General features: G+C 43.1%; 1 protein-coding gene across 1 annotated transcript; it reads right to left on the bottom strand.

Moving 5' to 3' along the window:
• Positions 1–1,440: 1,440 nt before the first annotated feature.
• LOC138204422 (cadherin-7-like) lies at positions 1,441–111,162 on the bottom strand. The gene is made up of 12 exons (XM_069159678.1): positions 110,631–111,162; positions 104,271–104,893; positions 66,474–66,768; positions 55,859–55,978; positions 41,448–41,615; positions 39,256–39,443; positions 36,735–36,988; positions 35,536–35,672; positions 32,908–33,029; positions 20,245–20,362; positions 13,912–14,160; positions 1,441–3,396 (listed from the first exon to the last, which is right to left on the bottom strand). The coding sequence occupies exons 2-12, from the start codon at positions 104,505–104,507 to the stop codon at positions 2,882–2,884; spliced, it is 2,403 nt and encodes an 800-aa protein (XP_069015779.1). The 5' UTR covers positions 104,508–104,893; positions 110,631–111,162; the 3' UTR covers positions 1,441–2,881.
• Between the last annotated feature and the right edge of the window lie 33,017 nt (positions 111,163–144,179).

The raw sequence follows: 144,179 nt of genomic DNA on the forward strand, positions 1-144,179 counted from the left end.
AAGGCCCACCAGAACGTAGAGAAAACGGACATTGTGAAATCACGAGTTGAAGAGCGACCTCACTACACCTGACATCCTCACATCGATGCCACATCCTTGGGTGTGTCAGTTTCATGGGATACTCCCAGGAAACGATATAACCCCCCCCCCTTTTTTTTTTTTTTTTTTTTTTTTTTTTTTTTTTGGCCAACACAAACAAAGAGAGGCTCTGTGAGTGAAAATGGACCTTTAGTTACACCTGTTATTTCATTGTATTCGGACGTAAACAATCTCAATCCCTCCCTTCCAGCATAAAGAGGCTAACTTGACCAAAAACTTCATGCCGCTGCTTTTCTCATTACGAGGTCTGGGAGCCCCGCTGACACTCGTACGTCATATTGAAGTGAAATATATTCTTAGATTGCACATGTTAAGTCATCACATCACACTTGGATTAACCCAGCCATTATTACACATGCTGTTATACGGTGTACATTTGCACCAGTACATTTCTTCTTTTTTTTTTTTTCACTTAATCTTCTTTATCGTGAAATTTCCTCCTTATTCCACCTTTCTTATGTGATAGTTACATTTTGCTCACCTTATATAGTTACTTTTTTTTTCTCTCTCTTGTTAGTGCACCACTGTGAAAAATCTGATTTGATCTGATTTAATAGCTCCCGGTAATTAAAAAAAAAAAAAAAAAAAAAAAATTCAGATGTTTTGCAGTCAGTATTCTTTCATGTGCATGTATTTCAAGGCAAAATGAAACCTTTGAAGGAACATTTAGTGTCTTATAGGGAGAGAACAATTCAACCCTTAAAAATAGATGCGCAACATGTGGAAAAAATAGATACACTATGTAGTGAAATTTTCTAAGGGAGGATGTTGTTCTGCGGAGTCGAGGCCTCGGTATTTGTAATATCTTGGCTGAGGTCCAGGTGACCAAAAAACAACAAAAAACAGTTCTTCCCACCAAACGTGCACACTGTGTACATATTTCCTTTGTCTGTCGTCACAGGAGATGCAGCATTTGAAGGCACCTCGAGTGGAGCTTCCTTTTGATTGCACCATGCAGGCTAAACTTGCAAAAAAGAAAAAAAAATGCTCCTGGAATATGCCGACGGCGCGCCTCGCAGTCATCGCACACGTCTCCGTGGAGCGTGAGAGCTTTGTCTATATCAGGACTTTTAACTAAGTCTCATATAAAATAAAAAGAAAAAAAAGAAAAAGACATTTTAAAAAAAATCATTCCTCATTCCTCCTCCTCCTCCTCCTCTTCCTCCTCCCTAACCTCCACTCTGGTAACTTCAGCTCCCCGAATGCACCATTTTGAAATCATTGTTTATTATCGTCAGATGCTGGTTTGTAGTACCTCGTCAGAAATGACCTCTCTTGTGTAGAAAACACTTCTCTCTGCGCATGTTCAGCTGGACCGAAAGAAATCCCCCTTCAGTCTGGTAAGGAACTGAATGTCAATTTTATTTTCAGCAAAAGGATAAAAACATCATCTGCACACGTGTGCCTCTTCAAAATAAATAATAATACATATCGGTTGTACAGGTGGACACCCAATCGAAACGTAATTTGTCGAAGCTGGAAAACAAAACAAAAAAGTCGGCACAATATGATTATCATACAGTGTGTCCTTTCACCATCAATATTCAAACCATTGACATTATTTATTTCATTTCTGAATGACAATATATGCTGGACTCTGCAAACTACAGAAGCAAAAATTCATTTACTTACAAACTGCAAATTCACTCAGGTAAGGCCTGTGACACTTTCTTCTTTTTTTTTTCCTTGTTTTTTTTTTGTTTTCTTCTAGAGTCTAGGTGTCGCGATTCTCGCACTCGAGCACAACAAGGACCGATCCATCAGCGAAGCCTTCTGATGTAGCAGACGTTCCCAGGCCCACCCGCCTCGTACGAAAAAAAGCAGAACAACTAAATCCTGACAGGTTATAGCTCAGAAATTATACATTGGACTTGGCAATAGAAAGGCGGAAGAAAAAACAGACTGAGACAAACACTACATTGCAACATCTGCAAGATGTATTGTTAGGAGAAAAAGAGAAATTATGTGTTTTCCTGTTTCACCCGGCGGAGACATCAAACTGACGGGAGCGTCATTCTTTTTACGATTCGCACAACTTATGTCTTCACATCACTTTCCTCAGCACATCGACTACGTGTTTATACTTTACTATACGTGTGCGCCTCATATAGTGCCGAGAGGTACGACTGAGTCCATGACTAATGTGGCTCTGGATTTAAATGTTTAGGAAATTTAGTCCCCTAAACAAAAAAAAAACAAAAAAAAAGAAGAAGAAGAAGAAGAAAAAAAAAGGACATATAAATTGTTGTCAAATTTCATATGAACAGTCAAGTGACTACTGATTAGCCACCAGGGACACTGCGTTTCATGAGAAACTTTTATGTTTTTTTTTTTTTTTAGCACAAAGATAGCAAAGGAATGCATCAAAGCAAAGAGTGCTGGGCCCGTGCCCATCGTTGGAATGAAAGGACAGATGCCTCCCCATAAAAACGTTCCAACATGTATGCATTCTGCAGTCAATGGTTGGACTCGAGCCTCAAAAATTTGAAACCTTTTAATGTCTTTTGCGCGCAAGGTTTCCTCCTCAGTCAAGCCACTTTTGAAGTCTGTGTCAAAACTCACCATGGCGCGCGCTTTTGAAAATCCAAACAGGGAGGTAAACAAACCAGAAACCTTTGAAGTCAAAGTGTTTTTCTTTCAGTCTCCTGTGTTGTCTTTGAATCTTTTCCCTCCGATGCACCGAGGCAGACAAAAATCACTTTCTCTGACAATAAATTACTCGTATTTTTTTTTAAATTTTTTTTTTAAAGTCCCAGACATGTTAAGATGACACATTTAAGGGCTATGAGAAGACACTGGTGCCGTCGCTGTTGCCGTACAGGTCGGCCAGCTTTTTGAAGCGCGGACCCCAGTTGCTGAGATAGTCGTAGTTCTGATCTGAGTCTGTACTTAGTGACTCTAACGAGCTTAGTGATTCGGCTACGGAGCCGCTGCCTTCGAACGCGTATGTCTGCAGGGAGTCGTAAGGGGGAGCTGACGGGTCCACGTCAGCGTCCTTCAGCCGCTCCCAAATAAACTCCCGAAACACCACGTTGTCTGGCAGCGATTTATAAGGCGGGCGAGGAGCCGAGGGGTAATGGAAGAAGGTCGGCGTGTCCGGCGTGACGTCTCGCCGCACGTTGGGGTCTCTGATGACGTTGAGGTTGCGCAGAGTCACCATGTCGAAGGCCTCCGTGTCCTCCTCTCCGCCGCCCTCGTCGTCGTAGCGGACGATGTTCTCTCTGATGTCTCGCTCCTCCTCGAGAATCAGAGGCTCCTTCCGTCTCCGACGCATCGTCACAATTAGCAGAACCATCACTGCAGAGACGAGGGGGAGAAGAGGCGGCCGAGTCAATATCGACTGACGGCGTGCAATCGTTCTGTGCCAGTCAGCTGGAAGTAACAAACAGGAAGAGCTGAAAACACCGACAGTAATTCCGAACCAGGGGGTACTTCTACCCCCCCGGGGGGTTCTTGTGCAGTTGCCAGAAGGTAAATGGAAAGCTTGCAGAGCGGTGCAACGAACCGGAATAAATGTAAATTAAACACCAGGCTACGTGTGGCAATTTAAAGTGTGCAAAAGATAGTTAGAGCGAGTCTAGAGGCATAAACATTCGGCTAAAAATAATGGACAAATGGTTTAAATAACTGCTAAAAGTCATTTTTTCTCTAAATAACTAAAATGACTTCACAGCTTAAGTAGCTAAAAGTATTAAAAACTGCTTAAGTAGTTAGTAATAAACATTACTAATTAAGTATTGAGTTCAAACTAAATGATTAAAATTGATGCTAAAAGCAATAAAAAAAAGTTAAGATTATTATCTAAGGTAAACAGTGGAAATAGGATAAACAAATGAAATAGAGGGCTAAAGTAAACAAATAAGTTGTATATAATGAATAAATAAATAGTATAAAAAAAGATGCAGGTCAAATACTGAGCTTACATAATAAACAGATGTAATACTGCATTAAAGTAAATTATTGAAACTGTTAGCTGTAAGTAATTGATAAAGTAGCTTGAAACCTAAAGGGTTCAAATACAGAGAAACGAGCTTTGGCTTAAACAAACAAACCTGCGGTACAAATGCAAACATGATTAAACAACCCATCAATTAACAGCGTTGCCTAACATAAACACAAAAAAAAGTTAAAAAGCTCCACATTTGAAACATTATGCTTAAATGTACGAGTTCTCCAGACGGGGTTGTGGGAGCATGTCTGACAAAACAGCTTGGAGCCCACTGTTTTATTACCTGTGTGGAGTTTACAACGCTGAAACCTGAAATGTCATATATTGTATTTCGCCCCCGTGTGTTTCACTCAGCCTACATTTTGGTCCGAGACTCGTACATAACTCCACCAAAACTGGAATCCGTGGCCCTCTGAGAACTTACCAGAAGCCCTCCTCCAGCCTGTGCTCCCTCTCCCATACATTATTGCTGAAAATAACTCTACGCCCAAGCAAACTGGCAAATGTCTAATGATCCTCTATCCATCAATGTCGAGCGGGTGCCAGTGAAATATCGTTCCGCGGGCCCATATTTCTTTTCCTTCCCGGCATCGAGCCACCGCAGGTGGTGGGGGGGGTGGAGGGAGGGGGAAAGAGGCCCAGGAACCAAATTCAAACACCACTTTACACCCTCTAATAAGGGAGCAAATGGAGGAGATGGAAGGGAGGAAGAAGTGTCACGCCGAAAGACCCGCGGGAGACGAATGGGCAGCTCACTGTTGGCTATTTGGTGACTGCGCTGCAACCCTACAACAGCAGCACCAGCATCACATCAACGGTGGGTTTTTTTTTTTTTTTTTTTTTCCCCGCGAAAGACTTGGAACGGTCCCTCCGGTTGAAACAGCACTACCAATAACCACGACACTTTTTTTGTTTTTTGTTTTTTTGTTTTTTTGCAGCGCTTTCAAACAGAGCGCCAGACATTTCAGTGTGAGATCGTTTCTTCTGATTTTAGGCGCTCGAGTCATTCGGAATTCTATGCGATTCAGCGACGCTTCTCCAAAGTGAATTACAAAGTGGCACATTTGAAACAGAATATTCTCAGTGCTTTCCAGCGAAGCTCTTCAGGGTTTAATGCCTAGAAGGCAGCCGCGATGTGTCACGGACCGGAAACGGGCCGGCGTCCCGTCACGAACTACGAGGATGAGCGGGTGGATGGCTGAGCATGCAAATGCTCGGCGTGCGTGAGGCACCGAGGTTGTCCTGTAAGAAACGATTTCCAGCCGAGGCAGTTTAGCAAACACAACCGTGATGCGAGCCCCCCGCCCCTGCTCCCCTCACCCGCCTCTCCGTAGTGTACTGACGATGTATCCCGAATGAGAACCAGAACAAAAGGAGATCAATTTAGTGCTACAAAGGCTTTTTGCTGTAATTGAATTGTTTAAATGATCTACCACACTCAATCGATAGTGAACAAGGTGAGTTTTCTGCGCTGCCCTTTTTCCTACCAGCAGGCATCACTTTCTCATTAGAGTATTTTTCTATTCGCCGCGTGATTTGGGTGAACTTGGGGACTGATTATTTACTCATTTGTCACCCACACGCTTCTCTATGTCTCTGTGCCGCGGTGGAATTTACGAGAGGGGAATTAATCAGCGGCTGTGACGCTGTCTGACATGAAAGGAAGCTTTATGTCCTAATGTTAATTAAAGGTAGCTCCATCACGTTTGTAGTCATGTCATTGAAATAGGAAAAAACTCCATCCCAAACTATTATTACAGGCCCCAAAGACCTATTTAATTCTTCTATCTGTGAGTAATGAGGTCCAACGTCAACACGACTCTCTGCCAAGGTTGGAATTTCAATTGGACACTTGACATACTGAATAAAATGTTCAACCCAATGAGCCTTACTTCTACCACAACTACATTTAGGAAGCAACGCTCGACTTCAACCTAATCGGAATTAACCATCGACACTGGTCGCTGATTGGTCCGTGAGAGTGAGCCAACGTTAATGCCAACAATTTTCCAGACTATAATCACAGCGAAGAAAACTGATGATGTGAGCAGCAGTCTGGGAACACCGGGGTCCTACTTGCACAGTGGGTCAAATAAGATGTCCGAACTGTATTGCCAGTTGACTGAATTTGGTCAAACGAATTGGATTTGCCTGTTCAATATGACTATTTGACTATCCGTTCTTTTTCCCTTCATGTAGACTATCTGGCAGCTGATGTGGCTCGGGAGTCTGATCAGAATGCCTCCTGGGAGCGTCTCCTGCTGGAGGGTTTTCCCGGCACGCCCGAACTGGGGTAGACCCAGTAGGCGCCGGAGAGATTATATATCTCATCTCCGAACGCCTCGGGATCCCCCTCACCCGCCCACCCCCACCCCCACCGGATGAGCTGGAAAACACAATTCTGGGTAAACCTGCTCGACCTGCTGCCACGGCGACCCGACCCCGGATAAAGCGAAGGAAAATAGATTGACGGGAAGACTACCTCGCAATCAGAAAATTCGCAGCTATTCTCATTCCCCCTTGTGTCTGGATTGCCGAGGGTTTCTCAAGCGCAGTTTATTTTCATGCAATGAAGGTTGGTGGGTCATTCCTCCATCGCTCCCCCCCCCCCCCCCCCACACACACACCTTTGGCTTCCGTGCAGGTTTGCCCGAGGCAGCTGCTGCCTGGTGGACCCTTCGTTAACCCGATCCGCACAAGCAGACCATCCTCTGACGGGGCGGCGGTGGACGACGAGGACCGGCGGTTGCCCTCACGAGACGGACATCGCAGTCAAAAACATCCTTTAGTCTGGTCCGCGCCACAACGCGATGACCCTGCGTTGTTTCCCCACCACCTGTACCCAAGTGACGCAATCCCGGCGGCACAGCGGGACAACTCGGGGTCGGGGTGTTCCGCCGCTCAGAAACCTTAACCTGAGCGCGATGAGGCGGCTTCACCCCGGTTGCCCTCCGTGCGGCTCCGGTAGCCGACTCTCCTCCTCCGTAGGGAGCCGAGGGAGTTCACCGTGTTGTGTTTAATGTCCGTGTACGGAAAAAAAACAAAAAAAACTGCTCGACTTGAATGATTTGGCTTTTCGAGTTTCAGCTCGACCGCCAATACATACAAATTGTAAACTCACCCAAAGAGAAGGGTTAACGAAAATAATCATGGAAAGACAAAGTCCTATCAGTGTGTTTCAGTACATTCAGTTCTTTTCTGAGGCCGCTCAGTTTCTGTCATCAGACCAGACAGAACATGTCGCCGCAGTAAGGGTTCTAATTAAAAGCTTGATTAGTTGCTGGATTATTAAAACAGCTGTTGTCAGATAGCTAATGGGAAAAACTTGCGAGACAATTTTTACATAAAGCGAGAGCATAATATTAATACGTACCTGATGTTCTCACAGCTTCGGTATGAGAATAGAAAGTTAGGACGTGTGTACAAAAATATACCGGCAGAATAAAACATAAATGGAGTAACTTTTGTATATTTCCATAAAGACATGAAAATAGAAAATAAATGTCAGGAGTTAAACTCTGTTCTGAGTATAATTTGGTCATTTATCTCTTGCCGTAGGCTAAAAACAACAAATGCAAAATGCTTTCTGATAAAGGGTTTTGATTTCTGAGTATCTGTATACATAAAAACATCACACTGTTTCACTATTTCCAATTTCTACACGTATTACTTGCAAGAAGTAGCGGGACCATTTGAGCAAGCCAACATAATTTAAAGGATTTGGTTGAAATTATTTCAATTAAAATTTCTTCATCAGTCATCAGCACCAAGGTCAAGTCTTGAAATGATTATTTTGTCAAATAAAAAGTCCAAAACCAAAAGACATTCAGTCTCCAACGACATAAAAAAAAAACAAAGAAACCTACTTCTGAGTCGCTCAAAACAGCAAATCACTCGGCCGTTTTTGCTGCTCAATAAGTGACTCGCGCAATTAATTGATTTTCACAACGGCTGCCGATTAACATCATGCGACTTATGGTTTTGAATTCACGGCGGAAAAAAAACAACAACAAAGAACTGCGACGCGCGTGGAAAGGGAGCGCGAGCGAGGAAGATAAAGGCGTCTGGGCAAATAAAAAGGTGTCATGCCTCCTCAGCAACGTGACAGATATCACTCTCCTCCAGGGATGACATCGTCTCTCGCGTTCGGCACCGCAGCTTGATAAAGAGCACAGAAACAATCAGCATCAGCGAACATGACACACTCCGTCTTTACCGGCTGCATTTTATTCTTTATCAGTGCTGCTGTATGTTTGCCGCGTGACTCAAATAGCGTTTTTTTTTGTTTGTTTTTTTCTCGTGGCGTCTGTGTTGTCGTTGATGTTATCTGTTAACTGTGCATCTGCCCATGTCACGCGCGCGCCACCTATTTTGTTTTATCAACATTTTTGTTTTTATTTTGCTCTCTGTATCCTTTCTGAAAGCTGTGAGCAAATTTTTTTTGACCCCCCCCCACCCCCACTCATTATCCTCCCGCCCCACCTCCACCCCAACCACCCCACACTCCTAATCCTCCAACACGAGGTCTTCAGCTTCTTGCCAGACGTAATGACAAAGACAAATCTGCTGTTAATTGGTTTCTTCTGTTTAATAAAGGGGTTCATTTCCTTTTCCCGTCTTTTGCGTGTCAACCATTCGCAGGATGCAACGACGCGCGAAGTCGAGCTTAAAGATCGGATCTGAAAAATAAATCGTCGACAGACACATAAATAGAGACGCAGGCAGAGGACCTTCCACGGGGGACACGTGGTAAAATGAGAGACAGATGAATTGGACACGGTGATTTATAGAATGAGTCTGATAAGCAATGCTCCGATAGAGATGTCTGTCTGGAGATTTGGAGTGCTACCTAACGTCCTAATTGGCCCTCTGGAGGACTGAACAGAAGCCTGACCTGTACTGGGGGGAGGGAGGAGGAGGGGAAGGGGTGGGGGGGGGGGATCCTAACAAAAATAATGATCGTCTCAGTAGTTTGGACATATATCATCCGAAAGCGACTGCATCATTAAAAATAAAGTGAAAAAAAAAAGTTTGTAAATGACATCTTTCATAAGGATATTTGTGCTCCGGCATTTTCAGGACTATTACTGCAAGAAGTAGAGGACAAGCTCAGTAATTAAATCTAAAAATATCAACCCGTGATTAATGACCACTTAGCTTATGAGTGTGTGGCGCTAATGCCAATGTGCACAAAGCTCTCCGTGTGTGCTTTGAAGGAGGGCAGGTGAAGTCTGCACGGTTTTCCTCTCCGCTGCTGTTTGCGTGATTGAAGCTCTCAGACACACACAAAAAAAAAAAAACTGATGAACACCGAGACGAGACGAGGAAGTGGCGTTCCCGAGAGCTCTCCGCACGCAACGCCGTTATTAGACTCGGCCACGGCGGCGGATAACTAGAATTATGTATTTCTGGCGGGCAGCGTGTGGCTCCTCTCACCTGATGAGAACGAAGGAGATGGATGGAGGGAGGTCGGGGGGGGGGGGGGGGGGGGGGTGTCGTAAAATAGATAAATAAATAAAAACGCAAGACTGACAGCACCTGAGGATGACAGCAGCGAGACGCAGCTCGGGTCTTATTCCGGGTGCTCGTGTCTCGTCTCATCCACAACAGCACAATCACACGCAATCACAGCCTCAATTGCAACCTACAGATTGAAAAAGAATCTTGGTGGAAGACTATCAAGGAAGGATCAGAATAAAGGATTGGACGGAGCGGTCACGCATGAGCTGTTAATACAAAAAGGGGAGACGGGGGGGAGGGGAAAGGGGGGGGGGGTATGTACAAAGAGGAGACAGAGGAAAAGAAGGAAAAGAGGCTGATCCAATTGAGCAAAAACAAGACGGATGGAGGACAAGTGAGGACGCACGTTCACACAAACAGAGAGACCAAATGCGACTTGGAGGTGTATTAAACCGGAGGCCATTAGTTCTGAGCCCGCGGCCTCAGGCCGAACAGAACAGAGCCAGCTTTCATTAGCGGTGCCGGGTTCAGGGGCTGTGCAGCCACGTATACCCCCCCTCCCCCTCCCTGTTGATCTTTTTGAAGTTTTCATTCATCACATGAAGTATTATCCGTCGCGATGAAAAAGCAGGCAGACTTCAAGGGGACGGGAATAAAAAGCCAAGTTTGACCCCATCAAAGATCCCATTTCAGTTATCGCACGCGCTGTTTAGATCCTCCCTCGCCTCTTTCAACGAAGAGGCACCTGAGCGTTAAACTATGACTCTGCCCTGATGGGGGTAACGCTTTGTCAGTGGGTTTTATGAGCGATAATGCAGCTCGGAGGTGGCGGGCTCGGCGCCGCATCGTCTTTAAGAGTCCGTTAATGAATTCTCATTTACAAGTGTCTCCACTATCATCTTAACATATGGTGTTACGGAGGGAGAGGCAGCAGCCGAGTGTCCTTGATACGCAGTATTTCCATACAGCACTTTATATCTACGAGCTCCTCGAGTTATTATTGAGTTAATAAAATACACTGACGTGTGTCTTGGGGGAAGCCGTCGCGAGGGGTCCCTGAGAAAACGATGTTAAATCTAAAAAATAAAAAAAAACAACTCATCAGCGACTCCGGTTTGCCTTCGGGCGCAGATTTCTCTCAATGAAAATGCACTTTATCTTTTTAGTGCTCAAACCCAGGAGGGCCGGGCTGTCGCAGAAATGACAAATTATCCTAATTGGAAGTTTTTAAAAAGGGAGGGATAAGAAAAGACCAACGTGTGTTTGTCTTTGTGTCCAATCAAGGGAATGTTAAATAGAGGGTTCCCACTTTGAGTCAAATGTTGGATTCCCTGACTTTTGCGTATTAAAAAGCCGAAATTCCAGGACCGCTAATGACGAGACAAATGTCTGTCTCTCTCTCTGTGACGGACTGCCGATCTGAATGGTTAGATGACCACTCATGCTACCAAACATACACGTTGACAATAACTAGCCAACTAACGTTACAGCTACATACGTGGAAAATATTACATTTTTTTATAAAGGGCAGCTACGATTTAAACATGAAAAGAAAGTTCCCTGATATTCCCCCCAAAAATGTCAAATTCTCTGACATTTCTGGTTTAGGCACATAAAGAGTATCTTACCTTCCTTCAGAGGCTGAACGAGTTAAATACTGAACATGAAGTCAAGGTAACCAAATATATTTGATCAAAAAAAGTCCACAGCATCAACAGAAGACTCTAAAATTCCCTCCAAAAAAACCCCAAAACAACTTGTACTTTCTCCAGCTAATTCATCTCGTTGGCAGGATTTCACTCGTATTTTACTCATAAAACATCCCGGCTGCTATTCAGAGCCGGGCACGACCGAGGTCATGTGTATTTACCAAAGGAGGAAGTACGGGGGGGTGGGGGGGGGGACACTCCCCCCTCCCACAGGTTTGACCTGCGCAAGACCTCCAGATGCAACTCTATTTTCGCGAGGCTGCTCCGACACACTCAAGCTGCCGCCGAAGAATGCTTAACAGATAAGTGTGAATTGCGCCGTAAATACCGGGGTCCCGCTGCGGGGACTGTAAATCCACATCACCTCCCTTTTAAGTCTGAAATTCAAAAGGTTGTTAGCCTATACACACACAGTATACCCCCCCACCCCTGCGATTCGGCGGACAAATGGAGCTGAGCCCGTAAGCCAAACAAACTCGGAAGTGAAGCCGCGGTAATGTAGAATCTATATAAGCAGTCAGGGATCTCTTTAGATTTGCTAAGGGACTAAATTATTATGGGAGCAGGGGAGGTCAGAGAAGAGGGAGAGTGTGTGTGTGTGTGTGTGTGTGTGTGTGTGTGTGTTTTTTTGGGGGGGGGGGCTGAAGAGCGAGGGAGCATCTTTTTAATTTTCTTTTCAAGTCAGATTATTATTATTATAAAAAAAAAAAGAAGCAATATTAAAGAAGGTCAAATTGTTGCATCACAAAGATGGATTTTGTTTTGGTTGTTTTGCGCATTCTTTAGAGCAGCTGTCTGTAAAAAAAAAAAAAAAAAATGTCTCAAGCAAAAGAAACTGTCAGATATCTGATCTCGTACACATATGCGTCTGATACCATTCATATATATTTGATGAATTAGATTCCCTAATGTGATCGACGCCGCTCCTTCAGAGCTCTGCTGCAAGAGAACTCGTTGGCCTGCCTGCCATTCAGTCACCGTTCTTCTGATGTCTTACAGACCAAACGATTAATCAATCAATCAATCAATCAATCAATCAATCGAGAAAACAATCAGCAGGTTAATTATCAATGAAAATAATAATTCACATAGAAATAATCCCGATAAGGAGAGTTCAGGGCGTCTCCGTGCGTCATTCGCTCATTTTGGTTTGTCATATTTGCAGTTGGGGAGGCGGGGGGGGGGGGGGGGGGGGTGGCGAAGCAGCTCGGCCACAAACACACACTTCCAGCTGAAGTTTACGGCTCGGGGACGCTGGCAACTCGTCCTAAAAAAAAATTAAAAAAAAAAAAAAAAAAAAAAAAGGTTGACTCCGCCGAAGCTTCACTTCACCGAGGCAAATATTGTGCTGCTAATATCCACAATGACAGCCCGCGTCTTGGCTGCGTTCACTCACTGTTTGAGCAACATCAGGAGCTATTAGCTGCTGACACCGCTGGCTGTTTTATTGCTTTTCTGCAGATCTGCTTCTTTTTATTTTTTTGGGGACAATGTTTTAGCTTCTTTTTCTTTCTTTTTTTTTTGCTGCACTCATCTGCTGTGAGTGCATTGGCATTCATTTGGAATAAAGTTGTTGTAATGAGCTGCAGTCATTTTCTTTTTTCTCGCTCCTTAACTGCGGAAATCTGAGGACACGAAGCATTTGTTTAAATCGACCAGCGAGCAGCGGCGCGATGAACATTCAGTTAAGTACTGCACTTCATTTGAGGTGCTTAAACTGCTCGAGAATATTATATAATATTTGTAAACTTCTGCTCTTCTAAAAGTGAAGAGATAAATATCACACTTTTTTTCCCCTTTACTTCATATATTTCACAGCAAGTGGTTTTACTTAAAGGAGCAGTGTGTCGGATTTAGTGGTATCTAAAAGCAACCAAAGTGTATGTAAAATTGCTCAATTAACATTATAATGCTAAAACATCAGTGATAATTCACCAATTTTTCTGCATACTAAGTACTTAAAGCTTCTATACTTGAATCCACTTAAAAACCAGCACGGTATAACGGCAAAGCGTGCAATACACCCATCAGTCCACTGGAGGGTGCAGAGTGAGCGTCACGTTTTGAAAAGTACACGAGGTCAAAGAAAGAGGTCATAAAACAAAGGTCGTATGATGGAGGTCATTTGACAAAGTTTAAAAGCTCTAAAGTCCGAGCACGGAGGGACGTCGGGTCGTGGTCGGTTGGACCAAACCCGGGATTTTTCACCCAGGAGGCCGAGATTCGAGTCGGAGAGAGAGCAAAGAAGTCTTTTCCCAACTCTTAACAAAGCAGCCGTTTATGTAGTTTTCCGTCCCGAGATACACGACTTTTACTTGTAACCGAGTATTTTCACATTGTGGTGTTGCTGCTAAAGTACTTATTCCAGCTCTGCCTGCAAGACAAACAACATCATTAACAGACAAACTGTCAACAAACTCGGTCGTATTGGCGTGTGACTACTCTTTCATTATAGAATTAAACGTTTGGCTTCAAACAGAGACCCGCCAAACAACCAGGAATTAAAAAAAAAAAAAAAAAACAGGTTGTAAAAACGCAGCATCTGTCACCTCGACAACAGTCGCACGGGTCCAACTCCGAGCTTTTGTAGTCGCGTTTGCGCAGACTCCCGTCTCGGAGATGGTTCTGGCGCGACGGGCGGGGTTGTGGTGGTGGTGGTGGGATGGGGGGGGGCGGGTGGGGTGCGTGTCTTACCCAGGAGTGTGATGATGCAGCCCAGGATGGCGAGCAGGGCGCCGGTGCTGAGCCCGGTCGCCGTGTAGGCCACGGCTCCGCAGGACACGGCCACGCCGTCCGAGTCGCAGTCGCACACGCGCACCGACAGCGTGTTGGTGCTGCTGAGGGCGGGGCTGCCGCTGTCCACGATCAGCACGGGCAGCCGGTACACGGCCTGCTCCCGTCTCCTGAAGCCGCCTCGCTTCGTCAGCACGGACGCCGTGTTGTCTGCGGGGCGGAAATCAGAGCATCACAATCGGCGCGTAGACTTTTGCGAGAGAGAGGGAGCGAGCGACAGGGCCGCGTTTCATTTGCGTGCCGAGTTCATCGGCTTCAGATGAACAAATGAACTGCAAATATACACGGCTGGCGGGAGGCTGAGCCTTTTCTCCCGCGATGGTTGCTGCGCCTCGCTCGATTCTCTTTGAACAGTATTAAAAGCAGGAATGTCAACAGATGGTGTCATTAACACGATTCATTATATGGCACGCTGTGGCATCTCTCCCTGGTCTTGACCACCTGTTGGCTGATAACAGCTTTGGTTTAATGGTAGAGATCTAATATGAAATCTGAGCGCACGGGAGGAGCAAAGAGGCCGACTGAGGAGAACAACGCGCCATTTAAAAGAAGAAAAAAAAAAAAGCCACGTCAACGACAGCCGTGTCACTGGATTGAAACGCACCCCTCAAATCGAGCAGTCACGATTTGAAATGTAGATTTCTTTTTTTTTTTTCCGCCTTGAAGGACAGCTCCTTTGTTCGCCTGAGGGATTTTTCAGATTGCTCTCAGAAGTCGGAGAAAAAAGTAAAAAGAATATAGAAAGGGGCGTCTCTTGTAAATGTCATATTAGTTAAAAATCGGATTAGTATTCTCACGGATGAAGGAAAACACAGCTGGCTGGTAACAACTGTGATGGTTTACCAAAAAAACAAAAAAAACACTTAAAATGTTAAACAACTAAATATGTTCTGGGACTAAATGTCAAACGTGCGTGTTATTACCAGCGAGGTCGAAAAACGCAGTTTAAACGGTGTAACTGTAAGTTAAGTGCAACGTTACGCCAACATGCGACATATCAAACATAATGTTCCAAGTCGATCGTCATTAACACGCCGCTGTGGACGTCTCCAAACTTCTCCGAAGGCTTTCTGTAAGATTTTGGAGACAGACTGCAGGAATTCGCTCCCATGCAGCCACTGAAACACGAAGGGAGGTCTGATTCGGGGCGATAAGGTCGTGTTTGCAGTCGGAGTTACAGTTCATGCTTCAGGATTTCAACAATGACAAACTCTCTGTGTATTTTTTTAAAGGGAAACTAGAGATCAATGTCTTTAGTCTGGTTGTTTAATTTGGAGTAACGTTTATATATTATTTGTATCTTATCCACGGTGTTTATTCAGTTCTACTGATTTTTTAAAACTTTGTGGTTTTTTTTTTGTTGTTGGGGGTGGGGGGGGGGGGGGACGGTGGGAGGGATTTTTCTGCCTTGTATTTTTTTTTTTATTCTTTATTTCTTTGCTTTTATTTTTGTGTGTTGTTTTAATTTTTTTTTATTGTCTGGCGCTACATAAATAACCCTTTTTTTTTTTTAATTTTAATTGGGACAATATCATGCTGAAAAAGGAAATGACCTTACCTTATCCCTCTTAATTATTAGCATATTAGACAAAACACATTCCGTAAGACTCGCCTGACTTTAACCGAGTGTTTTAGCGGCCTAACCTGACACTCGAGACACGCCTGAACCCTCCGAAGACTCGACAAACCACACGCGGACCGTTTCCTGCCAACTTGCCCAGATTTTAGTCGTCGACAGTCAGAAGGGAATCGCACGTTTTACAACTCACTGAATCCACTTGGAAACACATGACCCCACATTCCCCCACCTCCATTCTCATGTGTTCCTGTACCGAAAACAACATGGACAGCAACCGTCTGCTTGCACGGTTAATGTGCCCTGAAAGGGGCCAGAAAAGGAGGGGAGAAAAAAAAACAACCCAGATCCCAGATGGAGAGCTGAGACGGACCGCAGAGGGAACTGGAGGTGAGTTAACTTAGTAAACCGAAGCACGTATAGCTGCTCATTTACTAAATGTCTCCCTCTGCCGACACAGAAGTGATGTCTTCAGGCATACGTATCATGTTTAAAAAAAAAAAAAAAAAAAAACAACTAAATGTGACGGGAACGACTGGCAGCGACCAGATCTGGAGATTTAAGACTAGAATCTTTACACACCGCACACTATGTCATTTTATCTGCCGAGTATAAACACCAACTCACCCAGGCCGGAACAGGCTCGGCCCATCCTGGTCCAATCGGTCACCCGTCGGTTTGTAAACGGCCCGTTAAAAAGCCTCGGGTTCGGATATTGGCCGGCGCCGTCTTGCAAATTCGGAGCGGTTTGGAGGCGGAAGTGACCACGTTTGGACGAATTGAAGGGAGCGAGAGATGGATCTGACGATACTACGTCCCGCCCACCGACAGCTGTAACCTGACTGCACCACAGGCCTGTCAATCAAACAGACACGCCCCCCCCCCCCAAAAAAACCACAGCTTTTTGGAGCATCATTTTTAATTAATGATGGGATTATTTTTAAATGGAGCGCCAGACAACTAATAAGAAGGAGTGATTTTAACTAACGACACCAAAATAACTCTGTATTGACTTTGAATTGCATTTGAGAATTTGAACGGAGCTGGACGTTTTTTTGGAGCCAACCTCTACTGGCGCTCGGTGGTATTGCACTTAAAGGCACTTCCGCACTGGCCTCATTTTTCAGAACCGGAAGCTACATCCACCTTCATATACACGCTATGGTCACGCCCTGAATCGTTTTCATGAATATTCGCGTCCCTGCCTTTAACCGTGTTTTATTAACTAGATCCGCAATCCTTCTATAACCTTTGAGAAAACATACGCTACTTAACATTTCCAGATAATTTGGACAGAAATCATTTTTACTATATTCTTCACAAAATGTTGGACCCATTCTGAAATGAACACATGGAAAATGTACCAGCCTTTACAGGAAAAACACGAGTCTCCCATGTTTACCACACGTATGACACATGTTTACCACGTTTACCCCATGTGCGACACATGCGGTAACATGGGGAAAATATGTGGAAAGGTTTTCACGTGGGGAATCGAAATCAGCTTCGCATTTTCCAGAACCGCGTTTCCAATTGGGCAACCTACAAATTTCACATGTCCACAATCGTGTGGTCACGTGATCGCGAGTTTTTGCACGTGTGAAATTCATTTGTTTTTTTTTCCTGTAAGGGCGAACCCATTGTTCAGAGGTTTATTTTAATCTGAAGGGGACCTGAGCACAGGAGGCTCGACTTAAACAGAGGGAAGGACGATTAGATCCAATCTGAAAGGCAGTCAACCCGAACAGACCGTGATAGACCCCGGCAGCTGCGTGATGATCTATCAATTAACGAGCATATGTGGTCAAAAAGAGCCGCAGTGCAACAATATTATAACTTTACATCGGTTCTCTGAGAACAGAAGAGAAGCCTAATTCCAGAAATGTTTTGTTAATAACCTTCAAAGACTAAAAAAATAGAAAATCCAATTTCACCTGCTGCGCAACAACAAAACATTTTGTGGCCAGTTGTGGCAACGGGGAGACTGATGATGTTCTCACCAAATTAAATTTCTCTTTATTAAATTGAAAAAAGTAATATTAAAAAGCGTCCTTTCTTTAATTTTTGTTCACAAAGTCTACTTTATTGATTTCTGAAAATATTTACACTCGGATTATAACGTACCACAAAATACAAAGCTGATCCGTTGGGATTTATTGGGAAAGTAGAAATATTAACACACAGAACCAGACTCAGGAATTTGATTATTAAATTCATGGCTGTATAAAGTACGATGAAAATGTTTTTGTTAATCTCAGAAAATCCGCTATTAATGATCACAAACAAGACTTCATTCAATCTGTTTGAGCCAGAAAAAGCTTCATCCAGAAATGTTCTTCGTTCTATTTAGTTTCACGGGCCGTTTTTCACGTTATGCTGCTTCAGATTGTCTTCCAGCCCTCCACTTTGAGGGCCAACCGGACGGCTGGATGAACACTAACCACCCAATCCCTAAAAGAAACGGGACGGGACGGGGGGGGGGGGAGGGGGGGGGGTAAACAGACCCTTCCTTTGACGACGCCACGATCACAAGGAAACCGTCTTTCAGCCAAATTGCTCTTAATCTGCTGGGAGGTTACCTGACATAAAAAAAACAAAAAAAACATTTAATTCATCACATGTCCGCACTCACGTGGATTACCGAGGCTCGCCGTGTAAGGTAACGCGGCAGCCTTTACCGAGCTCACACTCGAACACAACACTCAACGCAGTGCATCACCTCTGAGAGCCTGTCAGCTGTGTACATGGTTTTTTCTTTTCTTTTTTTCTTCTTTATATACAAGAAAAAAAGCACTCTGCACAGCTCTTCTTTTTTTTTCTTTCTTTTTCTTATTACAGCCGTAGGTAAACGTATACGTGAGTAATGATGCATCAGGTGCAACTCTCAAGTGTACAAGCTGTATGCAAATCAACTCTTAAGTTTCCTGATAGAAGACGGTAATTTCTCTTCCATCATCCGCCCACTGTTTAGCGTGTAGGTGGTTCGCAAGTCATTACGGTACAAAGGCACTTTTCATCCGGTGCGTTTTAAGGTTAAAGTCACTCTGTGATCTGAGCGAACAAAACTGGGTTATCTCGCAAGAAAAAGTTTGCTTTGCATTTTTAGTTTTGATGAACAATTAAAAACAAAAGCAGAGAGGGTTAGAGGAGGGAGTGAGTGGGGGAGGGAGGGAGGAGGGGAGTGGGGGGGGCGGGGAGAGGGGGTTGTCACGGCAGAATTATGGCATCGCTCGAGCGGGGCCGGGAACCCCGGGAGGCACCCCAGGTGACTCTGTGCTACTTTTTTCTCCCCCCCCCCCCCCCCCCCCTCCCCTCCCTTGAGTCGGATTGCAGAGTGGGTTGTGGCCAGATGCAGGGCGGCCATACACAGCAGGAGCGAGTGAATGGCCAACGTGTCAATTGCATTGCTGCCAGGCTCAATCCGAGGAGAAGTAAGCAGCAAATAGGCCGTACCTAACTTGACCAACAACCTTTTACGGACTCCGAAGGCCACCGGCAATTCCCCCGAGGGAGTATTTTTTTGATTTAGCAGCTTGCAGAGACCGAGCTGATCTGACATTTGGAGCTTTGACAAGGACACAGACGTTTAGTAGTTCATACTAGTGACTGAATACTTTTTTTTTTCTTTTTTTTTTTAATATCACACACCGGGCAATTTAACAGCTGTTTCATAATCATATGGGCAAAAATATGCACGTGTGGCCGATAATTATTTATCATATCACATTTTCAATCCTTCCCCGAAGTGCTTAGGAATAATTCCTGATGATATTTAGAGTTTTATTGATGCGACCGGAACCTGACGAAGCAGCAGAAAATGGATGAAGTGAATAAACATTGACAAATTTGAATGTTTCTGCTTAAATAGCCACTTCCCCATCATGAGTCAAGGATCCTCCTTGAAGCTGTTGTGTTTGCTGCAGGTCTTCGCGTCAATCAATCAAACTGATTTATTCAGCTTCTTTTAATAACATTCGAATTGATTGAAAGTCTAAATAAACTAGTTAGAAAAATGTAAAAGCGGATATGGGCGGGGCTTTCACCAGCAGATGCAGCTGTATTAAAGGAACGCGTGGCTGCACAGCATTTGAATGTGAGAAGTTCGGTTCAGGCGTTATTCAACAAAAACGAGTTGACCTATATTATAGCGCCCCCTAATGGCTGACACGTGTCAAATCTTTTCAGAAAAGAGTTTTCGGGGCTCACTATCTTCCACTGAAAAGTCACCTTCACACTGCCTGCGGTTTAGGCTCTCCAACCGTTTCTTGGCGCAGAATAATAATAATAATAATAACAATAATAATGATAAAATTGCAAACAAAAACTATAGAGTTCCACCACCGTTGGTGCTTGGACAATAAAAGATGGTGTTGACCGACAGGCCACAGCACAACAATCGCAGTACATTTGGTTTAAATATAACTCAAAGTCAGACACATAAACATGTCATAAATAACATTTCTGCTTCGAATCCAAAAGCTCGGCGACACTTTTCTGGACCTGCGGACCCTCCGAACTTCAGACTTCTCTGTGCAAAACGTGTCTCGCAGACACTTTCATATAACAACAACATAAGCACACCATAGCTGTAACAACCATGTAGCCTGGGGGCAACAAAAAAAAAAAAAATCAGAGAATAACATAAAAGAGTGTTGTACCTTTATTATCTCGCAGCGTGAAGTTGAGGTTGCCGGCAACAGGTGCAGCCAGGGCGAAATAAAAGCGATGGCCGTTCAGAGGTTCGTCCTTGTCCACCGCGCTGATGGTCTGGATCACCTGAGGACAACGGGGAGATTCGAGATCCTTTAGTTTTCCGATCCTCACCGGCTGATTAGGCGTTAACTCGAGCTGCAAACGGTTTAATGTGGGCACGCAGTGATATCAGCTGGAGAAAGGCTTTGTCATCAAGCCTGTTGTATATGCATCAGTTTTCACTCCGTCAGAGATTTATAAACACGGAGGCATAAATCTCATTTAAAAGGCCCGAGCATCACTGAGGGGGAACTGGAGAAAACCAACGGGACTCTGATTGATGGAAAAGATTTGTTTTATAATGTTTGGCTGGTGGTTTTGTGTCATTTATCTCTCGAAGTACAGTAAGTGCTTATTTGGCAGGAGCCTGTCTACCTCTTAGGGATGAAGTGTTTTCTCCAAAACAAATCCTCGCCCAGAGATTATTTTTTCAACCCCCGGTGCCCACAAACACATTTATGTTACTCTTGTTTGGCCCGAACCAAAATAGCAGGTGTGAAAGGGGGGCCTCGGACCACGGTTTGCACCAGAAAGAACAAAAGTTGGGTCCAAACAACAGAGGCGGTCTCAGTGCAGATCAAACTGAGCCGCGGTTCTGTTGGTTTGCAGAGCGAGGACAGTGTTGGGAGGGTTTTGGATGAATTACAGGAAGTCGAGGCATGTCGTCAACCATTAAACAGCAGAAGAAGAAAAAGAACGAGAGCTACGGTGGCACGTGGGAGACAAAATATTTCATTTCAATTTGGTCCGACGAAGAAACTTAAATCAACTTGAAAAAAAACCACATGAAAACACAAAAACCTTTTAACTTATTTTCCGATTGAAATTTATTCAACGAATCTGTTCGGATGTGAAACCAAAACCATGTAACAAACGCAGGGACCTCAGTTCAAACTTTCATGTCCGAACTGACTCTCGACATGGTTTTTTTTTTTCTTGGACCTGAAGGGGTGAAATTCACGTATAAACGCCTGTAACTATTGACAGTCTAATTAAAATCCATTTTAGCCACATTTGACTTTGTCTCGACAGACAAGCAGCGAAACAAGTTGGCTTTTGTGTGTGTGTACGTTTGCAATTAGAGAGAAAAAGAAAGACGCAGGTTAACGGCGGCGGCGGAGCCGTGAAATTGGCTACGTCGACGGTTAAAACGGCGGAAGAGTCAACTGCTGGAGGCGGTCGGGTCGGGAGGTCTGGTGGTAAATCCCGAATATGACCAAAAAAGGAAAAATCCAACACTCTTTCTACTCAAATGCGCGTTGTCGCACCAATGCTGAACGCGCGTGCTCTGCAGGCGGGCGGTCCTACTTCATTATTACAAGTATGAAAATGACTCATGAGAACTGCTCTGGCTCGAGGCAATGCAAGACAAGCATTCATATCAAGTGCTCACTATTTGTCTCGGCCTACTTTATTTTCGCCTGTGAACCCGGGACTAATCAGAAGCTCACTCCCTTTATTATATAGCAGTGTTGACAAGTGTAAATAATGCAGGAAATCAAATTACCAACTAAACCAATTTATTTACACCCACCAGCGTGCGCTCCCGACGATATTTTATTCATTCAAACATGCTATCTGAAAATCAAGTTATGTCTTTTCAGCAAAAATAAGAAAAAAAAAAAAGAAAACTAAATCAAATGACGGTAAAGCTTTAATTTCGGCATCGAGCTGCAGAAAGAGAGGAGCAAAAAAAAAAAAAAAAAAATTCACCCGGTACACGGCGTACATCAGAAGCACATCACACGCTGCGACGCCGTATGGACGACAAATGATAGCCACCGCAACGGCTATCAAAGTGGGTGTTAGTGCGGCAGTGTCCTTATAAATTTAGATCAAGCCTCCTGAATGCTTTTGAAGGCACTCAAAGAAAAAAAAAATAATAACAAAAAAAACAAAAAAAATAGAATCAACCCTGTGACAACTCGCACCCGTGGACGGGATCCAAGAGATTGTTAGAAGCAATTCACACCAACTTATCGCATCTCGCATCCCCTCCGCCCCCCCTCCCCGCCCCCCCAAACATCAAGACAAAAAATAAATAAATAAGAAAGACATTTAAAAGGGCGAGGATGGAGGAAAAAAGAAAAAAGAAAAGAGAAGCCGATGATCCATCAGCGCTGAGACGTGGATTATCAGTTGTCAGCTGTGATTAAATGCTGCTGGTTACAAGCTGTCAGGTTTTCGGGGGGGTTTTGTGTAGGTGGCCAACGACTTCCTGCCAATTATTAAAACTGGCAGAAAAAAGGGGGCAAAAGAAAAAAAAAAAAAAAAAAAAAGAACGAAAAAAATTCATGAACATTTTACTCAACTAAATTTAAACAGTTGCTCTTTCATCAGCAAAAGTAAACACAACGTTTATGCTTTTGTTGTTGTTGTTGTTGTTCACGATGAAGTATTGCAGCGCAAGGGGACATTTACACGAGAAGAAGATACAAGAAAAGGTTATCTCCTCTTGCCGAAGAACATTTTGGGGTAACGCTGACAGGAGGGATGTTTGTGTCAGCGGCAGATCAGGTACAAGCAACAATCGCATATATATATATATATATATATATATATCGTCAAAAAAGCTGCCATTGATCCCCGGGATCATAATAACTCACAGGGCTCTCACTCTGTTATGGAAATTCCACATCTGATAGAAAGCCTTTCTCTCTGGTTCCTGGAATCCTATACGCTAATTTCAAACCCCTTTGATGTCCTTTTGAATATCGCAGATGAATTCGGAGGCTTATCTCAGGGAAGCTTTTCCCTTCCTCACCGCCGAGGAAAAAAAAAAAAAAAAAAAGGGACTGTAAAATTCTCCTTAAATCAAACACTTTGTAATGTATAATGCCTTTCATTAAGTGTGGCTCTGATGCAGAGCATTCGAGCAAACCTTTTTTTAATTTTTTTTTTTTTTAAATATATATATATTGGGTGGGGGAATCCTCTAATGGGCTGAGCAGGATACAGGAGCAGAGAGGATGTAGACATAAATTCTCACCGAAAGACATTAGCAGCGGCAGCTGACTGGTGCCTGTCGCAGGGCCTGACGGAGGACGCAGATGAATCAGAGAATTAAAGGCTTCTTTTTTTTTTTTGGAGGGGTGGAGGGAGGCAGTTTACACCCGGCTGCGGTGTCAGATCAAACGGGACAAAAAGGTGTCTCTGTTTGTCGCTTTTGGGAGGTGGAGCAGCCGAGCGCGTCGCCATACAAACCCGGCGGTACCCGAAAACTAGTCGTAGACGCCACCCGTCGAGCGTTGGGAAACGCCGCCCTCGAATACACGGACCTGAAACAAATAATGACAACTCACCGATGAAACGGTTAAAAAAAAAAAAAAAAAAAGGTCAAATATTCTGGACTCATTCAGCAGCTTCTTTCTTTCTTTAACGCTTTGCAAATATCTGCCTCTCGTTCACACACTCACCAAAACGCTGTGTGTATAGAAGGGAACTGAGCTTCCCGCAGACTCAAGACTACAAGTGATGGAGCTGTTGTGTATGTGAAGTTTTTTTGGGGGGGGGAGGAGGGGTTTCTTTCCCCCACCCTGTTGTCAACAGTTGAGAAGCTAACATTGAAGTTAGAAAGCACCGGCACAGTCAACTGGATAAGTGACAGTTGACAACTCTTCTCATTAACAGTCTAACAATAGCGAACGCATCACTGTTGAGGCTCTATCGCATAACACACCGTAAGTAAACATTAACATAACTGTCGCAGGGCTGCGACTCAAACAGATAGAAATGTGACAAATGAGTATTGAAAAGTGTCAAGTATTAAAAGTTGCAAACGTAACTTATACTTTGATCACATATTTTCTGATCTAAACAGAAAATTAAATAAGTTACTGACTGATTGGTGGATATTTTCTGGTGGATATTTTCTAACTCTTTTCTTTAACAAACAATGAGCAGTTTGGCACATTTTTATTAGTTAGAGGAAAGGTTTCAGGTGCACAAATTTGATGTTAAAACGTCTCGGACAAATTCTTAGTCTTTGATTTCTTCATCAAAGAAACTTTTTTTTTTTTTGTAGAATTTTGTTTTTTTATATTTGTCAAACAAAGACAACAACAACAACAAAAAAGGTGTTGCTATAGAAATTTTCCAAATGACGCCAAGTCCCCCCGACATGAGCTTCAGCTATTATGAAAAAAAAAAAAAAAAAAAAAAAAAAAACTTCAAATCCGAAGCCAAATTCTGGCTTTGGACTTTTTCTGATTGAAGACTCGACCCTTTGGAGTCTCGTCATTTGGCGTGAGAGCTCTCCCCCGACGACCGCACCACCTGAATGATTGAGCTGAACCTTCACAGACCGAATTCCTGACTGTTCACTGTCGCGCTCGCGGTGACTCTGCAACAAAAAAAAACCACCCCTGGCCAACTAAAAAAAAAAAAAAAAGTGTCTGTTCTCACTGGTGCGCAATTCAAACAATGAAGGTTTAATTCTCCCCAACGCCCGGAGGATGCTGGTGAACCGCCATGGCCGTAATCCACTGCGGCTGGTGACACGCAGCGTCTGTGTTCCTTTGACTCTGACAGGGGAGACGCTCTGAAATGCAGCCTCTATAATGAGGACATTAGTGTCAGCTAATGTAGCACGGCTACAAAGGGAGACCTTTGTGCGTGGAAAAAAAAATAAAAAAAATGCGGCGGATAATAAGCTCGGATCGGCTGCTCCCCTCTTTGACAGCGGCAAAGTAAACGCTAGATCTCCATCTTCAGTTGCCGCGAGTCTTGATTGAAGTGTTATAATGTCTTAAAAGTGCCATTATCAGGTTGCGAACGGGACGTCGGGCTCGGCGGCGAAGACGCCGCCGTTTAAGCCACCTGAAGCCCCGGCTTGGCAGATGACTCGCGCAATAAGTTCAAGCCAGCCACTTCAAAGTTGAACTGAGAGTATAAATAAGCATCGCATCAAATAGGTGGCAGTTGTTGCCGTGGCGACGCGACAGCTGTCACCAGGGGTTGCGCTGACGAGGGAGGTGGCGGGCCTCGCCGTTTTCACACCCACCGCTCTGTCGTATGACATCGACGCCCCAAATGTCACCCACGCGTGACACCCGTAACTTTGTTCGCCAACAGATCAACACCGCCCACGCAAACATCCTCATCCTGCTGTACACACACACACACACACACACACACACACACACACGCACGCACGCGCAAACACACATCTATAGATTTTTTTTTTTTTTTTTTTGCCAATTAATATGCAACCATTCAACAAATGTCACCTTTCGATCTCTTCATTTATTTTAATTTTTGTCTCGGTTTGCTCGTTTTCCCATCGACTCTCTGAATCGTTTGCCGAGGCTCATCTTGTTTGTTGGCATGATCCTGACAAGCTGAAACCGCTGCGGCCAAAGTCATCTCCTGGTGAGATCTGAGATTAAATTTCCACCATGTTCCGTCTTTTTATAGAGCAGACAGTGTGCTGCCACACACTAATGTTTTTTTCTGTGCCCCTTGACGTATCTGTTTTCATCCTCCACCTTGATGCAACACCTACGGGAAGCTGATAATTTGGATGTCGACTGAAGGTGTGGAAATACAACTTTGCTTTTTGTTAATTGATGCGACACTTGAGTGTCTACGGCAATTAGCAAACTGTATGTGAAGTTCTTTTGATCAGGGGAAGAGGGAGGCATTAATGCTGTTCACCAACAGTTTTTAAAGTCTGACACTGTAGGCTTCGAACCTGCCTTCACTCCTGCATTTATTATGGTTTTAATTTTTGCGTCAGTATTGCAGATAGAGACAATCTGAGCCCCAGCAGAGGGAATATATCATTCATAATTTAAAATATGTAATTATTTTGAGTTACGGATAACGCCTATGACTATTTGTTGTTTTATTCATGAGATAATCACGCGTACATTTCTACATTTCTGAACTTGAATCCAAGCGGCACCATCCAGGGCTGAAAAAAATGAAGCCAACGCCAAAGTGCAGTTCCTCGAATGGCCACTTGAGGCTGAATCTCAAACCGAGTCAATCCCATAGACTGTATATAAAGTGGACATAGGTGGCGGTTCTGACGGCGCCATATAGTGCAATACCACCGAGGGCCACTAGAGGGCTGGCTCCAAAAAGGCTCTGCCTTCATAAATACAAAATCATCAAATTCTTTCCACAAGTCATAGTGGTGTCATTCGCTGAAGTCCTTCCTTCTTAGTTTTACTGGCGGTCCATCAGATATAATCCCGTCATTAATTAGATGTTAGGCTTCCAAAAGCGGTATGTTTGGAGGCGTTTGATTGACAGGATTGAAAGGTGGGCGGGGCATAGTGTCCTCGGGTCACCAGTCAGACCGAGTCAGATCCACACACTCGTCCAAATATGGTGTCTCCAAAATAACAAGGTGGCGACGGCCAGGTAGGTGAAGTCACGGGAGTCAGGTGAAGGACACCGATGGGCGACGTCCACTCTTTACACGCAGTCAATGCTTCAGCCACATTTGGCCAAACTGGCACCATTGAAATTATGCCGACTCAGCTGTTAGCAGGTCCTGTCTGCACCTTACCAAACGGCTGCACAGACATCTACAGTACCACTGCACTACTTTTATCCGAATTAAAAACTTCTGGAGTTTATAAAGAGTTTGTTCTTGTTAATGATATTTTTAAGCATGCTTATGGATTGTTGTTTTTATACGCGTTGGCCACCAGAGATAATGACATCCTCGAAAAGTGTGATTCACGTCGAATTTAAAAAAAAAAAAATGAAAAAAAAAGTGTATCATAGCTGTGAGTTCAGTTGTGACTCAGAGGGAGATCAACGCTTTATGCAAATGAGCGGGAATCGGGCGCCGAGGGTTTTACGCCTCGGTTCGGCTGCCGCAGCTCCGACTGCGATGGTGTCGGTGAAAGGGGGCCGAATAATGAACCACGACCAGAACTACAAGTTTACTTTTCTCCCTGTGTGGCCCCTCCTCTTAAGATCTCGCCCGCTCCACGATGTAAAAACCCTCCGTTTAATCGTTCAATGACAACGCAGCTTTCACGAATCTCTCGGGGGGGGGTGCCAAGTCCACTCATGTGTGTAATGGTTACACTGAAGTGATTGTGCAACGTGACCACACACACACACACACACACACACACCTCCCCCTCTATCCCCACTGCCCCTGCCCTCTTCCACCCCCATCATAATATCAATTAATATTATGGCTGAAGACAGACGCACCGATGATCCGTAACAAGTGGCATCTCTGGGGAGAGCCGGTGCCACGAGACGGCCTTAATTAGGCCTGAGAAATGGCAGGTTATTCCATCCCCCTGCACTGTTAATCTGTGCTACAGAGCCACCGAGTCAACCCTGGCCCCAAATGGCAAATGTTATTATTTCATCTTTGTCGCAGCTGCGAATAAGCCAACGGGCGCGACAGCCAGTGGGTGGGCCTCAGGTTGTTGTTGGTTTTTTTTTTTTAACAAAGCTTTGCAGGAGAGCAGGCGCACTTCGCACAGCCAACTGTTCGCCGCAGCAGCCGGACATACAGCACACAACAGGAGCGTTTTCATTAATTAGGAATCAGGGAGGTGGTGGAGAGCATATCCGACAGGTTCGGAGTCCACCCAGTGTGTCTGCTAACAGACAGCCGACACCTAGTTGTAATTCAAACTGTGTTTTCGCATTCAAATGTCAACTCCTTCTCCTTTCCCTTTTGCTCTGTATGTGTTTTTTGGGTGTAAATTTCATCATGAAATTTCCATTTTGCCTGCCTTCATTATTCAGTCTGAAGGTGCAATCCCACTGGTACACTTCAGCGTTGCCCAACAGAAAGCTCCGTTTGAACGGGATTGAATAGAAATTGGAATTAGTGAGGAAAATAAGAATGAAAAACAAGCACTTCTTGTCTGAAGCAGTCATTCACTCTAACGAGAAGGTGAAGGGGAGGACGACGAGACATGTTTCTCATCCAAATGTATCCCGTGTGAAACCCGTGAGGGGAGGTGAACTGATTTTTTTTTTTGTGGTTATTTGCAGGTAATTTACGGGAGAAATGTAAGAAACCACAATTGAACCCACATTTGAAACGCACACATCAAAAAACATGAACCGTGTCAAAAATTAAAAGAAAAGATTGCTCTGGCAGCTCCAACACTGCATTCATATTCCTGTTTTTTTTTTTTACGGGCTAAATAAGGAACTCTATGCTCCATTATGTGCCGTCAAAACATGAGATTGTCGGATATTTCACAAGGAGATGTAGGAAATCAACCATTTCAATGTGAAACACATGATATCTAAATACGATGGGTGGTCATCATTGTTAGAACATATCAAATCAAAGGCGCCAATCAGAATACTCAATGCTTCTTCTTCCTGATTCGATTAGCTGGTCCCTTCTTCTTTTAGACGTGTCACAGGTGAAATGTGAGAAATCAAAAGCAAAACAAAAGCTCCATGTAGATTTACTTTCAAATATGACAACTTTATATGGAGACAAATGCGCTCGTGGACATTTAACATGTGAAAAAAATATAAATTTTTTTCTACTTTCCCACTGGGACGTCACCCATTAGTTTGTGAGCTGCAGTTTTAGAATTTTTGCTGTCGCCATCTTGTTTTTTTTTGCTTCTTTTTTTTTTTTTTTAACCCTATGTGACCATATTCATGCAAACTGGGGAGAAGCGAGGAGCAGATCTGACTGAGAAACCAAGAATCATACACTTTTTGATACTTTTTGAATGGGAGTCTATTGGAGCCAGCCCCTGGTGGCACTCACCGGTATTGCACTTTAAAACTCCCGCATTGCCGTCACATTTCAGACCTGGAAATCCCTTTACACGTACAGTCTAATAATAAACTCTAAAAAATAAAAGATTAAAAACATAACCATAAAACTGACTTTTAGTTTCTGTTTTGCACCCAGTGTCTCTATATTTTATACAATCATTGCTTTTAAAAAATATCATATTCTTTTGTCCTCAATTGTCTTTCTGTTCTTTATATATGATGAATCTAGGTCAAGTCCCTAATTAGCTAACTATATAAGAAACCCACAGATTTACTGAACGCCTGGCTTCAAGAAAGTCACTGCTTTCATTTCACCGCAGCTGTCTTTTCACACACACACATTATATATATATATTTATATATATATATATATATATCAGGTGGGGGGGTGTCTAAGTATTAAGACCTTAGTATTAGCATGTTAGAACCCGCTCCGAGCTACATTAGCTCACTCCGACCCGCACCGCTTTACGACTGTACGGACCGAATTCGAATGCATCACGTCAGCCGGCCCGCATAGACGAGGACAGAGGCCTCCGTCAACCGGCAGCTCCTCGCTTTACAGCGGAGTCGCTCCCGGCTACACCTGGGGGGGACCTCGGAGCTCAGCCATCACTGGCATTGAGTAACCAATCTGTCTGCTTCAGCTGAGTAATTACATATCTGCTGTACCTCTTTCCTGCTGATGATGCTGTCATGGGCGATGGCTGTTGCCGTGTCCTGCGGGCTGCTGTGAATTGTTGGGGAATGACTTTGTTTCAGCCTCTGCGCCATTAATTTATCAGGCGCTCGTGGAGAGAAGTGTACAAATTATCTGCTGCATTTTTTTTTTTTTTTTTTTGAAAGTTGAAAGTATTGACGGGTGATAGATACGTCTGCTGGTGTTGCTCTAAATTTAATATCACCGAGCAGCAACAATCGTCTGAGGATAAGTGGCGGCATCATTAACCAAAAATAGACGTTCGGCTGCGGTAGAATAAATTCTTCAATAATGATGGCAACTAATGCGGAGGCGGTGTTTATTCCAGGAAACACTATGTCCTGAGGCTAAAATCTGATGAATTACATTTTGATTCAACATCTTAAAATACCTGAAAGTGGGCTGAATCGGACAAACTCAACCTTGCTTGAATAAAACGTGAGACAAACATTAAAAAAAGGGGAGCAAAGCCAGAATACTCAGTGAAATGTTCAAAATCAAATGTAAAACAAAAGCTTAATGTACATTTTAATTCAAATGTGACAACTTCATATGAAGACAAACTGTGCTTGTGAACAGTAACAAAAAAAATCCCCGAATATAATAGAGATAAATGTATAAATTATTGCATTCTGCATTTGTTTTTAGTTCTTTCCACGATGGAACTCACCATGACGTCACCCATTAGTTTGTGAACTGCAGTTTTGAAGTCTTTTTTTTTTTTTGCTCTTTTTTGCTGTCGCCGTCTTGTTGCTGTTGTTGTTTTTTTTAAGCCTATGTGACCATATTAGTGCAAACTGGGGAGAAGCGAGGAGCAGATCCGACTGAGAAACCCAGAACTATACACCAGCCCACCGGTACGGGAAACCTGACTGCACCCCCAGGCCTGTCAATCAAATCAGATACGCCCCCCAAACAAACCTCTCTTTGGGGCTTAATATCTTATTAATGACGGGACTCTTTCCAGAAGGACCCACAACAACACACCGAGCAGACGGAGTGACTTCATCGAATGACTTGTGTGGGGGGGGGGGATGACGACTTTGCATTTCATGAGAGAAGTTGATACCTTTTGAACGTGCGAGGATTCCTGTCTGATCCAAGTGCGTTTCCCTCTGTTTTGTCCCCGATCGCCTCTCCTCGTGTGTGCTGTCATTTCCCTGTCTGTTTGTGGTTGTTTGCCACGTGCTTGTGTTTTGTTTAGTGTTCCTCCGCAGTACCCTCCTCCGAGCTCCGCCCACTCACGCACCCGTCTCCGGAGATCCAGCCGGAGCTCATTCCACTCGTCGCCTCCGGCTGGATTAAATACCCCGGTCTTCCACCAGCTCTCCGTCGGTCCGTCCTGTTTACCTGCGTGGCAGCAAGCCCGTCTGTCTCACCGTTGAGAGTTTCCGGTTCCGACTCCCGTTTTGGTTTCCCCGTTTTGTTCACCAGAACGAAGAAGATTCCGGATCGTTCCTCGGAGATCGCCTGCTGCAATCTTGGCAATCCCGCGTCGAGCTTCGAGCGTCACGCGGTCGACCCCGCCTTTCCGTCCGGTGTCGAGCCTCGGGCGTCACCTGCACGAAGAAACCTTCCAGTTCGTTCCTCGGAGATCAGCTGTCGAAGGTTTGGCCGGGGAGAAATAAATACCTGGTTCCAAAGAGACTTTGCTGTGTGTCTGCATTTGGGTCCATTCATCTACACAACCCATAACAGAATGGCGCCGGAGGCTTTTTTTTTTTTTTTTTTGTAGCCAACCCCTAGTGTCCCACAGGGGTATTGCAGTTTATCACGTCACAACAGCTCCACAAATCCAGTTTTATATACAGTCTAATGAATATTTCACTCTAGAACTGAAAAACCTAAATAACTATAATATAACTATAAAACTGACTTTTTATTTGTATTTTACACCCGGTGTCTCTGTATTTTATACAATCATTGCTTAAAAAAAAAAAAAAAAATCTATATTCTGTCCTTCTTGTTTCTCTTCTTTATAAGTGATGAATCCAGGTTGAGTCTCGAATTAGCTAACTATTTAGCTGACCACCCGACTAACTGAATGCCTGGATGAAACAAATGTGATACAAAAAAAAAAAAAAAAAACGATGCAGAAACAAAGCCTGTAAGGATGTGTAACCTCATTGCAAAAAAAAAAAGAAAAAAGAAAAAAGGGCTGCACGTGGTCAAGCATCATGCACGCAGGTCGGAAAAAAAAACAAAAAAAACTTGAAATATAGCCTCTCATTTTCGTAAATGAAATCATTTGCTATTTTGGTTCACCCTCCTGCGAGCACGGTGACAAACAACTCCCAAATATGAATGCAAATAACGTATTTAAAAAGGGCCTAATAGCCATTTCCAATACAATGCATCATTGTGATCAATTGTACTTATTCAGGTCTGCACGCCTCCTTTACCCTTCGCCTCTGATTGTATTTTCCAAATGCCAAGAGCAGACGGATCGCCGCCACAGACACACAAGTCATTTAGCGACAATGAGACCAAATGCTAAAACGCCAAGGGGGGCGGGGAAGGGGGGGGGGGGGTGGATTGGACAAAAACCCCCATGGCATGGGTGCAGCCTCTTTTCTTTCCCGGTCCTAATCTCCACGCCCCTCGGGTCCCTTTCGGGTTCCCTCCGAGGTGATGTTGTGATGTGTTTTCTGCCCCACCGTGGTGATCATCTAATTACACCGGGCCGCACAAGAAGAAAGTCGAAAACCGTGGCGGCGCGCCACTCCATCCCAGCGTGAGGTGCCCACATTAGGCCCCGGTATTGTTGTGGATTAAGACCGCAGGCACAGTCAAGCGCTGTCATTAATTTAGTTGGCTTTGACAGTGCGGAATGAGAGTAACATCTCTAATGAACGATAACACCTGCAATACCTGCTATTAAATCTTCGGGATGTGTCTCATACTAATGATGCCGTCTCCCCGGAACGACCTCGAGCTGTGAAGAGGATGCCGTGTGCGTGTGTGCGTGCGCGTGCGTGTGCGTGTGCGTGTGCGCACAGCGGACTTGTTTTGAGGAGCAAGAGAGAGGTTTTTTTTAATGGCTTTGAGAGTCAGCGGGCCTGTCTTTGTGAAGCCTAACTGAGGGGAGAGGTAAAGAAAGGCCGGACCAGCTGCGGGGTCCTTTGCGGTTTCTTACCTGTCCCGGCACGGAGTCCTCGCAGAGGATAGTTTCGTAGTCGATGGCAAAGACCGGCGCGTTGTCGTTTATGTCCAGCACCGTGACGAGAGCGATGCCTTTCCCGATTTGAGTCGGGTCCTCTGAAAAAGAGAGAGAGAGAAAAAAAAAAAAAACACAACAGGATAGAAAACCCCTCGCTCACGTCAAACTTTATTTATTTTTTTTTTTTTGGAACACTTTAATTCTGCCGTAACTTTTCATGCGCTCGGTCAAATTATGGAATATCGATCGCTCTCGTGTGTTTTAATTAATCACGCAGGAGGGAAGAAGTGGCGGCTGGCGTGATGCAAAAAGTGCAGCGACGGCCGCTCTCACCCACTCGGCCGTGGCTTGGCGTCCGGTGGGGGCGGGGGTGGGGGGGGGGATGGGGGCGGGGTGGGGAGGGAGGGGGGGGTGAGAACGAGCCGTCGTCACACAGAAGGGCTTTCGCGCCTTCCGTCCGCCCTGACACGCACTGATGGCTAAATGTCCGCGTCTGAGCGCGAGAGACGATGATTTAGCCTGGCGTCGCCACGACTCCGGCCAGGGATGACGCTCTGACATTCGGTGGAGGGGCGGGGGGAAGAGAGGGAGGTGGGAGGGGGGGGGAGAGACACACGACTGATTTGATGGCGGTAAAAAGGACGCGCGGAGCCCCGGGGGCCCCGCAGACTCGTCGGCGTGATCTCGGGCCGCGGCGGATGAAATGACCGCGAGTGACTGGAGCTCAAAACGCACAACATCCCTCGACCAGAAGAGTCCCGGCGCCCTCTCCAGTTACAGAGAACCCATTTACTATAAATACTGTCAGGAGGCAGTGGATTTTTTTTTTTCAATATTTTTTTTTTTTTGTAGTCGCCAGTCCGTGAACTCAAAGATGTCTCCGGCTGAAAACGGCGCAAGAGTGTCACTGCGTGTCAGAAGCCAGCCCCTCATGCATGAGAGACCGCTCTGACATTTTCATATGGCTATTATTATACGCCGCCTTCTCTTTGTTGCTATATCAGGCGAGCGCTCGCGCTCGGGAATCAACCGAGCAGCGCATCTGTGCGCCGTTAGATGTAAATAATGAAAAAAAAAAAAAAAACACACACACAAAAAAAAAAAAAACACGTCTTTGAAGCAGGAGAAGGATAAAAAAGCTTCTGAAAAAAAAAAAAAATTCAAATGAAAACCCTTTTTCACGCCGCGTTCGAGGTCTGAAGATGCGAAGGCAGAGGAACTGCCGCGCTGACAGGCTTCGCTTGTCTTTTTTAACTTATGCTGATGTGACGCAGCTGTCTGGAGCGCTCAGCGGATCGTGTGCTGGTGATTGTTGTCCATTGTGTTCGCGTTGATGGCGGAGGAACGATAGCGACGGGAGAAGAAGAAGGAGAGAAAAAAAAAAAAAAAGGTGTTCATGTCCTTGGAGCCATCGACAGATGAACAAAAAGGCACGCGGCGCTTCTTCACATCACATTAACATTGTTCACCCCGTGGGTGAGATTGCCCGCCCTTAGTCAGCATCTCGTCCCCACGGCTCGGGGAGACATGGAGGTCAAAGCGACCGTCCTGTGTGTGAATTAACATTCCCCGACAGCCCCCGCAACAACCCCAACAACTCCTCGCTGTGTTTTGCAGAGCACAAAGGACTGTGGGATATCGCAAAGTGGATAACAGGATACGGAGGATCTAAGATTTCATATACTTCCTGTTACTGGCGCTAACAAGCTAACTGAGCGTGCGCTGAAGCCCCAGCGGCAGATTTTTTTTTTTTTTTTTTTTTTGAAGTCCTGAATTTCAAACGGAGGTGAGACGCGAGCGGGCTTCTCGTTTCTGGCCTGCAACTGTTTTTCCTGGATGAAATTACAGCTCCTGCATCGGTAGCACCTTCACTCAGCTGCAACCGGTGAGCTGGTTGAAAACAGACTTTCAGCCAATTAGCCAGTTTTAAGCCAATTACCTTGTAAAAGAAGTATCACAAATGTACTCAGTGTTGATATAAATTATTTTGTTGGCAAAAAGTAATTCCGTTTTTTTTTTTTTGGAGAAAAAAAAAAGAGTCAACCCCAGATGATATTTCAAGGAGAAGAACTGGAAATAAAGAATCGGCATTGTTCTTTTTGGATTCTCTCGTTAAGACTCGGTGACTTTAAAAACCACTTTTAGCCACAAATCTGATAACTATTTGGACTGACTTTAGCTTGTTTTATTCGAGGAGACCGGCCAATATTTCTGTGCGGCAGCACGTTCGAGTCAACCAATCAGCTGCCGGAACGAGTCCAATCGACCAATCGCTGGCTTTTCTACAGCGGGTTTCCCTCCGTCGTTTGAACCAATCTCACCCGGACAATCTCGGACAACGTTCGGATCCGGTTCTTCGGACGTTGTCGAATGAGAAGTGGCTTCCTGTGTCTGTTTCAAATGAAAAGCCCTTCGTCCAGCCGCACACGAGGTTTCGACCGGCTCTTTTCTAAACGCAGAACATTACACGCTTAAACGCGTGAAGAAAAACCCAACGCTTGACGCGCCTGCTGCGCGTAGCTACAGCTGCTGAGCTCCGATCGGAGGGCAGTCGTTGCGAAGTGGGCGGTTTTTAGCCGACCGTCAACTCCGACTCGAACTTACGGGTCTCGATGGCGAAGACGGTGAGGTTGTGGACCGAGTTGGCTTCCCGGTCCAGGGGCTTGGCTGTGCTGATGATCCCGCTCAGAGCGTCCACGTTGAAAAAGCGCTCCAAGTCCGTGTTCCTGTCGATGGAGTACCTGAGCACAGACACACACAATCGCACGCACAACCGACCCACTTTTAATAATCGCTTTTGAACAGCGGTATTGATTTGACATTTGAGAGTTTTCTTCTATTTTGCTCGGAGAGATTATGATTATGTGTTGTCCCGTCGAACGAATTTTGCAGTTGGAAAGCTTCATGCAGTCATCAATAAGAATAAGATAATAAGATGTTTTCCAATAGGCCTCGAAAAAAGTAATAATGAACACAAGTCTTGGAGATTGCTTTAAATTCAGAAATTGCGTCGGCAACATGAAACAAAAACCCCATTAAACTTCGATAAAACTGAAGCCTGTCTACTTGTCCCTCAGCGCACAACACTGATCAAACCCTTTCAATACACAGCAACTCCTATTTCTTGAGAAAATTACAACTTCAATTAGCGTACATCCAAAGGGTATTATTGCAATGTAATTTGACTCTCGTGGCGGCATTAGTTCCACAATAATTTTCATTTCAACAGATGTAGTGAAATATATTGCAGAGGTTGATAACAGTCACAGGAGCAAAAAAAAAAAAAAAAAGGCAATTTACAGCTACAATGGTGCAGTAATTTGATTTTCTGATTAAGATTACTAACAATCCATAACAGACCAAGCATGAATACCATACAGTATTCATTCAATTAATGCAAAAGAGGCGGGGAGGAGCGGGGGGGGGGGGGGGGGGGGGGAGGATCTCGAGAGTGACACCGCACGGCTTGACGAGGCGAGAGCTTGTTTTGAGTCATAAATGCCACGGCTCGAGTGTCGCGCCTCGACCCTCCAGCAGGAACGCCCTTCTCTTGTTTTAAGATGGCATTTCACTTTTTGCTAATGCGGCACTCCTCGGCCCTCCCACCATCTGGCGCCGTCTGTGCGACAGCCGCCCCGGGGGGGATGTTCGAGGTGTTCTGGGTTTGCAGATAATGTAAAGTAGTTGAACGGATTAAAACCGTTTGGATTTGATTGGATATTTGGAGTGAGGTTTTTCTTCCACGTCAAATAAACTATTCCCGAAAGACGTTAAATGATGAGGTCATACAGCTCTCGCGTTACCTGATGGAACTGCTGGAGGTGTCCGGGTCGTGGGCGGAGACTCTCCCTATGGAGGTGCCCACTCTGGCGTCCTCCGAGACGCCCATCTTGCTGAGCGGTGTGGAAAAGACGGGCGGCTCGTTCACATCCTCCACCGTCACCTTGACTGATGTGGTGTCGCTGAATGGACCCAGGCTCAAGAAGTTGGAGTCAATATTCCTGTTTGTGGCTTCGATTCTCAGAGAAAAGCCGCTCTTTGTCTCGAAGTCTAAAGGCTGGAGGAATAAACACAGGACATGAGGCGGGTATTCAGAGGTGGCCAAAAGAAACGTAAAGACCACCGTGGCGTCGTGCGGTTAAAGGACAGTTCATCTGTAAAATCATTCATACGATGCTGAGATATTGATCACAATTAAGGATGTGGATTCTAAATTGAACTCTCAGTCAGACTTTACCGAAGTCCTTCGGCGACGGATGTTACTTTGTGGATTACTTTGTGTCGTGAAAGCAATGACATCGATTTCAGGAAAAAGGTGCACAAACGCGGTTGACGATCGCGCCGCGGCGAAAGCTTTCGAAGACGTTTTCTGCCATTTCGTCTGGCTTATCGAACTCCGCTCTGCAACGCCGCGAGAGAACATGGATTTGACACTCGTCGTTGTCGGAGACTCCCTCCTATGTTGTGATTGTCTTGGAGTCTGGCGCGAAAAAAAAATAAAAAACGGAAAATAAACAAAAGCATCAAATCGGCCCATTTGAAAGAGACGTGCCGGCGGCTCGACAAACGGCTCGAGAGAACGCTTCGAGTCCTCGGCGAACCCTGAAAATGTCACGCATCGGCCTTGAGCTCCGCAGCGCGCCAAAAAAACTGAGGTAAGACTGTGCAACAAATTTCCCCTCTATGAAAAGGTGGCTTTTCTTTTTCTTTTTTTGTTTTTACATTCGTGGAGGTGGATGTCCATGACAATTATTTTTTGATGAGTTTTGATTACGCAGCCGTTGGTGGTGGTAAACCTTCCCGTTAACCGCGGGATGTTTACTTTGATCAAAGATGCTGGAGACGGTCGATGCCGATTTGTCATCGCCGATTAGCGCTTAATCCAGAAGGTGCCGAGGACATTTTAAAACACAGTAAGACGAGGCAACGAGGAGAGACTGGGAGAGGCACTTATCCGCAATATCCCCCGGTAAACAAGCGTCTGCTGTCTGGTATTTACAGATCGCGGCGGATGGAGAAACACGGGCAGAATCTTACACAATAATCTGTTAGTCAAATTCAAAATGAGGCAGCACATCCCGGGTGAAACTACAATTTTAGGGCGCCCAGTTAAATGTTTCATGAATCCTTCAAAATTCAGCAGCAGCACTGGGGAACCTTTAAAAAAGTGATCTGGGCCACAGATAGGTCATAGCCAACATGTCCTATTATAATATCAACACTAGCATGCTCAAGAGTCTCTTTATTAAGGACGGGACATGATTTTCAATTATTCTAATAGTCTTTAAAATACCCCCCAAAAAAATGTGTATACGGGCGTTCTTCCTTATTTGCTCCGTTTTTACCGGCGTCTGGTTTGTAATGCGTTTCTCCCGTCAGAAGGTGGCGGTAATGCGTCTAAAAGCTGTTTGCCAGCCACCGTTAAACAACGTGAGGAGAAGAAGAACACGTTGCTGTTTGAAATGCCTGTACACTCGACCGTAAGCCCATTTTTTTTCCCTACTAAAGATAAACACAAATACATATAATGAATTGGCAAGAATAAATGTTGAATCTTTTGGGGACTATTTTATGCTGCGGATTAATACACGTTTCGTACTCTAGTAAATACTCACAGCAGCAAACTACAGTGCCCATGTTCATTTTAATAAAGTAACACGTCATGCAGTGCAACGACGTGACTTATTAGTTTGTTTTGTTTTTTATAATAACTTCTGGACAATATTGTAACTCGATGTCACAACCCGGATTAATATGAGGTTTTTGTTGTGCAGCTAATTCGTGCTCATTCGCTGTTGTTGTTTTTTATTCATGGGATTTGTTGACATGAAGTACAGCGCTGGCTTCCGCCACACACACTGTACACTAAAAAAAAAAAAATTAAAAATAGTTTGAATACTTTGAAGAAGTGGTGATGTTAGATTTGTCCACAGCCTTGGTAAACAAATGCCAAGGCCACTAAGGTGGAGGGAGGGAACGGGGATAAAAAAAATTTTTTCCAGCATTGTGACGCGTTCTGTTAATTTGCAGTGTAAAAAAAAGAAAAAAAAAAAAGAAAATTCACCTTCACTTCACTACGAAACAGCTAACCACACAGATATTTATTCGTACCCGCCGATTGGCTGCACATTCTTTTCCGACTACGCCGCCACATGTTGACGTCTGCGCCGTCACCCTGACTTTGAAAGCTGAGAGAGTTCAATACCATTCGGGGGCAGAAAGTCTTCCATCTTTTTTACAGTCTGGCTGAGTGAAGATTCCTAATCCGCCGCCGGTGAACGTGCGTTACGTCGCGCGGCGAGCGGCCCGCGGTTAACGCCGTACCTTCAGCAGGAGGATGACCCCCTCTTGTGTGTTCTCATCCGTCGTTATGTTGAACATGCCGGGCCCGTCGCCGTCCATGATCCTGTAGTCCATCTCCGCGTTGGAGCCGATGTCGGCGTCCGCCGCTTTGATTCTGGCGACCACAGATTGCACCGGCAGCGACTCCAGCACCGTGTACTGATAGCTCTCTGGAAGAGGAAGGACAGGAGCGGATGCTGGTAATGGATGTGCTTATTTCGCTACGAAACTCGCCTTCAAGCAGCTTGGCTTTTTTTTTTTTTTTTTTTTTTTGCTTTACCCCTTCAGCTTTGATTTGACTGTGAGGCGCCTCAATGAATTCATGTTGCATAACACAGACAGGCAGCAGCAGTGACACACATGGAATAAAGCACTTTGCCTCTACTTCATGCTGCAGCAGTGAGGAAGGCAAAGGGAAAGCAGTATTTGCAATTCAGAAAGCGGAGGCCATTTCGGTTTTCACAGGTTTTTTTGTTTTTTTTGTTGAAGTTTTACTTTTGGATGAATATATTTAGCGAGATATAACCTTTTTCCTAAATGAGGTCTGAATTTAACAGGTTATCCCTTCACCGACAAGAAAAACAATAGTGACGCTTAGATGCCCTTTGGTACATTTCACGGGATGAAACGTCCACTCGGAGAATCTATTACTCCGAAACTCTCCATTGTGCTCCCCGAGCTTTTGTTTGACCCCTTCAGATTTAAAGTACTCTTATGAGAATAAAGAAGGGAATCATATTCATAATCATAATCTCCCCAATCACCATGGCAGAGCTCATTACCAGACCTTTCTGTGTTCCTCAGAGTGTCTCCCTCAGCCACCGTCTAAATGCTAATCTGCCTGACATTGTTTGCCGCCATGTAATCTTTGTAATGGCTTTTTAATTTGCCGTGGAATAGCAGCTCCTTAAAAGACCCAAAAAATTGCTTTCCTCCCGCCGTATTGCCCCTGCACCGACTCCCCCCGCCCCCCCCCCCCCCCCCCTCCTCTTCCCCTGCCGCCGCCGCCGCCCGCCGCCTCCTCCTCCCCTGAAAGCCTGTCCTCTCACGCAGCTAACCTTGCCTTCTCTCCCCTTGGACTCGCTCATTGCTCCTGGACTCCATCAGCTCTTGATGCTCCATAATGGCGTATCGATTCTGACCCATGACCCCGTGAGCATGACAGCAGGAGTAAAAAATATATATATATATATATAAAAAAAACAAAAAAAACAGAACTCCTCCAAAGTCTCTTTCTTCTCAGCGTGACAGCACTGAGTTAAAACGACATTGATGACTTGTTGTGCAAACTTGAACCTTTCTTCCCCCCCCGGGGACCGGCAAATTGACTCGGCTCCGTGGCAGTCCGGTGGCGAGTGCGCCGGTCAGACAGCGGGCCGGGCTATCATCGGTAAACCGGTTGCCAGCGCTTCGGATTATCATGAGAAGCACTGCATTGCCTTTGAATCTTAGAGCTCGGCCTGGAACCCATTAGCAGCCCGTGAAATAGGCTGACAACAACAACAACAAGAAAAACAACAACAAACAACAACAACAAAAAAACGGAGCTTGATTGATCCCGGTATCCAAGGCCGAAGCTGACACCGGCTCTGATGAGGAGCAAAGCAGGGATGGTGCACAACCTTTGCACGAAGGCTCGTTTGTTTTTTTTTTTAAATTTGGTTGCAAAATTCCAAATGTTTGCTAAAAATACAAACGCAGGGAAGTGACGAGGAAAAAGAGGGTCAGGGATTAGAGACGCAGTTAAACATAAGCCTCAGTATTAACTAGAACTAGTATTTTCTATTCAACTTCAATCACACGCTGTTGAAAAAAAAAATCCTTGTTCGTGTTGACTGCTGCAATTGATAAAAGCCCATATACTATTTTCCAACGATTTCTTTTTTTAAAGGGAGATATAACATCCCAGCCCTTTGTTGTACCACCGCATTCATTGAATACAGCGTAAAGCGCGCCCTCTTTTAGTTCTCTGAGTTCAAGTGGTTTTTTTTTTTAGTCATAAGAGAGTTTAAAGCCATTTTCAGCTGGAACAAAAAAAAAAAAAAGAAAGAAAAGAAAAGAAAAATCCTGCAAATAAGGCAAGGAGCTGGTGGATTTGCTCTGATTGCTGAGTAGCTGTTGAACATGGCACGCACAGGCTTAATCAATGCCGCGGGGGCAATCAGGAGTCTTACTGTGAGTGAACCGAGGCGGGTTGTCGTTGACGTCGGTGAGCGTGACGGTGACTGAAGTGGTGCCGGAGAGGCCGCCCATTTGGCCCACCATGTCTTTGGCCTGGATGACGAGCACGTACTGGTCCCTGGTCTCCCGGTCCATGTTGGGCAGAGCCGTTCTGATGACACCTGAAGACAGAACCGGAGAGGACGACGAAGAAGCTTTAGGCGAGCGCGTTCCCAATTTTGGTCAAACATAACTTTGCCCACGAGTAAAACCCTCAGTACCCTTTCGCACACGCACACACACACACACACACACACACACACACACGCACTGCTTGTCACGTCTGTGTTCATTCGAATTGATTTGACGTTTGTGTATGACAACTATTTCACCAATAATTTGGGAAACATTTTCAATTTCATCAATTTAGCATCTATTTCCACCATTATTTGTGATTCACGTAAACTGTTCCTCTACTTGGCTATTTTAATCATATCCTCCGCACGTCATTCAACCATCACCTGTTGGCATTGATCATTTTAACCATTGATTGTTGCAAACAAAGAAGCATGCTTTTATGAACGGTTTGTTTTTCAATCATTAATCTGTTTGTTTTTGCCCATCATTTGAACTGTTTAACTGTTTTTACATTTTATTTTGCAAACCATCCCTACAGAGTGCTTGTAGCGAACATCTGTTTATCCGTTGGATACGAATTTTAACTGTTTTTGCAGTGCTTTTAGTAAAGAATTAGAGCCATTTATTGGTTTACCTTTAGTTAAGTATTTCAATTGTTTAACACTGTACTGGGCTACTTTAAGCTACCTCCACCCGCCATTCAACCATTTCTCACCGCTAACTAATGAGTCAGCAGATTGGAGTCTTCCAAACTTTTCACCATGTTATTATCCAGTATTTTTAGCTAACTACTTCAACCATTTTTCCATTGCATTCCACAAACAACTTCAACTGAATATCACTTACTTTCATCAAAAACCTAATTTAACCTCCCAGTTTGCTTGCTAGCAGTGGTTAGGGTGGTGCAGGTGACTGAGTATATGAATATATGAATATGAAGTACATGAAGATATGAATATCTTTAACATCAAATGAATTCCTGTTTTCAAATTAAGCAGTTCTATAACTCCACATGCCCTCTAGCAACTTTATTAATAAATAGTAACCACTGGTTGGGAATCAGTTCTTCAAGTGACAGGTCAAAAATATGTTTCATAAATATGTAATGTTCCTGTTGTTTTCTTCCCTCTTTTCCTCGTTTTTCTACCGTCAAGATGATTGATTTCGGTCAGAACATTATTCCGTCGCCGTGCTTTATATGCCTCAACCTCACTGCTAGTGTTTTTAATTCAAAAGCATCAAAAAAAAAAAAAGCTTCAACGGTGCCTCGCAAACTGTGACTAAAAGACATCAGCAAAATTACTCTTTGAGCCCGAAAATGATTTAAACTACGAAGTCGTTTGGCAAGTAGACCACTAAAGACCGAGAAGGCTCTATTCATGTCAAAAATGGGTGATCTAAAAATATGAATTCAGGCTGAAAAAGCCTGTTCACATCAATCCATCAACCCGGCAATTATGCGAATACATTGACTGGTGCCTTGTTTACACACCAGCAGTGATTTGGGACTCCTCCGTGCCCTCGAAATGTGCCGTCGCTCAAATTAGTTTAGCGGTCTGACGTATGATGAGGTTAATGTTAAGACGCTGTCAGAAAAGTGAGCACATCCGAAGGGACGTTTGAGCCGCCAGGGGAGGCGTTATCCGTCGGTCCCCCTGTCGCGATCGATCCGAATCAGAACGAGATCAAAGAGGTTGACGAATGTGGCGTCGAATGATCGGCGTTCGTCCGTAGTCGTCTGTTTGCGCCTGAGCGGCGGCGCGTCGCCGCCACAACAGCGTCGAGCCAAGATGTGTGCGCAAAATACTAAAATACTAAAAAGCCGACAGAGGAATTTTTCCATTAATGGGGTTTTCCCTAATCTCAACTTTATCAAACAAAGCTGATAATTCCAGGGGGAAAAAAAATGAACGCGTCGCATTTAAATGCAAAGAAAAAGTGTCCTAATCCTTCAAAAGCAATCACTGTTGCTTTCAAAGTTAATGTGTTACCGCACAGTGTGTTTCATTCATTAAATAGCACTTATTAAAGATTCCTACAGAACGTGGACGATTACTCATTAAGAACCTCACAAAGCCACGGCACGCCAGTTCCCCCGAAATAAATGAATCGTTTTTTTCTTTTCTCAGTTGCTTTATCGCACTCGCAGCCTGATGAAGCAGATCAGAGCGGCGCTCGCTCTTCCTGGTGGCACCTGAAGAATTTCCCATAATCCTTTAAATTACACACCAGAAGGACGTGGAATTGAGGTCCAATCTCATGAGGGAGGGGAAAAAAAACAAAAAAAAAAACCTGTTAATATTTGCTATTTACATGTTCTGCAGGATTCTTTGTGGCAATTGTGTTGTTTTTAGACCCATAATCACCAAAAAAAAAAATACTCGTAGATTCGCTGCTAAACGGTTCCCATCATGGTTTGGTGGATGTAAACAGGAAGTGTAATTTCACCACAGTTTTAGAGGGTTCAGTTGGCTGTAGGCTAATTTGTTTACCTGGTGCTAATCTGCACCATGGAAAGCAGCACTGCATAATCGCAGATGTACCACAACAACAAAAAGAATGACTTTTGATTCTGAAAAAGCATAAATTGAGAGAGCATCTGAACGGATTCATGGATGTTCACCCCGAACGGATATATGTGATAAAAGTGCCGCCACGAGGACGATTAAAGCCCGTCACATCCAAACAGTATGTACGTGAGGTCCGTGTCTTCTCTTTAGGAAGTTATGGGTCAGAAAAAAGGCCGTTTATTTGATGTAATCGGCGTCATTTTTAATGATGGGGGGGGGGGGGGGGGGGTTAATGTGAAAGGCCACGCGTGCAAAATCGTTCCTTCCTACCCGAAAACCGCAACTTCCATCACTCCATGCCTCTTTGAGCAAAGAGTTTTAAGTCTCCGGGGGAATGGAAGTGCAAGCGCACACCCACACACACATTATTATCACCTCAGTCATAAAAAAAACAACAACAACAAAAACAGAAGAGAAGGACAAAGAAATCAAGAAAAAGTGGGTCAAAAGACTTCAGGAGTAAAAATGAAGAAAAGTCTTTTGACCGTTAACGCGCTTGAAAATAAACAATCCCATGAACGTGTTTAATTTTCTCCCTCTGCCGTCCTTCATTAATGTCGTTGCAGCCCCCTCGGACCGAAAACCGTTATTGGCTGGTCTAAGTAAATGGCTCAGTTAGTCAAATTACAGAGAGCTGTCCACTTCTGCTTTGCTCTTAGATACCCCCCACCCCCCACCACCACCACCTCCATCGCTCGTGGGCTCACAGTCCGCGTTGGTCAATAAAACAATAATCTTTAGCTGCTGCTCAACAAAAACATGTCATTTCATTCCTGCATCACATAATGAACCGCTTTTTTTTTTTCTCTCTCTTTTGGTTGGACCAAAGTCCCAACATGTCGTCTTTTTTTTTTTTTTTTTTTTTTTTTTTTTTTAAGCCTAATACTTTTATGCTGAGAATTTACAGGACTGTATGTCTGCGCTGTGGATATTCACCCATCTGCTCCGTCTACGCCTCGCATCCTTCCTCCATCCACCCATTCATCACTTCCTCTGCAGCTTCTTTCCTTCTTCCACAATGTGAACCTCGCCAGCCAATTAAAAAAAAAAGAAAAAGAAGAAGCCCCGCCGCCGCTCCGCCGCCGGCTGCAGCGACAACCTCGTGAACCCCGTTTACCGAAGTTGCATCAGAAAAGGTTACTTCAAGCCTTTCTCGGCCCGAGCGAGACTCGCAGTCGTGAATACGAGCCGCGCACGAACGGAACAACAACAAAACAAAAAGTTGTAGTTTTTTTTTTTCTGTTCTCTGCTTCATACCACGTCAGCACGGTGGGCAAAGCGTACGAGTCTGGCCTTGAGAAGTTTCTTTAGAACATTTCGCGGCGGAGCAAAAAGCTGAGGAGGAAGCTGGGTAATGGTTGGATTATGATAAACGGCTCCTAAAAACACAAAAAAACAAAAAAAAGGTGAAATGAAAGAAGATGTGAAGTTTTGGCACTGCCAGCGGGGAAACAAATGGATGCTCTCGCTGAAAGCCATAGATAGGCTTCGCACGCAATTGATATACTTATTTAATATCAGCTCGGTGTGTTGGAGGCTCAGAGATATTGGCCGTGGTTAATGATGCCATGAATCCTGATTTCCAGCAACAAGAAAAAAAAAAACTACAGGGACGTGTTCCTCCTACCGCCTGGCCAGAAGAGCCGGCATGCACGCACCCACACACATGCACATGCACACACACACACATGCACCCACACACATGCACACACACACACGCACGCACACGCACACACACACACACACACACACACGCATTCTCACCGCGGTTAATCCAACACGGCGATGTTGCGAGGCTGTTGTTTGTCTGCTGGGTGCCACCCCTCCCCACCTCCCCCCCCCCCCCCCAACACTCCCCCTCAACCCTCCACGCTCTCTATCTCTGTTACCCCGTGCGGCGCAGGTGTCGTTCCCGGGGGGGGAGAGAGAGAGAGAGAGAGAGAGAGAGAGAGAGAGAGAGCGAGCGATGATTAAAATCCTTCTGTCGCTATCGCGGCACGGCCTCGCATTGCGCCGTGACTCCTCGCCTCCGGTGCGAGCCAGACGCATCGTAGCCGCGCATTTATCTGAGCTGTCTCCACAGCACTGGCGGCAGACGGGTGGGCCGCGCTACAACCTCCCCCCCCCCATCCTTCCCCCCCAGGTTCTCCCCCCATCCCCTCCCCACCCACCCCCCCGCGCTAAAGCCCAGATCCTTGACATTTGTCTTTTTGCGAAAGAAGGAAATAAAAGTGCGAGGCTTTTTGCAGAAAGAAAGGAACAACCCCCCCGGGCTCCACGCGCTCTATCTGCCTTATGAAGGCGATGAACACTTAAACATGAAGGGTGCGGTGCGTGATTTATTTATTCCCCCCCCCCCCCAACGCGCCTCGGGCGGTCCACTTACGAAGACTAGATACCATAACACACGAAGAAACAGGCCATACAAACGGGGAATACAAAAAAAAACAAAAAAACAACAACAAAAAAAACCTGCGGCCCAGGTAGTTTATTACGGAGTGACATTCAAGCATCATGCTCTAATCACGGGTCACGATAGCTGCCCAGGGATACCGCCGGTGTGAAAGGGGCCACATGATGCTTCGGCACAAAGGACCAGCGGCGCTCCGGAAATACATCATTACGCCCGGCATGTCGCAGGCCACGGGGTTCGTTCATTTGTAACGCTAAGCTGGGAGAAAATGCGCCCGTCCGCGCGCACAATCCCGTTTTTTGTGATTGGAATTTAAAAAAAAAAAAAAAAAAAAAGACTTCTCCCCTGTCTTTATATTACCTGCCTGTACGGCAGGAGTCAGATTTATATCTGGCCTTCAGCTGTAATGTAGTGCCGACACCCGTGCGAAGCCCCGCGTGCACTTTTTTTTTTAAATGTTCTTTTTTTTAAGACGAAGGTATTGAAAAGCTCACAAGGTTGTTGTTTTCACAGGAGGATCACAGACAAAAAAAAAAAACTCGTCTCCTCCTGACCCCGGTGTCAAAAATTTCACAGCGACAGAGTACACAAGGATCCCACGTGGCCCTTTTCCTTTATTTGAGCGATTTCAATTTAATTAGATTCTGAATCCGCGCGGGGACAAAAAAAAAAAAAGAAAAAAGAAGAAGCTCGGTCCGTCAAGGCTGCTATCACCTGAGTGCCTCGTTCAGATGTCACGCTCGGGTCGTTTTGAGAGGCGCGCCGTGCCACATCTTAAACCCCCCCCCTCTGAATGTAATTAATCCTCTCATTCAGGCACCTGGCATTTCCCCCTAACTGAATTCCTCTCTTGTTGTTCCAGCTATTGAGGGCTTTCTTGCGAGCGCGCGTGCATACTTAGTACTCTTAATGCGCGCGGATAATTGTCTCTGGGAAAAAAAAAAAAAAAAAAAATACAAAATAAAAGGACTCGCCGTACCGCTCGAGGTGCGCGAAGCCGCCGGCAGCTGTTCAAAAACCTCCTCGAGGCCCGCCATCAATTAGAACGCAGTCCTTAAATAGGCTTCACCTTCAAACTAAACTACAAGCGATCAATCAATATATATTACAAAATGCTTGTCTTAACCGAGCACCTTTAGGCACGCCGACTTATGTATTTTGCCGACATTATGCACTGCTTGCGAGTTATTGGAGCTGTTCGGGATTAAGTACTTTCCCCCAAGGGCACCTTGTAGATTCAATTTGGGATTAAGAAACAGAGTAAAGAGACTTGTTAGACGGAAGAGAGCCAGGATGCTGCCCACCTAACACCGGGTCACGGCGCATCCTCCAACAAACCCCCCCCCCCACCTCCCCGCCCCCCCCCACCACCCTCCCCCCTCCAAACACAAACCCCCATCCCGACCATTAGCCCTTCTGCCACTTAATCGCTAGTGCAGTATTGCGGTGTGCAGCTTAGAGTGTATTTGAGCTCAGGCACTTCGTCAAAGTCACCGTCCGCTATGGCCCAGGCGTGTTACTGCAAATGGGACTAATTAGTAACTTACAAAGACAAGAAGCGCAACGCTCATCCCGCAAACGCTCGATCCCGGGCCGGCCCGGCCGTTTCCCCAAAAAAGCCGACGGCGCCCGACGCGGTATTGACAATGTGTTAGAAAAACGAACAGTTAACACAAACGACGCGGCCCTCTTTCACGGCCGGTTATTACAGAAAGGGGGAGAGCAGTATTAAACACCTGTAGGAGAGCATTACCTAATTTACTATAAACGGAGACAATGAAGGAGAGGATACCATAGTCTTATTGGAAAAGTTGAATTAATAGGCAATAAAGCGCGCCCCTGAACGGGAGAGGAGGGCGGCCTTGCTGAGGAAGTTCACTTCCTCTGTGGCTCTTTTTTTGTACTTTTTCTGCTGCTGCACACTCATTTTGAGGATTATACCACAGTAATTACCACACGTCAACTGTGGCTATAAAAGGCAGTCAGACATGAAAGTGATCCTGTAATTATTCTTTGTGTTAGGGGGGTACGAAATAACACCAGCCGATTGCAGTCCAACACAAAAGCAACGCAAACCGTGGTTTTAAAAAGTAGCAGAGAATCAACGCCCGTTCAACGCGATGAACAATTATTTAGGAATTTTCTAATAAGCGTCACAAAAAGTAGCTTGTTCGAGGGATAATCCTGTGTTTTCCACAGGAAGACTTTACGTGATAAAATGTCTTAAAGGTCCCATATTTTACTCTTTTATGGTGTTTTATTTATACTCGTCACATCCGTAAGAAAAATACTTTTGTGAGATTATGTAGCAAAAACTCTCCCCGTTTTACTTTTCCTCTCTTAATATCCTCTCTAACAGAGATGGTTGTTTTGTGTCTTTAAGGCGCATTGATATCAACAACCCTCTCTTCTGATTGGCTGACTCGTCTGAGCGACGTACACCCAGGTCTCGTGGCTCGCCAGCTCCACGTCGGAACGACCGCTTCGTGTTCTCTTCAACGTAAAAGGTTGGCAAGCGCGCCACGTTGTGGGCCGACATGTGACATGAGTGTACGTTTGTGACATCACAAACTTACAGAAGTCCAAACGGCTCGTTTAGACGGCACAATTGCTGAATGCGGGCTGCAGCAACGCCTGAACTTGCTTTTAACTGAAGATGGGATGGAAATCTGATTTTATACAATAGAGGACCTTTAAACTCAGAATTACTTTTGCTGCACAGCGGCCACAAAAGACACGACTGTCACTTTTACAAAAATAGAATGAGTGAGTCAAAGATCTGGTGTGACAGTAGCACAAATGGGGAACAGTTGAGAAAAGGTCACAGACGCACGACAACAGCGACGTTAAACTAAAGTTAGATAAGACGGAGCAGACCAAGCGTTGCAGCAAAACTCCCAAACTGAATCAGGGTGCGTTTTCTTTTTGCTTATAAATTCACCTTTTTTTTCGATCCTCAAGAAGAAGACTGTGTTTATTGTGTCCTGTAAATTTCATGCAGCGCGGCTTTAAAATCGCACGCGCCTCTCAGACGGGAGGTTAACAGCCGCCTGGGATTCCGGCGACATTTTCGACACAGGCGTCTGCAAACCTCACTAAACTCTGTTCCCGACACAAAAATCGGAGACGGTAAGAAGCTGCCGGGATGCGTATAAAATGTCAACAGTGCACACGCGAGCGCCCGTGGCAGACGGCTCGACGCGCCAAACACGACACGCGCAGGAAGACGGTCACGTGACGACACCTGGTCGCGATCCCGCGCTTACAAACGCACTTCAATACGGAATTAACTCTGATTAACGCCACAATCAACTGCAGCGGTACACAGGCCACTTACAGTAAGTAATCATAACCAATTAAAGCTATTTGAAATATCAACCTTGGGATTTAAAGAATCCACTTAGCTTAATGAAAATCCTCGGCTGAGGCGGCGAAAAGCACGAGCTCTAAAAAAAAAACTAAAAAAACCTGTGATACGAGAATAATGGGGACTTTAAGGGGGGGGGGGACACACGCTGTTTGAACATCACTTAAGTAAATGTCTTCTATCGCTCTAATTGCTATTGGTCTCGTGAAATAGAGTCAAGAGGCGTCGACGGGCACAAAGTGTTTCCAACTTTGTTAAAGATGGTTGAAAAGCCATCCGTCCCGCGCCAGCGTCAGACACTTCAGGAGGGAACTTTACCATAAGTGCAGCACCTATTTTCTTTTCAGACGATAAAGAGGAGAAATTAAGACGTAATGACGAATCAGATAAGTTGCTTAATTCAAGACTGACACCTTTGACAAATCTTAATCGGCCGAGACCAAACCGCTGAGATTCTTTAAAAGACGTCGGGGGAAATAAGCCACAATCAGACGCGATAATTAATAAAGGTGGCAAGTTTGTACAAATGTGGTACGGTGGTCAAAGTCGATGACACAACAGCAGAAACAGGATCTTACAGGAAACCGGCAGAGCATTTGATTTTTGATTTTTTTTTTTTTTTTTCAGCTGCATGTATTTTTTATTTCCCCGAGGTAGTTCTTCTTGAAAGGTAACTGAATGAAGATGAAGACGAAGGTAACCAAGTGAACACTTCCCGATGTTTCTCTCGCTTGCGGTTGGATCTCGTACTTTTTTTCAGAAAAAAAAAAAAAAAAAATCTAAGAAATTCATCAAGAAACATTAACAAACCAAAAGAGACTCGTAGATGTAAAAAAGGGGGAAAAAATGGCAGCTGTAAAAAGAGCGCAGCGTCTCCACCTTGACACGCAAGTTACTGCTCTATAAGTCATCTTTTTTTTTTTTTTTTTTTGCACTCTGTTGTTATTAAGGTTACCGCTGTCAAACAAGAGAACATGTCTTCATGCTTCCCTGCATTGAGCCCCACATGGAGTCACACCTCTCTTGACGGCCATCCGTGCTATTCAATTCTGACACCGATATTGCATCTCATAACCGTGAGATCCAATCACCCTCTACGTGGATGGAGCCAAGAATAATCAGTCGTGGTCAGACAGAGATGGGCAGCAGAGAGCCGAGGCGCTGGCAGGGGCCCAAGGGCTGTATCTGGGTGCACCTTTTAGTGTGTGTGTGTGTGTGTGTGTGTGTGTGTGCGTGTGTGTGTGCGTGTGTTTGACAGGTTAATAAACCAGCCATTGTCCCGCAGAAAGAGTACCAATGTGGGATTTATCTGTGTTCTCTCTGGGCTTTACGTTTTATGTTTAAAGCTGCAATAAGCAACATTTTCATGATTAAGACTAAAATACTTTTGGTCTGTGACTGACTTTGGTTTTTTTTCTCCTCACAGCAATTTGGAGTCCAATGTCCCCCAACTTCACTGTTTTGATCAAGGTGTTTATAGCTCTTAAAAAAAAAAAAGAAAAAAAAAAAGCTCTAAAAATCCACTTTAATAATAATAATAATAAAAAAAAAACGGGCACATTTACCGAGACAATCTTAGCAGCTAACAGGGGAACATTGTGCAGCATTCGCCAGCTGAGGAGACAGATATTTTCCTCAGGAGTTTGTGGAGACTAAAACTGAGCTGGGAGGAAACTGAATATTGGTTCATGATTTGGCCAGAAACATTGCTATAAATCAATATGTCTTGAGGTACATATAAACAAAATCCACTGAATTCTACCCTTTAAAAAAAAAAACAGCTGACACGGTTCGCGACCAGTTGGCGACGTCAGTGGAGAATTTAGCAGCTGAAGGTGAAGACATTCCCGTGGAGGGGTTGGTGGAGACCGAAATCGAGCTAAAAGTTGGAGTCAAATCCATCAGATGGCCACAAGCACAAAAACTAAGTAACATTATTAGTTCGGTGTCTGCTGGCTGTGCAAACGCTTAGCTGCTGAACACGTTCTCCATATTTCGATCATATTTCCACGTTAACAGCTTGTTGTGCTGCCCCCAAGTGGCTGTAAACATCAGTTATTGCTGGTTTAATGAATGCCATGGAGTTAACTTTCATGTGTTGTGTTGTTGCGCGATCAGAGATGGCGTCCAAAGCCGCACGAACCCCCCCCGGACTCCGCCGGACACGGGTCTTTGTTGTCGTGTCTGTGAAGCTATGTTGTTTCATCCTCCACACGTCTTCATACGGTACCCCACCCTGAGCGTTCCAGAAGAAAAGCAGTTTTGTCTGCCTGGTTTTTTTTGTTGTTGTCGTTGTTGTCGTCCCACTGAGTTCCTTGAGTTTTCTGCTTCCAAAATGGCCGTTTTTAACAGTGTTTACATCCATAATTCCTCGTGATCAATTCGTATCTGTGCAGCATTTCGGCTACTGTTAGCAGGACGAGAACGCACCCCTGCTTCCTAAATGAAAGATCACAGGAGGGGGTTTGAAAACTGACTGGCTGTTTCCCGTGTCTTGACTTCCCGCCTGGCTGATCTGTGCTCTGTTGCAGGTTGGTTCGTTTGAAATGGACAAGGCGCCTTCGGCGGAGCTGCTAATGGGACGCTTCTAAAAATGTGCTGCAGCGCTTTCGATGGAATCACGTATGTTATCCAGAATACAGAGTATTTTGAGAAAACGTGTTCATTTTAAAACATGATTTGGGGGTATCGCTTACACATACAGCGTTTACCGCTTCACTGTTTCTATTGAAATTGGAGGCGGTCTGTCTCCGGCTAAATTTAGAAATAACTTATTTAATATACAAACCATTTTTTTTGGCAGCGCAGGAAGAGATTAATCAACATCCACGAATGCCAGATGCCTGATCGCCAGCTGCATTCATGACTGAACAGAAACTGAGAAAAAACATTTGAAGTAAGAATTCCAGAAGCTCCGAACTGATCTTCAGGAAGGTGATCACAGCGTTTTTACACATTAATTAGTCCACAGAAGTTTTCAGCTTCTGAGCAACACGAGGCGCTTCACTCGTCATCAAAGACTCGTAGCCTCAGAGAGACTCCGGTGGAGCTACAAGATTATCAATGAGGAACTTTTGAGTGTATAAAACATGTAAATGTTTGCCCCAAAAACACGGCAATGTTGAAATGTTCTCTAATAAAAGCTTCAGCGGGAGGATTCATTAGCTGAAGGTCTCCAGAAAGTGAAAAACAACAGAGTCCGTGCTGCCGCGCAGGCTTTCGCAGTCAAACGTGTTGATGAGTTTGGATGCTTTTTCCTCGCCAGACATCGCATCCGTAACACCAACCACACTGCGAAGTTAATTCCTCTCCTGTGATATACATTAATTTGTTCTTGAATGCTCCCGTTTTCCTCCGTGGGCTTCATTGGATGTTCGCCGTGAACCTTGCAGGTCAGAGCCGAGTTTGTTTTGTCGAGCATCCTTCTTATTTCTGTCTGCCTGAGTGTGGAAAAAATAAGTGACATAAATCCCTGCATTGCAGTGGCTTTCTCCACTTCATGAATTAGAACTACATTAAAAAAAAAAAAAAAAAAAAAAAAAAATCCAGTATGTGTGTGTGTGTGTGTGTTGCTCTCAAAGCGGGAGCATGAAGCCTAATATTATGGAATGGCCCATATTTTTCTGTTTTCCTGCAAGAGTGCTTTGCATGAAGTAGCCGAGCCTCGGCAGGGCAGTGGCTAATGAGCCGGCTATGAAGATGTAGCGAGGACTGCCGCTGCACTTTCTCAGGATGAAACGCCCCACGAGTCAACAAACGACCTCACATCTTCTCCCGCGGCTTATTTTAGCCCCTTTTTCTCACACTTTTAACTGCTTTCTAATTTAAACTCTGTTATCTTTATTACACTGAGTAATGACACTCGCTGGAGTTTGCTTGTCTGCTGCATTTCTTTTTTTTTTTTTTTTTAATTTTTTTTGGGGGGGAGAGAGGGGGGGGGTTGCAGCTTTAGTACGAAATTCGTTAATTTGTTGATGTTTTTCAGGGTCAGGACTGAAGTCTGCTGTATGAGCAATGCTTAAAGCTGCACTGTATACACATAAAAATGCACACTCAGGGGTTTTGATGCAACAGCCCGACTGGGCCCCCCAGGGGTGTAGCGACAAATTTTGGGGCCCCCACCTATAAGCAGTGTCTGTAGGAACCTCTTCTCGTCTTGAACACGAAACTATGTTTTTGACACATATTTTAGCCAACAACTGCACACGTGAATCCGTTCATAACGACCTCCAGGCCGCGTGTGGCTTTTAACTTCTTTTGAAATAAATTATTTAGTTGTGTTTTCTCAGTTTGCTTTCTTTCTTTTGTTTTCTTGGTACCCCAAGCCTTCCCTCTCCTGGGGGGGGGGGGGGGGACGACATGACTCCAACACAGCGAACTCTTTCTCTGCTGCAGCATCAGCACCAGCGCAGGTCAGACTAACGGAGTCTCGGAGAGCCTTCGCTTATTGTTTTGTTTTATATATTATGAGCTTTTCAACTGATTATAAGCCTATATTCTTTACCCCAGGCTTTTCAAGGGGCCCCTGCCAGCGGCTTAAGGCGGCTAACGTCAGCGAAACTTTGGATCAGGGCTCTCCAACCTTTTTTTTTTTTTTTTTCCTGGGAGAGCTACTTAAGACAAAATCAAAGTGTCCGAGCGCTACTCACTGACACGGTAACATGTCTTCACATAGCTGAGCTCCACCAAGCCGGCTGAACGAGCGTCTTTTACGTGAACAATAACAAAACGACACTCAACACATGAACAGTAAGCTTGCGAGCTTCGAGTTGGAGGCCCCTGCTTTAGATAGATGCCGCTGTGTCATTGACATCACAGCGTCAGCTGACTGACTTTATGACGCGTCTGCACTTGTGCTACAGTTTCACCTTATTTCATCATGTTAGAGCGTCCTGATCGCCCGGTGCTCGAGGTGCGAACCGCACAACGGATACATATTCTGTTCAATTACGCGCGGGAAGTCTTGTTGACCGTCATCACCCACTCTCGTTTTCTGGTAGTCGCTGCACCGCTGGCTTTTGGATGAAGGTAAAACTGCCCTGAATTTTCTTTTTAAAAATAATTCATGAAGAGCAAACGCAGCGTGCCCTCAGCGGGGGGCGTGTTTGACGATTCCTGCCTGTGATCCCGCTCAGCTAGATCTCAGCCAGGTCTTCTAATTATGACATTTTCATACACACCGACGCACTAAATGGGTGGAGTAGTCTTGTAAATAGAGCGCGACTAAAGTATCGGTTAACCAATTTCATTGGCTTCAGATATATTAAATCGGTGTATACGTTGGCCGATATGCACCGAAATTAAAACTCTTTCTGATTGAACATAATTCAGAAAAAGATGCTTGGGGTAAAGCAGAAATGTTTCTTTTGGATTTTTATAGAATTTGAATTGGCAGTAAAATTTACAGTTTCATTGCACATATGTCAACAAATTGTAAAATATCCTGTATCTGTTACACGGCTTTGTCATATAAAGAATATATAAGTATCTGATTTTTTTTTTTCACCCGAGCTCTACTTGCGTATACTTCTGAAATACTGTGAACAAGCAAATATTATGGTTAGAAAAACATCTTAGTATTATTTTCCGAAGCTGGAAAAACTCTGCCTGCTTCATCAGGACTGCTCGGTTTGATCAGATTTGATTGATAGTGGCCGGGCAACGTAAGCAAACAACCGCACAGCTCATCAGTCATCGGGTCGCGACGTAAGTGCAGCTAAAATGTGATGCATGGAAGTAGGTGACTTTGCCTTTTCGAAACGGGTCCTCTTCAAATCAACAAATCGCACAAAAACACAGAAATATTGTTCCAACTCCGGCAGATAATTTGTGTGTATTCTTAGTGAACCGGCTGATCGATTGACACGCCGTAACCACATCTGCGCGGTAAACGCAAAACCAGCGGGACGGAGTCGCCCACTTATTGTCTGCACCCACCTGTCTTTGGCTCCACCGAGAAGTACGGCTGTCCGTGGATGATGCTGTAGACCACCCTGGCGCTGTTCCCGTACGTCGGGTCGTCCGCATCCGTGGCCGCCACTTGCACCACCATGGTTCCTGTGGGCAGACAGCCCTGACATTAGTTTCCAAGACAACATCCAGAAGCCGTGTGTCAAACAGAGCTAAATGTGGAAGTAGTCATCATATCGGCAGAGCGTGTGACCAATTCTACTTGAAAAGCGGGTGGAAAAAGCAATGAAAATGTAACTTCTGAGGCAGTGTAATAATAAGTGTAAATAATCGTATTAGTCATTACACTGTCTGCTTTCATTATGACGGCTGTTTACTTTTGTATTTTATTTTTTAATACAAAAACGCCTTAAGTGTAGTTTAAAGCTTCTTTTTTTCTCTCTTTTTTTTTCACATAAACCTTCAGCTGGACCCAAAAGATCTGATCTGCGCTGAGTGCTGGCTCTTGTCCTCAAAGGCTGCGAAACAAATAACACTTTCAGCCGCTGCCACACTTTGCAGGCGATGCTACGGCTGTATTAAAGTGAAACTTCTAGCCTTCGGAGATCATTTCGCTGCCATTCCCTCCGTTTGTCTCCCCGCAGATCAGTTAGCGGCATCTTTTTCTGGTAGCTTCAATCTGTTGAGTGGAAATCGGCAGCCAAACGGGCGCTGCGACCCATCTGTGCATGTTAAAGAGGCGCGTCACCCCCACCAGAAAAAGACAAAGCTCAATTACTATGTATCTCACATCACAAAAAACTGCAACTATTTTTTTTTTTTTTTTTGGTTGAAGATAAAGTCAAAGTGGTTTGTCCTCCAGCAATGTCATAGGAGGACACTGCATCTTTGTGTTGGACTAATTAGAGTTCAATGTGCTCTGGAGATTAAATAATATTATGACACAAAAGTTTTAGAAAAAAATGTCAAATAGTTTTCCTTTTTCTTCCTACTTTTCTGAATAACTCTTTATATTTGATCAAATCTGCGTTAGCATGCACAGATGGTAACCCATCTTTTTACTGATTTAAGCTCCACAAACTGCTTCTGGAAGAGATATTGTGCTGCAGAAGGGAAATTGTTACTATGAAACCCAAATGATATCTGAAGGCGAGCAGCAACAAACGTTGTTTTCTTAGGACGGATGAACTGTTCTGCTCTCTGCAGAAGTGAAAATGGATTTTTCAAAAAAAAAAAAAACTGAATTCAATCTATCCGAAGGGACACACTGGGCCTGGAACTAATAAAACATATAAAAGAGAATCTATTAAAGTGCTATGAATTAATTCTTTAAAAAGATATCAAACACCTTAATTTTAAATCCCGGTATTTGGTGTCGTAGCCGCAGATCTCTCTCTGAATTAATGGAAGAAGGCAAAAAACCAAACTCCTTAAAATTAAACATTAAAGCATTATACAGCATATATATATATATAAAATAGCTGAAGCAAGGCAGTTAATGACGGTAGGGGCCTGATGGAGCGGGAGAAATCTGACTAAAGTGTGCATTAGATGTTTCATCTTTTATTAGGGTTGGCCCCAAATTGTCGACAAAGTCAAGAAAAGTCTTAGTCGGCAAAGTTTCAATATTACAGATACATTTAACCCGGCAGAGCCTTCTCTTGCTACGGAGGTGGCCTTAAGGGCAACCTGAGGTCCTTGTTGTGGGAAGTGAGCGACTGTCACGTTTGAAAAGTAACGTCAGCGTCACCGTGAAGTGACGCAGACGTCGGCCTGGAAGTGTTGGAATAAGCTCGAGTTTCAGTACAGCAGCCGTTCAAACGTTCTGCGCCGCGTTCGCCGCACCGAAAAAGTTAATTTTGCGGCCACTGAACCAAACACACACACACACACACACACACAGGCGCTTTTATGGTCCGACAGCCGATAACCAGTCAGTAGTCTCGACGCAGACGGTATCAGGCTAATATAGAATTTACTGTGTTATAATAAATCAACCAAATGTTCAGTCTTCATGCTTGTTAATTATAAACAGTCAGAAAGTTCAGCGAGTTTCTGGCCGTTAGCAGGCGGCCATATTCATGCGTGGGCTTGTAAAAGTTACATTTTAGGAGCTCAGTATTTCTCTTTCATGTAAAACAGTGTTAAAAATGTTTCGTAATATATCCTTCGTCAGCCCTACAAATGAAACCATTTTCTGACGCTCCTTAAAAAAAAAAAAAAAAAAAAAAAAAAAAAGAAAGAAACATCATCAACTTCGACTATTCGCTCGAACTGAGGACTACGTCGTCACGGGGAATCTCCGGTCGAGGGGAACGCCTCATTTCTCAGCACACGAAGGCCGGATTTTGCAATCGAGCCCCGCGGCGCCAGGAACGTCCTCCCCGGCCCGCACCAAGGAAAATGTGTTTTTCAGACTTGCGCCGTGAACTCTCGCTGACAACTGACAACCGTTGTTTCTGCGCGCGGGACGGTATCGCCCTCTCCGACACGTCCTCCGAGGCAGACGAGGAGACATCAGACACGACTCGCCCTCTCTGCACTTCTCCTTAAACGTACCGATTGAACGCGGACTGACGCGACTCGAGCTGACGGCCGCGGCGGCCGCGGAAAAGGTGCGGCGGGACAAAAAAAAAAAAAAAAAAAAAGCGTTTGAAGATTTCACAGAGGAAAACGTAATCAGCGACGATACATTTTCAATAGGTCATTCATTATGGTATAAATGAGCCTCGGTGTTCCAGCTGGGCTCGTTTAGTGGGTGCCGAATAATATATATATTTTTTTTTTCTTTTTCCAGGCGAATTATTAGGTGAAAGAATTGACATCCATTTGATAATGGGGAGGAAAAGTCATTTAATAAATTGTGAAATTACCACAAACAAGCGTTATGGTTGAGGCTATTTTCTGCTGTTAGACTGTACGTCAGAGTCTGTCTTAAAGCTGACGCCTACAGCAGTCTCACACTTGGCAGTGGTGAAATCATCAACACTCGACATTGTTAAAATAACCTTGAAAATACACCATTTTCCACGAGTGTGGCTTTTCCCGGTCTGTCACGAGAATAGCTGGTTGATGCCTGAATATTTCACTTTAATGGCTAGCTGCACATATCTCTGGCAAAGCCCGGGGCCTCATATTGTAAGCCTATGACAGAAAGTGCTGTCTTACAAGTTGGTGATATTTTACTTTGAAGCAAACATCCTAATAAAAATCTCACTTTCTAGCATGAGATGTACTTTACAGGCTTTTACAGAATGAAGTGATCATGGAAATTGAAGATTAGAGTCCTCCATTCTGGCCATAAAGCAGAATTAACAGGCGCTGGCCCTGGATGTGAACAATATAATAGAAGAAGAAGAAAAAAGAAGTCTGGTGAGGCTGGAGAAGTTATCACCAGGCCGGTTGTCGAAGGACACCTAGATTATATCATCACCTCTTAGTCATGACAGGTTATATTACAGGTAGTTTAAAACACCAAGGTCAGAGGATGACTGTATGAAAGAGAACTCAGGCGACGTCTGAATCTCTATTACAGGTTGATAGTTAAAATCACCTCACACAAGGAGCGCCGAGCGAGGCCGTAAATTAACATTCAATATGGACTCGGATGGAGCACAGCTTTTAAAGGTTTATTTATATATCTTTTTTTTAGCTGTTTTTCTACAGGTTGTTTGCCCCCCGAGAGTCCAACAAACATCCTGTTCTGACAATAATGTCAGTATGAAAGGTAATACCAGCTGGGTGAGCTGGATGTCATAAAAAAAAAAAAAAAAAAAAAAAAAAAAAGAAAACTGATGAACACCCTGAAATTTGAACAGATTCTTTCTGCTCCACCAGGCTGTCATCTGCTACTCAATTTGCCCTGTCAGTGTCCCTTCAATATTTGTCCATCTTCATCGGCGTGACGGATCAGATCTCCACATTTTTGTATTCATTCTCTGCAGCTGTGTGCAAAACAGGTTTCCTCCACATTTCCGTATCGTCGGCGAGCGAGTGTCAGCTGCCGCTAATGAAAATAAATGCGGCACGCTCAGTCTGAAGCGGAGACAGGTATTCTTCAGCACGTACGCCGCTTTGCACGCGGCTGTCAAAAGTGCAACGCGCGTTTGGGATTTCACGCTCACAATGTAAATGTTTGGAGGACCGTGGCCCCCAGGATGCGGCTTTTACATGCGAGCTAACGCAAATCGCACGTGTTTCCAAACAAGGAGTCGTCATCTACGTGTAGGAATACAAAATATGGATTTAGGGTTCAGATGAGAACGAATTGAGAAACCAAATCTGTGACCTGAAAATTGAAATATAATGTATGATGTACATATACGATACAAATTAACATTAAACCTTCCATTTACGCCCAGACATTTTTGCACTTCCCTTTATGAGCATTCAAATCTGCCACAGTTGATTAAGTTGATTGTATTCATGCACATTCACAGCAGAGACGTTGTGGATTATGGAGTTAAAATCACATTTATTTACAACTGCAAAGCAAAAAAGAAAAAGACGCTTAAAGAAAGATGCCAAGAGCCTCGTGATTTCTAACATTTGCAACACGCGAATACATTCCCGCTCTCTCATTTCAGATAGTTTTAGTTTCACGAGTGGCAAATGCATTAACCGAAAGAATAAAACTTTCTATAAGCACCTTAATTACTAAAGAATAAACAAATATAAATAGACATGATTATTATGAATATATGATTAACATATGAATAAATTATCAACTATAAACTCGCAACAGCCGCCATTTTCAGCAGTTTGGAAAATAGGTTGCCGGATTGTGAATGTCAATCCGAAGCTGCGCTTTGATCCGCTACCGTTTGCCCTGTGTAAAGTTACCGCAGTACACCGTTGATACAAACTCGGCGCTTTCCGCCAAATGTTTCAAATTAAAAGCCCCGTGGCGTTTCAGCGGACAGAAACCCTCCAAGGCTTTTATTGTGAAACATTTGGGGGAAAGTCACAGTTTAGAAAGGTCATCCAGAACGATGGCAGTAATATTCTTGATTTAACATTAAAGCCGTGGAGAAAGGAAACACTCGACTGTTTGTCTGCACATTTGCCACCACAAGAACTGGAATTCCACAACCTCTGAAACGGTGAGAATTTTAGCCGTACGCGAGTAAGTGTGTGCGCCCGAGTGTGTGTCACAGTTTTCCTTTCCGGCACTTCAACAAATAGCTCGACACCCGCGGTTATGAGTACACCATCCAGGTACTCAGTGCGCTGCGTGTCGCCACACCTGCCAGCCGGAACGGACTTCTGCACTCAAACTAGCAAGCGTGAGTACAGTTTGTACGTGCATTGAGACGCACGGCCGGCGTCCACTTTATTAGGTACGACTGTGCAATCTAATCCAGTCCGATACAGCCGTTCCGCCGTGAAGTCTATACCCTTTTGTTTTTTTCTGTTAAAGATAATAATAATAATAACAATCAGTTTTAGAGGTGTTTCTATCATACGGTGTCGTTGTCAGTAAGTTGCATAAAAACTGAATTTATATGTTTTATAACGGTGTCAGCCAAATCTGAACATTTAACAGCTTTGTAAAAATGCGTGTTACGGAAGAGCAGTTTTACTCAATTGTATTAAATTGCACAATATCTGTAGAACCGGAAATTAAAAATGACAACAAACCTCCACAAGTGAAGACAAAAAAACCCCCAAAAAAACATAAAACATTTTCAAATCAACTTTCCCTAAACCGGAACGCCTTTCTCATTTCCAGAATTAAATGACTAACCCACCCTTGATCTCCGCTCTCATGAATTAGACAGGAACTATGACAGCTGGATATGGGACTGGTGAGTAGTAAATTCAAGAGCTGTGGCCTTGGGTTGACATTACATTCTCTATGCTTGTAATGAGCCCTCAAACGGCTCCTTTGGCCCTTCGCTGTGTGCAGCGGGAGAAAGAGAGAGAGAGAGCCAAGATTGTCACACCTCCAACTGTCCTCAAGCTCTCTCGTCTTTTATTTGACATCCCTGCCGTGATTAAGACAAAAGCCTTCGGAGATCTTTGGGCCATAAGGTCTCGGTGTGCGTGTGGACGAGCGCTGCCCCTAATTACTTTAATTAATTAAATTCATGATTTCCTCTAAATTGAACCCATTCATCAGTGGGCCAAAGCCGCGACCATTAATGATTTAAAGACATCTATAAAGGAATTATTGAGGACAAGAGGTGCTTGGCCCTTCCCCGTTCTTTACTGCATTGATAATTGCGCCGAGCAGATATTTACCGAGAGAAGGCGATGCGTTATTCTCCTGCTGTTTCCTCGCAAACTTGTGATGAAGACCTTCACAGAAGCCGGCGGAGTAAATAAAGTGCCGGCGGTGACCCTGCATCTCAGCACTCGCGGCGTGAACTGCACCCTCTGCTGTCGTCGACGCGCCGAGTTGGCGTCTTATCTCGGGTTGGACACGAGACTCCGAGCCCCTTGTACTCTAATCCTCTGGTTCCTTAAGCCTGAGCTCTGTACCCCCCCGTCGACAGTCAGCTGTGTAATCCTTCAGAGATCTCTGTGCCTGTGTTGTAAGCAAAGCGCTGCTTCCCTTGGAACGGCTCCCGGGGCCGCCGTGTGCCGGCTGAAATTTTCACTTTGACTTTGAACGTTCGACAGAAGCCATTACACCTTTGTTTTCACTAATTTCCATCTGTACGGCGCCGCACATGTTCAAAAGGCACCGGGGTGAATGCTGAGACACAGAAGGAGTTTATCTCAGCTCTCGGTGTTTCTGCATGCAACGTGCAACGTGCTGGTATGCAGTAATGGTGGGGCCCTGAAACTAAAAGTATCTTTAATCCAAAAGGGTAGGAAAAAAAAAAAAAAGGGTTTCCCAAAGTGATTAACCCACAGAGAACTCTGCGATGCAACGTAGCGTCTTTCAGCTCGTTGTTTTGGTTTTCTGGCCCACTACTTTACTGTTTTGTTTCACTCTCAGAGCTCCCGTCGTGTTGTTTCAAACAGCAGTCTGTTTGCTGCTGCTGCTGCTGCTGCTGCAAAAAAAAGCTCTAAAACCTACTCTCTGTTCACTACTTGTGCAGAACAAACACATGACAGAAACACTGCATTTCCCTCAGGAGTTAGCGGAGAAAAAAAACCCACAACAAACCCAAAAGATTGGACATGTGTTTGCCTGGCGGCCTGTACGACTCTAAGTGAATGCTAATGTTGCTTCATGGCTGCTGGATGAGTAAACACACACACACACGTGATTTCACAAATCGTATCGACGTAAAAGGTGTTAATACCCTTTGCATCAACATTTTTCGAGAAAATATAATATAATGCAGGTTTAAAAACCAACTCAGACCAAAGATTTGCAACAAGATGACTTGAGACTTGCGACCACTTCCCTTTCCTCCGGTCTACAACATCCTGAAACCTGTTAACACCAAAGCAACCAGACGAGACGGTGGCTGGATATAATTAGTAGCATCCTAAAACACGTTACTTGCAGCAGTTGCATTTTTCTTAGTGATTATGTGGCAAAACTTTAAAAAAAATGAGAGGGTCAAGAACAGAGTACCCAGCAGGCTTCAAGCTAAACTTTGCCTTAAATAGATAGGCGATCTTTCCTGTTTTGTCAGTTTCTCGCGTACATAGGTCAAAGGGCAGCTTAAGGTTTGTGTCATACAGTCACGGCCGTTCCTCAATTAAACTGACATGACTCTGCTACGAGCTGATTGGCTGTTGAACGAGATAACACGCCCGACTTTATGGAACTGCCATCTAAGGAAAGGAAAATTTCCCATGCAATGTTTGAAAACACTTTCATCTGGTGCTGAATTTTGGTTCTAAACTGGGTTTAAAGAGCAACCCGACGCCCTGTTTTAGCTTAAACACGCTCTCTATAACTATTCACAAACATGCATTCAAATCCAGAGCGAACTCCCCCGCCTTCCTGTTACCACCTTACCAATAACACTCCCATTTAAACAACTCTTTCAGCTACTGTCTGCCGCTCACTTTGTTTACTTGAATTCCCCATTTTCTTTGGAAAAAAAAGCCCAAACCCTTTTTTACCCTGTAGATTTGTACCAAAATTCAAATTCTACATCTAAAATTATCCCAAAGACTGTGATGGTGTTTTCTAATCAAATTAAAAGCCCGGGTCACCTTTTCTGTCTCTTGACACCCGAGTTAATTTCTGTCTCCACCCCACTAGTCGTAGCTCATTTGTGATTAGACCACAGCTCCCAGCATGCCTTGGAGCGCCTTGGGAACCACTAGGAGGAGCTGGGGGAAGTTAAGGATGTCTGTGCTGCTCTGCTTACTGTGTTTGCCACTGAGAAGTGGGGAGGATAATGGATGAACAGAAATGTATTCACGTGGATCAGACATTTTTCAGAGACATTTTCAGCAGGCAGGTACCTGCAAGTACCAGCTCGCATGAACTCTGAGCCCAATTTGTGGACGAAAATGCCTTTGGCCTTCAAGCCTGATTCAGACCTTAAGTTTGCTTGACTTAGTTTTCATACGTGCGTCACCCATCAACATTTCTAAGCCTAGAGGTCTGTGCTGGCATATGTGAAGTGATAAATATGTAAATGAAGACACATCAGACTTCACATTACAATACGGGGAGTCTGGTTGACTTAAAAACACCATGAAACAGCATTTTCTGCTCCGTGCCAGCCGTTTCTCAATGACCAAAATGTAAACTGGAAAATTCATACAGAGAAAGAAAAAAACTAAAACAAAACTAACCTAAACCAGCTGTAGTGAACTGATTAAATATTTTACCTAAACATCACATACTGTAGACCAAAGCTCATCAATATGGAGGTCTCTCTCTCTCTCTCTCTCTCTCTCTCTCTGTTTTTCATACACCTGATAAGTTGAATGGCCTCAGGATGTTGTTGTCACTCATTTGCATTAACTTGCATTTCGAGCATGAGTGGGACCTGTTTGAAACCTTGGAGGAAATCTTGACCATGCAGGCTGCTACAGACAAAATCTGATATGACGGATTCCTCCAGGAGTGTTTTTTAAAACAGATAAATAAAAGGAATTTCAGCAGTAATAAATGTCAACGTGATCAACAGAATATGAATCGCCGAGTCCTGAGGACAGCTATATTATATATAATGTTTTTAACTACTCTAGGCATGGCAACGGTGGTCTGTCAGTGTGCTGCCTCGTTGGACTGCCACTTTGATCCAAACTGAGATCTTAACTATTTATTTTTGGAAAGTGCACAGACATTATGTACATTATGTCAAGATCTTCAGAGCATTTATTTTAATGACTTTGGAAACTCCTTGGTAAGAACGTTTCATGGGATCAAGCACCACAATCAATATTTTTGATCAACTTTGTGAGAGGTTATCAACTACATTGCAATGGAATTTGACATGTATCTTTATCTTTGATGATTCTGTGACTATTAAATCTACCTAATGGTTCTCAATTGATTGGCACAGACATTCTCGGTTCCCAGACAATCTACCTTGATGACTTTTTGTCTCGTGCAACTAAGGTTCACATTTGTGGTTTTGAACTAAATGTCTCAACAAGTATTGACTGATTGCTTTCCCACACAATCGCGTCCACAAGAATGGGGCAGACGTGAAGTTAGAGTGGCCGTTTACCACCAAAATCGAATCACTTCATCCCTGAGTTCAAGTGAACGTTTGTACTAAATGTAAAAAAATGCCCTTGAGGTGTTCCTGAGATAACACGTTCATGGAAATAGGATAGACGGATGGATTAAAACACTAATCCTCTGGCTACGGCGTGAAGTAATAATAACTACAAATATGCTTCTGATTGCCACCCACATTGTGGATCCACAGACCTCAGGTCACCTGACATCTGTCTCTATTGTTGCAATTGAAACAAACTTTGTAAAGATAAGCTACCATGTTACAAATACACTAATTCAAAACTTTCAGAAGAGTTGAGACGGGATCAAGGATTAAATCTCATCTGTTAATAATTCATTGTGATTAGATTTTTTTTGGGGGGGGGGCGTTTCAAATACCCTGACAGTTTTTGATTTCATAATTATTTATTTTTTACCATGCTATTGAATTATTTTATTCTAAATGTATTCTGTGAGCTATTTTGACTTACTAAATGTGCTACACTAATATATTTTCCCAGGATTGACTCAAGCTCCAAGGGCATCTTGGTATTTCAAACTTTGCACATGCTTTCAACGTCTCAATTGAAAGTACTTGAAAGCTCAGAAACTCTTAATAGCAAAGACATCCATGTCCCTACTTATCAGCAGATTAGTGAAAAGGACAAGGAAGCGAATAGATCTACATTCTCCGACCAAAGACATGCACAGATCACAGGAATTCAACCACGACATGACCAAGAAGAGCTTCATGCAGTTTAAATTAGGCCCAATGTGATTGAGAATGTATTCAGTCTTACAAAGTGAACAGACTGGACTCAAATTAATATTGCAGAGGTCCCAATGCCCCCCATGACCTAAAGACTGAGAGAGATGGAGATGAATTCAGGGAGGTGAAAAATTAGCAAATGCAGATGTTGGATTTAGGGCGAGTCAAAGAGAAAGTTAGAGTACGAGAGAGAGAGTTGGAAAGAGAGTGTGGAGTTGAAATATGGAAAACAAAAATTGGACTCAGTGTGGTATTGGATAATGTTCAGTCGGGAGGCTTACCTAATTGTGACATCTCCGGTACCCCTGCCAGGTACGGTCCGTCAAGAAACTTGGGTTCGTTATCATTGATGTCCTGGACCTTGACCACAAACTCAGACCTGGGCTCCACAGGTAAATTGGTGAGTCGGTCTACGGCTTGAGCCTGAAGAGTGTAGTAAGCCTGGGCCTCTCGATCGAGGCGCTTGGTGGCATGGATGTCTCCCGTGTTCTCATCGATGGTGAAGATGGAAGTGGCGCCCTCGCCAGATAACACATACTTCACTTTGCCGTCTCCTTTGTCCACGTCTGAGTGTAGCTGGATGGAGGAAAAAGAGAGAGTGTAAAGGCGGCCATATAAGGGGATAAATAATCAATTGGACCAAAAATATCGTAAATAGTTTAGTGCTGATGTTCGGCTTAATAAAGGATGACTTGAGGGCTTCCCTCTTGTAGAATTATTAAATAATGATGACACAAGTGAAGTTGCTACTTTGCATTACCTATTCAGAGATAACAAGCTCAATTGATCCGGATTATAATTTAAACTTGGTTGTATTTAATACATTTCATGTCTCCCCTTTCATTCAATACATTTCATAAATACCAAATAAAGCTAAAAGATGTAAATGCATTATAAAATATTCTATAATTAAAGCATGTAAATTTTCCCTGTCGTTGCTGACACGTACAAACAACACCAGCAAACACATCATGTTTATTGGACAAACATTCAGATCAGATCACAAGATCAAAACATGCACCGTTTATGCATGAATTATGTTGCAAAAATCCCACCATGATTTGCATTTTGCTACAAATAATGGAATGAAATGCTGCCACTTACTGTAATGGCAGTGTGACTTGCTAACAAATGTAAACCGTCATTACTAATGAAACTAGCATCAAAGCTCCAAGCAATAACAAGCTTGTCTCACATTAAAAGAAAGAAGAAAAAAAACCCAACAGCTATTAACAAAAGTGTTTGAATCAATTTAGCAACAATGATGCCCCAAATGGACTTCACATGTTTTCTGTCCAGAAATCTGTCATCGTTAGTGATAAATGGTTCCTCAGGAAGCATTTATCATCTACATTTTAGCACAGATTCGTGCAAAGGCTTTCTAAATGCGCTTTCTAAAGCTGCATTGGGTACCGTTCGTCTAAGATCAAGTAGCCTACTGAAACCACCGCTTGATACTGGTGACTGAATGTTCTGTTCCGGTCTCAATGCTTGCAAGCGGTGCTCCTTTTCATCCCTTTTAGCCTTTTTGGAAGGTGACGAGCAGAGACAACGCGACATCTCGATATTAAAGCTCAAATATCTTCAACAGCTCTTCTCTTATTGCCATTAAGAGCATGCAAAGTTTGATGTTGAGTTTATCCACTTGCAAAAAGGATCTGACAGGTTTGTGCCCTCCGAGGATCAATACCGAGGGCTGAGGTCGTGCATCGAGAGTCACGCTGTCAGATCAGTCCTTCCTAATAAGCGTACAAACCCTCCTTCTTTAAATCTCACGGCACACCAAGTAGCAGCCGGGGATGACATCTTTAAGACAAGCCTTGTTCATCTCAAAGCACGCGGGCTACCATCATAAAAGTGAACTTTTGTTTCTCGCAGCAGCTGAAATAAGCAACATTATTAATAGACAGACGTACTTTACAGGTGTACAAAGAAGACAGACAAACTACATTTTTGTCAGTGAACCTTTGTTGTCACTACAACGACATTCCACTTATGACAGAGTTTTAATCCCTGCAGAGCGAGTCAAGACTTTAAAGATGACTTTAAGACCTCTTCTCAAAGTACGACTCCGACAAAATAATCCTTGAACAACTCGAAAGGAAAAGAAATTAAAATTATCATGACAAGAAAACGAACCTTGAACAATCCTGTTTGAAGTCAGAGCTGTCTCGTGGCCATCAAGCCCTTCAACATGGTTAACATCAGAGTGATCACAGAAACTGACATATATCTTAGGGGAAGGCCATTTTTGGTATTTAAAGATGGGCAGGCGGACCATTTTTAGCTGTCAGCATTTAGCAGAGTGCATATTTCTGTCTTTATCACCTCAAACATGACAAAACACCTCAATAGCGAAGCGTGCAGATTCTTGATTGTTCGTATTTGGTGTTTAAAGTGTACAGAATACAGTTTCAATCTCAATCTACCAGGTGTTTTGAATTTGATTGCCTCCAGATCAATAATATAAGGAAGGAAATGGCTAAATTCATCCATCTGTCTTTCGGAGCAAAACTTTTCCTCTGCAGCTAGTATCTTCATCCACTTACTCGCAAGGCCAGCTCCCTCCAGCCTGTTGTTACTGCAGTAGGTTGTTAAACCAGTAGTTTCTTGAAAGTTTCAGGTACAATGATTGCTAAGGAAAACATTGCAAACTTCATGGTCTGCTTCTGCGAGTCAGGGTTACACTTCCACAAAGTTGGAAAACTCGAGAAACTTAAGACCTGAAAGTACTGGAGATCTAATGCAACTCTTTCTGGTCTCTATCAATAAATCATCCAGCCTTTGGAGTCCAGGTTAAAGCCCAAAATGAGGTAATCCTGATGAAATCACTAGGGCATTATCAGAGGCCAAGCAGCACTGCTTGGGACAAATTAACTGAAAGTTTATGTGTAAAATCTTTGGCGTGTAACCAGCACAGTTAAAGTTGCATTGGGTACATGACAAAAGAACGAAACGTCAACCCTAAAAAAAAATCTGAAAGTGTAAAGAATAGTTACATCCAAGAAAAATACAAATTTGAACTTCTAGCACCACATCTTGTGTCCAGCAGTTAAGCGTAAATATATTTGCATATTCATAGGTTCGAGAATTTTCAATGAAGTCATTTTAATGAGTTCAACGAACTAATTAAACAATATAACTGGGACGAGTATTTTTTCACGTCTTAACAGATGTCCGGAGGGGATCCTTAAATATGAATCATCTCCTTAAGAAACATGCAAAGAAAGATTTTGCAGCTCACTATAGGCAGACTTTCACATCCTCAAAGCTGCACATGTCGCAAATATCTCTGTCCCAGACCTTACAGTTGAGGTTGCCAAGCTGCTTTGCTGTGCCACAAGTTTTAGTCAGTGAAAAGAAAATGCTTAGCCTTCATTTCACTAAAGGAAAATGAACCACGGCTCTTGCCTTCGTTTACATGGTGCCAATGCCACTTACGTTTTCAGAAAATCAAACAAATTCAAGGAGCACTTAGAAAAAAACTTTACAAACCACATTCAACCTGGTTGACTGAACTCCAAACACAAACTCTATTTTTCATGCAATGGTAAAAAGCTGATCCAACCCAGTATCATGGGCAAAACGTAAAATAGACACGCTTGTCCACTATAGCAAAACATTAAATAGCCACGCTTTGGCCTGTTTAGGCGTGACAGTTACACGTTTGGAAAGCGTGAAATTTACATGCAAGGAAATGCCATGTGACCAAGGTCCCGCAACGGAGGCAATATAGAACTTAGAACATGTTACTGTCACGCCGTAACAGGCTAAAGTGTGGCTATTTCACGTTTTCCTGTAGTTGACCGGCGTGTCTATGTCACGTTTTGCCGTGATACCGGGTTGGCTGATCTACCTAAAAAAAAAAAAAAAAAGCTTGATCGAAACCACATTAATTCATCTGAATCTGAGATTCATGAGTCGGCTGGATTCTCCTCGTCACACTGCTCTGTTTCCTCGAGAAGCCTGAACTCCAAGCGACACTGGAGAGGCGTGTTACTTACGCCAGCCAGAAAAACAGCCGGAGCCTCTTGCATCTCAGAGTTCTCTTCCTCTACCTCCAGCACCATGCATACTGCGGTGCCATCTTGGTGAACTCCGGCAGAAGAGATGGGTAAGTCTCAGAACGAGTCCGCCCGCACGTCTTCCTTTTTAGACGGCGTGACATTTGGGTTCAGAAATTCTTCACTTGCACGATCCCCAGCTGAGGTCAGCAGCTAACTATGGCTGTTGAAAGAAGTCAGGGCGAAGGCCTGCCCTCTCCCTTCCAGAGCCATCTGATGGTCTGCCAGAACTTCCTTCACGCTACAAGACTTTTCATATCCTTACCGCACCTGACCCTTGAGCTAAAAAAATGAAGTAAAAAGGAACGCTAATGTATTATAACTGCATGCAGCAATAGTTTATAGAGATTACATTTGAGCAATTGAATTATTCCTTATCGTAATTTTTTTACTGTCGAAACTGAAATAAAAAGTGCAAACGCTCACCGTGTACAGCACTTTTTCAATTAAGCCTCTCTTGTTTATTGTGTAGAGCGACGACAAAAGCTTATTGTGCGGCATTTCTGTTCATATTACGACGTACTCGTACAAGATTATTGGCCAAACTCTTCTTTCAATTTATCTGTAAATGTCAACATCTCATTATGGGATACATAACAATGGTATTTCAGGTTCCAAACCAGCACTACAGAGGAGAATGATTAGGTCAATATTATTTTGATGGCGCTGACGGAGTACACGCCGAACAGGGGATACAACAACCAAAGGTCTTTTATTAATGGAATCCATCAGCCGGCTGATGGATGCCACACTGGGGGCGCGATGATTGCGTTGGCTGCGCCCTCAAGCCTAAGCATGCATATGTGGCGTCTCTTTACGGAGCTCGCCGTGTTTATTCACCATCTCCCGCTGTCAGGAGCAAACCTGAGGTGAATTGTCAGTCTCGGAGAGAGTCAACATTTAATCTCGAGGAAGCCATCCGTGGCCGTTTGCTTCCAGTAAATGCCATGGACGAGAAGGACAAAGCCGACAAAGCCACAAAGCATGCGGGGGGTGGAGGGGGGGGGGGGGGGGGTCAGAGGTCAAGCACACTTCTCGTGTTCATTTTCAGTGAACCGTTTGGCTTGCTACATTTTCCAGCTCTCGGCCCGGGCGGGGAGAAAGACACGCACGACGGTGACAGCGACTGGCTCCACGTCTTCCATTTCTAATGCTGTGTTTCCAAATGACATATTTACCCTCGGTACACTAACAAGTAGTGTTCTTACACGTTAGGACTCCTACTCGTGTGGTGCAGTAATTTTTGACAGGGTGGTGTCGTTTCACATCGCACGCCGCCGTTCTGCTCTGGCAGGAAATAACCTCGGCATGTCAACACACCACGCGCCAAAATATCCGCGGCTTTGATTATTCCACCCAGAACTGGACGTGTTTTTGTGCCGTCTGTTCAAAACACTCAATAAACAGACCGATTCTTCGGTCCAGCAGCAGCGGTGGAAAAAAAAAAAAATCATGTTGTGGGGGCGTTCAGGAACAGCTGCCGCTTCCTCAGACGCCTTAATTTGAAAATTCCTTCGGTCAGTCCTGGTCCATTTTTACGTCAGCAGTCCTCCCCCCCCCCCTCTACGTAGCCAAGATGGCGACCGTTTAGGGTGGAAAGCGTTCCAGCGTTTCACACAATTATTTTTTTTTTGGACCTTTTTGAGCGCCTCATCCTGGTACTTGTAGTGAACTGCGGGTTTCTGTGCCTGACAGTGTGAACGCACTCGGGCACTCAAAATATCTGAGCGTTAGTATGCAAGTCCGCCATTTGGAACTCAGCCTAAAATCTCGTCCCCACTCAGGACTACATGAAATAAAGAATATGGTCTGGCGGGACTTTTGTCTTTCATTAATCAAACCCGGTTTAAAAACCGCCGCTGCTCTTTTACAGGCGGCACTTTGAAAGTTTCAACCCTTGTTCCTTTTACTGGGCGCCGCAGTTGCTTCACTTGCAAAAATGTAAATACCCACTATGTAATTCTTCCCTTCGCTTCCCTCGAGGTGAGCGCAGCGCAGCGTGCAGCAGAACGGCGGAGGAGCTCAAAGGCACTCCCAGGGATTGTGAAGGAGGGGAGGGATCTGAACGCGAACCCTTCTGAAATCAGTGCTGACACTTATCATCGCTTTGTATGCAGGCAGTCCTCCGGGGACCGGGCTGTTCGCTTTGTGTTTGCTTGTTTACCTTGTAGCGAGGGAGAAGGGTAGAAAAGCATGAAAGAGCCCGTAACAACGCGTCGACTCAGGCTCGTCCTTTACGCGGGAACTCCTGCACGACGAGTTCAAATTGTTCTAAGCGTTTGAATTTTCAATTTGGCCATCGTGTGCCGCATGAAAACACGTGTTGGAAGTAATTGTTATTGTTTGGCTTCGCTCCGAGGCAGAAAAATATGGAGTCCTCGAATAGAAACAAAAAATACAAGTTAAAAAAAACAAAACGTCTCAAAGCCAAAGACGCGTATTTTTGCGTATCTCTTGAGTAGAGTGCAATTTCTGCTATTCAATGGACTGTACACAAACCAAACCGAAGTCTATACCCGGGGGCACCCTGTGAGCAATACTGGATCCAAAACACCAGAACAGCCTCCGCCGCTGCTCAAGAGTCCTTAATCAACAATCACTCTCGAGATATTTCTGGGCAGCTCGAGCAGCAGGAGCTTAACGGGGTCTCTACGAACGAGGTAGAGCGGTTCGCGGCTCCAACAAAACCCCCAAAAAACTAAACTGACGACGGTGCACTCCGGCATTTGTTTACTGAAGAGAAAATCGACGGTTGCACAAGAGACGCGCGCACCCGTAAACCTTCCCGACAGCGCAGATCAAATACTAAACCCACTAAATCCAACACAAATCATGAATTCACCAGAGAATAAAGTCAGACACTTGATATGCGGCATTACATAAAAAAAAACATAGAAAAAAAACCTAAAAGAAAACAAAACGCGGACGGGGTAAAGAGGGGTCACTCGGCCATGAAAGAAAAAAAAAAGAAAAAGAGCTAGAAAATGTAGCCCCGTCTACTTCAGTGCAGCTGTCACCGACAGCAGCTCCCGACATGCTTGGCTTTTCATCTATTCACTCGGCCATGTTCTGGTGAGTAGCCACGGCGCTGTGCTTTGAGGAGAGGCTCTGTGGCTCAGCCTCTCCTGCTTTCATTTCAAGTTGGGAGGTGGGGAATTAGCGATTGCCGTGGAGAGACTGTTAGTTATCACACAGCGGTGGACATGTGCAGGGGTTCTGCACACAGGAGCCCGAATGTAACGAACAGCGTCTTAACGTTCGGGTTTCACTCGACGTTTCACATCCTCCCTTTTAATGCTTTTTTTTTTTTTCTTCTTCTTTTTTTTTTCTCCGCTCTATATTTGATCGCTTTTTATATAAACTTTAATTCTTTTGACTGTGTTTAATTGCATCGAGCTGTGAAGCCCTTTGCTTTGACAAAATACATCACGAATGTCTCATACGATTAGTCACATGTACAGTAAGTTCACACCGCATTCAGGCAGGCAAAACTCGCCACCATTTCATGACAGGTATAGAAATACTGCTTTTGTTTGTTTGTCAAGACGAGCGTGTCGGTGATTGGGTGAAAAATTAGCACCTTTTTCACGACAATGGAGGATTAGAAAATTAAAATTAAAATCAGGCAGTAACGTTCGTCTGTGTTCCACATGGTTAACTATTTAAAAAAAAATTATAGGAAAGCTTAATGTTCTAAATAAAATAATAAAAAAAAAAACAAGTATGCACACTTAAGGCTGAAAACCAAAGATGTAAACAATAACTTAACGTAAAAAAAAATTGCGTGGTATGTTATATAGCAGTCAAGCATTCAAGTTGAAGCAGCTGAAGCGCTCAGTTTAAGGTTTCTAGCTACGCTACAGCTAACATCTCTTTGAGGCCTAAAATTGAATTAATGATGGGATTATTTTCAGAAGGACCAAAGGAATACTGATCAGAAGCGGTGAATTTAGCTGATGACGCCTTAAGAACTTGTAGAAAAAAACTTTCATGAGAGAAGTTGACGCTTTTTGAACGAGAGTCTGTTAAACCGGAGTTGTTGTTTTTTTGAGCCAGCCCCTAGTGGCCCTCAGTGGCATTGCGCTTTAAGTCACTTCCAATTTGGCTCCACTGTTCAGACTCAGAGACTACATCCCTTTTCATGCACAGTCAGCGGTTCAAGACAGTTGACGTTGTGCAACAGACAAAAGCAGTGTCTACGTCGGCAGTGACAGCAGTTGAAATACAAGGTAAAGTAATTGAAGTGTCATTTTATTTTCAGCAGAAAGAGCAACGCACGTTTTTTTCATTGTAATTTAGGGAGAAATTCCATTTTCTGTCTGAAATAAGCTGATTCAAAACGGGGCAAGGAGGCACTTTAATGGACTTAAATCTATACAAACAGATGTATGTGATGGTTTGACAGCCGGTACAAAGCAAGTGCAGACAGCTCTCTTTAGAGGATGAATATGAAAATGCTGAGGAGCGGTTTTTCAGCCGGGATAATGCAGGTTTCACCGCTCTCTCTGTCTCCGATGGGGCGACAGTTGACATAAGAGAATCGGCTTTCAATCAAAGTCAGAAAAAAAAAAAAGATTTTCAGGATTGTGACTGCCATTTCGACGTTTTGTTTCCATCAGACGGCGGCAGCTCATATCTGCACCTGCAGGCTGAGTCATAACAGCAAAGAGAATGGGCTCTGTTTCGGTGTCGGGAAATTGAACTGGGATTTTCACAGAAATGGGTCTTAACAACTTCAGTCAGGAGATAATAAAAAAAAAAAAAAACCTGTATATACACATTTTTATTTTAATCAGACTTCTTATCCGAGCACTTATTTAATCAGGCCTCCACGTTTTTCTCGTGTTAGATAAGCAATAAATCAAAAACGATCATGGATGTCTGTGTCAGTTTCATTTATTCATGCAGAGCGTTGGTCTATGTTTAATAAAACCTTCAAATATAATGCACTGGTTGCCTGCGGTGCACAAGAGTCTCTCAAAATGAAGCAATCAAACTTGACAGAAAACAATGGAGCAGCCTGTACCGTGTTGGTGAAAGTTAGAGGCAAAAAAAAAAACAAAAAAAAAAACCCAGACAGCTCAATGATTTATGATTCTCACAAAGATACTTTTCCTTACTGTGGAAGGATCTTTTAACATTTTATAGATTTACATTAAACATATCTGCAACGCATTTAAGACCAGACAAAATCTCTAATTACATTCTGATGAGTGAGTGCTCGGGGTGGACGATATGGCCATGAAATAATATCTCAATTTTTCAGGGTATGTTCTGCAGCACTACGGATATTCTTGACTAATTAAGGGAAAGAAGTTTCAAACTCAAGGTCTGTTGAGGCATTCTTGTAATGTCTCTTCAAAGGACTTCTTATTTTCAGCTAAAAGAAACACTTGATGACAAAATGCTGAGAAACATTTGATCATTAATCTAAAGAGCACACTTGCAACAAAATACGTGTCAAACTTTTATAGGTCAGCATAAATTTGCCTTTAAATATTCAGTAAATAAATCACATATTACTTTTTGGAACAGAATTCTCGACTGTGGAGCCGCTTTTAGTTGTGCTTGTTGTTGCTGTGCTGCACGTAATGTCGTTAAGCTGTGCCACAGTTTGACATCATTACGCCAACACATTGGCGTCATGCCATTATCACAATATAAAATCCCTTTTCTAAATCATATTAAGAATTACATGATATGGTGCACTTCTAGTGAAAATGACTCATTGTTTGAAGAGTATAATCAGACATGTCTACAGTTTACATTTGCCTCTCCAAAATGTGTCTCCATCTAAATTAAGTCAAAACTCAAAATTGCATATATCTTCACTTGTCATTATTTCAGTTAAAGGAATCTTTTTTTGTACTCTTTTCTCTCATGAGATTATTCATTCAATTAAAACGTTACAAGTCAAAATGTAATTAGAGATATCTCTGATTGGAAATCTTGAATTACGTGTCATAAATACATCGTGGATGTTTATAATGGTAATAAAAGAGCAGATGACTCCCGTGACATCCTTACAGATATCTTATAAAGGTTTCTACTGAAGGTTAAATGGGTTTAGCCGTACAATGGAAAGCAAACATGTGCAGTATCGGTTTTGGAAAGTGGACACATTCAGTTTTGGAGGTTGAACAGAAGTGTCGGTGCCAATGTGAACGCTACAAATAGAGTAGTATCACTTCCACTTTAAAAAAAAAAAAGGAAAAAAAAGAAAAAGGGGACTGATACTGGCACAAAAAAAAGGAAAAACCAATCTCGTTTTACAGCAAGAGATGCAGAATCTGCCAAATCAAAGCTGCCCATCATGAACTTTTAAATCAGTTTCAAATGTGACTAACACTTCCCTCATTTATTTTAGCACAATAAGGCCGTGTTCAGAGCCTCCCTTGACACACATGTTAATTAAAGACATGCAGGAGTGCTTTCCAGGTCTTTTCAGTCTGGTGCCCCGCTGCCTTTCTCTGGTTTGCCAGGCTCGCCACCATGCCGGTTTGTCATCCACATCAATGAACGTAATCAAGGTGGCAATCAGGGCAAGCTTTCACTTTATTTATTTTTTATTGTGTGTGTGTGTGTGTGTGTGTGTGTGTGTGTGTGTGTGTGTGTGTGTGTGTGTGTGTGGGAGGGAGAGAGGGAGGGAGGTGGGGAGCATTCAGCTGCCCTCATCACAGAGATGCACATAAATGGAAGACAGGAATAGGCATCCTTTTCAAAGTATTATAGGAGAGAGAATCAAAGCCCTTTTGTCATAGAAAGGCTCTTTAGATGCTATCGTTGTGACGTTTTTTCCTTTCTCTTTTTTTTCATGTGCAAGTGAGTACAGGCTGCAACTGACAGCCTATTGATGGCACAAATGAAAAGGAAGAAAGTGAGAAGGAAAATGTATTTCCATATCAGGTGGTGTCAATACAAGGAACCGTCGGCGCATGCTGGACCCGCGTGTTGATATTCATCTCGTTAATCTGAAGCAAAAAACGAAGAGGACACAAAACCGGGCGGCGAAACATCAAAAGTCCAGAAGAGATAACAGTAACTGTTATTTACGTATGTTTGTATTAATGTTGAAAACGCAATCTGGATTTAACCTTTCAGTTCCTGGCCAAAGAATGCTCTCTAATACTTAATTATCTTCATATCTGGACGTAACAAAAACATGTTTTTCAAAGACTGCTTCAAGGTGACGATTTATTTGATGCGGACAGTTAAAAAAAAAAAAAGAAAACTGTCGCAAAATGCGTTCTGTCAGCATTTTTTTTAAGCCGTCAAATATGATAGCAGAACATTAATCCAACTAATTTGTGACATCTGTGAGGATTTTGGTGAAAGTTGACAGGCATTGATGCCGTACAACAACAGAGATTTACTCGTAGTAACTCGTAATCCGGATTTATCTGAAATCCAACCATGTCGATAATCTCTCCGCCTTTAATGCAGCGGTCAACTGCTAGATTTGGACTTGTTTGCAAAAGTATTATAACCAGTAAAAAAAAAACAAAAAAAAAACAGGAAGCTCTCCAAGAAAACAGAGGCGCCCGTTCAAAGTATCATACGCTTGGCTTGCTCGCTCGATACCTCGCCGAGCGGATGTACGTTCGGTGCGCGAGGAAACGTGGACGACAAAGATCGCCCACAAGCAGGCGGGCGGTTCTCGTGTGTGCTATGAAATATAATCCTGTCAGCACCGGTGGGGCTTGTGATAGCTCATTTTGCTTCTAAGGACTCGCTCTATTGACATGTTGATTCGCAGCGAGACATCAGATCCGTCGGTTTGGATGCAATTCAACCTCAGAATTTGCACAACTGTGTTGGCAAAGTGGCCTCCAATATAACCGGAGAAATTTGTTTAGGTGACATTGCTGCAGGCGTCCAAGTCACACAGAGACAAAAAAAAAAAAAAAACCCACATACAAACCCAGTGAAGTGACAAAAAAGACCTAATTTCTGCAGTTAAGGACAAGCGCAGGATATACAGTACAGTACGGGAGGCTACAGAGAGCTATAAATATCACCTGACATACTGTTCTGAACCTCCAGTCCCTGGATCGGCGGTTTCAGGCTCCACCTCTGCTCATCCGCCATTAAAACCCGCTCAATTCACTAAAACACTGTGTTCCTCTGACATTTCTACTGACTACAGCCCCAGGACATGGAATATGATTTTTTTTTTTTTTTTTTTTGGGTATAAATTTATTAGAAACTGACACATTATAGTTTAATGTTACAATGCTTAAAATGTAAAGCTGAATATCAGTCAATTGCATTTGCATGTAGTTTTTTGCTCGATTTATTTGCTTTCAAACATGCTAGAATATTATAATTAATTGAAGCGCTTACTGTAAGTCTTTGACTTTCCAGTAAAATAAATAAAAACCTGAAGTAAAAGGCTATCTGTTCAAAGATTCAAGGTTCGATGATCCTGCAAGACGTGCAGTGAAACGCAGGGCTGCACTAAAAATGTTCAGATAGAACATTTGAATGCATTACATAAATGAATGTTATGTAGATAGATCCTTTTTACGTGTGAAGTCTGGTAGAGAAGGTGAAGTAAGCTAACAATGGGGGGGGGAGGTTACACTCAATGTAATGTGTGTCAAAATTGATATCTCAATTTGCAGGTTTCAGCTACTTTGGGAGCCGCCGCTCTCACACTAAGTCTAATATCCTTGTTCGTGCAGATATTGTTTCTTTTTTCGGTGAAAAAAGTCCTCTCAAGAAATATTACACACATACCTAAAAAGAAACCTTGAATTGAGCAAACTCGCCCCTTTATGAATGTCTCTCTTTTTGTGCCTACATTATATTATTAACCAAACAGTGAAGGCCCAACTCACTCTTCCTCTCTGCAGTGTGAATTGTCCTATTGAGCTCAAGTTTTATTTTAAAACTCCTTTGTCATCTGAATGAACCGACAGCTTATACAATCAGATTAAACGGGCCAGAACGCAGAAACGATATTGAAAAACATTTCAAGTTCCTCCGAGTCGCGATGAGATGACTCATTCTCAATACTAACGAAGCTTTGTGTGTGTTTTCTTTAAAACGATTTCTAGGGGCTAAACTTTCACCTTGAGGCCGTGTAAGGTTAGCCGCTTCTTGTTCCTCTGTAGAAAATCTTTTTCATTAATCGCATATAGTGCAAAAATATCTTTCAAAAAAAAAAAACGTGCAAACAAAAGGCGTTCAGGAGTCAAAGAGTCATCGCAGCAGAACTTCTCTACTATTCGGTTATTAGTACAGCCGTGAAAGGTGAAACCTCCAAGCACATCTTCCTTGTGATTGTTCGGCTCACGAAAACAGCCGCCTGCTTTGTGCGGTACTCCTCGGAAGAAAAAAAAAGTTTGAATGTTCTGTAACTTTAGAAAGCGCTTCAATCTGCCAACAGAGATGACAGGCCTTTCCAAAGTGGCTGCTTTCCATCTGTTGTGCAGCAGCACCCCATTGGCTGTTGGATGGAAAAAAAAAAAAAAAAAAAAAAAAGGCCCTGGCAGTTCGTTAAAACAAATTAAAACTATATTATTCAGAGGCTGAAACAACAGATCTACCTTTTTGTATAGAGATAACATTAAAACAATCGGAATATTATGGGTCTACTGAGGAATTTAAATAAATATATATTTTGTTGTTTCCATCTTCCAAATCCTCTAAAATGAGCTTCATTGGCTCCATTGACTGCTACCGGTGGGGAGTTCACAGACATTTGAACAATTACAGGTGGTTCGGGGTAGTTGAGAACACACATGAGTTCGCACGACACTCACGAGAGTCGTCAGCGTCACGTTAATTAAACTGCGAAGCGTTCAGTGCCTGTGAAGGGATTTTGGGACAGCACTCCAACCGGTTGATAATCACAATTCCTTCTCCTGTGCAGGGATGATTCTTCCATCGAATATATTTTTAGCCCTACGAGCAGCTCGGCTCTGTGAATGGAGTTGGTTATCGGTCCGTCAATCAAGCCCTTCGGTACAGACTAAAATATCTAAAAAAAAAAAACGACTCAGTGGGTTGGCTTGATATTTGGTACACATATCCGTGGTCCCCAGAGGATTAATCACACTGACTTTGGTGAGCTGCAGACTTTAGGCTTTAGCCACAATCAGGTTGAAATTTGTGGTTTTAAGTGAAGCGTGTCAACGACTGTTAAATGGATTACTATGCATGTTCAGCCGTCGATGTCACCCTTAGGATCAAATTTTCAGTTGATGACCACATATCTACAAAACTAAGGACATTCCCTTTTGCCTGAGCTGTTAGTTTTAACAAATTAAACTAAATTCCACCTGCTAGCATTGCCTTTTTTTGTGCACGTTAGTATACTAACATGGCTGTAGACTTTTGAAGTCTATACGTGATTGAAAAATGTAGACAAGAAATATCTCAGCATCAGTATGTTGATATTGCCAAAACCTTGGTACCCATCGGCTATTATTCTGATGACTATAAGGCCCCAGGGGCAATAAACCAATACATGTATTTCAGGGGTTTAAGTGTAACATGCGGATATCCGGGCCAACACTTCCTCTTTTGTGCGCCAGTCGTTGTTTAAAGCCCGCTTAACAACTTAAGACACAAGAATGGAGTTGAGAGACAACATTGACAACCGGACTGTTTCACAATTAGCCAGTTTACACCCAATAACCCCGCTTCAAACCACGACAGCAAAGCTAATGAAAAGCCAACGTTAGCCAATGGCTTTTGCTCACTAAATGGACCGTTTACAAGCGTGCAACCAAAGTCCGCTCAAATGTGATTGACCAATACTACAAACAGAAACCACAACGCTTCCGTTGACCACATATCCTGCATTCATTTGTTTATAGAGATTAACAGTCATTGCAAGCTGTTAACATACATCTCGAAGCACAGCAGTGAAGCTGCTTCACCTTTTTTTTTTTTTTTTTTTAAGAGACCAAATTCACTTTGTGAAAATATGGATCTGGCTATGTTCTATTGGGGATCGTTACATCCAAATGAGCCCAGACCTAGACATTGACATTGACATTGATCACCATCCTCCATACCAGGGGTCTCCAACCTTTTCTGAGAGCTCCACGATCAACCGGGTAAATCCCTGCTCTATACTGTATGTCATACACCAAAACTCGACCAACGCCGCCGCAACTGTTGGAACTACTTTAATGTCATTGAAATTTGCCACCACACGGGACACCGATTTGTCAGGCTATCAGAGAGGCTGAGCAAATCTTAATGCGAACAGTGTTTCCAGACTGTAATCATGGCGATCACTCACACGGAGGCAGGGTAGCCGCACAGAGCGTGGCTGTTAATTAATAGCCTCGTTAAGATTAATTTCCATTCTTTTATCTGTCCTATGTGCCACATCGCGCCAGTAACGTCAATCAGACCAGATCTCGTCTTTCACCCTCCTCTCTGCAACGCCTTTCATGTGTGTGATTATTGCTCATGACAGTGTACGTGCACGCTTAATGGAACACGGCCAGCAAACATCCAGCAGGTTAAACACAACAAATACCTGACAGAGAAAATATATAAACATGTGTTTGCGTGTCCCATCAAATAATCTGCCTTCAAATGAAAAGTACAAATGCGTATTCGTGAGAAATTATTACATACATTATCCTCACCATCATTTAAAGCCGTCTTTCCTCTTTTCCTTAAAGGATTTTGATTTATTTTGATTTCGCTGTCGTGTCATTCATTCATTTTTTTTTCAATGCCTGGAGAAACATAATTGCGTTTGTTTGTTTACTCTTGTTTTTGTCATGCACTCGGGCTCTCCACAGGTTTTCAATGTTTTTTGACACACATTACTTTGATTAAAAACCCGTTCAGTGAAGAGCACTCATCGCGCCGAGCGCTCCGAGGTGACCGCCTGATGACAGTGACATCAATAATCGCTTCTCGGGGGCTAATCACCTACAGTACATGGAGGAAGATGACCGACAAGGACAATGAACAATCCAAATATTGGAGATGTGGATCAAGAGGACGATAACCACCTTATTATTAGCCATAAATCACACAACTCCAAGAACCGAACGGGTATTACTTTATCATCTAAGACTCTCCGGATCACCGTGGCCTGTAAATGTGGAACATGGAGTCCCGACGTCCGCCGTTTGAGCCCGGGTGTCATTTCCCATCTCTCTCGCCACCCTTAAATGAGTGGCGCTAGTAAAAGGCAAACTGCTCAAAGACCGGAGTCTTCCTCAAAGACGATTAACATTTTTTAAATCAGCATGTTATCTTCCTTTTTAGACGGAAATCTGCACACGGTTTTAGAAAAACTACCAATAACTGTATGGATCTAATTATTTCTGTCACACTTCAAAAAATAACCTCTCATGCTTTTTGAAATAAGAGCGAGATAATGATGCAGAATTAGACCAAAATAACACTGTAGGAAATTTCACTTTTTAGAAACCCTTTCCCAAAATGTACCCTTACATTAACCAAACAGATTCTGCTGTCTCATCTTATAACTAACCAAAGTTTTAATTAGCTGCCCAGGTTTTCCCCTAATCTCATCTTTCGTGCACGCAGCTAAACAGGCCTTAACAGTAATCTGACATTGCTGTGATGAAGGTGGAACAGGCATTTCCAGTTTGACATACTGAAATCAAATTCCCCAAATTATGACAAAATGTTCCATGTCTGCGCCCATGTGGAGACCCACAGCATATTATACTAATAACTAAATGAATATAAAGTAATTATACAGACAAATTATATACTGTAGCATATCTGGCAAGTTCAGAAATTATCATATTATAATTATAAAGTCTTTCCTCATCCTGCTTCCTTTCACAGTTACAGAATTTGCTGTCGATCAGTTCTAAAAATCTCACTTTCCGTAAACAGGTTTTTGTTTGTCAATCAAGCAATTTTTTTTTTTTAAATTGTTTTTGTCTTTATTAAAAATGTGAAGTAAATCACTTTGAAACTAAATGCACTTTAATGATCATGACCAATGAAATACCACATACCACTCCTAAACTAACACCAAGCATTTCATGTAAAACACAACAATAACAACAGCCCATATAATGGATATATTCAATTATAATTTGTGTGTATTTGCTCGCCGAGCAATCTTTCAGAACTAACGATTCAGTCTGATGAAGTCGTATCTTAATGTGAGTCAGAGCTGCTTTTTGTAGAGCTGCGGTGGAAAAACATCCATAAGATCACAGGTACACATCAAAAGGAGGAGGAGGAGGACGAGAAAACCGCATGATGCAATTTTCTTTCATTTTAAATTCTCTGCATCAATATTTGGGTAAGGCTCGCCTTCTTGAGGAAAGAGCAAAACTGAGAAGGTAAAATGTGCTGCTTTTCCCTTCCAGAGCTGCTCTTTGTAACCGTGAGGGAAATAAGTCCTCATCAGTGACGGGACAGGGAGGGAGTGGGAGGAAGGGAGGAGGGCTCAACGTTTGGACGAGCGGGACGTGAAGTGAAAGGGCAGGCCTCCTCAGTGGTGGGAATAAATACTGCCGCCGCCAGTGGGAAATGCTCCATTTGTTTAATGTGCCATTCCCCGAAGTGGAACCCCTGTAATCCTACAGACACGCTAACCTCACGGTGTATACCGCCCCGCTGGAATTTGATCAGAGCTAAAACTGTTTACCGATGTTTGGAGCCTGACATTTATTGAAAGTGGCCTTTAGTAAAAGTCATAGCCAAAGCGTGAAGAGGGTTTCTGATGAGCCCGTGAAGTTTCTCCCGTCGTCTGGGCCAATAAGACAGCTGGTGTGTTCGTCCAGCAATATATCAGTCGCATCGGCTCGGGAGACGGCCGCCCTCCGAAGACTCAACTTCTCAAACGCTTCTCTCCGTATCAACTTAGACGTGCACAAATGAGACGCACTGCGAAAATTTTGAGTTAAACTGGGGGTTTTGCTATTTAAGCCCGGAGACGATTTCAGGACGCTGTCGATTACAAGAGCTCGTGGGAGATTTACGCGCGCGGCCACTGAGCTGATGGCCTAACGCGGCGCTCACGTCGTGTTGCACATTGTCGTATGTATGAGCTTCTAATTTCTAAACAGCTTTTTACAACCGAAAAACTTCCAAGTCAAGATTATGACCGGGCGAAAACTTATACATCCAACTTGGGAGTTTTTTTTTTACTACAACAAACAAAAGGAAGCCTCAAATCAGCTAAACACACGATGTCACGCCGACGACGCGCAGCGTTTTGGGACCCCACACGCAACTCGCCAACGTCTACCGCCGCCCGAACCACACGACACGCCGGTGTGGCTGCAGACTCGGAGCCTTGTTAGCTTTTAAACGAGCCGAGACGAGCAGACAGCACGGACTGCACAAATGTATTCACATCACCTCATGCGACCGGGATGAGTTTGACTCATTACTGAGTAATACGGAGCTGAACCGGAAAATTCGTCCGCCGCACACCGTGGACGTCCCGCGGACGAGACGTTATCGTCACGTGACATTTGGGAGAACCTCGCTGTCGAGAGCGAGTTGCCTTCGATTTGGTTCTGCAGCTTATGTGGTGAAGCCAGCGTTGCCGTTCCCGTCGCTATTTCAGCTGACGGATGGAGCGTATATTTATCTGTTTGCAGGATTTACATCATTCTATGAAGTGAGACCTCAGAAACTAAACTAACTCAAAAAATTATAAAGGCCAAACGGGCCAAAGTCCAAATTAGATTTTTCCATTTCTGCTTTCTGAAAAGTAGGAAAAATTCTGAGGAACAAGGAGACCATTGCTCATACTTCTTGTAATGACAAACTTCAGGCATAACTCCATGTCACCATGACATAAGTACATTGTATTCTCATATAGAACTTACAGATTTGTCCACCACATCTATATGCAGTAGCCTCTTGTGCACAGTGAAAGAGTCAGATCATATTTGTTTACTTGTGCATGTCATTCTTTCAGCGTAGAGGTCAAACAGAAGCACAGGCTCGCACTGTGTTTATCATCCATTATTAATGCTCGGTACTGTAAAAAGATTTAATTTCAGCTGACCTTGTCTTCTAGTCAGCTTCACTAAATGACTTCCTGTGTTTTGGGGTGGAAAGTAAAAAAAAATGTACACTGTAGATAGATCTCTGCAGAAAGGGGAAGAGTTAAGACAGCTCTGTCTTACAACATGAGCAAAGTGGCGCCGAGCGCAACGCAATAGTCCATGGTAGTTTGAGACTGACGCATGTCATGGTACCATCCAACGCCCACGTCATTTGAATCGCAAATGTAAATGTTGGTCTTAAAATGAGATGTGGTCGGACGCATTGTTGGCGCATTGCCGTCTAAAAGAAATTACACGACGGACCAACAACAGTCTGGTTTTAGGCAAATGATTAACTAAGATACCATATACAAGCATTTTGAACCAGGCACCTTACTTTGCACTCAGATTATCCACCGTTAAACTCAACCCATCACCCATTGGTTTGTGAACTGCCATTTTAGAGCCTTGCGTCCGGTGTTTTGACAGTCGCCATCTCGTCTTTTTTGGAGCCAGAAGTGACCATATTTGGGGCTGGGGAGGAGCAAGAGGAAGATATAACTGAGGACACTATAACTGTCCGCCTATACCGAAAATCTGACTGCACCCTGGGCAGTTGAATCAAATTAAACACGTCCCAAAACATGCCTCTCTTGAAGCCCAATATCTGATCATTTATGGGATTATTTTCAGAAGGGCTACCAGAACACTGATCAGAAGGAGTGAATTTAGCAAATGACACCACAATGATTTGTGGAAAACATGAATTGACTTTGTATTTCATGAGAGAAGTTGATACTTTTTGAATGGGAGCCTATTGGAGCCAGAGGTTATTTGGAGCGAGCTTCTAGTGGCCATCAGTGGTATTGCAGTTTAAAGCACTTCCACGCTGGTTTCACTTTTCCGACCCAGAGAATACACCCATTTTTATATAAATATAAGCAAAAGTGGATTTGGACACGCCCTAAATGCACTTGCCCCATGTGATTTCCACCGTGCAACTTAGACTGTTAAAACAGAACCGAGGTGTTTTGAGACCAATCTCTTGTGGGTTCATTCTGGTCTGTCGGTGTCTTGATCTTAATTTTTTCATTTTTGGTCGGTAAATTAAATTTCCTTGAGGAGGTGGTATTTCTGCATTAAAATCCTGTCAGTATTAATATCCGTGGAGATTACAGATAGAGATTCTCAGCCTCATGCAAGTTGTGATTAAATTCACAAACTTTTAACCCACTGTGCTAATTTTGGAAGTGAAGACTAAGACTTTAATTTACATTTAATAAAATTAGAATATTTTAAGAGTGTGTCTCAGAACGGATGGTGAAAATTCAGAAGTACGGAGTCACCGAAGGACATAAACTTTTCTTTTTTAATGTATTATTTAAATGTACGTACTGACTCTGCATAACGTCATGTAAATGATGTAGTTTAAATGAAGTACTTGGAATGATGGGATACCATGTAAAGTACATCTGATCATCTCTATGAGAAATAAAACAGCCACAAATGATCCCACAGTGCATTTAACTAGCTGCATTACAGTCCAAAGCTAATTAACATGAAAGCCTCAGCGTCTCCACTATATTATATCAGTGTGTGCTGATGCCCGTCTTAAATAACGGCATGACGCAGGCACTACATCATACTCCGCTTTCTTGTCTCCACATGTAACATTGTTAGATGTGTGGAGAATGCTGAAAATCTGGTAAACCTTCTCCACAGTTTCTGGCAGAAGAGTAGATTTCAGGCGAGAGCTAAAAGTGTATCAATAGTCAATATAGATAATGTCGCTTTTGTTTTCTCATTTTAAGGAACGCAAGTTTCCCTGCTGCAGGTTTTTGTGTGCATGTGATAAGAGTTTTTTTTTAGTATTTTCACGACAGAAAAGTTTCAGGGACAGTGAAAAACACCTGAAAACCAATTATTCTCTCGCACATAACCCTGTTTTATTAGCTAAGATTTACATTTGTCAAGCAGCAGTTAACCAATTAATCTGCCAGCTCTTTTCTGAAAAAATGTGTGAAAACTGTCAGAAATGAATGAAAAATTATGTTGCTAAGAATCCATGGTGACATCAGATGTCTTTTTTAGTTGAGACTAAGAGTCCAAAACTGAAATATCCTCAGTTTACACTGTGTAATAAAATGAATAAAAGCACAATGAAACAGCTGTTTTTCAAGGGCAATTTTTGCATCAAAAATGACTAATGAGCTGATTATCAAAAATAACTGCACACGAGGGAACTGCACACTGCACACCAAAAAGTTCAGAGGCTGCTCAACGCACAAAAACGCTCGTAACTCAAGTGCTGATGTTGATCAAGCAACGTAACTTGGAATATTTACTCTCAAAGGTTGCAGTTTCACGCTGCTCCACGCACATCACTGAGCTGTACACCGTTCGCGCGCAACAGGAACAGTACCGGAACTTCCTGATTGCCCCCTGTATCATTTCTCTGGTCTCTTTAAGACAGACCTCTAAACCTTTGCACAGAAAATGTCATGTGTCGCTGCTGTCAACTGGGAGGTGATTTTTTTTTTTTTTTCTGCTTAGGAAAAGAGTCACGAATAATAATTGTGTTCAGTTTAAGACACATTTCCCAGCTGAACTTTTAAGTCAAACTGTGCTCGTACGCTGTATCACATACAGTGCCAATTTTTCGTGTCAGATGGCCACATGGGAGCTTTCCTTCTGACCAATCTAGTTATGTGCTGCAGTCTGTCCGCTGTATGTTTTAAACATAAAGGCAAAAGCAGATTCAGAGTGCAGCTCTGGCTCCATGACATTGTGTGCGTCTTCACTTTAGCTGTAATTACATTATAATTTGTGTCCTTTTCATTAGAGTGCAAAATAAAACATAGTGCAGTAACAGTCCCCTTCAGAATCTAAATGACTGAATTCACAACAGCTTTTGTAAAAAAAATTAAATGGCATTGGTCCCATTTTATGTATTATTCTGTCATTATTTCTTTAAGCATTTTTCCTATTTTACTCATTGATAATATATCATTCGGCAATAATATTATGCCTATATATTTAGGTTATACACTGTTGTGCATACACAAAACTGTGTATATTTCCATATTTACTGGAAAGAGATAGTTTGGTAGAAATCCTGCAGGAAATTGACATTTCCTTGAAAAAAAAGACCTTTATTTTCCATAAAGGAAACTAGTAAATCATTTTAATTGGAATTAACAATTGAAAACTGTTTGTAGTTTCCTTATTATTACTACAAAGTCCCTTCTGGGAAACTACCAATAAAAGTTATTATTTAATAATGGACCTGTAAAATTTGCATTACCATAAAATACTTTAAAAGGAAACACGTGATGCAATCAAATTTGACCATAATGAAGCACTATAAACACGAAGCACAGGATTTAAACCAGCCTCCTCTCGACAGTGTGATTCCCTGAGCATGACTTGTGAACAGGTCATGCTCCTGAATCGACTCTGTATGGCAACCTTCATGCTTCAGTTTCAGTAACGTCAAGCTTGAAATGAGCTATACGTAACCAAGCGCTGCCTGACAACAGAACTCTTCTAGTGATAAAAAAAAAAAAAAAAAAAAAAAAAAAAAAAAAAAAAAAAAAAAAAATTCCATAACAATAGTCCACTGAGACTGAAGCTTGTTTACCCAAACTAAAACATATTTATTTTGGCCGAGTGTTAGCGACAACCAGCTCCAGATTTGCCAGAAAACTGTCACAAATGTATGGTTAAGAATACAAATAATACTGATTTTAGATTTTCAACATGGCTGTAAATTTTACTTGTATTTCTTTTCTTTACACAGACACCTTCTGTGAATATTAAAATTGGCAAATGTTTTTTTTTTTTTTTTTTCCCAGAAGCCATGAGTGGACAAATTGTACAAATACATCAAAATTACAATTCCTAAATAAGATTCTCTATTTGTCTGAGGGACTGAAACAACAAAGAGCCACTGACTACTGACTGAGCCGCATGCAGCTCATCAATGAGACGTTAAAGGTCTTGAAGGATGTTACGTAAACTTCTCCGCCTACGTACCATAACTGACAAACATGTCCATCGCTCAGCGCTGGCATTGGAGTATGAAACCCGAGTCCTGTGCACTGTGTCCTTCCTTTTAGCTCTTTGGGGAAAGACTGAAAACAGAGCCCCAAAAAAAAAAGACCACCTGGATTATGAAATGTAACCGAAGCCCGGTGCACTTGAGAAAGAAAAGAAAACACGAGGATAATGCCATCTCTTATACGCTACAGACTGCGCTGCTACGATCCAAAGGGATTATAAACAACTCAAACAAGCAGTACTACTTCAAACAATAAAATACCTTATTAAACCCCAACATGAGAGGGCCTTTGGGGAAGAAGACTTTTGATGTGTACACAATCCCTCCAGTAGTGAATATATTTAGTCTCGCACCACAAAAAAAAAAAAAAGAAAAAAAAAAAAAAAGAGCAAGTCACTCTCCTGACTCCATTCTTCATTCTGAGGGAGATCAGGAGCCAAATTCAATAACAACCTTAGATCATAGCCCAATCCATCTCTGAATCATCCCATAGTCTTTGCATAGCCTCAGCCCCTCGGCATAATTTAACACTGTCAGACTATGAACTCATCTCCGCCATAGAAAATGAATGGGCTGGGTTCCAAGAACAGGATATCTTCACAGAAATCCCTCAAACTTCTCTAGAGCCACAGAATTTAACAGAATTTTGGCTGTGTGTGTGTGTTAAAATGATATCTACTTGCAAGAAAGGAAAAAGAAAGAACTGAAAAGGAATAAAATTTGATCCGAAAAGAGAGGAAATCATTATTCTTGCACCTTTTAATTTATATTGTTTGGAAGCTACAACCAATTATCCTTTTGTCCAAGAGTAAAGTTGAATACCGGTAGTATTGAAACGGACTTAACATTTTTATGTAAAGGTCCGTTTTGTTAGAAGAATCACGTTTATCGAGTCGGACGAAAACAAAAGGAATAGAAAGAAAAGGATGAAATGGATCACATAGGAGACACACTATTTAAGAGAAAATCAAACCACATGTTTAAATTCCACACACGGAAAATGTCCTTGGTTTAGTTCCTTGGTTCATTTGGTCTTAAATTTTTTTTTTTTTTTTTTTAAATAACTGAAAAAATAATAAAAAAGGCAAAAACAAATTACTACTGAACAGCATCTGCACCAGCCAAGATCCACTTATCCTTGTTGTCCCTGAAATTGAATGGACGCTTTGGGGTAAGAAAATAAAAAGAAAGAAAATTGATTCAGCCCCCAGCGTTTTTCCATACAGTTATTGTGGTTATGGTTTTATGAATTAGCCTTGGTTCCAAAAGTGTGATCCTAACTGCATCACATTTCCAAAATAAGTCATGGGGAGTCAGTAATGAGGGGGATAGTTTTGAGCACTGAGGCATCTGAGCTCTGAATCTTGCAATTACGCTTTTATAGCCACGCCTGCACCTCAGATGAGGAGAGCGAGAGTGTCAAAGTTCACTTCTTTTATTCTACTTTTTTTTTTTTTTTATCTCAGATCATTTGGTCATTAAACGGTTTTGAATGAAACACAAAAGAGTAATAAAGCTCAGTTTCCCTGACTGCACACTTTCATGATCAAATGCATTTTGGTTGTTATAAAGTATGCTAGTTCAATGGCTCGTGGCATAGCCATAATGTCCCTAATGATTTGGTCCTCCATTTTGATCGAGAGTGAAATATCTCAACAAATACAAGATGGACAGCAATAAGGTTTTGCACAGACATGCGGATTTCTGCTGACAAAGTTAATGAACTTTTGGCCTTTTCTCTAGTGTCAGCATTAAGTTTATTCGTGGTTTCCTGAGGATGGATCCTGATGACTTTGGTAATTCCCTGACAATGCATAGTGCACACCAAGCAGGTCAAAGTTGTTACTTATTGAGGAAAATACATTCTCAAAATGAATTGACATTCATTCCAGTTCATATATTCATGTTCCCAGAAGATTCATCTCAATAACTCTTGGGATTCCCTATTTTTTTCCTAGAAACCACAGTGTTGTCATATTGAGGTTTGGGTGAAATGTGCCAACATCGATTAGATGGATTGCCATGAAATTTGGTGCAGACATTTATGTTTTCCGCCGGATTATTTGTTTTCTCCTTCAGCGCCATCATCGAGTTAGAATTAGATTTTTGTCCAAATCTTTGATTAACGACCAAATACCTGCAAAATTAAAAGCATTTCCATCAGCCACTGCTGTAATTTGTGTTTGGTGCACATTAGCAAATGTAAACAAGCTAAAATGCTAAACTAAGAAGGAGAAACGGGGACATTACAAGTGCAAAACATCAAAATGTCAGCTATGTCGATGAGAGCAAGCAAGCATGCTGATGTCAGTATTTAACTCAAAGCACCACTGAGCTTAACAACAGCTTCACAGCCTCTCTTAGACACTTAGATCTCATTTGCACCTGAAAATAACACGCAATCTTTGTCTTTTGATATTTAGATAAATATAAACACATGTCATCCAAGGTTGGACAGGTCAAACAACACCCGGAGGTGGTGTGGTTTGCACTGTGATCGTACCTCAGCCAGGTGTCAATGCAATCAGTGTGTGACCACAGTCTCCACACAGTCAGGTTGAAAGGTCACGTAACTCCCCCTCTTCTTATGTTGCCTGGCAAAAGCTACACGAAGAAGCTGCAAGTCTTCCCTCACAAAAAATGATTTAAAAAGGAACGATAGCAGCTCAATGCTGCATCTAATTTTGCAGGCGAGCTCTGATCATAATGCAGACAGAGTCTAGATAAGGAGTAGGCTTATTCCTGCCGGGTGTAAATGCTAATATTTGTGGATTCAGATTGATAAAGTATGCACCGCATGTTAACAGCAGGTATGAACGGGTCCTTGGTCTTATTATTCAAGAGACAGACTTGAGAGGAGAGAGTACATGATTCACCAAAAGCACCAATCTGCCTAGATGATAAATAATAATAAAAAAAAACTTCTTTCCAGTACCACATGATTGATAGTGCAGCCCCATTATTAGGCAAGAATAAAAGCTCAAATTAAAAGCTGAAATTTGACTTCCTCTGACGCAATTAGTGAATACGTGCAATTAAATATGAAAAACTAAGGAATTGAATATAGTTATTCAACCACAAAACAGAGATAAAAAAATAAAAAATAAAAAATAAAAAAAAATCACAATTAATGCACTTCTCTCCATTGTAACCAAGTTCACATTTTCATCTCTATCTTTGTGCATTCAAAACAGGAAAGAAAAACCCCAACAAAGTACGCATTATCTTTGTGTTCTCCTGCCAAGCGCATTTTTTTTTTTACACAATGAACCGCTGACAGTATCTTGGACTGCAACCAACACGGTCTGCAAATGATAAAATACAACCCAAAGAGCAAAGGTACAGAGGCACCGCTGTGAATCACCAACATTAGCGCGATGACTGGCTCATACAATACCCTAATTGCCTCCTGCTACTATGCACAGATTCTTCTCCGCAGAGCGGTGAACCGCTGCACGTCGCATTGCTATTAAAGTCCCCAAACATTAGCGCAGCAAGAAAAAGTTGAGAAAAAAAGTACGGTTTGAACACATTATTAAGAAAAAAAAAAAAATCAAAGCGATGAAGCTTTTGAAGCTGCCACCACATTTGTGTTCACTACGCCCCGTGTGATATATACATGCATATGAATGAACGGCCATGATGTGGAAATAAGCCCTCCGCACAGCTTTCAAAGGGAGGTTGGTGTATGTTTGTCATGCTTTTTCAGACTGGATGCCAAGAAAGGAAGCCGTATAGTAGAGAGGCTATACTAAGAGCCTTTTCCAGTACATGTAGGTCATTTCTCCTCCCTGTGGAAATATAGCCCGTTTTAGGATTAGGGGCTATGATTCATTATGACTGAATTTAATTACAGCGAGAGGTGGCCAATGCATCCCCGGTTTTAGCATATTAGGGTCCCTTCATCCATTGGATGGTAAATGTCTGGAGGAGGGTGTGGGGGTAGGGTTGAATAAAAAAGTGTGTGTGTGTGTGTGTGTGTGTGTGTGTGTGTGTGTGTGTGTGTGTGTGGAGGTGATGAAGGAGGAGGTAGAAGGCTTCAAGTTACTTTAGCAGAGCTGCAATTTCAACACGTATTCGCGCGCACGCACACACACACACACACACACACACACACACACACATAAAAGCAGATTACTGGGAGTAATTAGGTTAAGGTGAGAAAGTCAGATAACTCGTTTATATATTTCCTTCAACCTTTTACCAAAAAAAAAGAAGAAGAAATGTCTGACGTGAGAAGAATTCCAACCGTTGATATCAATCACAATCTTAACGAACAGTTTGTTATGGTAATAGAATATGTCTGATGGACCTTGACAGCTCTGACAAATGACCTCAAGCACCCATCCATTTGCAGCAATTACCATCTGGACATTGATTTGGATATTTAAGTTTTTTTTTATTTATCTGTCCATCAACAAGTAGAGAAGACTTTACTGCCTTTTCCTGATCACGCACCTTTTGTGAACCCGGTTTCTCCCCTACGCCAACCACCGAAATAGAACAGATGTATGAAACAGCCTCCCACAGGGATTTTACACAACAGTATCGCACCAAAGTGCTTCACAAACAAGGACACATAAAAGAAAGCTGGAAAACAATAAATGACAAAATCACAGCCAACAAGTAAAATGCAACAGTTAACAGTTAAATGCAAAGATCAAAAATATTGGATAAAAGTAGCAGATAAATTAAGTAACAGATAAAATAGTTGTTTCAGGTTAAAGGTAAGTATGGAGAGAGGATTTAAAAGAGGGCAGGTAAGTTCTACAGGTAAGCTATTCCAAAGGTTTGGAGCCCGAAAAGCAAAAGTTGAGGGCCGCAATGAAGTTGACATTTTAGTGTTGGTGAAACGTACAATTGTATGGATTCCTGTCGTCATTCATGGTTCCTAGAGGATGAATCTGAATTACTTTGGTAATCCATTGACTGTTCAAGTAACATCATCAGCATGGTAAAGTTTTTACATATCCACTGACATGTAACTAAATCTTTAAAATGGACTGGCACTAATTTTGATCTATATATTCATTGTTCCCAGAGGATGAATCCTAAAGACTTCGGGAATTCCCTGACTTTTTATCTAGAAGCCATCAAGTTGTTGTTTTTAATTTCGGGGGAAATGTGTCAACAACTGCCTGGTGGATTGCCATGAAATTTGTGACAGATATTCATGTTCTCCTCAGGATGAACTGCTATCTCATTTAGCATTATCACCAGGTTAAAATATCAATTTGTCCAAAACATTCCAACACATTTCCACCAGTCTCTGTTGGAATTTGTGTGGAGTGCATATTGGCCCACGTAAACATACTATAAAGGTGAACAAAGATGGAGAATATGGAGAATATCAATACAAGAGGCGGCGATAACTTCAAAGTTAGATTTGTATCGAGCATTACATTACCTCTGGATGAATAAAGATAATTTTGGTCCACCATCAAATCAAAATGTTAATCTTAAAAACACTTGCAGAACAAATTACATTCCCATCAGCCGGCTGTGCTTTGTGTTTACTGCTTATTAGCAAATATTACCGAGCTAAATTATGATGGGCAGCTCAGTATTTAAATATAAATTCACACTTGGAGAGGCAGAAGGAGGACATATCAACTTGTAAGTATTCTAATTTTTCTTTGTAAACTGTCACCACAAACTAATTGCATCATGTGGTGACGCTTTGTGGGTGGTTGAAAGATTATAGTGAAAAATCTAATATTGATTAAGTATGCCAATGATCAGCCTGCAGAACGAAACAAACTACTTATGTAATAATATATAATAGATATGTATGTTTTTTTTAGGAAACCATAATTTCAGCCCTCACTTTCCAATGAGCTGAATTAATCCTCAATCTTTATGCAACCCTGGGGTACAAGTACACCTGGTTGCATTCCTTCAACGCTACTTTCCAACATGCAACAACTCCCATAAATCCAGATAAGGTTACACTTAACACGACAATGTAATTGGCTTTTTCCTTCAGAAATGCAGCTGTTTTAACCAGATTATTCTAACTCCCTTAACCCGAAAGAGGAAACCTGTTTTCTCGGTGCGATGGAGGTTTCTGAAATTAGGCTGCTTGTGAAAGTGGGGAACAATCAGATTAAAATGGAGCTTTGTTGTTTGTTGGAATCATATTCGATGGGGTTTTGATAGACTTCAAGCCTGCAGTCTCAAAAGCAACAGTGGGTGATACATAATGAATCAATCTCAAAACACACTTGACACAATGAGCAACTCTCTGAAGGTATCTGGAATAGAGGAGAAATAATAGAGGGGGGCACTTAGGATCTCTCTGATCGTACTTTAAGGAAATATTTCTATTACCTTACGTCTCTTTGTCTAGTGGCATATGAGGCCGTATGAAAACTAATTCCAGAGACACTGAGATTGAAACTGCTTTCATTTCATACAGATATTCATGTGAAATGCAATTAGTCAGTCCATGAAAAACGAGCGGTCTTCGACTACGCCTCATTAGATCTGGAGAACAGTCGAGTAGCCTCTGCTCTCAGCCGTCTGACCAACACATCTCTCCATGCCTCTCATATCATGTCTTTTTACGGCCTTCCAACCAGCTAAATATCTTCATAAATTTCAGAAAAGGTAAATGGTCCTCCCATCTATCTTTAAAAACTCCACCAAACTGTCTACGAGGAACAGGAGGCCAAAATCTGACCAGCTTCTTTGTATGTATTACGGAGAAGTCGGTTTGCCTGAGTGCAGCTGAGCCATGCCTACTTTATTCACAGAGGTGGAGAGGAATGCTTGATACCGCCGGTATACCAAATGCAATAGTCTCTAGGCCACCTGTTATCCACTTTGTAGAGGAAGAATGGAGAGATCTGAGAACTTAACTTTTGTGTGTATTCATAGTACGTCAAAACTCTCAGCGCACGCTTAGGACCTCTCCTGAATTATTCAAGATTGAACCTGTTGGGGATGTGGAAAATTCAATACATCAGCACTTCAGGAAACTTCGGCAAACCCCAGGTTCAGACAAATAAATAAAAAAAGAACATAAAAGAAGATATAGACAGAAAACAAAATAATATAGGCAACAACTTCAAACTATTTCATTACTCCCTCTACTCACCTTATCCCTTAACATTTGAGATACACTGGTACTGGCTCTAACGAGGAGTATGTATCTCTTACAGCACATTCAAAGGCATGAAGGATACATGTGTGAGCATCAAGAAACTACAAAAAGTTTGAGGAACATCGTTAAAGTGTAATACAATAGAGAATGAACAAAATCAAGCTCAAAACAATAACTTAAGTTTGAGAAAAAGGTCTGCGATCCACACGTCTTTCGCCTATTCTGACTCAGACTTGTCTATTTTTTTTTGTAGGAAACACAGTGCAATTAAAGTGTACTGTGTTTAAAATGTTGGGCTGTAGTTCTGTATCTGGAGAGCAACATCTTAATTTGACAGATCTACAAGGAGTTCATTCAAGGGACATCGAGTGCGAGAGCAGCCACGAAAAAAACACGGACAGTCTGCCACAACCTTCAGAGTCTCAGCGGGGATTCAAAGGAATGTTTCAACTAAACGTTATCTACCCAATCTCCACTGATGTCCCTCTCAAACGTAAGACACGGACGACATGAATCAATACTCGAAATGCGCGGGGAGGAGGCAGGCAGCAAAACAAGACAACAGTTTTCATTATTGATTGGTCAGGGCTTCACATCAGATATCATTTTAATTATCCTCGCACCCGACTTGTTGGCTAAAGTTTTGTCTGGCCTTAATGACACTTCAGGAATGAACCAGTATGAAATCGCAAATGGAGATCAAGTCGGACGGAAATCAGATCGCCGTGGCGATCGATTCCCGGTTCGACCGGTCTCGAACAAGCGCACTCATTCGGAATACACAAAAATACATTTTGATTGACATCACGTAGTTAACAGCAAAGCTTCCCCCCGACTTACACCTGACTGGAAGTTTTAATCGGCCACACCGGCTGAAAATCGACACCAGATGTTACTAACTTGCTTAGCTGCACTTAGACACCCCGTCTCACGTGAAATGTTTTGCACCGGTGTGACGCTGTTCTTAACTTTGCGTGATCGGACTCGTTGTGAGTTGAAAGTGAGTAAAAGTTAGATCAATGAATGAACTGAATCAGCTCGAACTCCAAAACGAGGCTGGTAGCCACAAATTTGGGAATTCTGAGAGGAGACTGGAAGGATTACGTAGAACTGATTAAGACATCACAGTGAAACTCAATTCAACGACTCCACCTCGAGCAAAAAAAAAGACTAGATGCTGCCTCGACTCAGAAAAACGTAGTTTCTTTTGTGCAAATTTACATGACAAGTCAAGAACTTAAAATTCAAATGTACCAAGAAGAGAATTTTATTTTTGACACTGTGACCGTGTACGACAGACAATTCGACCTGACCTGGAATCAGTCCTATTTTTTCATGGTAAAGGAATAGTTTGTTATTTTAATTAAATAACAAGTTTTGGGCAGTGTAGGTCTTGGCCAGGCAACTTCCTAAAGTTTCCCCTGGTTACCAAGCAACTGCTCAGAGCCAAGAAACAGCCTGGCACAAAAAAAAAAAAACCCTTTGTCTAATTGTCAATTATGCACTTTGGTTTTTTGCTCACCAATTAAATAAATGAACTACAACAAGAATCACACATTTTTAACCTCTTTTTTGACTATGTACTAATCCAATCACATCTCCAACCAACTTTTGTTCCGTTTGGTTTGGCATGGCTTATTGTTTAGGAATCATATCTGTAAAATACTTTAAGAAACTTATATATTTTCACTTACATTTCCAGATGAAGCGCAATATATTTTCAATATTAATAATATATGCATTTTTTTTTTTGAGTATTACTTACTGCTCATCACGTTTTTTTTTTTTTTTTTTTTTTTTTGCCTTAATATTGTTTTTAACTCCCGACAAAATATAATAATTCCTTGTATGATCATTTTGTCTTGGATCGCCACGCTGCTCTTTTCTCTCTCTGCTCTCCCCTCACATCGACCGTTTGAGGCAGATTGGCGAAACATTCTGAGCCTGGTTCTGTTAAAGGTTTTTCTTCCTGTCAAAGGGGAGTTTTTTTTCCCCTCCTGTTTGCTCTTGTGGGATCGATTGAATTGTTGGATTCCTTTGTATAATGTTGTAGAGTTCTGTCGTATCGACTTTGCAATGTGAAGTGCCATGAAATAACTTTTAACTGTTATGACTTGGCGCTATATAAATACAATTTAATTAAATGGTATAATTTAGCATCAGCTATCAGTTACATTAGGTGGAATAAATCAAACTAATGAATCTGAGCTGTCAGTAGTTTTTTTTAAATTTTTATTTTAACAACAGTAAAGCGACTTCAAAGTTTCTGTGTTTACAGGTCGAAGAAATTCTCTGCCGACACAGTTTATTGCCTGTTTTGGTCTTGAATCCGTCTCCATTTAAGCTGCACTGCCTTGACTTTGCCCTGACCTCCTTCTGGACGTGAACTTCACTGGACTTACTCTAAAAAAAAACAAAAAACAAACACATTGTTGACTCCAGCCCTGGCCCTACATGTGAGACGGAGTCCGAGTGTAAACAATGCTCCTCTCCTGTCCTCTCTCCTGCCCCGGCTGATAACTACCTTCTTGTCTAGTTTACGCCGCTGTTTTTTTTTTGTTTTTTTTTATCCTCTTTGATTCCCCGGCTCAGATAAAGGCTTCCCCACCGTCCCGCGGGCCCCCAGGATGCCTCACGAGCTCCCCGCTATGTGAGCTCTTGTCCCCGGGTAGTGTGTTGTATGATGTCCCCTCCCCACCCCTGTCAGCTTGAATCACCCTCCTCTGCTGGCTCAACACGCCGCTCTCACAACTCCCCAGCTGCACCGATGTGTTTGCGGCACCAGCGAGTGTGAGTGCGATGCTATTGAGATTGACCTTTGCAGTAGCGCCCTGTGCTCTATGATTCTAACCCATTTGACAGTGAGCGCTGCGTTGAATGCTAATGAAGCAGCCGGCGTAGTAACATGTCCTGTTCGCCCCGGTGTAATTATCTGTGAGAGGTTTGCCTTCTGCCCAGGATGCACATTGTTTGATTATGAAACTGAATCACTGTCATGTGCAACACCAGCTTCTCGCTGCAGGGGCGAGAAATCACTGGAGATGATGGCTGTTGCAATAAATATAACACGAGCTGGACGCACGGGGAAAAAAAGAAGAAAATTCAAGCGTGAATTTGGAGTCAGACGTGAAGGTTCGACGGCAAGATATTCTTCCATCGGGAGATGTTTTCCGGTTTCTTGCTCCTCATCGGGCGTCGTTTTATTTCGCGTTGGAAGGAGACCCTTCGCGAGAGAGAGAGAGAGAGAGAGGGAGAGGGAGAGAGAGCAACGGCTAATGCCGCCCCCGAATGCAGCTTGAATTATAAGGTGAAATAAAAGTCCGTCCATTACTCGGATGGTTAGTCAGGCTGCCAATTTTGAAGACGTCTCTATAAATAAGTGAGATTTCGGCATACGGGCTGCGTCTGTGCGCTCGTACCTCTCGTGATGTGGAGCGTAACTCTGCCTCAAAGGCAGGCGAACGTTTCTCCAGTCGCTTGAAAAATAAACAGATCGACAGTATGAAAAAAAACAAAAAAACAGCGCGGAGGACTGGCTTTTTTACTAAACATACAGAACAGAGGGGGGGAAATATTCTAAAAGTTTAAAAGCAAGGAGAGCCGATGCATAAACGAAACAAAGATCTTAAAAAAAAAAAAAAAAAAGCTGCGCGCCTCCCAACATCGCTTATTCAGCAGACGCTCCACGCCAGTACACCTCAGACACTTGGAAATACTTCGTCCCACGAACACGCTGCAGAAAACATTAATCACGTCATGCTAACCAGTAAGTGTTTGTTAAGTGGATGACTTGCTAGAGCGTTTTTCGCTTCTTTAAATACGGGCGTCACCAATTTGCGGGCGGGGGGGGGGGGGGGGGGGGGGTCGGGTTGGCGAGCAGTTTCGGAAGTTTTTTTTTTTTCTTTTTAATGTATGTTTCCACCGGCTTGATGCGACTTGCAACTGATTCCAGGCCAGTACGCTTTACCCGAGGCTGAGTGCCAAGGCATAATGAGACATTTGGTTGTGAAATTCAGAATCTGACAGAATGCATTAAAGCCAAGCGGACTGCAGATGCAGAGGGAGCAGCCGGGCCAAAATGATGACTTCCCATTTCCTACCGACTATATCATATTTCCCCTTCGCTTCCAGCCAAACAAATGACCAAATTGTGCAGCGCCTGCGCCATTGTTTGGACACAGATTCCTATTGTTTGTCATATTAGATACCCTGATACATTTGACAAAAGCAATTACCGCTCATGTCACTCTGGTCTTTTTTTTTTTTTTTTTTTTTGTGCCTATAACCTGCTGGAAATTTTAGAGCTGAGTATGAAAAACCAGATTCGTTTTTACAGAAGCTACATGGAGAATTCATTTCTAGTAAGGTCATTTTCTTGACATGTCAGGGATTTCCAATGTTGCTCACACTGAGCCACGAGGTCAGGGTGTTCCGCCCAGATTTATTTTTATTATTATTATTTTTTTTAACAACAGCAGCAGCAGCGTGCCCTTGTGATACCAAACAAACACACAGTGTGTGACAACTATGATCAAAAGGAACAAATAATGTGACAGCTTCTCGAGCTCCCGGGCAGCCGGCTCTGCCCGCAGGGAGTATATGTATCCGATTTTATTTATTAATTTTTTTTTTGGGGGGGGGGGGGTGATTTCTGAAAGGGTTAGATTGAGCTTGGCCACGAGGTCAGATGTAAAGATGTAGCCAGTCTGACTTTTTACATGCCTGCTGCTGTGTTGACTTCGCCCCCAGTCTGCCAGAACGACCACTACCAAGCATCGGAAAAAACAAACAAAAATACAAAAGGCGGTTCAATCCGTGTATGGGAACAAAAAAAAACAAAAAAAAAATAAAGAAAAAGGGGCTCGCAAATGAGTTTGTGTATATTGCGTGTGGATAAGCAGATCTCTACACATCTATGAATAAGTAATCAGTCTGTTCACGTCCTTTGGGATTTACTAACAAGAAAAGCAATCAGAGACAAGCATGTGTAAAAGAAAAGAGGCACTCGAAATTCCTGACTGCAAGAGCTGGCCTTGCTTTTTTAACTTTCAAAATGGCCAACAGAGGACAAGGACAAAACATCCGAATCACAGAACACAGCACAGATGTTCACGAGCAAAACAATTCTCCCCTCCGCGGTCGGGATATAACGGATATCTGGGGATGCACAGATCAGACGAGACACTATTTTACATTACGGCGGACACTTGGACCAGAAAATGACCTTTAGCTGAACCCCAGTAGTGTCACAAATATGCTCATTCTGATTTAAATGCCCCCCCCACACACACACACACACCCCAACATCCCCTCTGGCAAAAAACACAGCGGAGAACAATAGGACAGTCAAATGTATCCTAATTCCAGCTGGAGACACTAATCCGGTTCAGAGACAGCAAGGAAATGGGCTTGTGAGAGCAGACCCAGCAAATACATGCAGATGAGAATGATTATCCCGCAGACGAGCGGAAAGATGAAAACTAATTTAATAATAAGACCAGAAAATTCTCCAAGATAACAGGGATCTGGAGACCAATCCAAGACCCATCTGGCTCGCACTGCACAGGCGAGAGCTGTTTCCCCCCCTCAGCAGGAGCTGTCCATTCACACCATGGTGCTGAAAGCTGGCGAGCCACGTGGGTGCACACTGCAAACCAACAGTTTACCAAAAGACAGCTCTGACATTAGTATTTGATTTAAAAAAATGATTGTAGATCTTAATTACATTTATACTAGACAGTTACTTCAGTTTTGAGGGGCTGGTTTCTGTATTCTACTTGAGTAATGCTCAATATTTCTACACTGCGACATTTCAGCTGTAACAATTATACTGTTGACTTTTTAGGTCAATTAATCAACAGCTATAGATACTCGTTACTTCTATCCCATTGGAATAAAACTAGCAATAAGTATATTTTGAGATACTTGAGTATTGCTTTATGTATTTACACTACTACATTTCAGTGGTAACAATATGCTTTTTACTTTTGATATTATTCATTTGGCAGCTATAGTTAGAAGTTACTTTGATCCCATCGAACTGTAAGTAACTATAAGTATATTTTGAAGTACTTGTACCTCTATTGTACTTGAGTATTGCTTTATATATTTACAGTACTACACTCAGTGGAAATATGGTACTTTTTATCTTTCATGTTCTTCAGCTGTGGTTCTTAGTCACCTTCATCCCTTATGACTATAACAAACTATAGGTACTTTTTGAGGTACTTGTACCTGTATTTTACTTGAGTATTGCTTTGTATGTTAACACTACATTTTAGTGGAGATGTTGTACTTTTTACTTCTCGTTTTATTAATTTGACAGCTACAGTTATTAGTTACTTTCACCCCATATGACTATACGAACTAACGAGCTGACGAACTAACTAAAATACTTTTTGAGGTACTTGTACCTGTATCTGCTTTATATATTTACACTACCACATTTCAGAGGATATATTCTACTTTTTGTGTTGTTTTATTTGACAACTTTAGCTACAAGTACAACTTGGTCTGTAACTAAGTATATTTTGAGGTACTTGTATTTCACTTGACTGTTTCAATTCTATTCTCCCTCGTGCTTCTTGCCTACTACGGTTCAGGGACATATTCTACTTTTTACTTCTTAGGCTGCATGTATTTCACAGCATGCATGCTGAACAGCATATAAAATGTACTCTATTGAGTTGGAAAAGGGGTCTCATCCTTATTCGATACTTTGGCATCTCTATATTTCAACATCCCCTTCAACAAGTAGTACACACACACAACAACATGTGATAGTGTAGGAAAGAAATCCAACGCCATTTCAAAGATTGTGGCTTATAATGACATTCAAGTTTATCTTTAAAGCTCGCGTACATTTAAACTGTTTATTAAATGTGTATGTGAATCATTATAACAGCGTCCGTAACTGCTGTATAGAAAACACTGTACAGTGTCTTGTGGGCGTGAGCTCAAACATTAACACATGAACAAATCCTTATAGCATGTTATCAAATATTTATCAGCCAGTTACACACCCGTTAAGTAGGCTGAATGTTCTTGTATCTGCTAGCAACTACATGTCAGTGTGGTATAAAGCACGTCCTGCTTTGTTACATACAACATGTAAATGCTTCAAAATGTACCTTTGCACATTTTCTTGGTACATTTTACTATTAAGATATAAATTTGGAACATTTCCTTGTAATGGAGCTTTTTTTTTTTTTTTTTACACTGTATTCTATCTATATTTCTTCCACTGTTGGTCTCCAGTTGAGGAAATGTGATCGCTAATAGAACAGCAGCGTTGTTAAGTCTCATAAAAGCATAATTAGTCACTTTGCAGTCCACCCTCATGTTAACTCTACCATTTGTGCCTTGCTTTTAAAAGTCACATGGAGGGTTTCTCACTTATTTACCTGCCAAAACAGGCATCACTTTGATCCATCAGCTTGCACCTTGGCAGAGCTCCTACTGTACAAAGGCACATTTCAGGAATACATATACCGTTTTGGTTTTTTTTCCTTCTGAGGAGTGATTACAATGCAAATTACACCGATCTCCAAAACACAACTGCAAGCACATACTTCAACCTGGCTGCACTCAAGTGCAGAATAGTTCTGTCTGTTCGTTTGTTCAACATTTTATGTAGGACATTGAGAATATGCGGAGCTGCGTGAATCTCGACTGTGTCCCAGATTATGTGCAGGTCATTAATGTAAGCGGTTATTGATATGTGTATTATCGTACAGGTGCACGAAAACCTGCAAAAAAAAATAAAATAGGCCACGTGCAGATGTGAGAATCTGTAATTCTTTTTTAACCAGAGAAACGTTCACGAATTCAAAATTTCTTGCTTCTCCTGCATGCACACAAGAACACAGTCAGTCACTTACCTTGCCAACGTAGAGTGGTTCATTCCCTGTGTACTCCTCCAATACGAAGAACTGGTTCCATACCCAGCTGCGCTTGTGCCTGCGCGGGACGTCCCAGGGGTCTGGATCAGAGTGTGGGGATTTCTCCAGATCCCCAGAGCTGGGATTCAGCCCCCAGCAGCCCCTCTCCCGCAGGGGAAGCAGGAGGGCCAAGAGAGCCAGGGCTCTGCATATGCCTGAGAAACACCACCCCATCATTTGGGTGCCCTCCAAAGAAAAAAAAAAAACAGAAAAAAAAAAAGAAAAAGCACTGAGGCCAAAAGAGAAGCAAAAAATAAAATTTTTAAAAAAAAGGCAGAAAAGCTGAAATGTCAAAACCCTCGGGGGGCGGAGGAGGTTTATCCACACAGTTCTGACCCGGTGTTTCACCAGAAAGCAGAAGCAGCCAGACCCTGGAAAGAGCGGGCAGGTTGAAAAAGAGTCAAGCTCTGCATTTTGCTGTGTTGCTCTTCTTTTTTTCCTGATTGGAGACTAAAAGTGGGGTAATTCCCTCCACTTTGGAGCCAGAGAGCTGACATTAAAGCCGGCTAACAGGGTCACCGGCGACTGGGGAGGCTTCAGCACAGGGCCTTTATAATTGGCACCTATCAGAACAGAGAGAGAGAGAGAGAGAGAGAGAGAGACAGAGAGGAGAGGAGAGGGGGAGAAAAAAGAAAAAAGAAAAGACAGACACAAAGACATAGAAGGGGAGAAGAGAGAAAGGACCGTCAGCAAAATTGCCTGCGTGACCGCAGTCACTTTAGACAGCAAGTAATGTGCCTGCTGATGCAATGATAATGACATTTTTTTTTTTTTCACCAATCATGACGAAATTGGTCAAAAAGGAAAAGACAGTAAATACGGTGACTTACGATCAACATGACGCCCTTCACACGCACACACACGCACACACACACACACACACACACACACACTCACCTCCACGCGTGCCGAAGAGAAAATTGGGCGAGGTCAAAGTATTAATAAGGGTAAGATGGAGGGGGAAAATGACCCCTGCTTTTCAATGCACGCAGGCGATGAGATTTCACACCGCCTGGAACAACAGTGGCTGCGCGGAATAACAATCAAACGCTCTTTTGAGCCTCTCAATTATCTGGGCTTTCACCTCGCCAAGGTCGTCGTTTCGTCACTTTATTTTAGTTTTGTTTCTTCTTCGCGCGAAGATCGCGACGTAACGCCGGTCGGCGGGCCGAGCAAGCGAGTGTGGCGAGCTCACGTCGCCGGGGATAAAGGAAAAAACATAAACGGGGGGGGCTGGGAGGGGGGGACACCTTCTGACCTCTGCACTCCCCACATGCGAGGTGGGGGAGGGGGCGGTGGTGGTGGTGTGTGTGTGTGTGTGTGTGTCGTCGTCGCTGCCGTGACAGATATCCCCCAAGATGCCACAACATGAAGACTTGTTCAAGAAAAAGGAAAAAAAAAAAAAAAAAAGCACGAGCTCCTGACAGATAATGTTCCTCGTGTCACAACACGTCCCGGCGGTCCCGAGCAGCTGAGCAATTACACCAACTTCACAATATTGCCGCTATTATCCCGCTAATTTGACTCGTGACGACGACTTTCAGCCGATCCCCCCCCTCCCCGGTAAATATTTTGGAAAGGAGGCGCGTCGGAGCGAGGTGCGTCGGATCGAGGCTCGCCGGCGATCCCGGGGACGATACCGACTCGGGGGGAAAAAAAACGGCGTTTAATGTCGAGGAAGGCAGACGTTTTTTTTTTTTTTTTTTTTTTAAAAGTGAGTGTTTGACCACACGTATATATTTATTCCCTCGCTGACCTCTCTTTCGCTCTCCTCTACGCAGAGTATTGGCAGGGCCCTGGACGAGGAAGGTAATTGCTTTGGCATACAGTGACCTCTTTCTTCCCACACACACACACACACACACACACACACACGCACACGCACACAAACACACATTCTCCACTTTCTCATTTTTACTTCCTCTCTGCTCCCCTCTAGCAAAATAAAAACAGCGCACAGCACACATCCTGTGGAAGTGATTTGCTGCACTTCGCCACAGCAAAGTCATTAGCCAGCGCTAATAATTAATACCGAAATGAATCACAGCGGCGTGATTGTCACCTCTGCAGACACCGGGACGTCTGCCGGAGGTGTCGTCGAAACACGTGACGGGTTTTATTTCAAAACTCGCCTCTTTATTGCAACTTTTTATGAGTTTTTTTTTTTTTTTTTTCCTTTTATTTTTTTTTCCTTTTCTGGTCAAGGTGCAAAAAAAAAAAAAAGCACACAAACCACTTCAGGGCAGAACTTTAGCCTGCCCACCAAAAAAAAAAAAAAAAAAAAAAAAAGCCATAAATCTGCGATAACACCCCGATCCGCTTGTGCTTTTAATATAAGATGGTAAAAAAAAACGCACACACACACACACACAGGAACATTAACACACTGATTCAAAGTCGCTGCCTTCTACGTGACAATTTAATGGTCGAGGTGGAAAGTGGAGCAGATCTGGCTGCAGGGCAGCCGGAGCTGTGAAGGCAGGTTGCAGCGGTTGCATTGTGGGAGAGGAGATGGTCGCGGGGTCAGTCCGAGCCGAGCGGACCGACTCACCGCTTCTCATTTCACTAAACCCTCCGACACTGGAGGAGATGGGAGTCAGATACGGACTGCAGATAACACTAATGTAGTTGCGCGTGCAACAGTGGGCTCAGCACGGCAGATATTGGCTTTTTATTTAATGAGTTTCTGCTGATTTACTGTCTAGTTGATTTTTAAAAGTATCGGGCGATTCATGCGGCGGAGAAATAATTTTTTTTTTTTTTTTTTTTTTCCAATACAGTTAAGTTGTTTATCATTCGGAAGATTAAAGTGCATAACAACGAATCGGGCTGGAAAATGAACCGGGTCGAAGGGAGGGGATGGGGGGCGGGGGAGAGACGGGGGACGGATGGTGACAGGAGGACGATTTCGTGAGACTGCTTTCCTCGTGACGGCTTCCGTTTCTTCTTCCTGTTTGGTTGTCGGGCGATTGTCAGGAAGCGCGACGAAACGAAGAGCGGAGCGTCGGGTCTGAGAAGAAAAACTCAAAAAATGAAGGGACAACCAAACATTTTTTTGTTTTTTGTTTTAAATCACCACCTCCCCCCCAAAAAAAAAAAAAAACAATACGTGAAAGCATCATATTTACTACGATGGATTATGTCAGTCGCTGCAAGTCGTTTCTTGCGCTGCACAGGAGGGAATGGAGCTAAAAAAAAAAAAAGGGGCCCCAATGTCCCGGGAGTAGAGAGTCTTGACTGTGGAGCTAAAAAAAGCCGGGGGGAAAAGATCGGGACGGCCTCGAGGATTGGCACGCGTTTTTAAAAAAAAAATCAAAATCAAAATAAATAAACAACACAACAGGTATTTTTACTTTAACTGCCAGATATCAAACGGCCTGTTTGTGTCGTTGAAAGGCAGCTTGTTCTGCCTCGTGTTGGGTGGGTCGTCCTGCCCGGGAGCCAAATCCTCTAAACGCTTCAGTTGGGTTTTTTTTTTTTCAACCCTGCGGACGAAAGGAAAACCCCCTCATCATTTAAAATGATTCCGATATCGTGACAAAATATCACCGTTTGGCTCCGTGAATTTCCCAAATCCCCCCCCCCCCCAAAAAAAAAAGTCCACGTCGGACCGCCTGCGGAGAGGCGGGCTCGTCGACGGGGCCCGGCGTTCAAAGCGATGACGACCAAATTAAGTGTGAATGCGAGATAAAAGCCTCCCGGTCGTCGTGTCCCCCCCCCCCTCCCTCCCCCCGCCCAGCTCTGTTTCTCGTACACACAGTCTTCTAATCCCATTTGCCAGTCTCACAACAGGATTACCAGTGCTACGGCGCCCGTTAACCAATCACACGCTTCCTCTGATCCATGTTCTCCTCCATCATTGGCGAACGTGCAGCGTCCTCACTCGTTGGGCCACGACACACACCGACACGCACGACACACAACGACACGCACGACACACACAACGACACACACAACGACACAACGACACGCACGACACACACAACGACACACAACGACACGCACAACGACACACAACGACACACACAACGACACACACGACACACACAACGACACACGACACACACAACAATACACAACGACACACAACGACACACAACGACACACACAACGACACACACCACGACACACACCACGACACCAAGTCACAGCCAACTTAAAGTCAATTACGATTCCGGGGGACACTTCATCGAGACAGATCGTTGTGTCGTCCAAACATGGAGCGTTATTCTCCTCAGCTGAGGAAGCCGACTACGTGTTTCGGGCTTTTGGGACATTCGACAAACGGAGCGTCTATCGTAGAAAAAGGCACAAAAAAACCCAAACAAAATCAGAGCAGCTTTCATATAAATATGTGATTTTCCAGAGGACCTTTCCCTCTTGTTTTGCCTCTTGACCGAGGAAATCGTCGGTGACAACATGCGGTGGTGGACCCGGTGGGTCTTCAGTGTCTCCTTCAAGGACACTTACAGCACACACACACACACACACACACACACACACACACACACACACACACACAAACAGACCACACACACTTGCTGACGCAGGAGCTTGAACCCGAAACCCCTCCGGCTGAACGACGGTCTCCCCTTCTCGCTGATTTCTAATATCTCACCTCGAGTTCATTCGAATTCCTCCGGCGTCCTTCGCTAGTAGCTCTGAGGCTGACTGACACTTTGTCCAAATCGTGTGCCGCGCCGAAAAAAAAACCCAAAAAACCCCAGATGTTTACACGTAGACGGATGTCATGCTCGTGTTGTTGTTTTTGTTGTTGTTTTTTTTACGTTAAATCACTTTAGAAAATGATGCCAGACTCGCAGGAGGGAGCGCAGCTTGTTTACCCAACGGCACGTCGATTAACGACAAAATTTAACAGGCAGATTTCAAAAAGTTGCTGTCATTCATTTCCTCTGTTTTAATGAAAGGAGGTTGTTTTTTTGTCCCCCCCCCCCCCCCCAAGAAATTCTGGAGTACATTTTCGGGGAAAAAAAAAAAAAAAAGTTCCCCAGCCGAGACCCCTCATGAGTTCCACATTCACAGAACGTATATATCTTTCTTTCATTGCAGCTACATGACAATATATCAAGATGTTTTACGACAGCCGCTGCTGATAGGCTGCACAAAATACTCCATCACACCGTGTGCTCCAGTCACTCCGGTGGGCTGCGTGGCTCAGAGGACAAAAACACAAGCAGCACGAGTACATCTCAGATCGCAGATGCTTAAGTATTTTGCAGAAAAATATTGTACCTCTATAAGTCGTTTTTTTTTTTTATTGTGTCTTCATCTATAATGTATTTTTTTTTTTTTTTCCTTAAACCAGTGGAACATTCTGGCCATTTTCTGGGATGTTCCACTTATTCTCACTGCAGTTATTAGTTTCATGAATTTCCTTGAAACATGTGAAAGGATCTCAGCCTGGAAAGGGGCAGATCTTTTCATTTTAGAAAAGTCTTAATTTCTGATTTGATTGAATATAAGGTCATTTTTATGCTGCGGGCTTTTTTTTTTATTATATATATTTATTTATTTTTTCATTTCAAGGAGGGAAAAATGAGATTTCGCAGCTCAGTTCTGTAACTGAGTGACTCTTAGACACGGACTCTTTGCAGTGTAAACCAGCAGGTAGCCCTCTGATCGGCCCTGCGTGTATATATACATATGTATATGTAGATATATATATATATATATATATATATCTACATATAGATATAGATATACTCATGTGACCTGGCTGCATTGACCCTCTTGTTCACAATCAATCAATGCGCATTAGTTGTCAACACCTGCGCGATGCAGGAAAAGTTCGCAGGACGGCACCTGTTCCCGAATCGATCCGAGACGGGTTGCCTCGGGCCCCCCCCCCCCCCATCCCTCCCCTACCCCCTCCCAATAATGATCATAAAACCAGCTCGCGTCATTAACACAGGTCGATTAAACATCTTCGCAAGTTCGGCGGGTTTTTAGAGAAATAAAGCAGGAAGAGGAGGGAAGGGTGGAGAGCAAAAATCAGCACATGATGGGGAAAACGGGCAGCACGAAAAACGCCGACAGTAAACATCTCTGTGAGCGACCGCCGCAGGAAACCCGTGTCCGCGGAATACTAATTACAGAATAAGCGACGGGACAAAAAAATAAATAAATAAAAATGCACAGCATACCTAAGTAGACCATAAATCACCGCAGACGCAGTGTGGGGATGCAAAAAAAAAAAAAAAAAAAAAAAAAAAAAAAAAAACTGGAAACATGATTGCAACTGTGCTCGCTGCGCTTTGAGATCTATTAAGATTTACTCACCCAAAGAAGACGCAATAACTTCACCGCCGCGCAGATGGTGTCTCGGTGGCAAAAGTTGAGCCCCCTTTCTTTTTCTTTTTTTTTTTTTTTTCCTCTCCGGAGAGAAAACGGCTTAGGTTAAAAGAAGGAGTTTAAAAGTTTTCATGATGAAATTAGTCCCGGTGGCAGAGCAAGGGGCTGCTGGAGAGCGGCGACTGGATCGCGCGTAAATGCTCACCCTTGGCAGGGATGTGGCAAGTCTGATTCCCCCTTCTCTCTCTCTCTCTCTCTGTGTCTCTGGGTCTCTCTCTCCCTCTTGCTCCCTCTCTCTCCTGCGCAGTGCTGCCTCAGTGCAGGGAACCCCAGCTGCAGGGTTGTTGGGTTTTTTTTGGGAGGGGGGGAAGGATATGTATCTATAGCTCTCTTACATATAGGCAACACGGGGACGCGCATGCAGCGGGGAGTCGATCCGACTGGTTCGTCGAGACAGGAAACGCTGTCATCCGAGCCAAAAAAAATAAAATAAATAAATAAATAAATAAAAATCCTCGCTGACTGGAGTGGAGGGAGCCTATCGAAAGAGTTTGACCAAAAATAAGTTGGCGAGGAGGGAGCCAGAGACACACGCAGCGCTTCTGGCAGAGGGAATGAAGAGCCCGAATTTCAAACCTGCCAAGAATTTGGCAGCAGATGGCATGTATGCTGTTAAATGATTGCCTTGGTGGTGAAAAAAGGAAATCAATACAAAATTCTTGACACCATCAACCAATGAGGAGGAATTTAGCCCCTCCCCATCCTCCACCTCAACGAGACAATTAATTGGAAAAACCTGCAAGTCAAAAGAGCATTTAGTCTCATTCATAGTATGTTGGATTGAATATCTTTCCTTCATTTTTGTTCTTTTATTTCCAGCTTGATTCCCCCCACTTCATGAAATAGGCGATAATATTGAAATACCCTTTTTTTTTTTTTTTCTTTTCTTTTGTTTTCTTTTTCTAAAGTAAAGTTTCACATTTGTGCAGCCAGTGTTTTGTTTTTTGTCCAATTAAGTGCAAACTGAGCTCCTGTGGTGACAGAAGAATGCAGCATAAGGCTGGCCTCTCTCTGCTGCACCTCCACTCTCACAGACCTCTGAGACCAACCAAGTATTAGTTACATTCCCTAATTAGTGGCAGTAAACGTACAATATATGCAACCAGCCTCTCCGGTTATTTGCAAAATACCCCCCCCCCCCCCCCCCCAAAAAAAAAAAAAAAAACCTACAATATTCTCCTCATGTCAGGACTTTAGTGTTTGTTTTTGGCAACATAATTTTTTTGTTGTTTTTAATTTCCAAAGTATATAGGCTACACCTGTTTTCATATTTCATTTAAATTTGAACACAATCCACGGGCATCAGTCACGAATGGATTATCTTCTTTGTATTTCTTTTTTTTTTTTTTTCCCCCACCGTGCTATTTGCATTTTGGGAGACGGAATATATTATAATAGTGCAGCTCCTTTTGTCTCCTCTGCTCTGTCACTTGAGGAAGGGAGCACTGACCCAAACTAATAGAAAGAGCAGCCTCTGTCTGTCACACCTGGAAGAGCAGTTAGCAAAAGTTGAAATGAGACACACAGGAGGTACAAAAATTTAAAAAAAAAATTAAAAAAAAAATGTGAAAGAGGAAGACTGTAATGTTGGTGGAGACAAATGGGGGGGAAAAAAAAAAAAAAAAAGGAGGTAAAGAGGAAATTTAAGGTTGGAAAATCAAATCAAGGGATGTATGGAGGCAGCGAGCAGAGGGGGAGCGGGTGTGTGGTAGTGGAGGAAGAGGTGAAAGGGAGGAGAAGAGGGAGGTTTATCGCAGGAGGAGGAGGAGGAGGAGGAAGAAGATGGGTAGTGGGGCAGGGGGGGGGCAGCAGTTCAGCGGTGAGAGTTATTTAATTGGAGAGTGACATTGGGAGCTTGGCTCGTCAGCTCTTCCCCATCAATCACGTGGCGGTCAGGAGATGCCTGAGGGGTGATGTGCCCCCCCCCCCCCACCCCACCACCACCACCACCACCACCACCACCACACACCCACCCACTCCGCTCCCTCCGGATCCCACGGCTGGCCCCCGGCATTTAGTGCCTCCATTACATCTCCTCCAAAGCCCCCCCCCACACACACACACACACATGAGGATGCTTCTGACCTGTGCTCACCTGGCCTATACAGTGATGCCCCCCCCCCCATCTCCTCCTCCCCCTGTGACGCCACACTTGATCGGTCTCTTTGTTCACTTACTAACAAGAACATAAAAAAAAAAATAAAAAAAAATAAAAAAAACAACAGTGAAGGCGCTCCAGTGTAGCAGCTTCTGGAGCGTCCATCAAAACGTGACCTCAAAAAGGGTGACCTCCCCCCCCCCCCCCCCCCACCGGTTTGATATATTTTTTTTTTTGTATAATGTGACACTATAATATGTGACACTATAATGTATGCCGCGTCTCTGTTAGATTGCATTTAGGGTTTACACCAGTAGTTACTGCTGGAACAGAAACTGAAGTACATCGTCGTTAACGCGCTCCGTCGCAGTTCAACCGATTATAAACAGGATGTTGTTCGTCACTATTAGCAACAGAAGTGTTGCGATCGTTTGGCCGATTTGGTTTTCGTTCCGACGACGGTGGAGTGACCACTGAACATTTCTCCACTGCTTTGAAGTCGTTCATGTCCATTACTTTTAGCTATGATCCTGTACATTCAGCTGACGATATCAACTGTTCAGGGAAAGCCAACGACAGATGCTGATTTCCGAGCACGTCGTCCGTTACTGTTAAGTGAACTAATCTGGATGTCTATCCACCACTTTTAGCTGTAATGCTTCAACATCCATCCGTCCATCTTCTTCCACTTTATCCGGGGTCGGGTCGCGGTGGCAGCAGGCCAAGCGAGTTGGCCCGGACCTCCCTCTCCCCCGCAACATATTCCATCTTATCCTGGGGGATCCCGTGGCGTTCCCAGGCCAGATGGGATATGTAATCCCTCCAGCCTGTTCTGGGTCTACCCCGGGGTCTCCTGCCAGTTGGGCACCCAGGAGGCATCCTGATCAGATGCCCGAAACCACCTCAGCTGACTCCTTTCGACGGGGAAGGAGTCTCGGGTCGACTCCGAGTTCCCTCCCGATGTTTGAGCTCTTTAAGCGAGCCGGTTTCAGTTTCCACTGTTTGTCAAGTCTTTCTATTTAAAATGTTTACTCATTAAGCTTCTTTGGGTCGGTTGCGTTTAACTATTTCATCAGTTCAGCCGTTACTTCTAGGTATCTATCAAATGTTTATCCATCACTTTTATCTATAGCCTACTGTTTCAACTGGTTATGTCAATTTATTTTCGCTGGCTTCAGCCATTTATCCAGTAAACTACTTTTCCGTTTCAACTGTTTTTCCATTACTTTCTGCGAGCTACTGGACCCATTAGGCTACTTTGGCTTATTAATTATACTTTTGAACTTTGTTTGCTATCTATTTGACCAGTTTATCCAGCTTTCAGCCGTTTATCCATCACTTCTGAACTATTTTAACAGTTTAATCGGCTAACTTCCATTTATGTGCTACTTTTGGCCATCTGCTCGACATTGTATTATTATTTGTTCAGTAACAATTTCAATTATTTAGTTGAAAATTTCAGCCATAGGAGCTTTTGCTTTACATGGGTCCCCTCACAAGACGGCCCTTCCGTCCCAACATGCAATGCGGCGTGACCATAGAATGTATGAAAACGGATGTAGGGTCAGGTTCTGAAAAGTAAAGACAATGCAGAAGTGCCGTAAAGCGCAAAACCACTGAGGGCCACTAGGGGGCTGATGTAAAAAAAAAAAAAACAACAACAATAGATAACGCTACATAGCCATTTGGTCTTGATGTAGGCCGACCTTTACTATCATTTACTTTTAGCTAACTATTTGAATGGTTTGCGACCACGTTTAGTTACGCTGTCTCAACTGCTTATATCAATTTCTTTTGGCTGGCTTTTTCAAGCATTTATCAAGTAGACTGCTTTTCGTTTCAAGGGTTTATCCTTTACTTTCTAACAGCTACTGAGAGTTTATTCATTACGCTGGTTAACAATTTTCTTTTCTTTAAGCTGGCTATTTCAGCCATGTATATATCTATTACTTTAGCATACATTTATATTTTATCGCATACTTTTAGCCAACCTTTTTACCTACTTATCCAGTTGCACGATTTTATTTTAACCCTCGATCGATTGTGTTTTGTTGATTTAGCAGTTTAACCTTTACTTTTAGCTTACATTACATACATTAATTTGACCTAACTCGCTTTACTCATTGCTTTTGGCATCTATTTTAACCACTTCCTTTGAACTGACTTTCATTTATTCACTTCTTTCAGCTGTTTCCACACTTAAATTCTTTATGTACCGTCAGTGTTGATGATACAGCTAATTATACATGTGAATATACGGTATATTTTCATATTGTATCACAATTACTTGTTGGTGGAGCTCTTTGAAAAGTATTCCACATCCCAAGAGGTACCACCTTTTGCTACAAGTTCACATGATATTTCTACCCTAAGTGATAATGGATATATATATGTATGTAGATGGATGAATAATCATAGCTGCAAAATAAGTGAATAAATTGATCGGTAATGTTAATTGCTGGTCAGTCGCCGACCTGATAAAAGACGGCTGACATTATGATTCCAGTAACTGCCATTTACTGTCATTGGAAACAGATGATTGTGCCATTGACTGGCCAATTTCAGCTCTAAACAAGGTATTGATTTCCCCAGTGGACATTTAAAGAAAACATGTTGCTGTGCTCACAACTAAAGCGCTGTCATAAAATACGTTTGGCTTCTTAGAGCATCACTGCACAAACACAGTGCTAACCAGAGCCAGGCGCAAGAGGAGCAGCAGAATAGTGATGAAAGAGCCACAAACGATCTGGTTGTCCTTCTCATCCAGACACAGATCAGAAAATCCACGGTGTGAAATGTGAAAATATTCCCTCTCAGTTTGATTCGTTTTTTTTTTTTACATTTATGAAAGTAAAATTCACGACACCGTCGCCCTTTGCATTTTTTTCTTCTCCGGCAGAGCAATGACTCAAGACGAGTGACCTTTTTCACACCGTGCTCTTGACAGTGGGATCCCGATTCATCATCTAACTGAATTCCATTCAGCGGTTGTTCTAATTCAATCTCCGACTCCTTCTCTGCTCGGTAATTGCGGCGAGACATTTGCACACAAGTTAAATGCTCCCCTTTAATTGTTTTTTCTTATTTTATTTCAATTCTTTTTTGTTGGATTGATTTTACCTCCTGTTCAGCTCAGACAACACCAGGGCCAGTGAGTCACACTCCCTGCCGCTCGGCCAGCGTTTTTTTTTTTTTTTCTTTTTTCTTTTTGCATAGCACACAGCACGCGAACGTGCATTTGGAGTTCATAAGGCAGCAGAGAGCTGTGGGATCAGAGGCAGCGCGGGGGCCTTGATGTTCAAGGGACAAGGCCGAGGAGTTGACGTCCCCACCGACTCCGGGCACCATGACCGAAATACAAAAAAGCTGCACGTATTTGCATATGCTGCATCAAACCTCCGTGCTCCTTCTCTTTTGAGGAGCAGGGATCTGGACTAATCATCCAGCAAGTATTGAGCGATTACATTTTCACCAGATGCAATGTAAGAGGGTCGAAAGATCAAGTGAACTAATGGATGACCTAATCATAGCGGATTGGCTGTATCGATTCAAGATGGTCATATCCTCATTGTCTGTCAGGCCGCACAAGCTGGAGGCGGATGCATTCCCTCGCTGGCTGAAACCACCATATTCAAGAAAGCCTCATTCAGATTACACTAATTTAGCCCATACCTCTCCTGGTCCCCCGAGGGTTAAATAGATTACAGGGGAGGAATGGCAATCTTGCTGAGTTGCGGCTTAGAACTTGTCTTGCAGACGGTTAGACTTCGAATAATTTACTGTAACAGGTTTTTATCAACCCCGCTCCCCTTTTTCGATATTTTCTACTTTTCCTCCTATTTCCTCTCGAGGAGATTCGGCGGGGCCTCCGCTCGCATTCCTCCATATATAAATTGTCTTAATCCTCATTGATATACAGTGTGTTGAAAATGTTGTCATGCTTGCAGATGCAATTTTGCACGCAAGCAAAATTATGACTTGGTGGTTGGTGACACCGGCTGCCAACGCTGCAGAGACAGTCATTCTTCAAGGACAATCTCCTGCATCTGTGTGAATAATCAATGTTACTGAAAGTTTATCATGAACTCGTGGCATCTTTCACACGGCGTCGGGCAAATATCCCCCCAGTGATGTCTAACTCGAGAGGCTGGAGACAGACAACCTTTAAGAGGGGGAGGTGGGGTGGTGGTGGTGGTGGTGGGGGAGGGAATCAAGGTAAATACTTGAGATTGAGAAGAGGTGTAGATAACGGGCAAGTACAGAGGTCATTCTCGGCAATTTCCCTCCAGACGCGTCACAGCGGGTTCTGAAAGAGGAACGTCTCACTGCAGACAGACATGTTCATTCACCTCGGTTTGTGTCGACCGAGACGGCATCCTGATCCGAATCCTAATGACGCCCCCCCCCCCTTTGCTGGCGTTCAGTGGCCTGTGTGTGTGTGTGTGTGTGTGTGTGTGTGTGTGTGTGTGTGTGTGTGTGTGTGTGTGTGTGTGTGTGTGTGTCACAGAGCAGGAGAGCCCCGTGGCAGCTCGGGCTGTGCTCTCAATTCACACGCCGATCTGCGACTACAAAATATCTACAAAAGGAAAATAAGGCTGTCAGCGGAGACCCTCCCTGTCAACCGGGCGGCGGATACGCCGCGGTATCTCCTGCATGAGGATGAGGAGAGAAGCTTTTGTTGTGCCGATTTCGCCCCGAAACCGAAACTAATGCGAAGTTCACAGGTAAAACTCAACTAATCTGTATTTTGTGCATCCACAGATAGATCAGATGACCACACGTCATCTGAACGCGGTTTCTCGTAGTGGCACACCCGCGGGGAATTACCCTTTAACCACCACTTTGTTGTGAGCTAGTTAACCTTCTTTTAGGTCAATGTTTTAGTCGTCCGATTAATTTCAGCTCTCGTGCGCAGGCAGCTGCTATGTTTTTCAGCAAAAGAAAAACCTCTGATATCCTCGATATACTCGAAAAATGGCAATAACTTTTAGACGTGTTTTTCAGGAGGCCAGAAACACGACTCCCGGTAAATGCCAACATTGCGGTGTGACTGCAGGACATGTTAAGTACGTGATTAACTGCGAATGCAAACTGTCTGCAATGCTTGCATTAAATAGACACATAAATAATTTAACAGCTATGCAGCTTTAAAAAGAACTAATAGAACAATTGGCTCACGGGACAGGACAGCCTTCATAAAGGATAATTGCGGATATTTCGCATTTCCCTTTAGTGCGGCGATTGTGACTCGACCAACGATCCGCCGGGGAGACAAGTTTTTGCACAAAAAAAGTAAAAAAGTATACCAAGGCCACAAGTGCAAACTTTGTGCAGCTTAAAAACAAAACAGAACAAAACATCGACTTTACAAAAACAGTCATTTGAAAACCACAATTTTCAGAAAATCTATAATCTGAGCATCAACATTTTTACCCTCCGCTTTGCTCAGTAGAGCCAAGACCGAATACAGCTTTGGATACGTCAGCCGTGTGCGAAGTTTCCCGAACTGTCTCGTCGGTCGAGCTCCACGCACCTCCGAAGGCGCAGTCCAACCGAATCTTCCCGGGCAGGACGGCAAACAAAGCATGGGTCGGGTTGCAAACTTAGTGCTAGCGGCGAGTGGGATAACGCATTTACCAAAGAGGCAGAGTCAGTGAAACATCGAGAGGGAGAACGGCGCAACATTTCAACGAAATGAACATGACCACAGCACGATCGAGCAAAATGCAGCGCGATATCAGACGCGGTCAATCTGACTAACAGAAAAAGCAGATGCTCCCCGCTCGTGTGGGTTTGATGGGGTCTTCCACCTGCTTTGAAATCAAAGTGTGTTGATACTTACTGTTCGGGTGTTCAGCACATAATATGAAGAGAAAAGATGTGCTGCTGGAGTAGTTTGAGAAGTTTCTATCGATGTTTGAATCCTTCTTTTGTTTTGTTTTGTTTTGTTTAAACCTGGATCCCTTTCATCCGTCGCAACTGATTTAAATCGAAGGTAACAACAGCTGGCACCGTCTGAAGGACCAACAGCATACGCAAAAATTTATAATTCAGCCTTTCAAGTCTGGGAAGGGTGAGTGTTTAAGGATGCATTTCTTTGCGGGGTATCACGATGAAAAGTTGCCTCTCTGTCTCTGACACTAACACTCGCAAAAATCAATTAAGAAAACCGCTCGAGGTCGCGTATCACATCACATTTGCATTCATTTCTAGTTCATTCTATTTTCTACTTTATTTATTGCACCTCCAGCACCAGGCTTTTCAATTAGGATTTCCCTGAAAGGTGGCAAATGTTGCAAGCTTTCGACAGCAAGCCCTCGACTGCACATCACCCAGATGCTTTTCTTTGAAAAGAGGGGGCGGGGGGGGTGGGGGGGGTGATGTCACCTTGTGTTACACACAATGAGACGGAAAGAAAGAGAGAGAGAGAGAGAGACAAACAATGAGCACAGGCAAGACAGGAATGAGGACAGGATGAGAGAGAGATATAGATGAGGAGCAGGAAAGGACAGTTAAAAAAAAAAAAAAAAGGAAAAAGAAGAGGCAAAGACATTGGCTTTGTCATGACAGTCTCCTCTCCCATGGTGGGGAAGATGTGTGTTCACATGCTCCAGTAGTCAGGCTGAAAAACCCAGGCCTGTTGCATTCATTCCAGCAGAGCAATAGCACTCATGGTTGCCTGGTTGGCAAAAAGCTTGTTATCCCCCCCCCCCCCCCTATCCCTTCATCTGCTCCCTTCTCTTCTCTTTTCTTTTTCTTTTTTCTTCTTTGCCCCCCCCCCCGCCGCCGCCACACCACCGACCACCGCACCACACCACAAGCATCTGCATTCTGTTTGCTTCGACGAGCCCCCCGCGTTTCCTGGCCACCGTGTAACACGGCAAACAAGCAGCGCCTTTTTTTTTTTTTTTTTTTGGTAGGGGGTGGTGGGGGGGGGTGGTTTATTCTTCCTGAGAGACACAGGTGAACACAAACAGCACGGCCGCGAGCCCGGGCGGTGTTTATTTATTTATTTGTTTATTTGTTGGGGCGAAAACGTCCTGATCCCGAAAATCAAACGCTGTCCTGTCAAGCCGAAGCTTGTTGCTCCCGCGGCGCCCCGAACCCATCCTGCCGGTGACAGAAAGGAGTCCCCAATCTCAAGCAGGAAATGAACAGTGCTAATCTAATGGACTCGATCAACCAACAAGTGGGAACGCACAGGCACAGATGGGGATTGGGAGGGGGGGGGGGGGGGGGGGGTGGAGGAGGAGGGAGGTTTGACTGAATACACTGGATAATGAAGGCCGGAGAAGAATAACAGGTCTTCTCCCTTCATATCGGGCATTTTTCAGCTCTTTCTCGTTAACTCCAGGAGTTTCCACTCTGCCCATTAAATCTCCGTCCCGTCTTTACGTGAATGGGATTGTATGAGCCGAGAACACTTGCTGAGTCAGCGGGCGGAGGGCGAACAGAACAAAAGAACATTGCCAGTCCTTTATTAATTAATTAATTTTTTTTTTTTTCTTCTTAAATACAGAAAGTGAACATAAAGCAAGGCACTGTTTTAAATTATCACACCGGTAAAAACAAATAGACTTCACGACCGAGGAATACCACAGCTGGTTAAAATCACCCTGCCACGGTGGAAGGATTTTAGGACCGCCAGCAACTGAGAACAAAAACAACGCAAAAAAAAAATCTTGTACAAATTGTTTGATTTCTCTTTGGCTTTTAGTGAGTTTTCGGAAGCGCACCTTGGACTTTTAAGCTTTGCAATCGTAACAGCAAGTCAAGCTTTGGACCTCTCCACTGGTTGATTGGGTGTGCATGAGTTTGTACTAAAAAGCGACACTTAACAGATGGAAGGATAGTCTTTATTTTTGCCTTTCCAAAATCAAAAATCAAAGCGCAAAACTGTAATTGAACTGCGTGTTTATTAGATCGGGCTAACTAACTAACTAACTAACTCTATTAACTATCATACTATATTATAAACTAATATACACTATGTAATAACCTGTTTTACTACATATGGTAGGAGCACCGTTTGCTGCCACTGTACATGAAGCTGCTGGCTGCCGAGACAATGTTCGAGATATGGTTAAAGCTGAAAAAAATATTGGTAAATACCCATCTGATGGAAAATCCTCTTGTAACCTTAAACGATCTTCACCTGGCGAGGATGAGTTTTTTTTTTTTTTTTTCGCTTGGATAACTTTATTCTCAGTCTTTTAGTACATATATGTTTATCCCAGAAACTTTACAGGGTTCATTTTTTTAAAAGGCGTTTTCAACCAACTTGCGGATTGAGCATAATTACATTCATTATCAAGCTGCAGCCGGAAAAAAAAAACTCCACCACTAATTGGAAACCTGCTTTTGTCTCCCTCTGTCTAATGTAAAGGATCCATTATTTAAGAAACTACAGAGATTTCTCAGAGCTACATTTTCCACTTTCATTATTGTAAATAAATACATGCCATTCCCTCTTTCAGCCTCAGATATATGTCAACACTCACGGGTGGAAAAATATCCGCCGACATTTGTCGGAGCACATCTGAATGTATGAGATTGCGTGCGTGGAGCGGCAAAAAAGAAAGAGGAAATAAAAAAATAAAAGAGGGGGGAGGATGACAAATGGTGATTAAATCCATTGTCTGAAAAATGGGTGCAATCAGTGTATGAAATAAAGATTAAGCAACAAGGAGCTCAACTGATTATCAGTGTGATCAGAAAACAAAGACTCACACTGCACGGCGTAAATTAAGTGCTCTCTGATAACCCCCCCACACACACACACACACACACACACACACTTCTTTCGTTTAATTTTTCACACCGCTTCTAACTTTGATCACTTTGATTTCTCGCGAGCCCACGTGTGAAATCGGGGGGAAAAAAGCTGTCCAGCGGTGCGGCGGAAAAGCTTCGGCACAAGAGTGGCAGGAGCTGATTGAGCTGATGGGCTGAGTGTCTGAAGGCCTGTAAGCCTTTTCAATGAAAGCCCCCCCCCCCCCCATGGGTTCTCCCATGGTTCGGCAACGTGCCGGGGCCACGCTTGGCTTTAGTTGACAGGGCCCCCCCCCCCACCACCCACCACCCACACCCCACCCCACCACCCTACCCCACCCCACCCCCACCCTCAGGCCCCCGGCGGCTGCCAGGATGAAGGAGAATGCGCCGAGCAGACACACGGTGACAGGAGCTGATGTGGTCGTCCGCGTCCGTCACCGCTTTCATTTCCTGCGCTATGCCATTGATTCCCCCAGCCGGCTGACATTAGTGACACTCTCTTTTAATCTGTTGCAAAGAGCCTGACCTGTGGGGCGCGTCTTCCGAGGATGAGAACAAACTCTTGGCCACCGGAGCCCAAATGGAAACTATCGCTTTTCCTTTTTTTTTTTTGTGTGTTGTTTTTTTTTTTTTTTCCTCAGAGGAAAAAAGCCTCACCGCAGCGACACTTCCGGATCCAGAGGGGTGGGGAGGTGATGCGGGGGGGGGGGGGGGGGGTTATTCTGCTTTCAGGAGAGCGTCCCGAGAGGGAACGATAAAAGCCGGGGCTACTCGGAAACAAGGAAAAGTGAACAAATATTTAAAGGGAAGAAAGGCAAGAGAGGGCGGCCGGGCGAGTTACCGGTGAGGACGACGGTTGGGGGGAAAAAAAATGTAAAAAAAAAATTGTAGGAAACCATTAGTGTATAGCGAGGGCACATCATTTTCTCACGGGTGTTTGAAATCCGAGAGTTGTCTTCAATTTGAGGTTTGCGTTCCTCCCAGCGCCGTTAAAGCCTGTTTGACATATTATTCCGGGAGCGGGAACGAGAGGGTGTGCCGGAGTAGACACAAGCCCGCATTTGGCGAGCGAAATTAAAGGTCATTTTGAGAAAGTGAAAATTAATGCGAGCTATCAATTTCAGCCTTTAAAAAAAAAAAGTGACATATTTCAGCCCGACACATCTTAATTAGGCCATCAATAGTGTGGCAACAGTGGCTAATGGTGCAGAAGACACAACCAGGATGAGTAGCCTTCACTTTAACCGGTGTGGACACATTTCAAATGGCATTGTTGTCTGTGGGTTTTTAGACCGTTTCTGAACTTTTGCTGTCACTCTGTGCTGACTCTGATGGTAAAATATGAATATGAATGCACCTGCAGCAGGAGCAGAGGGATATCATTACTGATTTGCGACGTAAATCTCGCCGTTTGGATTTTTATAAGTGATCGCGAGAGCCGACTGCGTGGATACTGGGATACTAAACGTGGTTTAATTATGTTTTCTTCAGGGAAAGCTGAACAATCTTCCACCGGCAGACCCCCCACCCCAAAAAAAAAAAAAAAAAAAAAAAAAAAAAAAGGGAGGAACCTTCTTCATTAGCGACACGTTCTTAAAAACTGTTCCCCTTTCCTTCCGGCCCACCCCCCTTTCTGCCCGGACAATAAATAAGATAAGGGAGAGCAATGAACGCATCCATCATTCAAAGTGGAAAAGGGTAATTTAGCTTGGCCCTCCTGACAGCTTTACAACTTTGCACGCTATTCTATTTTAATTGGCAATCATGAATTAACTGAATGAGAGCCCTGTTCACTGCCGATGTCTTTCTCATTGCAGCTTTTAATTGGGTTGACTTGATGAGTTCCTGAGATAAAACCAGACAATATATTCTCATGATTGGCAACTCGTTTGTTGCCATATAATTAGGCTGCAGACAAATCAAGCACGCGACTGTTCGCCCCCCCCCCCTCCCACCTCTCGCGCGATTGAAGGAGTGCTACCTTTCGGCGCGTCGTGTCATACATAACACGCGTGACATGATGGATATTTGGCGCCGGGTTCGGACAGGCGTGTTGCTCGCGGTCGAAAGGCTTTAATCTGTCAGCGTTCTGTCATGTATCCATTTGTCTCCGGCAATTATAGATCCTCCAAGAACGAGGGCACCTGCTCCGAAGCCGTGTTCACCCTTCGAGTGTGGCGTGGTCACGATTTTACAGAAAACAAAAAGACACAAGCAGAACGCTGCGAGACTGATTAGAAAAATATGCGCGCCTGTTCCGATAGAGCACTGAGATAGTTCTTTTTTTTGGAAAATGTCTTCTTTTTTTTTTTTTTTTTTTTGCTGCTGGTTCTTAATGATTAAGACGATCCCCGAGGCTACTCAGACTCATCCTACACTTTTACATATAAGGTCAAATGTTCAAAGCTTTCCTCCATTCTCCCTCCATTTTAAAAATAGGAGAAAAAAAAAGAAAGAAGAGAAATTAAACATTAATGGGCTGATGAATAAATATTTTGTGTCTCCAGGACTCAGCACTTTCTCCCATTCCCGCAGCTGGCTTAATTAACTCTTCCTGAAGCCTTTTGTGAATTAACACATCTCTTTCAGTGTCCTTCGACATTGTTTTTCTTTTTTTCTTTTTCTTCTTCTTCTTCTTCTCCTCCTCTACTTCTTTTTCTCTTATTTTTTCCCGGTCAAAATTAGTTAGGCAGCTTTTTAATGCAGCGATGTGCCACGCGGAGGGACGCATAATTATTCGACCTTAAAGTCACTAATTTAACTTACGGTGCAGATTTTTTTTTTGTCTTCAGATGTAACTCAGACCGTTTGCTGTAGGCAAATGAAAACTTGGGATGTTTTTCTACTTGCCAAATAGTATGCGAATCACCTCTGAATATAAGGCTTTCATTTCTGATACTCAGAACACCGCAGGCCGGGAACCCAGACTAGATCTTGGACAGTTCAGTAGGAAAAACGACATCAGATTGTCTAAGTTGGGGCTGCTGCTGTTTTTATGTCCAAAAACTATTTCTATGTGTATTTTCTCAGTCTTCTTCTGCGGAGAGAGGGATATCTTCCTAAAAAAAAGAGCTCACCTGATCTATTATTGAATATCCTCTCTTTTACTATTCCGACAGACAGCGGTTATGTGAGAGGCTCAACCTGTAAAGTGCTTTCATCTTTGGTCTTGAAGTGTCAAAGCAGAGGTGAAAACTCTGTGTACGGTAAAATGGCTGATTTCAAATGCATTTGACCGTCCGCAAACCACCACCGGAGAAACAATTGGTGCTCGATTTCGGATAGAGGTAAAAAAAAAAAAAAAAGAAGCGGGCTTCTTATTTGTTGCTGACATATGACATGACATTTCATTTGCTAATTGTATCAGGACCTTTCATGTGCCAGTTTACATTCACTTATGTGCAGCCTGGTGAAGCATAATTTCAGACTGAGGCTAAAGCTGCGTGTCTCCTCCCCAGTTGATAACGCATGCAGAAGACAGGGCGCTTGTTCTCGAATTATAGACGTTACAACATAAGATTCTTGCTCTTCGAAGTGGTGGTAAAGTAGTCAGTTGTTTACAGGTTTGGGATTTAGGAAAGGGTGAAGAAGGACACCAGCCTACAGACTCTCGAAGAATACCAACAGTGGAGAAACCCAAAGCTTGACAGGCCTGACGTGCCAAGTTCTGATTGGACCATTACTGTTCTCGGGCGGCGTTTGGCTATTGGTCAGTTGATACTGTATCAACAGAACAAAAAGAAAATGAGTGTCAAAGGAGAACGAGCCACGTTTGTGCTGCCAAGGTTTGACTTTTTGTCCTCAAAATGTAATTCCTGTAATTCCTCTTTTCCTAATTTGGATTCCTGCAGAAGACACTGTACTTATCCTCATGTTATAAATGTAACACCGCCAACCTAAGATTATTGCGCCTGGTTACTAATGTAGAAAAGTCCTCAGGTTTGCAGGTTTGGGTTTTGGAAAGGCTAAGGAACAACACCACCCTCCAAACTTTCTTAAAAGACCAACCGTGGAGAAACCCAAAGCTTTGACGGGTCTGCCGTGCCAAATTATGATTACACACTCACTGTTCCTGGGTGGCATTTGGCTATTGGTCAGTTATTGCTGTGTCTGTCGAACAAGAAAAAAAAAAAGGAGTGTAACAGTGGAGTATAAGCCAAGTTCGTGCTGCCAAGGTTTGACTTTGCGTCCACAAAATGTAATTCCGGTTTGTCCCTTGTCCTAATTTGGATACCTCGAGAAGGCAGTGTGCTCGTACTTGGAATATAAATGTAACACCACAACCTAAGATTGCTCTTGGAAGTCGGGCTCGGTTACTTATGTAGTAAAGTAGTCCGTTTATTTTAAAGTTTGGGTTTTGGAAAGGCTAAAGAATGACACTTTCTCTTCAAACTTCTGGAAAAGACCAAAAACGTAGAGAAACCTGAAGCTTGACAGGCCTGCCGTGCCAAATTGTGATGAGAAAGTCACTGTTCCTGGGAGGCATTTGGCTATTGGTCAGTTGTTTCTGTATCAATAGAACAAAGGAAAAAGGAGTGCAACAGTGGAGTTTAAGCCAAGTTTGTGCTGCCAATGTTTGACTTTTTGTCCTCAAAATCCAATTGTCCCTTGTCCTAATTTGAATTCCTGGAGAAGACAGTGTGTTCAGTCTGGTATTATAAATGTAGCACCACAACATAGGCTTCTTGCTCTTGGAAGTAGCGCCTGGTTACTAATGTAGAAAAGTAATCAGTTATTTGCAGGTTTGTGTTTTGGAAAGGCTAAACGACGACACCAATGCCTCCAAACTTTTTGGGAAAAGACTAAACGTGGAGAAACACAAAGCTTGACAGGCCTGACGTGCCAAGTTATGATTGGACCATTACTGTTCCCAGGAGGTGTTTGGCTATTGGTCAGTTGATACTGAATCAATAGAACAAAAAAAAAACTAAAAAAAATAGTTTCACAGTGGGGTATAAGCCAAGTTTGCACGGCTAAAGTTTGACTTTTAATGCCTGATTGTTGGTGCTATTATGGTGTCTGCAGAAGACATTTTCTGCACACTCATTTTCGAGACTTTAACCCCAAATTACTCCCGCTGTCAGTCATCATGCTCCCCTTCTTCCTGCCCTGTATTGTTTGTTCTTTGCATCGGCCTATGCTCTCTCCTCAGATTCTGCTCTGTCACATCTGCCGGCGAGTAATAAATGTGACGTTACTCCATCAGGGGATCATTAAATGTCAGGTCCTGCCGTGACAGCCGAACGTCATGGCAGAAAGTCAATGGCGTAGGGAGGGGGAGGGGTGGAGGAGGAGGGAGGGGGAGGGGGAGGGGGAGTGGGCGCGAAGCAGAAAAATCGCCTGGTGGAAGAGCCTGCTGGGAAGAATCAATGGCTCATCTAACACCCGCATGCCCACCGCTGAACCGGGCAAGACCACTCGCAGCACTCGCACACTCCCCGCCTGGCAATGAGGTCGTCCAGCTGCTCAGGGATGAGTGTGCGCAGCCAGACGTAAACCACTTGTGGTTATTTGTTGACGTATTACGAGGAAGTGTGGCGACGGCGTGAAGAAAGTTGACATCGACGTTTTCCGATGGAAAGATCCTGCATTGAAATTAGCCATGTGGAAATGTTCTTTGGACAAAGCAGCAGATGAAAGGAAACAAATCAAAGAGGATCCAAGACAGTAGAAAGGCAGTGGCTGGACCAGAGAACACTGGACCCACTGGGCTTTAGATCTTTTATTTATCTCCTCCCTGTGGTATCCTCTCAAATAAAGCATCCTCATATTGATTGCAGGCGTTGGTTTTCATAAGTTTTCAAACATCCAGGGCTGCCACATGGAGCCTGCCATATCCAAAACAACCTTTCTCTAACGATCTATTTAGCAAGGAAATACAAAAGGTTCCAATCATGCCGTCACCACCGGAGCTGAAAATAGCAAATGATGTATTCACCCACTACAAACGTGGCTCGGTTCACCTTCCAGCAGTAAAAAAAAAGAAAAGAAAAAAAAAACCCACCTTTATTTATTTGAAGACGCAGTTGCCTTCAAGGACAGTTGTTGTAAGGTGCGACTTCCCTTAAAGAATGAAACATAACGCAGAAAATGCCATCGCTCTTCTCAGGCCTTTTCTTTGCGCAGTTGTCTAAAGGGCACAGAAGATGAGAAGCTACCGTAAAACAAGACACCAAATTCTCTTTTCAGGCAGAATTCCAATCTGTAAACTTGTATTTTGCGTTTGACCTTTCATCACGGATATTAAATCATTCTTATCGGTTAATGCGTCCCGCAACAGGAATCATCTTTCAAAAAGGCAAGATTTCTGGTTATTTCCTCTGTCATGCTCCTGTATTCCCTCCACATCCCCCCTCAGTGCAGGAACACAACCCGTAAGGTTATGGAGATTAGAACAAGACGAAAAGAAAAAAAAAAAAAAAATGAATTAAGTCTTTCGAGGAATAGCTTGACATTTTGGGATATTGGCTAACTTCCTTCCTTGACCGTTATTCTCTTTTCTCTCATTAAATTACTTCACAAATTACCCGACAGCTGAAGTGATTTCTACTTGTTGCTTTGGTTACCCCGGTCATCTCCAATTCAAGGTGCCTTTAAACAAGCTCCGAAGCCTCCACACCCACACGTTCTATCGTCTGCGTTGGAAGTACAAAGACAAAGACAGCAGGAATTAACCCGCAGCCAGACTTGTGGTTTTGAGGTTATTGACCGAGCGACAGCACACAACATCATTATACGCATAATGAAAGCTCACAGCTTACCTGTGGCTGACATTAGCATGGAAGCTAATACGCATGTTCCTCCGGAGTTGCTGAATTCCTTCTCTGTGAACCACCTCCTGTTTCCAACTCTTAGAGGAAGCCTTTAAGCCATTCCTTTTTGGAGAGAAAAAAAAAATGTAGTAATTGGTTTAAACAGGCTTTTCTCTGCACACAACGCAAAGTTTGAACCTCTGGCTTTTTTTTTTTTTTTCCCCTCCACATTTTGGTCCATGAACGTAACGGGACAGCACAAAAAGGAACAGCGGAGAGGCACACGCAGACCTCGCCGGGAAAAACTAAATCACAAAACACCTGTCACGTTCGCACAATACAGGTCAGATTAATGAGACTGACCAGGAATGAATGTGATCCGAAAGCGCTATTAAGTCAAAGCTGCGTTTGTTTTTCTTCTTTTCTTTTTTTTTTTGAATACCTGCTGCAGGTATGTGACAGTTGCATTTGTGCATTTACTCACATAACACAAGAGCAGTGACTTCATTAATCGATTTGAATTACGCCCGACGAGGAGACGGGATCGGTCAGGATCGAATGTCCAAATGTCATTTTTTTGTGAAGCGAGAGCTGACACGCACAGAGTCATTTGCTACATACCAGCCGTCCTCGGGGTTGAGTCCCGAGCTCCAATCAAAAGCTGTCGGGACATTTTCCTTTTTTCCTTTAAAGGAACAGCGAGTAGGATTTGGTGGCATTTGGTGGTGAGATTGCAGATTGAAAACCAACGCGGCCTCACCTCGAACTCAAAAACTTCCAAGAGTGTTAGAGAATCTACGAAACTCATAAACATTTTTTTTTTTTTAAAAAGATCTCTCGAGCCAGTGTTTGACTTTGTCCTTTCTGGGCTACCGTACAAACATGGCGGTGCAACATGGCGGAACTCCGTGGAAGAGGACCCGCTTATTCTAAGTTAGTGAAAATGCAAAAATTCTCAGTTTAAGGTTATTATACACTCAGGAAAACAAAACAGTTGATATTACTATTCGATTTCTATCACTAGATCCCTCTAAATACTACGCACTGGACCTTTAAGTAAAAGTTGTATTTGTTTACACTCAAAAGTCAAATAATTTTTTTAGTCCTGCCAGTTTATTATGTGGATTTTTTTCAGTTTTACTTCGTAAATAAATACAGTAGAAATAAAGAAATTGCACATCAGTGAAATAAAAGCCGCCAGTTTTGGCGAAATGACTCGTATCGCGATCGGAATTTGATTGATTCAGTCTGGTTCAAAGTCTAGAAAAAAAAACGTGTGATTGAATTATCTTAGTAGAATTTCGCGCTCAGTTCATTCTACCAACGCGGGAATGTCTCACCAGACGCCAGATTAAAAAAAATATATATATATATATAAAAAAAAAACTCAGTACACTGTCAAGTACAGAGAGGTTTATCTGCCAGTGCTACGTTTAATCAGCATTGTGTGAACTCGCTCAGCAAAGACTCGAATACAACGGGCCCCGCTCATTTATATGCAAGTCCCGCAACTAAAGGTTTAACACAATCTGATAATAAAAACGACGGCGCACGCGGACACAAAATGTATTTCTAAACACTGAAGATTTCCAGCAATCCCTGCTCCATTTATTTATTTATTTATTTTTCTCCCAGCAGTGCACGTTACTACTGCCGCCGTGGATTCCCACACAGGACAAAAAGGACAACGCTCATTGAAAATAGCACCATTTTCTTCATGAGGTAATAGTCTAAAGGCTATTGAAACAGTAATGTAGTTCGCCTGGAGGAGTGCAAACAGCCAGACAGGCAGAGGAACAATAGGGATTCATCAGGCGGCAGCCTCTAAAGCCTCGGATCGTGACAGAGTTAAATGAATTGGTCTATCAGTGCGACACCTGAGAGACAGTCTTTGGGAGTCTGTCAAGATAAACTCTTAAGGATCTTGCGGAGGGTGCATTGCAGCAAGGTCATCGTCACATTGCATCAAACAGGGGCGCTGCGAGGAGCGCTTTTGTTCTCTCGTGTGAAGTCCTATTTGCCAGAGGTAACAATTAAGACTCATCTGTCAGCACACGCTAATGTGTTCATTTCCTGAATCCACAGCGGAAGTCTTCTCTTGCCGGCTGCCGTTTCATGGCCGTCATTAAAGTCCAAGGTGGGTTTTTTTTTTTGTTGTTGTCGATTTTTTTTTTCTCCCCCCGACCAAATGCTGTGGCCAGATTGCGGTGAAAGTCCGTCATTTGGAGCTTGTTTTTTTTTAACGGCTATAATACAGTTGAAGTAAGCGGTCTGCTGTCTTTGAGGCTCCTGTTTTTTGTGTGTTTTTTTTTTCTGCTGCTTGAAATGATTGTCTGGTGAAAAGCGAGCGAAAGGTGCATTTCAGTGTCACACAAGTTTGCCAACGACCAATCTCCCCGGTGTCCCCGCTGTCCCTGGGTCGGCCACTCTGTTACAGTGAGCTTTATCAGATGTGACGGCTCGGGCCCAATAAAGTGGAGGTCTTTAACAAGTGTTCTTTTAGTTGAATTTGTGCAAAGGGCGAATGGAAGATTGTATCTCCTATCTTGAAGCAATTTCTTTCTCAGGTGTTTGTGTTGTTTGATGTTTTATCATAGCTGAAGGTCAAAGATGGTTGTCCGGGGTGATCAATGAAAGGATTTTACAGCCACGGAAAGAGATATTTAAGGAAAGAAAAAAAAAAAAAAAAAAACACCACAGCGCTGCGTAAACTAAATTATGATGCATATGACGGGGGAACATAAGAGCGATGTATACTCGGGATCCGAGCATATTTCAAGCAGTAATGAAGATGCACTTGAATGCGAGGGGGAAGCTGTTTTGTGATTCAAGCTTTTGGGAATAACAGAGTGCGAGTCAATTCCAGCAGGTCTGTCGGAGAGTGTGGCGGCGAGATAAAGGCAAGGCGACATTGTTTAAGTCTTGATCCTGATGCAGCACTCCTCTGCTGGGGGATTGCACTCTAATACATTTACAATGTAGAAATCAGCCTCATTCATTGTGCTCTTGCCCCCGCTACGCTAGACGCCGAGAGAGAACCCAAACATTTTTTTTTTTTACACATTTTTCTTTTCCACCTCCCCTCCATCTCAAGATTACACTTCGGCTGTTTCCTTGCCCTGCCTCTCTGCCCCTCCCCCCGACCTCTCCTCTTTGAAACTCTTTCATTTCAAAAACATCTGTTGGCAAAGGGGAATCCCTAATCTCTCAAGGGCTTTCTTTCAAATTTCATTATTGAGACAGAATGCAGATTTGAGTTACTGCAGATGCTGCCCTGTTTTTAGGACATTTTGTTTTTCATTCCGCCCTCCGTCCTAATGGATTTATGACGAGAAATAATCTTACGCCCGCCATACACTAAATGACTTGCGTTTCGATTTCGGCGCTCACAAACAACTCGCTTCTGTCATGATTTTACCTGATGTTTGTGTGCTCCGGCTGCCTGTCAGTCATTTTTTTTTTTTCTGAAGGGAATACATATGGGAAAATAGTATGTATGTTGAGATTCGTAAGGAATTCATCTCTATGTACAGATATCTATGGGAGAATGCAGAAGCTGTAGGCAACGGGACAAGATTTTGAGTTCTGGTTTCCGTTTGTCGACCCGAGTGGTATCGACTCATCACGTTTCATGATTTTGGTTGCAACTATGCAAACGGTCCAAGTTGACAGCTCTCTTTATCTTTGTCATGGTTTCGCATTGTAAACTGACTGGTTGTGAAATAATCTGGTAGCGGATGTCGTCTTTTAACTCCATTCTTCTGTCTCAAGTTGCAAATCGTGACTACTAAACGATGACTGGAAAACTGAAGAGGAAGCCGGAACCCGAATGTTTGCCGTCTGTAACAGAAACCCCCTGAAACATCAGCCGTTTTCCCCTGAGGATAATCGTCCTTCAACAATTGGTAGATTCTTTCCGAGATTGTACAGGAATAATTAGAAATACGCCTTATTTTCTTTGAGAGAATTAGAAAAAAGACAGATACCACTCTCGTGTTTGTACACCGCATATGAAGCACGAGCCGGGAGATGATCACATTCGCTGAGCATGAAGACTGAAAACAGGGGGAACCAGTCCTTTCCAGCCTCTAACCTGTAAAACTTCATGTTTTCCCCATAAAAAAAAAGAAAAATGCTAATTGGTGAGCAAGGTGCTGGTAGGTGGATTTTATTGCCTTGGGACAACAGACTGCTGAGCTATGCTAAGCTATGCTAATTAAGTTCACATTTACAGCAGCGCATTTCCTATTTAAAATGGAAAGCTATTCCTTTAAAATTCAAAAGTATCTCAATTTTAACTTTTTTGGGACTACTTCGCTGTGGAAAACCACTAAAACCAAAGACCAGTGCCTGTTTATATATGGGGCAGATACGGAGTAGAATTTGCATTGGATTACATTGACTCTTCTTTTCCGCTCCGATTTGGTCTCAATAAACTCTGGAGGGAAATCGTCGGCTTTGTAGCTGTTAAATGCTCCACTGACTTCATCGCCCGATCGTTGATTTTGCAGTGCTGAGCAGGTATCGGCAGTGGGATCTGGGAGCCAAAAGCTGAAAAGTGAAAAAAACAAACAAAAGGAGCTGAAAGAAGCTCAAATGCAGCAAAGACGATATAATTCTCTCTCGGTAAATCACTACAGGTGGCTCCTTTCACAAACTAGTAGTCCTATGATCCACTGTTAATACTGAAATGCTATGCAGCTGCTTTGAAATTTTGCCACTTAAGTGTTACACCACAAAGGTTGAAAACTCAACAGTCCAAGGGCAGTTTTGATGAAATTCCACTGAGTCTTTTTAACAAAGAATTTGCATTGTGAAGACTGGAGCGTCTGAATAGGCATTTAGAGCAAATTAATGAAAACAAGTGTGTGTCTGAACTTTCAACCGAATGAAATAAAACTCCACTTTACACTTAAGTTACTAAATTTGAGCTTGAAGCCCTCCATCCTTCTTTTACTGCACTTTTCAATTCAGGGTCAGCGAAAGGTTTTCACGTCTTCGATGACATCACCGCTTTGAATCTCAGTGGTTGTATTTTTCCGTCTTGAAGAAATGTGTCTCTGCCATACTGAATGTAATGAATGTTGAAATAGGTTTATACTCATGTTAAATCTCATACTGTATATATACACACTTACTGTGGATACAGTACATGTATAGTAAAAAAAAAAAAAGAAGCTTGACTGCCTTCATGCTCCGCCTCATCGACGGCAAACACAAAAACTTGTGGCAAGAGGAAGGCAGCTCCGGCCTGCTCCAGGCTTCCTCTAGGGCCTGAACAAAGCTATGGCCGCCATCCCATATCAACTGCATCGCCTGGACAGGGAACATAAACGGGAAGCAGAATAGAGAGATTAAAGGATGAAGTCTAAATGGAGGTAGGTAGGTATAATGGAGTCTCGTGACATTTTGAGTAAAGTGACTTGATGACTTAGTACATTAAAAGCACATTGCTCTCCCATTTTTGCTGAAGAAAATTACAGGGGATTCATTCTGAAAGTTTTAGTTTCAGTAAAACAGCGGAGGGGGGAAAACATTTAATAATGTCCCATGAATATGTGAAATTATTGTCAAATTCATCATTGTGCTTTTATTAGGATCGAGCCCAACAAAAGCACAACAAATGATTTAATGACAGGAAAAGATTTGTCATTTTGACATCACTCATTAGATTTCTCAAAGCTTTGATAAGTGTGTTGATGCTATTTATGTACAGTAGGATGATGGGGAAAAAAGACAAAAGTTTTGTGTTAATTTTTGTTGATTTGTTCCTCTTCCAGCTCTGGCCGCGCTTCTAATGAAACAAGTCGATTCCAAGAACGCAGCCGGCTCGTGCCAAGATGGTAACACTTCAAATTCTAATATTGGTCTTGAATTAATTTGCCTCTTTCATCCGTTCGAACCCATTGTGGCTTCTGTTAATGACTGACAGTGACAGCAGAAGCTCTCACAAACATAAATGATAATTAAAAACAAAACAAAACAAAACAAAAAGCCTAACAATAGTAGCAGTGGCAGGGAAATGGCACAACACCTTATGAGGGAAAAGCTCAATGTCAGAACATTTTTGGTCTTAATTGTGCTTTTACAAAAGCGTGTGAATTTTTTTTTTTTTTTTTTAATTTTAGCCAACCACCACTTAACCAGGAGGATGGCAGCCATTTAAGGAATTTGCAGTCGGTATGTTACTTTAACGTCTCCGAACAGTTCGGACGGTGACTGTGAACATTTTCAAATACGAAAAAGTAAAGAGAAGAACTTAAATTTGCGCAACCGTGGGGGTGCAAAGTCCACTGCTGACTGGACGAAGAACGGATCGCCGGCTGGGGAACCGTATGGACGCTAGTTTGAGGAAAGGAAAACGATCTCCAGGATACGGAAACTGTGTTTGAAATACGTGTTTTATTAGATAGATTTGTCCTACTTTAATGGCATCCAATTTGATCGCGAAGCTTTGATGTCGCTGGACACCAAACTTCGATACTTTTATGACACCGACCTAATTGGCTCGGTAACTTCAGCTCCATTTACACAGCAGTAAACCTCATCGGTGCCGGCGAGCAACAGCGGTACGTAGCCCTCTGTTCTTGCAGCCCACGCACGTTTCAACTCGCTACTTAAAATCGGACATTAAAACGCCTCATTTTAACTCTTTTCAAACGAATCTGCGGCCGCACAGCTGTCGTAGTTATGTCTACTCTCTGCTCATTTCAAACCTCTGAGCCCGCTTCTGTATGAGGTGTTTCTTCCTGTTAAAGGGGAGTTGTTGTTTTTTTCCCCCCACCCGCTCGTGAGGGAATTGTTGGACTTGTTTTGTTCTTTCGTATAATGTTGTAAAGCTCTGTCGTAAGGACTTTGTGTTAAGTGCCCTGAATTCATTTTTGTGTTGTGATTTGGCGCCATGGGAATAAAGTTATTTGAATCTAATCGAATTACCGAAAACACACGTGGCGTTTAGTGGACATCGGTAAAATTGTAGCGTCGAGCGATACTTCTGTAAGAGACGTTTAGGGGATGTCGGGAAATTGTACCTGCAGAAAACAACCAGGTTTACCCTCACCTCTTCTAAAACGCATGGGAACTAAATATTCGTGACATAATGTGTGATTTAATTTTCTTATTCCTAAAATGGAGTTTGTAAAATTGGAATAAAAAAAAAAAAAAAAAAAAGTCCTGGTATCGAAGTCAAGGTATCGGCAAGATTGTTCCCGCAAAAATCCAGTTTATGTGTCATTTTTATGGCTTCATGCAAGGTGCTCACCTGCTGAAGGGAGCAACTTGGCGTTCAGTGTCTTGCCCAAAGAAACGTTGCCATGGGGACAGGAGGAGGCTGGGATTGAACCGCCAACCCTTCAATTAACTTCAGCTTTAAATGTCAATCCTCCATATGACATACAGACATACGGATAGACCGAAGAATGGTTTCTCACAATCCCACGGTGTGAAAAATAAAAAGACGAAATGAGAAAAATGTTGTCATTCGTGAGAAAAAAGTACGTTTCTTGCATGTGAATTTTACATTACAGTTTCAGAAGTGAAACTGCTGTAAAACGTGGCAGAAAATGCCACCGTTGCTGCACAACGGCTACTATTTATGACTTGTTAGTGTAAAATTATCATTTTCTCACAATGTCATTATACTTCATCAGAGGTCTATTACCCTGGCAAATGATCCTGCAATACCAATCTCCTTTAATATTAATTTATTGTAAATCATTGGCATTAGCGGAACTAAAAGCACTGCTATAATTAAAATATATCACTTGTTCATTAAGTAAATTTATCACAAATGCCATTTTCTGGACGCAGAATGTGTGAAAAACAAACACCGGCTCGCTAAATCGATGCGCTGTTGATCTTGTATATTTTGATTTCAAAAGCAAAGAGCACAATTTGGTTTAACTTTTTCCTTAACCATACAGGCACTGTAAATACAACCGCTGACTTGTAATTAGCCGCTGCGCCGGCATCCTCGGCGGCACCACGCAGCTGCTCTGCACAAACCCAAACACAGCGGAGAGGGGTGCGTATTTACTGTATTCCTCTGAGCGGTGGACCGTGGCTGGGCTCATTATACAGTGTCATGTTGCTGATGCCATCATCGTAACCAGGGAGAGGCGAAGGGGAAAGGGGAGGAGGTGTCTCGCTTTCGTGCTGTGCCAATTCAAATGAAAGAACATTGCATTGATTTATACTTTGTGTGTCTTGTAGTGAACGGCGAGGACATTGAGGTAATGGTGACCATTTCAAAACAAAAATAATCATAAACGGGCCGGCTGGGTGGCCTATCCGGTCTCAAGAAAGAAGATACGAAATACAAATCCTCACGAGAAGTAATTGCTTGTAGTTTAAATTGGCCCCGTATAGAGTACAGCCAAAGTTATCTCAGCAGTGTCTCAACACTCTGCAGATTCCCTCCCTGTTAGGAAAGGAAGAAAAAAAACACACACACACACACTTTGGTATGGAAATGAAACGCAAAATTACAGAAAAAAGGGAGGTATTCATCTCCTCGGGGCGGGTTTGGGCGGAGGGCTCGGGACAGGGGCGAGGCAGCCAAGCAGTTTAACCCCTCTCCAATTAGCTGTGAAAGTCCTTTGATTTGAATGCAGCACTACAGACCAGCAGTACACGTCCCTCAACCCTCATTATTCCACAGCCTAATTTTCTGACATAGCTCGCAGTATCTCCCCAGTTGTAACGCTGCTGTTAATTACCGCTGCAGAGCTGCAGATGAGCCGTCTGAAGGACGGAGGGAGGCTGAGAGGGGGCTGGAGTGCGGCGGGACTGAAGAGTCCGGAGAAGGAACTTGGACCTATTGAATCTGCGAGGGGAAAAAAAAAAAAAAAAAAAAAAAACGGGCTGTGAATCTATGAAAATGTATCAGCGTGCAAATCATCTAAACACCACCAAAGGGACTTGTGCAGTGGGAGAGTATGCTAATCAGGGCCCGCGTTCCCAAAATAAGAGCACATAACTTAGAAGGTATTTCTTGTTCCACATTAATGGTCATTGGGGAGAGCGTCTCAGCCGACTGCTGCTTAAAAGATGAGCGCCCGCGGTGCCTCCCCGCGCACCTTAAGTCAGCATATATATATATATTCCCTTTTTCTTCTGATTTAGAAGTCTTATTGTTAACTGACACCTTACATGACAAAACCACATCAAAGTTCTCAACGGTGACTCCCCGAGAAAAAAAATCCTGAACCCCAGTCTTGTGATTCTATCAAGGTGACATTGCTTTCTCTCTCCGCCCCCTCCCCCCTAAAAAAAAGAAAAAGAAAAAGCCATCTTTGTCTCCGCTGTGCAGTAAAGTCCTTTCTGACAGCGACTGGTGATCCAAGCACTCTTCTTGTGCAACTATGATGTACAAGAGCACTGCTAAAAGGCAAAACACGGGAAGTTTCATTATTTAAATCATAGGGACGAACAAGACAAAGTAGAAAGGGCAGGGCGAGGGGGACGTCTAGCCCAAAGTTACTGAAAAGCTCATGAAATAAAAAACACCAAGAAAAAGCATTCCTCCTCTCTCATGTTCCCACTTCATAAAAGTGCCAAGTGCAGCTATTCTGAAAGCCATCTAATAGACTGTAACTCCGTGCAATTAGGGCCAAGTCAAACGGGAGATACCGTTCTAATAAGTTGCTTGTTATGGGGTTATTACGGCAATGTAAACTGACGGGAGACGTGCCAGTGAGTTTCAAGCCATTTTTGTAATTACTAAGGTTATAAAAAATGGTGCAAAGACACTGTAAAAAACAAATTGACCTAAAACATGTTCTGAGATCTGAAACTCCATTGTGTAATGTCTCAATCCTTTAAATGATTAGCAACGTATACAAATCTTAAAGTAAAAAGGAACATATACCTGTTGGCCATAATTTGTTACGAAGCAAATTTAGCTAAAAAAAAATATCTCTAAATCTAAACTCTTCCTCAGTTCTCTTTACCCTCTCAGCCCTGTTTTTCTTGCATTAGGAGTCTACATAGATATTTTTGGCATCAAACAGTTTAATTATTCCCTCTTCTCTCTGGTGCATTCGTGTGTAAAATAACTTCCTAATGATATGTGACACTCCCATAGTTCGGAGAGGGTATGTAAGCCTGCAACCATATATATCCACCGTGCATCATCATCACCACACGGTATATTTCAAGATGCAGGCTTCATGTCGATTATTTAACTGCTGACCCATAAAGGTAATTTCTGAGAGACCGGGTCGAGGGAAGACACTGCAACGAGTGCCAACGAAGACAGGAAACACTAAATGATTTTGACTTGTGTTAATACCTTGAAACATCATGACTTGTGAATAAATGTGAATAAAGTAAACATTTTGTACTTCTAGTCACTTTTCATTACTTTTCTTCTTAATCAGGACCCTGTATATTAACAGAGCACTGCGAGTGCCTATAAAAATGGTTTAGTTACTGTAGTATGAGCAGAGATTCTATTGCAAGAATGTATATTGTCGAAAAATAAACCAAAAATATGTTGTCAGTGTTTTGTAGATGAAATCTTTGTGAAGATTTGTACCGCCTGACCGTCACTGGATTTTTTTTTTTTTTTTTTGGGGGGGGGGGGGCTGATGCAGATTAGATATAAGGATGTAAAAAAAAAAAAATTTGAAAAATGGACCGAAATGCTGTTATCACTTGTTAACACTCATGACAAAGATGTGACGGACATGAACTAAAACACCGAAATTTACTGGGAATGTAAAAATTACAGACAACTTTGAATTAACAAAAGAACAATTTCTAAATTACCCCAGGCCTGTTTTTCCAAAGCCATGTAAAAAAAAAAAAAAAATCATGTTGCCGCATTTCCGACAATATACGCGGCGATATATCTGTGATAAGTGAAAATCAGCCATTCAAATTGGCCAACCGATAAATCAGTCGGACTCTAAAGATTTGTGATTGTGCAGAAACATTCCTTAAAAGATGTCTCCATAAACATAATTTGATATATTCCCCTCAAACAGCTCCGTTTCCTAGGAATTATGTTTATATACTAATCTGCAACAGCAAATGTGTTTTGAGGAAAACATAAATCCAGCCAGATACGTTGTCTATTTCGAGTAAGAATATGCTGTCAAAATGTATCCGGCAAGTTGATACCGAACGAATCGGTAAAATGTATTTCATGTCCTTTCAGCCCAAACAGCTGATCTGCCCATACAACCTCTGCTTGTTGTTCTGCAGCATTAATAAACGCCGTGATCACCCACAATACTTGGTGAAAGTTATGGAGAGATGGTTTAAAGTCCAAAAATCTCTCCTTTGACCTTTTCTAAACCGGAGCCACAGATGAGAATCCGGTTCAAAATCCAGGACTTTGTACGCCCACCATCCACCCCAATCACCTCCCTGTAACTCCCGAATGTAGCTCTAACCACTGAAAAAAAAAAGAAAAGAAAGGTTGCCCCTGAACATAAACCAGCCAGCGGTCTTGTTATTCATCATAACATTACTGTGAATAACAATTTATCACCATGTACAACAGGGGTGAGGGAAGATACTAAAAAGTTGTGCCAACCTCGTAAAACAAATGTACATATATATATATTTTTTGGACAGGCTGGAAACGCTGTGAATGTGAAGGCGTCTGTCCTCTTTGCTAGTCAAGAATACAATATAAGAAAAAGGAGGGAGAAAAAAAAAAGTAAGTATGGAAAATCAATAATAGCCAAACTTATATAGCAGAAAGTATTTGAGATTTATTCAGTGTCTCGAAGGAACATACCACAAAAAAGGTGATTTAAATGGGTCATGCTTGAGGCAGATTTATTTAATCTCAGTAAAACCGGAAACCATCTAACTATCTATCTATCTATCTATCAATGCTTTTATTTTTTACAAGATACTGAGAGGTCAGGTGGGGGGTGGGGTCAATGCCTCACCTCCAGATGAAAATCAAACCGGCGACCTTGCATTTTCTGGCTTCTCTAGCACAAAGTCAGAGTCCACACCCGATTACACGACCAGCTATACAGCAGTCAGGAATACCACAGATAACTGGATAATATATTGTGTCCACTCTCTTCTCACCGCGGCGATAAAAATTATACATTCATTTAGCCAACTACCCATAACGGCTACCCTGCACATGTAAAGGTTTTGAAGGCTAAAATGGCCACGAGGAAGGTAAAGCCTGTCGATGTGCATATAGTGTGTGTGTGTGTGTGTGTGAGCAATAGAAAAGGTGAGCTCGCCGTGGCAAGGGTTACCAGTTTCCAATATCTATGAGAGGCCTGTCCATTTATGTGATATTGAGTTTTCACCGTGAGGCCCATTTGCGTCCTGTTCCACCGCTCATTTTATCTGATTTACTAGGCGGTGCGTGTGCCGTGGCATCTATTCATCTGTGTTTAACATCTCCAGGGCCACGGGTTCACCTGCCTCCCCATGTTCCCACTGGAGCTTATTAACCGTTGTCGCTAACGGGAGCACTCCTAGTTAATTACATAAATGGATATGTACACGCCAAAATGTAGAACATCCCGGGTTTTATCTCCTAAATCATTTCACATAAATCTGATTCGATGTCCCCCCAAGCAATGGCTCCCAATGATGATTGCATGGCTCACTCCCGCTACACTTACAGGATATTTTTCTGAGATGAGACTTCCCTTCCTCAACATCCTCGTGTGTAACATGAAGCCCTCAAACTAACAGTTTATATAGTTAGAGGCTTCTTAGACAAATCCGAAATGAAACGCATCTATAAATTACAGTTCGTTACATGTACAGTCATTTAAATAGCGTAAAGAGAATATCTAGCATTACACTTTCCCACTGGTCACTTTTTTATTTTGTGGGATTCAACAAGCATATTTTTTGTTTTACTGACAAAACAGGAGGGGCTACAGTATACAGTAAAAAAAAAAAAAGAAGGTATTTGAGCTGACAAGCTGACGTAACCTGAAGTATACAGCAGCTAAAGTATTTCAGCTATCGAGTTAACGGATTTAAAGTTTTAAATTCACAGACTTATTACTCTAGAGTTACACCTATCTTTATTGCATTTACTTACATGTCCTTTGTCTTCAAAACCACAGTGAAAATAGGTTTCGGGCCACAATGTGCGTACGGACAACAGTAAAGCTCCTGAATATATAATATATAATATATATTATGTTAACTGAATATACTGCTAACTAAAAGTACTTTTCACACGCTGTAGCCGCCTGACGTCGGCCACTATCGGCATTAAACCCATCTAACGCCACCATCCACGTACCTTACTCCGCACGACTTCAGCAGCGCCATATAAACAATTACAAACAATACGGCGTCAGGTGAATTTAGGGGAGCTTCCTTTAAGCTTTAAAATAATCCGACAGTAATAAACTTGCTGGTTGCTTCCTCCCTTTTATTTGCTCTACAGGAGTATTGGTAAATGGAAGGGCTCAGATAAAAAACAACATTTCCTAGACAGCCCTTCATTACTTTCTGGGGCCGGGCCTGATGCAACCGGCTTTACAGTACAAACAATGAGGAGGTGAAAAGACGGATGGGCAGATTCTCGTCAGCACTTTGAGCTGGCGGCGTTCACTTCAGCCATGAATCTTCCGTTTTTAGAAGCTGATCCATCTCAAAAACTCAAAACTTAAAAGGTAAAAAAAAAAAAAAAAAAGGCTTCTCAACTGAAGCACTTAAGGAGAGTGTCTTAATGCAGCAAATGCTGTTAGAACAGATGTGTTTCTCTGCTTACTACTGCATTAACCTTACATATCTCTGGAGGGACTTGCATGGGCCCATAACAGCATGCAAAGTGACCAATAACGAAACAGTTATTAATATTTTCTCTCACGATGGGGATAAGAAAACTCCCATTTCCCTTTTACCCTAAAATAATGAAATGCATAACTCAATGAAATAGTGAAAATTATTATAAATATGCTGACAAAACCCTTTGATGCTTAATAACATATGTTGCTAAAAAGTATAAATAGAAGTCACAGGAGATGTCATTGTGAAGCAACTTCTCTAATCTCACTAAAAGTCGCACTTGCTTTCGAGGTAAGAGACAGGAAAGGGAGCTAAAAATATCTGTATTTTATGTTAATAGCAGTAGTTTTTGTTTTTTTAAAAGCAAATGTTTGTTATTGTGTACACACACACTTACTGTGAGCTAAAATGTCAGACAGCGGGTTCAACGTCAGGGATAACTTTTTTGACATATTGTTTGATGAATTTACACTAATTCCAGGCAATGGTAAACAAAAAGAGAGGCTTCTTCACGCTTCCTCAATCGCACTCGTTAATTGGCCTACTGCTGAGACTGTGTAGGTTTTCAAAGTTCACTCTTTCTAACCTCGTAGGCAAAAAATCAATTATTTCCTTTCAGCCCTGAGGTGCTTAATACCTCGCCAACAATCAGCAGCAGCATTTGACTGAAAAAAGAAGTCCACATAAATTGAGCAAACACTTGTGCACTTGACAAAGAGCCAAGGCTGAGACCCAAAGCATCAAGGACCGAGCGTGTGGGAGGGGTAACTGTGGAAAACAATCACGGCTGTTTGTGACCAAGGATTCACCAGAAAAACGGCTGGTGGATTCAATTGGGAAAGAACACCAGTTACAGTCGATGCCTCAAGGTCCTTTTTCGTACTTTTGCAAGACAAGAAAGAGGAAAATAAATTCATGCACGAATATGAAGAAGACGTTACAAGACAAGTCTCCCCACTGAGCAAAAAGACCACAATGTTCGTCGCCCCGCTCTGTTTCCTGAGTTATGTCAGACTGCAGGGTTACTCGTGCAGAAGACCTCGCTTCCTCAGTCACTTAAGGCCTCACCAGCTCCACCATTAATATAATATAATATTAATTTAACATTAATATTAAAATCCACAATAAACTGTCGCAGCCCGGGTATCGTATCGCCCCGGTTGGTGGTTGAATTAAAACACCTCTCGCTTCGCTTTGCATTCTGCTCTCGCTCGCTATCATGCACAAAGACGGCGCTGTCATTCATCACGTCAAACGCGGCGCAAAGACTCGAGCAGGTGGAAAGAGTTTACTGAAGGCTGCAGGAGACGAGTTCAGAGAGCAAACTTAAACACAGTTAAAGGTGCCCGAGAACAAAGAGAAGCCGAGGAGGTTTTTTTTTTTTTTTTTTTTGTTGCGTGTTTAAATACAACACGGATGCACGGAGCAAAAAAAAAAAAAAGAAAAAGAAAAAAGAAGTAAAAATAGCTGCCTTCTCACAGAGCTGTTATTCAATATTCAGAGCCACTTGATACTTTCCACCTCAAAGAACGCATCTATTTATTATTTCATATGCGCCGAGGAGGGTAAATTGAACCCACAGATGCTTGTGTCCAAGCTCGGAACGATACAAGCGTTAGATCTTTTTGTTTGCTTTCCGAACGGTAAACGAAATTCAAACAAAACCCCCCCCCCCAAAAAAATTACAGATCGAAATCCTCCGCATTTGAAATCCACTCAGTATAGCCCACTGTGGAACGAAAGAGACTTATAGATTTGTATCATGTCACAGACTTAACGTCTTTCCCCCCCCCCCCCCCTCCATGAAAACCAGCGATCCTCATAAGCCCTGGAGCTTTTCCTGTATAATTCTGACAGCTGTTTATGAGCCCTGCTGTTAGTATGAAGGGATTGTCAAAATAAAGTGATAATCGTGACTGTGACTGTGAAGTCAAAACAACGAAGGAAAACAAAAACAAAAACAAAAAAACAACAACAACCACTGAGCAGTTCCTCACTCATTGTCAGACGTGCTAATTGCCAAGAACAGATCGATTCCTTTTTTATTGAAGTGACTTTCACCGGCTCTTTTCTTCTAAATGTCACCTGGATTGTCTTGTTCACGGATGGAGTGGA

The sequence above is a fragment of the Embiotoca jacksoni genome, unplaced genomic scaffold (genome assembly GCF_022577435.1).
Source record: "Embiotoca jacksoni isolate LCO1_2020_lvr unplaced genomic scaffold, fEmbJac1.0.p SCAF_25, whole genome shotgun sequence".
NCBI classification, from domain to species: Eukaryota; Metazoa; Chordata; class Actinopteri; family Embiotocidae; genus Embiotoca; species Embiotoca jacksoni.

Coding starts and splice junctions, on each gene's coding strand:
- LOC138204422 (XM_069159678.1), bottom strand. CDS start 104,507: ATGATGGGGTGGTGTTTCTCAGGCATATGCAGAGCCCTGGCTCTCTTG. Junction 39,444..41,447: donor CCCGCCTCGGTTCACTCACA/GTAAGACTCCTG, acceptor TTCCTCTTCCAG/AGAGCTATCAGTACACGGTG. Junction 35,673..36,734: donor ACCTCCAGCAGTTCCATCAG/GTAACGCGAGAG, acceptor GTCTGTGCTCAG/GTACTCCATCGACAGGAACA.